Genomic DNA, 144,179 nt, shown 5'->3' with positions numbered 1-144,179 from the left:
AATCCCCATGGCTATTCCCATTTTCCAATGAAATTTCCATGAAAAAATCAGTAGAAACTCGAGTCTCTTGTTCAAATATACAACAATTTTTTTCGAAACAACAACACAACCCTCAAAACTGAAAAGCAGCTTTGCTTCTACAATACTATATCCCCTTATGTATTCCAAACACATACACGTAAAAAGGTCCATTTGTGACCATCTTAGCATTGATAATGCCAAATGTTTTTGAGCAGCTTTGAGTATAGAAGACTGGCTCCTTGTATCTTGGTCATATTAACTTGTATTCAACAAGCCATTACTACACACACCTTCATTTGCACACTGGACTATATTGTCTACTTTGACTCTTTTTTTAGCCACTAATTTGTCTCCACTTTTAAGGTGCTAGTATTACATGACCATCACTTTATTTATCCTGATGTTGGTTTCATCATGGTGTTTTAAAGGGAAACTGCAGCCCCAATTTCCGAGACCAGTTAATAAATCCTGGTAACAAAATACATTTTTTGATGTTATCATTTTTTTTACAAATTTCAAGTTAAGCACAAAATTGTGATGTTTGTGAAAGTACTGTAAGTTGCATGTTGTCGCAATTCCCTTGTCTCGCCACCAGCAAGAGCAACAGTTCCCATGAACTGTGACATGAAGCGCCCATTCCTATTCACTAGTCACTGTAATAACTAATTAATGTGATGTACAAGCGAATACGTACAGGTTGTGCAGAAGACGTTTCACTGCAGAAAAGTTAACAAGTATGTTGTATTTGTTGGCAAAACCGAACTCTCAAAGTCGACAGCAATATTTCTATTAGATTAAAGGAGACGTATTCACAAGCCTGCTTCTTTACAATGTAATAGGACTGCTTCACATTATCAGACGTTTTGTTGCCTTGTTCTGAATTGCAGAATATGGCACTGTGCATACCTGGAAATTTAATCTATTTTTTAATGTAAATAGGAGGTTTTTACAAGTTAATGTGTACATTTGACTTGTTGTGTTTTGAAATGCACTCATCAATGCTGATTCTTTTTAACCCCAAAATATAAAAATAGCATTGCAGTTCCCCTTTAACAGGACACGGATATACAGTCTAATTTATGAATAAGCACTGATGTGTCCAGATAAGATTTATGTTTCACATCCCACAGAATTAAACAGGATAAATTAAACCATAACTCTCAATTGTGTGTCTGACTCAGATAGCTTATGTTCAGCTCCAGAGGGTAAAGGACAAACAGATTTAGAAATCATGAGACTTCCTGTTATACACCCCACACTTTTAAACATTGTTTTGAAGAAATACACAAACAAAACACCACGCTTCCTGATCCTTTGGAAACAAAATGCAAAAAAACACAACAGTTCTAAGCAGCCAAGTGAGCTGCCTACCAAGCAGGACAGGAGCTAACCTGGGGTTGATATCCAATGACGTTGATGCAGCGTGGGTCCACAAAGGTGATGATACCATCAGAACTGTGACGAGACAGGAACTCTGTGGGCACCGAGAGCCCATTCATGTCCATTGAGACCGGAGAGCTGGTAACCTGGGAGCAGAGGAGTCATAGAATAAGTTTATAGTTTCAAAAATGTTTTAGATGGCCATGCACTTGTATACATGTCCTTGCGTCTTCCAAGCCAGGCAAGCTGTTAGTGCAGCTTTGTTTTACAACTTACAAGACAAGGAAAGTATTAAAGGAATCTAGTCAATACTTCTGTTTTGCCGGACTTAAATATAAATGTAAGAACAAATCTAACAGTACTTGAACCTGAAGCATGAGAATTTAAGATTGCTTTTCTCATAGACCACATATGATTGTTACAGTAATATGTATTTTCTCAGCACAGTGAGAAAATGGCTTGTGACACAGATAAGGTACTGTTTTCAATTAGAAAAAGCTGTTTATTTGAAAGTTAACAAAATAACCTGAGATAACTGTGAAAGTGTAAAGATTATTTTTAATATATAATCTTTACTTCTACCACGTAAGATAGCACACTGAAAACTCAAAGTATTAAAACCATCTGAAAGTTCATTATACTTTGCCAATGTAAAACTGGCTTGAATACACTTTGCAAGGAATGGTGCATATTTCCACACTATTTCTTCAAAGGACATATAGCCTTATTATATGAGATCTCACTGTCATTGGGTATTCTACAAATGATTTTGTTGTGGCAATGGAATACCCTCATACCTGGAGCCTTCCAATCGCCACAAGGCAGTATTTACTGCTCTGTCCAGCTTCTGTATCCTCATCGGGAATAGTCATCCCTAAAAATCAGAAAGCGTGTTAATTTGATCCTGCCCTCTGCCTCACTGTAATTATTCTTTTACATTAAATTTGAATCTGAATGGTTGTAAAAAAGCATTTGGGGAAAAATAATTTGATAATGACCGATATAGAATTGGATAGACTTCATGAAGAAATTAAGTAAATTATTATTGCATCACCTTCATCATAAAACAAAATTAAATATGTTTGATAACACTGATAATTTGGTGCTCTAGTAAGTTCAAAATATCACATCGTTAGGAAGCATGATTGCGCTCTGTGTACCCTATGGCGTCACTCAGTTCAGATACTATCAGCCTTCTTTCTGAAAACTAGTCATACAGTAGGATAACAATTACTTCACTGTTTCTGAAAAGACTTCCAATTACATTAGCAGTTACTACTCAAGATTAAACAATTCATTATTGGACAAGACAGGCTAAACACATTTAAGAGAAACATTTTACACAACTTTGAAGAAGCCACAATATTTTCTTTTGATGTACTAAATTTCCAGAAAGCACCTTCTTGTTATTGTCATACAAAGAATCAAAGAAATTCAGATTATGGTAGTGAATAATAAAATCAAACTCTGCAAAAAATGTTTGATTGCAAGCACACAGTAATCCCACCAGGAAAAATTGCTGAAAAGGACTTTGTGGAAATGATCGATAAACTATTTTCTGCATATAAGCACATGCTTTTATAGGAAGAAATCCAAAGTATTGTCTTGCTAAGTGATGCACTGTACTCTTTAAGACACAGAAACACACCAGAGATACAAATATTTGTACTTTGTCAATTGCTCCAAAGTCAGCTCAGTTCAGCTGACTGAGTTGAAGAAGTTCAAGTTCAAGCTCTCTGTTCCCTTCAACAATCACAGCACTTACACAAGACACCATAATAAATCCATCCTGACACATTATATGTTTAAAAGATAGAAACGATCTGAAAAGCCTTTTAGAACATGTCATCACATGCAGCTAACAATTTCAGAGTTCTGGATGTACAAGAAAAAAAAGACTCCTTTGACTATGACTGATTGAGAGCGTGAGACTTCAAGTATACTTGTGTAACTGGTGAGTCAAATTCCAAAAGAAGCACATATTCCAGATTAAACTCCAGTGTGTAAACAAAGAAAAAAGTCTTTATACCAGACACATTTGCATAGTTTTGCTTTTACAGAACAACACATTTATCAGAGTACACTCCTCACAATGTCCACTTTTAATTAAACGAATGACTTAAAAGCTTAGTTTGTTTAATGTGATGCCTAAGACAGCATTACGTAAACACTGCCAAATGCTGCAAAATATGTTTTTCTGTACCAAATATACAGTAAAAGGCAGGTCTAAAAAATGTAATAATAAACAAGCCATATGTACTCAACAGTCTGCAAAAACATGTGAGAAATGGCTAAACAGGATAAAAAAAAACCATGATAAAGAATTAGTGCCCTCCAAAAATACTGGGACAGCAAAATCAATTATTTCTATTATTTTTGCTTTGCAGTCAAGCAATTTGAATTTGTAATCACATTACTGACATGAATAGCAAATACAGTCATTTCTGATATAACACATTTCCATAAATGAGAACTGGCCATAAACCAAGTGATTTATTAGGGAAAGCTTTTTTGATAATGGGAGTGGATGCTGGCTATAACAAGACTCAAGTATTCAGGAACTAGTCACATGGGTAGAGTCCTCAGTGCAGCAACACACACATGGGATGCTGGCATATTCACTCAAACAGTGGCATCAGTCTTTGTCTAACAAGCGTATGCAAGAAGGTTGCGTATCAGTGCTCAGCTATTATATATTTTCATTCTTTGGAAACTGATAGAAATATTGCAGTTACATTGAGTGGCAAAGGTATGATGAATTCTGCTAGTGTGTGTGGTACAAGTGAAAAGAAAAGGAAAGCTATTACTCCAGAAGAAAAGCTTGAGGTTATAAAGTTATACGAGAAAAATGAACATGTGATGTACACTAAGTGTACAAAATATTAGGGACGCCTGCTCTTTCCTTGAAATAGACTGACCAGGTGAATCCGGGTAAAAGCTATGATCCCTAAAGGATTTCACCTCTTAAGTCCACTTAAATCAGCACAGATGAAGGAGAGGAGACAAATTAAAGAAGCATTTTTAAGGCTTGAGACAATTGAGACATGGATTTTGTATGTGAGGGAGAATGGGCAAGAAAAAAAGATTTAAGTGTCTTCAAACAGGTGTGCTGGTTTGAGTGTGTCAAGAACTGCAATGCTGCTGAGTTTTTCAAGCTCAACAGTGTCCAGTGTGTATCTGGAATGGTCCTGGAATCTGGAATAATCCACCACCCAAAAGACTTCCAGCCAATGGTGAGCCAGCCATAAAAAATGGCACATTGATGAAAGAGGATGACATGAATTGTGCAGATCAACAGATGGTCCACAGTTAGTCAGCTGACAGCTCATTACAATGTTGGTGCCAAAAGACCCATAAAATAATGCAGAATTCATTGTACCTTGACACTTATTTCAGCAAAGAACAAACAGTGGTTACAGTGGGCTAAGGAACGAAAACATTGGACAGCGGAGAATTGGAAAAACATTGCCTGCTCTGATGAATCCCAGTTCCTACTATTTTATACTGATGGAAGGACTAGGCTATAGAGAAAACCACATGACAAACTATTCTAAAATTGCCACGGTGTACAATTTTTTGTTTTTTTAAACAATGTTGAAGTTGTTTACCAACTAATGCATTCTTTCCTTGTATTATATCCCCTTTGTACAGTATGTTTATTTTCATGTACTGTTTTACGTTGTTTAAACTAATGTCATCTTGTACCACTTCCATTAAATTTCATTAAGGACTACAACAAGGCACTCTTTAAGTTCATCAAATGAACAGGAAGAATCACAAAATGGAAGACAATCTTAATGTACTATTTCCTGTACGTACTTTTAAGGATCTGGTTTAGATGGATTACAGCTAGGAGTGACTGCTTGTCCCTGGGTAAAAGATTTTTATTGGCAAGACTGATTTTGAACTTTGAACAGGATCCCTGAACAGGATTCATGTCTGCATTTCAGGTCAATAGCACACAGGCATTCAAAACTGTTTCCTGGGATGAAGTTTACAAATAAGTGTTATGCATCTCCCACTGTATTTTATCTGGGTTCTGGACCTCTGACCAAGTTGTGGGTAAAAATTTTGGTTTGTTACACAGGGTAAAGTACCTTGTTCAGAACAGCAGCAGACTGCTCCAGCAATCTCCACTGCGTTAACTTAGTATGTAAAAAATAGGTAACAGTAACCTCTATAATATTGCTTTGGATAAAAGTGTCAAAATCCACTCATTGCTGGCAAATGACAGAGGGGACATTAAATTGCTTCTGTGGAAAAACAAACTTGCTTATCGTGCAGGAAAAAACAATCAACTGGGCTTAGAAATTACATAGAGCTCTTCTCTAAACAAAATGTCAGCAATAGTAATATGTCAAAAGTTTCCATAGGATCTGTTTAGATGCATGTGAAATTGTTACTTCCTTGAACAAAAGGCCAAGAAACCCACACAAAGCTATTTCCTTTTTTGTTATTTATGTTCTAAAGCAAAAAGAAATGTTGCACAAGTCTAAACAAAGCTTGAAACACTTTCTAATGGAGATGCATTCATTAGCTGGAGATCGCATACCTGGAAACTGACCCAGCATTTGTCATCACATATGTAATGTATCCTAGGAGCCCTTGTACTCTCTTCCCCTTCCATCTGTATTCCTCCTGACTACCACTCTCTTCCTTTCCTGTTCTGCCAAGATCCTGTGCGTCATTCCTGACCATTCTCTCCTTTTCCCTTCAGTTTACCTTCTTCCCTGCCTTTGTTTTAACCTCTCTGTCCCAGTATATTTCCAGTCCTACCCTATACACTCTCATGAACTCTCCTCTCCTTCTTCTCCAGACTGCTCTCCTCCAGGTCCCATTCATTCTTGTCTCCGTCTCAAAGGTTTATTTGTATTCTTATTCCTTTTTAAATCATATTTCTATATTACTGTATATTCTGTAGGTCGCCTTAAATAAGGATGTCTGTTGAGCAAATAGTTTACTGCCGGTAAAAATGGACAAGAGAGATTTGTTTTAATTAAGGTAAAACATTAATCACTGGCCAATGGCAGAGATTAACAGCAGTAAAAAGTGTTTGAAATACCTGCAGGTGGCCAGGCTTTGATATAGCCGGTACAGTGGACCACAGAATACTGTGCTTCTCCTTCTTTTGAAGGTCCCAGGCCATTTCTACAAATAAAACAGATAAAACATTTTATTATCCAATTAGACTAACCTCATAAGAGGAAAAATACAAAACTTCCTGACTGCCAGTCTCCCCAAAGTCAAACAAATGCCTTATAATGTCAGTAATTCAAACAAAAACACAAACAAATCTGTTTTCTGTTTAAAAGGCCTGATTTCAGTCCGGTGACTAACTGAAAAGGTTGAATTGTGTAAGAATGGGATGACGGCTAGAACTGATTAGTATAAAGCTGAAGATTTCAGGCTAATTCTTCTTTCCTTGCAAATAGAACACACTCGGACTTAGATTACTGCCCACTGTGATGTTGTTCAGATTTTAACAAAAGTAGTTTTGTAACAGTTTGCGTTTGTACAGCTGCCAGACAGCAACAGAATGATTCCTATGAGTCTTACCTATATCTCTTCCTCATGTTGGACAGCCGGTTTAATGATATGTGGTCTAGCGGAGCACTGCCGCACCTATAGTGAAAGGGGGAAAACAAACAAGAAGAATGTTTTTATTGCTGGTGCTGCATTTCTGAAATCGTGGGACTGCCCTGAGCCTGCAGGGATAGGAGCCACAATAGCTATCCAAAAAGGCTTTGTTAGCGAGTTTGTTCTGGAATTAGCTTCTCCCCTGATGCTCTCAGACTACTCCAGTTGCTGTGCTCCGTTTGGATTTCCTTCCCAAATTACAAGGAAATGATGTATCTGCCGACTTACTGCTTGGAATCATGGGGCACTCCCTGTGTTCAAAGAAAAACTCTGAAATCTCTCATGACAGCAATATCATCTTCCAGGTAAATTCTGTAGAAGAGGCTTAAACACATTTTGTTGTTTTATATTTTTCTAAACCAATTTTACCAGAAGCATCTATAGGGCTTAAAAACTTTAAAAGATAAAAGTTTTAAACATCCAGCTAAAATCTTAATACCCAGATAACTCTCCCCATTTACACAGTTGTACATTCAGAACTATAGTAAGAACATTAGATCCTGTAAAAACGTCCTTTCCATGTAGACGTTTACAGTCATGTGTATTTTACCACTCCACTTGTGGGACAGCAAGCAGGTGACAGCTTTGCTGCGTCAGTCACATTTTACATATTTATTTCATTTAAAATAACCTCACATGGAATACTTAAAGAGTTCAGATTCTTGGACAAACTACAATCTTCATTGCTTAGTAGGGCTGTTGAACGGATGTAGAAAATAAATATTTTCAATTGATAAATAATTTGACTCATTGATAACATAACTTTCACCTTTCATTGATAAATATAGGAAAAACTATATTACATTGTTCTCTATTAAATCTCTATTCTCTAAATCAGTTTATTCAAAACTCATTAAAAACATTGAATAAACCTCTTAATCTCTACATTAATATTTTGTTTTTTAATTTGAAAGTGCCAAATGTGTTTTGTCACCCCAAAACCGTACAAAAGGGGCGAATGAGGAAGTGCAGGCAGACTCCTCCGACCGACCCACCTTCAACTCACTCGTCTTTTAACACATCACAGGCACCATGGTCCCATGCTGCAGCTCCAGCTCTGATTGGAGGAGAGGCACGTTGCTCACCGATAGCATCTCAAGCCTGCGAGTGGCACTAAGGCCACAGGGGGCACTCTGCCACAGAGAGCCAAGAGAGCTCTGGCCCACTATTACCACCCTACCCTCCGCGGACCTCAGTCAGTGTGCCATTGGGGAATCCTGGTCACGAGTCGGCTAGTGCCATGGCCCAGTCTTGAACCTGTGGTCATAGGGCTCAGCCTATGCTTGGACAACTGGCTAAGCTACTCTAGAGATCCAGCATCAACAGTGTAATAAGTGAAAGAAACACTACTGGGGGTTTTAGAAGTGGGATTCTTTTTGTATTCTAACCACTTTCAAAGCAATCAGCCGAAATTGTGATAAATGTGAACAGCCAGCTCATACAGGTAAAGAACTGTTATAGAGCGGTTCAGCCTGGTTACCCCAGAGGAGGAATGAGCTGCATTCAAATCAAGAAGTGATGTTTCCATCCAACTCAGTATATTCTTTTTATATAGCAGATTTTAGATAATGTGGGCAACACAAAAACATCTTCACATTTTGTGTATTTGTGTTTTTAAGACAAGTTTTCTGTCTAATCAATAGACTAAAATTGAATAAAAATAATTTTCTTAACAGTTACATTCTAGCTGTTAAAGGTGAGCGATGTTTCTTAACACTCGGCCCTTCTATTTAACATTTGGGAGGAAAGCCATACCCTGTATTTCTTGTGCCTCCTAAATAGAAAAGAGGGAATTTCCACTTCCCATGTCTCACTATATAGAGTACATCAGCAGTGTGGAGATGCATGTATAAAGCAGTAGCCTTTGAGCATGTACAGTATGCGGGCACTCATATCAATACCTCATTCTGCAAATAAAAGACCTCCTGGATCCCATGCACATCCTCATGGAGGACTGCTGACCTTCCTTCTTCACAGTACCAGTCTTCAGATCCAGGATTCGCCCTGTGTGGGACAAGAAAGAAAACTTGTGGTTGTTTCTTTCTGTTCAAGTTGTTATTGTTCTTTCTAGCCCCTGTTTCATAGAAAATCCTTGAAGTAATGTTGCTCAGGACACAGCAGCAGGAAATCCACAAATCCCACTGAGATACACCACAGATTTTAAGACTTCATGAATTACCTTAACTTCACAACCCTCCCCAATGACTATCTTTCCTAGTCCATGCACACTTGCACCCATGTTCTTCCCAAATCCAACTACACATCATCTTTAATAATTTATATTAAAGATCCTGAAGCAATCCAAGTGAAATACCTAGCTCATACTGTAAGTACAGAAACATCAGTGCATGTCTTTATCCCACTGGCAGGCTCAATTACATAGCTCTAAAAGAGCCACAGCCAGCACAATTATTATTAATAATTAAATCAGTCAAAAATCATTATTAACAGCACATCCTTAATGTCATGGTATTTTGTAAATGTTATAGAATAAATTTTGCCACAATGAAAAATGCAACCCTAGAGGTTAATGCAGAAGAGCCAATTTTTAACATTTTTCATATCTGTGCAACTGATAGAATAAATTACAAACATTAGAAAACAAAATTATGATTAAAACAACTTTGTTATAATCAAATCAGTAAAGAAGTCACAAGCCTTCCAAATCTAATTCCACTTAGTCCTTAAAGTTCTAGATGCAGAACTTTAGCAGATCAACATCTTAAAATATGTTTTAATGACAATGGAATTTCTTTGGAATTTTTTACCTCCTGGGGGAATTCCAGATTATATGAAGTAGCGTCAGGATACTTCAAAATGTACTTTTATATTAAACTGGCAACAAATGGAATTTTTTCTTCTCCACAACATTTTAATTGTGTTCAAACATAAACTTGTTTACAAGGGATCAGACAGGGTCAGAAAACAAATGCCAAATGTTTCACGTTAAATACTGTAGCAAAGACTGAGAAGTAGAGAGGGCTGAGAATTTCAAAAGGAAAACACATCTAAAATGAGCCAAACCAGCAAAGCATAACAAAGAAGATTATTTTCAACTGCTGTGAAAAATGTTTTCTATGACTAGGGCAACTGGAAAAAATCAGTTCACTTGTTCACTCATTTTCAAACACTACAATGAATATAGGCTTAGAGCATCATTCAGCTGCTTTCAACAAAAATTGAAAAATGTTGTTGAAAAACTTACAAGTTTCTGATATATACCCATAATTTACCCCAAATGTGAGAAAAACATGGTTTTAACGTGGCTCTTATAAGCAGCTTCTTTTTGGGGAAATTAAACGCCCACTGCGAAAGGATTTGAGTTGATTGAAATAATGGCTCCTGTACATGTAGATCCTACAGCTCAAAATGGCTTCAAATGCTGTGCAACGGGAGTTGAACTGTCATGTCTAAATTTTTACATTTAAAAGCCTGAATCATCTGCCCATTATCTCCTGAACTGCGGCTCCTGTGTGCTGTAAAATCAGAAGAAAATCTGGGATGAAAATGCAGGATATAATAGCAGATGAAACAACATGGGTCTACTGTGTCCTGATGAAGTAATTAAGGAAGATATACATTACTCTACATTAGGCTGTATTAAAGTATCATAATAAACACATTCAGTTAGTTAACCAGACAGAAATGGAAGCAAAACATTGTCAGATATTCCAAGCCCACTGCCAAATACTAGTTTGACAACAGACTCACTTGGCAGCCTGAACTCTGTAACAGTCTTTATGTAGAATGAAAAGCAGTGAAGGCAAAAGGCATAAAACATCACTATGCCACAAATTCATCAAGTCATTTCTTCATTAGCTTCCTCACAAACACATGCTCAGACTAACCCTTCGGTTTCATCTATACTATATTGTTGCCCCTGAAGACACAGTAATGAAGTTCCATTGTGACCCTATAGCATGCGTAAGGCATCATGATTCGCAGTCTGTGAGACAAGGGGTTAAGTACCCTGAATACACTATTTGTTCTGAAACTTGTGTATTGTGTATCACCATCCCTGCAAAAAAGACATGTGTGGTAACAAGAGTACAAGAGTGTAAAATCTAAAGAACACTAATAAAATAAAATAAACAAAGCTGTTCAATGATCACAAATTTACTGAAACATCTGAGTTTAAGTAATTAATCCTACCAAATGATTTAATAATGAGCAGATCTAAGTAAAACATGGATAGATGCCAGTACATTGCAGGGCGCACACAAGTATGCAGGGACAGTTCAGAAATACCAATTAAGCTTTAGCATGACTTGGGAAGGTAGGAGGAAACTTCAGCACGATGAGTGTTAAGTCCATATAAACAGACATAACAGGTAAACTCCACACAGAAAGTACCCCTGTCCAGAATCAATCACAAGAGCTAAACGCTGTAGTGCTAAAAGTCATGTCCATGTGCTGCTCAAAAAAGTGTTTTACTGAAGTCTGTTTACATATAAGAAACATTCCGTAAGTTAAACGCAACATTCAGATTTGATAAGGCATTTGAAAACACCTATGACTATCCCAGAGGATAATAAAGCCTGAATTGAAATTGGATTGAAATCGAAATGTTCAAGCAAACCACTTAAACGGGAAATCTTAAAGCACATATTAAGTAATACTGAGTATATAAGTTCCAAATGGTTTTAGGTTTACTTGTTCCTAGGCTATAGCATGTTGACTGCCAACACTTCCTCACATGAGAATGCAAGTAGCCTCAGGTGACCTCAAACAGTCCCAAGCTCCACATCCGCAGATTACAGCAGCTCGAAAGCACTCTCTGTGATGGAAGCTTTAACCTTAAAGACCCCCCCGCCCACACACACACACAAAAGGAACAATCTTTTCCCGGACATTTGTTGCGCAACTCCAGCACTGTTTTTAAATGCATCAGTAGGGTGACTAACACGCGCACCAAATGGCACGTTTCAGAAACAAAAACAACACCCCCCCCCCCCCCACCCCCAGAAAAAACCTTTTCTTTAAAACCACAAAGAAAAAGAATGTCCTGTAGGTGAGGTATGTATGCCATCACCAGTTAAGAGAAATGCTTTCCATGATTTGTTTGCACGATTTAATGAAACCCAGTAGGAGGATAATCCAAACTAAAGTGAATTTAATTTGTCCTTATACCACAGAAATTAGTCCCTATAAACATGCACACGAGAACATTGGACAGTAATGATGCTGGCTACCTCTATATCCTTGTAAAAGGGTCTAATCCCATATTTGATTCATGTCAGATGAGTAATGTTGCGTTTTGAGCACACCAGCGTTGGGCCTCACTGGGTTCATGCCCGGAGTGCCCAGACGTATTCCTGAACTGCCCTGAAAACAGCGGACACACCGCAGGACAGGATTGCTTTGGAAGCAGTTCTACCGGGCTCCTACAGGGCCCAGCAGGAAGGAGGAGGGAAACACAAATACCCAGCGCTGCCGCTTCTCCTACTGACAGAGCAATCAGGAAAACCCTAGTGAGATTATTTTTCAATCAAAAATGGAAACGCCGATAAAGGTTTTTTTTTTGGAAAAACAAAAGGAAATGAGCAAGGTCTGAAGAACAAGGAGGTCAAGACAATGACTGCATCAGACATGGGGTCCAAGTTAAATTCAGGCTGATGGTGGGTAATACCCTGAAGAATTAAGATTTTCTACTTGGCAAACAAGGTATCAGATCTCGGTTTTCCACATGTATTTCATAAAACCTGAACAAACATCTTCAGAAAATGAACAGTCTGCAAATACACAGGGTCATAAAAGAGGGAAAAGGTGAAAAGGGCAAGATGAAGATGGATAAGAATAACTGTAATTTTATTTAACAGTGTGAAGGCAGGTTACACATACCATACATACCACTGTCCTCAGAACAACCCCAGCTGCAAGTCTGCTGTTATAGTGTAAAGCCTGGCCACACAACAGACCAGCTGCTTGACCTACTACAGTCCAGCTTTCACTCATCATGCCCGACAAACTGCTCTCCTCTTCATTACCAATTCTCTTCACTCAGCTTGTGCTGCCTTCCTCTTTGCTGAATTCATCTCTCTGCTTCCTCTTACACTGATGGATACTTTATTCTCCTCCCAACACTAATTCACTCTACTCCCCTGGAACGCTGCAGCTCAATTTGCGTTTTCTGTTCCTCACTTTTCCTGCTACTTCATCACTGCATTGCTTCCACTGGTTCCCTACTGGCGCACAAATACAATTCAAACTCTTAGGTTCTCCCCTACCATTGCCACCATGCACTGCTGTCTCTGCTCTGAACTTCGGTCTCTTATCTGAGCCTTACACCTCCCTCACCACTCTTTCTTTTCCACACTCTTTTCTACCTCCACCCCTCAGGGGAGGAATAAACTGCTCCCAGTCCCTGACCGCCTTTTGGCACTGTCCTGACCTAGGCTCCACTTTTTAGACAGCACTTGTGATCTCTCAGCTCCAAACTAAATCCTTTGCTAACTTTTAAACCTTATCAAGAAGATTTGTAATTCTTAATATGGTAATTAGTTTTTTAGTACAGTTTAAATGTTAATTACAAACACTGAAGGAAATACAGATGTGTTTACTCTATTGCACTGTAGCCACAGTGTCTGCATAGCTTTCATTTTAATTCTTTCACTGTTTGCACCTGTTGCTCTTCCAGCTAGTGTCTTATTAATGGAATAAAATGATATTATCTTATTGTTGTTGACTAATTGTACAATTGGTCATTGTACTTGTGCATAATGTAAAAATCACATATTCTGTAAGATGCCCCTGGATAATGATATTTAGTAAGATTTAGTAATTCAGCACTCAATCCACTAAGTGGCAATGAAAAAACATATCAACATGCATTTCATCATTACATGTTTGATACAGTTATTTGCCTCATTATAGCCCAATCAAGAAAATCAGAAATGCTACCTAGAAATAAAAGTCATGTTTAAGTAGCATGAAATGTATAGAAAGACAAGCAGCCACTTGTATACGCATTGCTATTCTACTGTCACAAATATGTTCATGTTTGCTGCTTAATCAGATTATTGCAGCAAAAGAGGTTTAATGCCATGTGTGCACCACTTTAAAACAGATTAAGAAGCATTCCTAACGTCTGGAATTCTCACAGAAAGGTGTTGTATTTAGCCAGCCTATTACAATGCTGCATAATCATATTTTCCAGCACTTAGAGCACATTACTGTAGTTTTCATATGAGCAATATTGATCTTGGTAAATGCAACAAAATGCAAAAATTACTTCTTTACAACACCCTCATCATGAAACACAGGAGAAGAACTACAGACACCTTCCAGGTTCAATAAAAAAAAATCACTACCATACAGTCATCTCCAAAATTACTGGCACCGTTGATAAAGATGAGCTACATAAAACAGACAACAGAGCACTGGAACAGCAGTAAATCTGCTTGGTAGAGGACACAAGTGTATCTTGCCCCCATGCACAGTGAGGAGGTTGGTTTGGGAGGCAAAGAAAAATCCAAGGACCAGAGGTAGAGAATTTTAGAACTTGGTTTCATCTTAGGGTCAGCAGGTCTCTAAATCTATAAATAAGCACCACCAACTGGAAGGGCTACTAGAAAAAAAAACTTTACAGACGCAACCAACAAATAAGCACCTGGAGCTTGCTAAACAGTACCTGGATTTGAACCAGGTGTTATGGCCAAAAGAAAAAAAAATAAAGCCATGAAAAGCAGTAGTGGGTTTGACATCAAAAGAAGGGTGCATATACAGAAAAGAACATCATACCTACTATAAAATATATCGGCAGATCTTTGATGTGATTGGGCTGTTTTACTTCCATTAGTTAGCCAAAAGCCTGGGTGAGTCTCCCATGAGGCTTAAACTTGGCTGCAAGTGGATCTTCCAGCAAGATAATGACCACAACACATCATCCACAAAATGACTGGATTTTGTGGATGATCCATTCACAAAGAAATGGTTACATGACCACACAATCATCGTTTTTCAATGATCATCTCAGTCTATGGACTCAAATCTCATTTAAACAAGCCTGTGGTTTGATTTGAAAAGGGCAGGCCATAAATGCAGAATCAAGGATCTGGAAAGATTCTGTAGGGAGTAATGGTAGAAGACCCTTCCCAAATTTCTTTTCTATAAATCCTAAAACTTTATAGAGAAAGGCTCAGTACAGTTATTCTTGCAAGGGGAGGATACATAAAGTACTCCAAAAAAATGGGGCCAATAATTCAGACAGTTTTTTATGAAAGCTTTACAAGTTGGGAAATTTTGATTAATTACATTGTATTATTTAATATTTCCCAAAATGATAAATGACAGTATAACTAATTTAATGCTGCATTTTTTCTCTTTATCAAGGGTTCCTATAGTTTTGCAGGTGAGTGTATAATCAATAGTGCACAAATTAAGTAGGCCATCAAATATAGCTTCATTTTCTAAAGCTAAATGTCTTTGAGATACTTGAAAACAAAGCAAAGGTGTTTGTGAACCAATGTAGTTAACTAATTTTCCTAAAGCAATACAATTTTGTGTCTGTGCTTCAGCTTAATGCAGAGCCATTTTATATTTATGTATACATAATTTAACGAATCAAGTCATTTATCAAGCCTGTCTACAGGATCAAGAACATATCAGTGACTAAGCAAGTATAATCAAGGATGACTAACATTTGGAATGGATCCAATTCAAAATATGATTAAGACTACACTGAACAGATTTCTTATTATATCTGTGAAATGCTGTAATTATTTGAGGGAGAACACATGAATAAAAAAAGACAACACAGATGTCTCCAGTACAACAGATCGAAGCCTTTTGTGTGTCTGCTACATAAAAAGCAGAAACAATCAAGGGAAGGAGGCTATTACTGCCAAGCAGAAATCTTCCCAAAATTGAATTTTTTTTAATCAGTGAGCTGTGCTCTAGCAGTTTTACGGGATCCCAATCACACCTTCAATCTCAGTTAGATGAAGAGCGATATGTTGCAAAACTTACAAATTATGGTTGCAGGCTACAAAAGAAACTGAAATTATCTTGTATGTTATTAATAAAAAAACACTTCAATTAAAAACACTAGGATTGCACTCAACTTGTTCAGAGACATCAAAAGACTTAACGAAAACAGAGAAATTGTTTTGTTTTGCAGCAAACATCTTCAGAAACATGTAACGCATAGAAAAGCTATGCAGCTATAACTGCCCTGGAGGAATGGGAGGAATCTGAGGCAAAGAGAAAAACAGCAGTCACTAACAGGAATGACGTGACAGAAAAGAAAATGAGACGGGGGGAACATAAACAAAGAAACGCAGGTTTAATCTAGATTGTAAAAAAAAGTCAGTTGGTTTTTGAAAAACACGATCATTAAAGCCATGCACGTATCAATATTTTATCTGGACATTCCTCAAGCATGGATATTGAAAGATGATGAAGTTATGCCATTTTTTGTTTGTGCTGATTTCCTGATGTATCAAATTTAATTACCTAAAGTTTATCCTTAGCAATGCCAGACATTATATTGAAATGTTCCATGTAATAAAGCAGAAATTAAGAACGTACATTCCTGTAAAGTCAACAGATGACTAAATGAGGGAGATGAGCACAATAGCCTCTTCTTGTTTGTAATCCTTCGCATGCTCTTATGACGTAACCCTATTTCTGGAACAAAAAGCAAACATATAAACTCCTTTCCAAAGGCACTGGTCAAATTTATAAACACAAATATCTGGTCAAGTGCTGAAAGGTGACTCACAGAAAGTCAGTGACACAACAGGACCAGAACTGGAAAACTATTATCATGGCCTTTACCTTAATAGCAGGCCTATGAAACAGGTACTATAGCATGTAGTATGTAACATATAAATACGGCTTGAAATTAAATAGCACGGGTACACAGAACATGCCTTCTCATTTCCTTGATAGTCATGTGTATTTGTCCTAGTTGGGTGAATAATTTCTCAACAAAATGCATCTATGTCAGTTTTATCAATTTTTCCTTCACAGACATGCATTTCATGTAATTAAAATGTCAAACATCACAAAATCCTACGCAGGGAAATTGGGGTACCAGAGAAACTAAGTCATGAAGTATTCCCAGGGAATCCAGACCTGATCCAAGTACAGGTTTACCTTGCTAACCGCTGTGGTTATGTCCATGGAAACCCCTGCAGTTGGCAAAACAGTGGTTGGCACCTAGTAAGTACAATAATCACTTGCCAACCACGAGTTAACCAATCTCACATTTGAGTACCCACAAATGTATTTCTGTATTACTGACCCATTATACTTAAGTATACATGAACCGTTTTGCTTTTAGATATCCTCATTACCCCACATATGTGTACATTTCTTTTAAGTGTTACATGTTGCATATATAGTAGAGTATTACATTTCACACTGACAGCTCCTTGTACCATGCAGTGATTGTGACTAAAATCTAGTTATACTATTTCTCTCTCTATATATATACACAATAATAATAATTCCTTCCGCTTATGTAATACTTTTCTGGACACTCCACTCAAAGCACTTTACAGGTAATGGGGACTCCCCTCCATCACTACCGATGTACAGCATCCAACTGGTACACTCACCACACATCAGTGGGGAGGAGAACAGAGCAATGAAGCCAATTAAGAGATGAGGATTATTAGGATACCATGATTGGTAAAGGCCAATGGGACACCCCTACTCTTTTCGAGAAACACCCTGGGATTTTTAATTAGAACAGAAAGTCGGGATCTCGTTTTACGTCTCATCCGAAGGACGGTGTCTATTTTACAGTATAGTGTCCCCATCACTATACGATGGGGATTAGGACCCACAGAGACCGTAGGGTGAGCTCCCCCTACTGGCCCCCCAAACACCTCTTCCAGCAGCAACCTTAGTTTTTCCCAGGAGGTCTCCCCTCCAGGTACTGTCCAGCTTCAGTGGGTTGCCATTTGTATGTTGCAGGGTGATATGGCTCCTGGCTTTAAACGCCAGTTAAATAAGCTATTTAACTTATGCCATGGGTATAAGCATTTGAGAAAGGGTGAAGAATCTGGTTTTGCTAAGTGTGAAGGATCAGTGATGTCTTTAGAGAATAAAATAAAAGTTCTTCATCAATTGAGAAGGTCAAAACAATAGTGCTCTTGCTAAATTACTCTGCATTAATGAATCAACAACTTGCATGATAAAGAACAATAAAGCTGTTATCACAGTGTTGCCAGTAGTGCGTCTTTACTTAAAGTTTAAAAAAGGCCACATGACCCAAACACTGAGAAATATGCATATAATATATACTAAAGCTAAGAGAATTTACAAGCATCATTTGAAAGATCAGGAGTGGTTTGTTAACTTTAAAAATTGCAATTCCACATAAAGTGAAGACAGTTTCCTGCCGAACTGTCTAAAAAGGCTATTTGCCTGATAACTGATACCTGAAAACTGGGCTATTTTTAGCATATGGCATTAGGATTTGTTATGATCTATTATATTTCAGTTTAGTCTGGGGTTTTTGTGTTAAATATCTGGAGGTGAAAAGAACTTAAGAGATTTCATAGGTTCATTTGTGACTTCAGTTCCTCAAAACCTATTTTGCCACCAAGTCTTAAGATCACAAACTGAGAATTTACCTACTGGGAGAATTTTCAGGAATGACTGGCAAGAGATTGCTATAAATGGAAAATAAGGGGTTAGGTTTCCGTGGTCCATGTTACAGTCATCAATGTCTAACTTGAGGATTTCTCCCTTAAAAAGTACAAATGCAGTGCTGTTAATTATAAATTAAATCCATAAATAGTTGTAAAATTTTGTACAGTAGAAATGATCACAAATAGCAAAATCATCGAATGTACTTAAAAGAGCACCGAAAACACGTGAGGAAGCTAATGTGAAAAGCACACAACTGAACACCCCAACTGGGTGGAGAGACAGTGGTGTGTGATGTCATCTTGTCTCCAACACCGAGCAGAACCATAGCTGAGCAAGGTTTTCCTGCAGTTGGGAAGACTGGTTTTCAATACAGAAATCATGTCCAAGTGAGGGTATTTCCTTACAAAGAAACAGCTACCATCTACCATCTGAGCTCAACAGGCCGAATAACCTCCTCCCTTTTTTAACCTCTCTGATGTTCTTGCTGTATAAACAACTAACTTAAAAGTCTTAATAAAGGCAACACTAAGCCACTTAATTAAATCTGTTCCACATACTATACAGCACAGTTTTTGAAATTCAGAAAAGGAAAATTAGGTTTGCAAGATTACGTAATTTTGTGTTGCATTTTAACTTGTATCACAAACAGATACTGAAATATTAAATATATATCTATTTATTTGTGTGAAAAGTAGAATAGCCTTCAGGGGATTGCGGCTATATAAATAAAACAGCGTAATGCCCAGACATGGTTTGCTGTTTAATACCTGGAAGATGTATGATAAATCAGAGCTATCTAAGGCAGTCTTTAGCTGCATTTCGTTCTCATTAATTGAAGCTTCAAGATAATATGGATAAAAGTATGTGTTTAAGGCACCATCTGGTGGCGACAGCAGTAATCTCCCAAACATGCATTTTCTAAACCACTTCCTCTAGTACAGAGTTGGGGAGATGGAGACTCACCCAGCAAGGCGCAATACACCCTGAATGGGACACCAGGCCAATTAACCTACCAGCAAGTCTTTAAAATGTGGGACAAAACTGCAGCAGCCAGGGGAGATCTATGCAAACACGGGGTAGAACATAAACTCCACACAGATAGCACCCCAGGAGCTGAACCCAGAGCTAATAGTCAGGTCTACAGTTCAAAAAGAAAAAAAATCAGATAAAGCTAAAACATGAAGCTTTAAACCTTTACAGGTTTAACAGTTGTCAGCAGTCATATCAGTAATCTAACATAAGCAGGGGAGTACACAAACCCTTGGTCAGTAGGGAGAATGCTACTGGGTAGTTTTTAAACAGGTGTTCAAAGACTCCAGACATCAGGGGATGTGAGCCTTTGTCGAGAAGAAAATGTGAGACTGTCAGACGCTGGTGAAAAAAACCTAGTGTACAGCATTAACATTCTGCTCAAATTGCTATATTGTTAAATGCTTATCTACATCTTCATATCTTCAAAGGTCAAAAAAGATATTTCAGTAGAAAATCACTTAGGCAACACCAAACATAGTAGGTTCTAAAATAGAAATGTTGGTTTCTTTCACCTTACGCACACAAGGTAAAACAACCTGTAACACAGAAATCACTGACAGGTGTGCGCGTCGCTTCCTACCGGTCATCGAGTTCTCGGAGGTGCTGAGCTGCTCCCTTAGCTTCTCCACGTCGTCAGGGTGCACCTGCTCAAACAGTGTGCTTCCGAACCACTCCGACTGTGGGTGGTTGAGGACCGGAGTCACAGAGTCCGAAACGTAGATCACTCTGCCCGTCTCCGCAGCAACCACGAACAGAAAGCCGTCTGCTGCCTCCAGGATCAGGTGCTTCAGTTCCTTTGAGGAAAAGGTTCGGCAGAAGGTCAGTGTTGGAAAATAAAGAATGTTTTGCAAAAGCCTGGGAAAATAAGACACAAGGGACGAGATCATGGGTTCCTCTTGAAAAGTAACAAAAACCAATTCAAGCCCTGCGCTCTTCAGCTCTGAGCTCCCTGTGGATAACCAAGTAGCACAAAGACACTGCAAACACTGTTGCTACAGTAACGGATATTGCAAGGGAGCTAGAATGTGGAGCAGGGGTAGGTGCTCTGGGTGGTTGTGGGTTCAAATCCCAGGTAAGACACTACTGTTGTAGCCTTAGAAAAGGTACTTCATGCAAACTGCTCCAATAAACAGCCTCTTGTATAAATAGGTATTCTCTTGGTCATCACTGTAAATGAGAATTTGCTTCCAACAGTAATTAAATGCACTTTTGTAGCACTTTTCATCCAAAAGGATGAAAGGACCTGCTTTCACACACAACTGAAGTGCAGCATCAGTTGCACCACTATAAAGCAGGTCACCTGAAGTTTACAGGACTAAATATGTTTGACATTCCTTCATATGTTTTCCATCTCACTACTGCCACTAAGAATAAGGGAGAAAGGAAATAATCAAGGCTTTACAAAAAGCAGGAAACTAGATTTTAGGATAATGGAGGGTCTACTGGAGACCACATAGTCCACTCATTTTAAACGAAGCACAGACACAGAAACATAAGATGTGAATCAAAGTGAAATTTTCTTTCCTAATTCCTTATCTATACTCCATTACAACAAACCTGTCTGTCACTATCAGTCACTGGCATTCCTGCCACATTATCTGCAGACACTGTGGCAGCTTATCCTCCCTCCAAGGACACTGCGTTAGCCCCACACATCTGCCCACCTGCTCCGTTAGGAAGGAGGGCTTGTATGCGCCATCAGTGGAGGTGTTCCCCGTGCCCCTCATAGACTTCATGTGCGATACGGCCATGCGCAGGATGGTCAGCTTGTCCGGCTTGCGCGCCAGGGCGCTGCAGGTGGGCACCATGTCCGACAGCTCCGTGATGTACTGAGTCATCTTATTCCGCCGGCGCCTTTCAATTTCGCTGTGGTTCTCTCTGGGCGTGCAACATGAAATTAAAAAATTAGCCTACAGACGAGGCACTGCATCACCGTGGCATGACAGCCTCCAAAACACAAAGGGAAACAGAATCCGCAAAACAAAAAAAAAAGTAAGAAAGCAGCTGCATTTCTTAAATCATTATCTGGGACTTATATTCAGGTTTAAAACGAAAAAAAATGCATTAATACCTTCTTATTCTACCAGCGTTCGTAATGTAAGTTTGACATTAGTTAGTCCCCTACAGTGTTTCAGTGGCTCTCCAAGGTATAACTGTGGGTCATAAGAACATTGTATCCCAGTGCTTGTCTCACTGACACCCCTCTCCATCCCCCACAACACCACCAGTGCAGCAGCCCCTGGGTTTACCGTAAGGGGGGGCTGAATACCTCATCCATATGGCCAGGCTGTTCCTCAAACCTAGTGGGTTAAAGCCAGACATTATCAATAACTGCCTTAATTGCAATCACACTGTTGGGGTTGGTCTCTTAATCCTAATGATATCATTAAAGAGCGGCATATTCATTGTGTGGTGTCTCCAGAGTCACTCTGGCTCAATAACAATGACCTGCACAGAATACCTTCAAAAATGAAACAAAAAATAATGGAAAACAAAACTTGATTGCTAACTATACCTGTAACCACTCAACTTAAGCTATGCAGCTGGCTAGCTCATGAATTTATTCTGAAGAAGCAATGCAGCAGGAGTGAGGTCTGTGTTTACTGCTGGTGCTGTTCCTTGGCTAGTCAGCACAGCTTTCAGCTCCCTATAAAACTACCACTCGGGAGGAAAGTTTTAAAATAATTAGATTTATCCTGAATAACCCACCTGGACAGAGCATAAGAAAAAGACTCTGTTATTGATACTGTTCAAGGGTGGTGCAAAACAGAAGTAATGTAGTTAAAATTGGGATTCTGTTTATTTTTAAGCAACTCATTCCATAAAATCAAGGACTTCAAAATTACAGGGGGTAGCAAAATCGAGGAATCAGCAGTAGAAAATAATTCTCTAAACATAGCAGCTTTTGTTCTGTCAGGAGTTGTGCAATTCACAATCGAAAGGATACACACTGCTCACTATCTGGGCACAGTTACAGTGAACCAAATTAAGAGAACAGCATTATTACATGCCTGTGGACACACAATCACATTTATTTATCAGTGTGTCAATTCGGACAGAGTTGCAAAACGTACTTACCAAACATCACATAAGAATGGTTTATGAACTGCCTTTACAATCTGGTTATGCTTAAAAATGAAGTTATTATTATTTCAAAAGCTGTATTTTATTCATGTGATAAACTTTGCAGCTGCATTAGTTTTCCATCAGAGTATATGATAAATTTGTTTTAATTAACTTCTGTGGAAAAAGGTAATAAAACCTTTAAGAAAAACACATTCCTTAAAAATGTATTATTGTTGTTTAAAAATTCTCTTCCATTTGTAGCAATAATATTAAAAAGCATTAAGCAGCACAGATAAAGAGATCAAATCCTCTGCAATCTGAGCAGATCAGTCCTACCTCGCAAACCTTTCCTTATCACCAGGAATCTGATCATCATCATACCTAGAAACAGAGCATAGCAGTGAGCACACAGAGAGTCTGGGATGACCACTAACATTCAGAGCAAAGCACTTCTGCAGTCATGGAATGAAAGCACACTGGACCAATGCATATAGAAAAGACAAGCAGTGGTCTCATCATGACTGGTGACTCACTTTTTAACCAACATAAATCAATTAAAGTAATAAAGTATTTCTACTAGCATTTAGAATTTCAAAAGCATGCAGCTTTTAACATCCAGTATAAAATGTGGCTTTTCAAGAGGAATTACTCTCTTTATACTACAAAGGCCCTTTTCTATTGTACCTAGACACAAACAGTCATGACACTACTCCACTGCCCCTTAGTTTTTAGCACATAGAAAAAGTCCTCAGCCCTTTTCACTCGGATGCAGTGGTCTAAACACACTGTCAGACAAAATTATATCCTCCGACACTTTTATATGTTGAGCTGGCTCTGTTTTGTCTTTCCTACAAGACTATGAATTTCAGGAGAACCATTTATTTGCCTTAAACGGGTGCATGTGACTACAAAAGTGAATGATAAGCAGAAAAGTGCAAACATCGTTTAAAGTGGCTGTATCCTCCTTTGGGGTAATGGTGAAACAAAGGTTTAGCTCTGATCATTGGACAGGAATCCAAATTTAACCCTGGGACATACCTCTCAAAGCCCTAAAACCTCACAAAGATAGACAGGGGACCTGTCAGCATTTACTATGTACTTTTGACCTCAGAGGAGAGCAACACTATGATATTACCAAAGATCCTACACTGATCAGATCACAACTGGGAACTGCCAGCAACAGGTAGCCTCCACAAGCAGAACAACAGGCAATACTCTTGTTTCAGACTGTGGACACACTGCAACTTAATGCAGAAACAAGGGAAAAAGTTACATTTGACGTAAATGTTATTTAACTGTTTTATTTTATAAAATACTTTAAATTGTTGGTTAGAAAACCTTAGCTTTTTATTTACAGGAATAAGTCTACTTCTCTCTCTCCAGAAGGGGGCGCTGCATCCTCTTGACTATGCAACCCACAAAGGGGAGAGCACGTATTTTTGTACAGAGCAGTGTTTAGAGTTAAACAAGGGGATACAGATCCTTTAAAGACAAGAATGGAATTAAAAAAAATAATCTGTTAATATAAATCAGACATGGAGAAATCGGCTTGGCATGATGCAGGTAAATCACCCACTGTTTGCAGCTGATAAAACAAAAAATCAGGATGAGAAATGGCAAATATGCATAAACAATATGACAGAAAATAAAGACAGGAATGTTTAAATGGAATTGTTGGACGTTTCTCTGCATGAATTGTTTTCTTCTACAGAAAGTAGATACAGTGGAGCTACAAACAAAAATGATGAAGTGAAAATAACCACAGATCTAAGATCAGGATCCTAGACTACAATTAGAAGCCACTTGAAACTATTAAATATCCGTTTAAGTCTGTTTTATAATGCCTATTATCTTAACCACTTCATTTTATACTCACCTTGAAAATTTGCTTGGTCCCTCTCCATCCTCATCATCAAAGTCCATGCTATAAAGAAAGTACCATTAGCCACAATTCAAAACCTCAGGAGAGCTGCATCAGGTTAATGCTAATGCTATAATCTCCAGTGAGTTATGCTAACATGTACAGAATGTCCCTCATGCTGGTGGGAGAAGAACAAGATGAAAAACATCAAACCAATTTAAACAATGATTGTTTGCACAATACAGGCTTATATTTTATTTGCATTGGAAATAGAAGTTAAAACATTACATAAACAAAAGGTTTAATGCAGGTGCAGACAAACAAGACAGACAAATAAGCATGAAGTGTATCTTAATCTGACCCTCAGCCAATAAAAGAATAATAGGTCTATAAACACACCAAAAAACACAGAGTAGAAACATGAAATTTAAACTGAAATAATATTAACAAGAAACACAAACCAAAGGTATCAGATCAGATACAAATACAGTCCTTGAAATCCCCAGAATTTAAAATGTCCTTCTTGGACAACAAAGTAAGGACTAATCCTTTAATCAAAGACATTGTGCTTCTCAGATAATGAATCTACACACTGAGCCAGACAATCAGTCCAGAGAAGTGTGATCAGATGCTTTTCTGGATTTAAAAGAAATTAAATATACAATGACAGGTTAAAATTTGTCTTAGCATGACAAATTGTACTCACCGGACTTCCTTAAGATTAGCCATGAATCAGAATTCAAAAGTAGAAAAAACAGGGAAGCGTGGGTAGGTGGGTAAAAATATGGAAGCACTACATTAATGGGGTGTTGGGTACATAATTCCATGAGGAATTTATGGAAGAAAGGTGCTGCCTCCTTCTTATAGATTCTCCTCCTTGACTGAGCTCATATCAGGCAACTGAGGTCATGATATATGGATAACAGAGTCATGTTTATTAACCACTGTGTGACCATGGGGGACACCTTCATTTACCCACGTTTTTCCATTTTTTGTCCACTACCTTATTACCCAAGAACAGGTGGCACATTTTTACATGACTACTGTGGAAGTCTGCAACAAATTACTTAATCATGTTATTGAAGCCAATACCCCTACTCCTTTCAAGAAATGGCTTATTGGATCGAGTTAGTATATTTAGTACTAAACAACCTAAATGGTTCTCTTATTTGTGACATTTCTTATGTTATTTTTGAGTGTAGTTGAAACATATACTATGGTTAAGAATAAATTCTTAGAGCTGGAGGAGAGATGACTAAAGAGATAATCTAGTTAGTGACATACAGAGAACTGTTGTCATTTTCTGTTTCTGTAATAAGAGCTGTGGAAATGACTTCTCACATCTGTTTGTTGGGAGACGTAGCAATGAAATGAATTAGCTGTTTGCTTCAGCACTTAGTTAACATGGCAGTTATCAGTCACAAAGTAGATGAATGACAAAAAAAGACAAGAAACAAAGCTAACAGGCATTATAACAACAAACCACTCCTTCAACATAAGGTAAGAAGTGCTGATGTTGAAAGTACAGAAATTGTCAAACACTGGCTTAATGCATCTTAATCCTTTGTCTCCCAACAAGAGAGAACAGTGATGTTGATCTCATTGCATAAGACTGAAGAAATTCATTCATTCAACAAGACTGCCCTAATGCATTGTATGAATACAAGTTTCAAAATATATTCACCAAGATGCCTGGGCACTTAGAGAAAAACAGGTTTAAAAGTAGTGATAGGCAAAGCTTTTCTTTACCCATGAAAACAATTCCCAAGGCAAATATTGCTTCTGAAATACACGGATATTTAGATGAGGTATTAAGAGGGTGGTCCTTTTATAAATGTGTGTGCCCTATGATGTACTGGCGTCCCATCCAGGACATACAATGCCTTGTGCCCATTGCTTTCCAGGCTAAGATCCGACTTCCCTGCGATCTTGTACTGAATAAAGCAGTTCGTTTCTTAGTACTGTATATCATACATCCATTTTCTAACTCTTTGGAGGTTAATTTTCCAGGCATCAAAACACTAACAAAAAGACAAATATTAAAGATTTGTGGAGAAAAACAGAACTTGCTGTTGTGGTCTGATTGTGTCAGATCCTCATAGTTATTGTTGATACTTTGCTGTGGGATCTGCCATCCTTTGAGACATTAAACTAAGGTCCTGACTACTAGGTCATTAAACCTGGCTTTTTCATAAAAAGTAGGGGTGTTAACCCCAGTATCCCAGCTTAACTGAACTTTTTACAATGCTTTTAGATTGCTTTATACCTTGATTAAACATCACACGACAAAGATTTATGGATTGGAATGAGTCCTTAAGAAAACAAAAACAAATTTGAACTATAACCTTAACAACACATCCAAGTCCTATTTGTCACAAATAATCTCCAGAAAACACAAGAGTAATGCAAGCGTTTATTCACACCCCTGTAGTTAATGTGTTTTAAAGCCTTCTCTAGCAGGGATTACACCAACAAGATTCCACTGTAATGTACTAGGGGGTTCTTGACCATTCCTCCAGACAGACTTGCTATACGTTCTTCAAATCCTTTAGTTTCCATTTATGGAGTGCTCTCAGGAGTTCAAAGCACAAATGTTTGATCAGAGTGAAGTCTGGAGATTGAGAAGAGTGTCGATCAAAAAATATTTATTTTTCCTGCACTGAACTATTTCTTTGTTGATCTGGACCACAGCTTTGAAGCATTCATGCTGAAATACCCACAAATGGACAAGATTATGTTTCTTAGCAGTGGGAAACAGATATTTGTTCATAGACATCCACTGCACCTCTGAAGCACAGAATGTTACTGTAGATTTGGTTTTGGGGGAGTATATTTAATAGTAATAATAATAATTGCTTACACTTATATAGCACTTTTCTGGACACTCCACTCAAAAGAGCTTTACAGGTAATGGGGACTCCCCTCCACCACCACCAATGTGGATGATGGATGATGCAACGGCAACCATAGTGCTCACCACACATCAGCTATTAGTGTGGAGGAGATGGGGATTATTGGAATGCCGTGATTGGTAAGGGCCAATGGGAAATTTGGCCAGGATGCCAGGCTTACACCCCTACTCTTTTCAAGTTTTTAATGACCACAGAGTCAGGACCTTGGTTTTATGTCTCATCTGAAGGACGGCGCCTTTTTACAGTATAGTGTCCCCATCACTATACTGGGGCATTAGGACCCACATGGACCGCAGGGTGAGTGCCTGCTGCTGGCCCCACTATCACCTCTTCCAACAAGAACCTTAGTTTTTCCCAGAAGGTTTCCCATCCAGGTACTGACCAGGCTCACACCTGCTGAGCTCCAGTGGGTTGCCAGTTGTGAGTTGCAGGGTGATATGGCTGCCATATCATTTAAGAGAACACTCAGAGGATAAAATGTTTTCTCAATTCAACTAACAAATGACAAATATAACTTTGCTTTTTGCAGTTGTGATAGGGTAGCCTGTCTTTGTGCATACTGGGGTCTTGTATTTAACGGTTAGCCATCTTATCCAGTACCTTTTCTGCATGAGGATTCTTATAGTGCCACATCAGCACTGCTCAAATGGCTGCTGACTTTAAAGGGAAATGTTACTGGTAGGTCATCTATAATTAACCAATGTATACATCTATTTATTTTCTTTGTATAACTGCATTTAAAAAATTGAGTGTTTGTAAAAGATGTATTAGCATGTACATTTCTCTAAAGAAATTTAATAAAAATGATTTAAAATGTGAGTAGTCCCTTTAAGGAAGGACGGCCTTCTGGGAAAAGTGGGTGTACAAAAGGGACTGGGAGTTTAGCAGGGAGTTGGTTCTCTGGAAGGAAGGCGGTCAGTGGAGGGCTTGTGAGTTTTGTTTCAAAATTGTTAGTTGCACTGTATGGAAGAAAATAAAATCAATTTCTTTTTTGAAGACTGGGATTCAGAGTGTCTTTTAATTAAGCCAAACCCAGTGGTTGCTGATTGCAATACTATTGTATTGATCTCTGTATAACATTTTTAGACTTGTTTAAGATGCATTATCCAATCCATAACTCTGTTTTTGTTCTTATTTTATTGAGCATGTAAAAACTGCCCATGAGTACCATAGTAAAATTTCCAACTTTCAACAAAATTTCAAAGTTCGATTAGATGCATAAAGAGCATGTAGTGAGATAGGTTCCTTCCGTGATAAACAGTGCAAAGTAAAAATAACACAGTCAACACCAGAATCCACCAGGGCTCCATTTTGCACTTCATTCTTGCACCGCTTTCACATGAAAACAGTGTATAACCTGTATTAAAATCATGTCATTTACTGTATATTTGAAGTACTGAACAATACAGTGTAGGGTAACGAAATACACAGTAGCGTCTTGACATCTGCAAATTTTACATTCACTAATTCACTTATTCAGGGTTTTGTATGAAAGCAAAGCATGCTAAAACCTACAGTAGCTGAAGGTTAAGTACAACTTTCAAATTAGCTGCACAATAGACAAAGAGAAACTGCAGACATCCACATGCAGAGACAGAGGAAGGATTTATGTTTATTTTAGCTGATTAAGTCTGATTAGTTGTTTATTTTAGTTGACCAATGTTATTATAATAACTTAAAAACAATGCATTAGTACTTTGTACAATTATCATATAAAGGAGGGTTACTAATTAACCATACATACTATATATTGTAGCCCATATACAACAGTACAGGGGTAGACTAGGTTCTATGTGAATTTGGCAATTTGCTACGGTTCTCTGCACCAAACTCTCGTGAATAGAGACACTACAGTACAGTATTTATACATTCTTAAAGATAATGCTAACTCAATAAATTAGTTTCTTCAATGCTGTGGCACAGACTGATGTGAGTGTGGACCCTCCACCAGTTATTGTGTAAGAGATATTCAGGAACTCCTGATAGTTTTTAATTCTGGGACAGATGGCACTGTCAGTAGTAGGGTGACAGCTTTCGGACTCCAGTCATTGCACAGATTATTGTACTTTCCTGACCTTTTGCTCTGAAGAGATCTCGCATTTGCTTTCTTTCATAAAGTAGGGGGGTTGTGGTTTGAAGACAGTTGCTGCTGAGAAATTGTAGGCATTGTCTTATTTTCCTGGTTTTTATCAGAGTATTTTACTCACGTGGCATGCAACAGCAGTAAAGGAAGATTTTAGATGCAAGAGAGTATTGGCTTCTGGAGGAGCCTTTAATTCACAATCTTGCACTGAATGATTGTTGAAGCCCCTCGCTGCCTTGTTCCCATGCCTGACTGTTAGCGTTGGTGCTCTGGTGTGCTGCTTGAGCGGTCTTTGTCAGGAAGGCCTGAATGTTAGCGGTATGCTCTGGGAAGGCCTGAATGCTGGCTGTGTGCTCTGTGAAAGAACACATTCGCTTGCTGTGTAGCTGACGTGAACCCCTGCTGGGTGCTAGTAAATAGTAAGGACATGAGGTGGTTTCTAAAACACCCTCATCTGTGGCTTTTATTAGGTATTATAATGGTTTAAAATACAATTACCAAACTACTGAACATTCAAAACCACGAATTCCAGGAGGACAAAGGAGTTTTTGAACTTTGTTGTGAGTTCTGGATTCTTGATGGAGCAGACCCCACTATGCATAGGAGTTTGAACTGAATTATATCTCTAAGTCCTCATCTCACAGACACTCAGACGTGGTCAATCTCATGCCTCTGGTTTTCACTCCTACCAGCTTGACCCTTTCAGGAAATAACAGTGGAAGACCCTAGACTCAGTTGTTCCCGTTTAGCTATACCCTCTCTACTGCCTTCTTTACCTTACTAGCAGGCTGACCTGGCAATGAATGTGGCTGCAACGTCTTGTGGGTTTTCCCTGCACCTTGATGACTTACTCTGTCTCTGCTCCAGGGCATCTCACATGGAGTCCAGTCCTGATCTCTCTTGGGCTCCATTAACCTAATCTCCTCCTAGATTGTTTTCTTCAGTCTCCTCACGGGGGTTAGAACTACGTCCTGTCTTATTTGCTATTGCTTCTTCTCCAATTGGCACAGCCACTAGCCTTCTGTTGCTTAACTTATAACAAGAGGCTGCTACTTAAAACATCAGCTCAGGTCGCTCACAGCACACAGCTACTTGCTTTCAGCATAGATTAACTCGCTTGCAATATACAACCTTCAGCCCACTTATGCTTAGGTAACAGCTGTATTCAGACACAGTCTCAGCTCATTCACAGCCCAGAGCCTGCTCTCTCACTACAGACAGCAGTAGCATCTCAAGCCCGCTGCTATCATACAGATGGACAGCACCTTCTTTCTCTCTCTCTCCTCTTCAGCATGGACACTCTCACTGCAGTGCTTCAGCATGAGGTTGACGGATGGCTACATCTGCATGCCGGCAGCAGATATGCTCTGGCTCGACTAACTCTTCTGCCCTGCCGTGCCGGGTCTACTGCTCACTACCATTTGCACAGGAGATGTAAGGGAGACTCTCAATCTTACTATCCCTCTGTACTGAGGCTAGCTCAGCACTGACATCCAGGCTGAGTCTCCTAGCAGGGAAGTATCCAATCTGCTCTTATAGAACCTCCCACACCTATGTCTTTTTAGAACAGAGTTCCTTCAACTGCGGTCGCACAGCAACAAAGCTTCTCTGCTGAGAAGCTCCACCCCCCTCATACAGGACTCGACATTTTGTGTATTACTGAAACTTGGCAACAGTCCAGGGTTTACCATTCCCTAAATGCCTCATGCCCTCCAGGTTGTACCTATATTGAGAAAGTGCGCCCAAATGGACGAGGTGGTGGCCTTGCAGTCATTTACTGGCCTGAAATGAAAGTTATTGCTCTGTCTTTACCGGATGTCTGTTCGTTTAAATGTTTAGTGTCACGGCCCTAGGTTGGCCGTGGTTGGTTTTTTCTCCAGTTGGTTTATTGGATTAATCTGGGTAGAAGACGCTTCCCGTTTTATTGGATGTTGAGCTGCTTTCCCCGCCTCTTCTCAAAATAAATTATCTCCAGTTTCCTCCATCTTGACGGAGAACTTGTCTCTCACTTCGACAACCATTGAGAAGCGGAGGTTCTCGCTCTCGGACTTCTGTGGAGTTTAGGTTTTTTCTGCTCACTTATCTGCAGTATTCATTAATCGTGTACGCGAGTGTGGACCTTCGTTAGGCAACTAAGGCTTATGTGTTCCCATGGTTTGTCCTTCTGTTAATCAGTTTAGTGATGTCCCTGTATTGTAATTTATATGAGATAGTTTAGGGTAGAACAGTGAGTTGAGGTTGCGGAAGACCTTTCTTTGGCTCTCAAAGTTTTATTTTCCAAGCTGGAGTTAGTTAGGTTTGCTTTTTCCATTATGGCAGGGTCATTAGTGTTGCTTGTTTTCTTGTCAGGGACTCACTATTATACTGTTTTGGTATAAATGACAGAAACGAACCCATACCGGTGTCACCCCCAGTTGTCCCGTCGCCCTATATCTGCCCCGGGGAACAGGTCCCGGCGTTTAAATCGACTACTGTTATTCTTTAACGTTTTATGTTCACGGCTCCTTCATCCCCTAGTGACTGAGTGAAGAAAAAAATAAGGTGGGGTCGTAACATTAGCTTTGAAATGCAAATCATCCCAGCCCATGACTATGCTGTTAGTATATCAAGTTCACAAGTTCCGTTTTTGGAGCTGCTCACATTTGTGTACTCCGTTTCTGACTATCATTACTTCGGGAGAGATCAATATTTCTGCGGATTCCCCTACTTTACCTTGTGTTGCTTGTTTCAGTACTTTTGGTGTTGCCTTCATCCTACTATATTGACTTGGATCTGTTGTATTTGTATTGTCTTCGCTGTATTGCCTTATGTAACCCAATTAATAAACAGGATAAAATATGTTCAATTGCATTATACTGCACTTTGAGATTGATAATGAACAGTGCCCTATAAAAAATCATCAGCCCTTATGTAATCCAGATGTGGGTGTGTGTATAAATATGGAGGGAACAGTATGTAGGTACTTTTATATCCTATCAGATGAAAATTGCCATATAAATGCTATGTTTTACTGATCAATTATATTCAGCATTATATTAGTGTTTTACACACCAGTGTTTTTACAAATAGTAAAATAATCAGGGTCATGTGCTGTTTTCTGACTTTTATAGGCTCTGATTATGACTTTCAAACATATTAAACATCTGCCGTTGAATGCTAAAAATATTCTGTAGACAGTTTCAAATTTACATTAGAATGGAAGTTTATTTAAACCCGTTATCTGGCTTCCACTGCCATTATATCTTCAAAAACACTTTTATACTACCAATATTAAAAAATACACATGCAAAGTATCTAAAAAAAAGGACACTGGTGTACCCAAAGGAGCAATGTAATTAATTAGTCTGCCTCTGTTTTTCACGATAGCAGCCAGTGTTAATGAGGACATAATTAGCAAGCAGAGACCTCTTTAACCTATCCACATTTTTTACCGTTTGCAGAAAGAGGAGAGAGAAGGGGCTTGAGAGACCGAGGAAGCAGCAGCTGCAGACTCACATTCTCCTGTAACACAGGCTGAGCTGGGAGGACCTTGGGACCACCAATTACTCCACTGAGACTTTGGATTAATTCCCCTCCTGTTCAGCTCTTTTTCAATGAGCATTTGACTTGGTTCTTGTCAGCAATTTTTGCAATTGTACAGAAGCCAATTTTGCTTGCTGCCACCACCACCTCCTGCATGTTGTTTATCATTTTGAATGCGAGATTTTACTACAACCTCACTGTTTCCCCTGTGGGAGCGAGCATATTAATTTGTCCATTTTTTTCCCCACCTAGCAGTAAACACTGTACATAGATTTGGCTGCATCCTGAAGTCATGACAGCATAGCTGAGTTTGTTCATGGAAGGGGAAAGTCAGGCACTGAGAAGTTAAAGCTAGCGAAAGTGTTTTCTGTACTCACCCTCCTGACCGTCTCTTCCCTCCACGGGTTGGTATAGACCCTGTCATCCTCACCTGCCCAGCGTTGACTGGGGCGCCTGGTAATGCCACAGGTCCAGGGATTTCAGTTGCCATCTCTACATCCAGACAAAAAATATTACCATTATGACTGCACTTAGACTACATTTTGTGGAGCTTGGAAAGATCACTTTAAAAACACTCATTACAGAAATTCACGCAAGTATGCACGTGTGTGTGTGTGTGTGTGTAGACACGTGATGTGCTGTGAGCCTTCCCTGCAAATTTTTTATTTAAACTGCACTGCAGGTATACCCAGCACACATCCTAGACAAACACATTTGTTCAAAATAAGGCGTTTATCTAAAAACACAAGCCTTGGTGCGACAAAATTACACATTACATTAGCATACAGCACTTTGGAAAAGTATTCAGACCCTTGCACAGTTTTATATCGGCAGGGAGTGGGAAGCTTGTCAAGACTGATGGAAACATTGATGGAGCAAACTCCTGCTCCATTTGACAAAACCGGGACAAAAAACTACTCTTTCAATAGGACAGCGATGCAAAGCTAAAGTGGAGTGGCATAAAATTAAGAAAGAAAATCTCCTTGAGTGGCCCTATCAAATTCTTCTTGTATCTGAGAATCCATGGAAAGACTAGAAATCCACTGTCCGGAAACGATCTCCAAGAAACCCGAGAGAGTTGAGCAAATCAGTAACAAACACAAAATAAAAATTACAACAAATTGATCCATTGGTAAAGATACCAATGGATTTTACCCCCAAAGGATTCGTGCAGGAATTGCTGCCAAAGGTGCTTATAACTAATATTAGTCTGAAAACATAAAGGCTAGAATATGTTGATAGCCTACTGTTTAGTTTTTGCCGACATTTACTGTTGATTATCTTTAGAGGTCTTCAGTATAAAAAAAATAAATTAGTATCCATCAATTTGTAAGGCTCTGAACACTTTTGCAAAGTACCTTATGTACAAATGTTTGAAGCATGTCACCAAATAGATGTTAGTAGACATGTACAGTAACCCTGAGAATTATATTTTACAAAATTTACTGTAATCTTCAGAAACACACTGTTTACACTGTGAACAAATAAAATAATTTTAAAGAAACTAGGCAGCAGTAATACCTTTGCACCTGTGATTACATTCCTGCTAATTTAATTTAGTGTTTCTGCAAATTTGCAATTTTTTTAAAGTTCAATATTTTCTACTGACATTTCTACCTGAAATATCAGTCTGTAAAAAATAGCCTTTACACATTTCTATTCTTCAATCCATCCTTTAGCATCCCACTAAAGAGACACATTTCAAAACACATACATCAGAGCATGGGAACAGGGTGCTCAGACATTTGCTTTCTCCAGCATTTAATATCCTTCTCCAAATTACCCAAGGCTGTTAGTCTTCAACAGACTTCTTCTAAGTTCTTTAAAAAAATATACCTTTCACTTCAATAATTCAAAAACAACATTTTATATTGCTAGATTGGATTTTATTTTATAGCATAAGGCAGAGGGGCCAAGCACTGTTCCTGCAGAAACAGTCTGCTGGTTTTCATTCCATCTGCACTCTATATCTCCACTGCTAGAAAGTCTTAACTGAATGATTCCAAAACTCAAAAATGTTCCCTTACACATCAAAATTTCACCATACTATAGCAGAGAACAGTACATATCAGGGATTACGAAAAATAAAGGGAATTTAATTTGTTTAATTTCTGTTTTCACCTTATGAGCTATTTTCGAGGGAAGAATTAAGCTTGTAAAATGAGGGATTACTATAACTATCATTAAGATTCAAGCCACTCATATACTGGCAAACTAATTACAGGTACCAAAACCAACAGACTGCTGTCCATTTTTCACAGAGAAAACGGTTTATGGCAGTGAAACCAAAACTACTTTACATACAATCACACATATTTGGCACACACCCCTTCCAAGACCCATGTATGGCCCTGGAAGAAAAGACTTTGATCTGTATAGGAAATTAAACCCACCATCAGGGGACACCAAGTACCTCTATTTGTATTCCACTCAGACTGAGTCATCACTGGTCTGTTTACCTTGACTGTGGCCCCATGAATCAGACACTCCTACCTGCCTTGCATGATAATCATTTTATTTGGAGCAAAATTACTGATGGGTAGCAAGTAAAGTCTCTCTTTTAGAGAAATATTTCTGATTAACGACTAATGTAACCTCTGCTACTCTCTTGTTATATGACTAATGGCTTCAGCTGTCATCCTGGAAACAGATTTTTACTGGGGAAGCAGGAGAAGGAAGAGGGGCAGTGCTGTCTCTCTCTACTCCCAAAAGTACAGCAGCAGCAGCACAGTTTGTCACAATACTATAAGTCAGGTATACCTCCTACTCAATAAGAATTAAGCTTGTAACTGATAATTAAAGGATCCCAAATGTAAACATAAAACCATCTGTAATTATAATAAATACCAATATGCACATCCAGAGTGTCAGAGCACATCCACAGTGTGAGAGTGCCGATTTTACCCTCAACAGTACTGAGGGGACAAGACACTTCTTAACATATACATGAGCATTAATCAGTACCTGTAAATGTCTCAATCAATTCAGATAACAAGGGGCAAGAGTAAAGTGTTTGTCATCACGCTGAACTATTAACAAGCTTAGTGGCCCATCTGGTCATTTAAGCATTGTTTCTCATTGTAAGCTTTACCAAGTGACGAAATTTTCAAATAACCTTAAAACTGGAATATGTTTAGGAGAAAACAGTACTATAATTGTAGACATACAAAGTAATCTGTAAAAAATTCCCAAGAAGACAATGTTTAAATGAAGCCTATCATAGTTGTGTATATATAACAGGCTTTTTAACTGTTTAAATCATCTAAGGTCACATTCCCATTTAAAACAAGTTTCAGAAGAGGTTCCCAATCCCACTGTCAAATAAAAGACATGAAAATTAGAAAAACAGGTCAATAAATGGTAGGGTAATATGATCATTCTTCAGCTAGTATTTTTGTTACTTTAATGTTTTGGTTAATAAGCTTACTATCTATTGCTGGCTATGGTCTGGTTAACATTTAATCATCAATTCACTCACCAACAGGTAATTTCAAATATATCACTCGAAAGTGAATTTCTATTTGCCAGAGACTCATTTTACTTCCCAAGGGAAACCTTCCAGGAGGTGTTGGCTTGGATTGAAAAAAATCGGTAGCTTCAGTTTACTGCAGGCCAAATGGGTAATAGCGAAGAACTTCACACCCACATAAACAGGCCATTAGCTCTTAACTGATACTGCACTCCGAGAAGGAAAGTTGCATCAATCAGTAAAGTATGAATAGACACTACTGGCAGTGATACACATACTTCGCCTATACTTAATCTTACTAAGTCTCTAATGATGTTAGAAGAAGCTGAATACAGGTAATGCCAGCGTCACACTACACAACTTTTCCTAGGTTTCAGTCATAGCCTTTATTTACATAATCATAAGAAAAATTACAGCGAGTTGTAGAGAGTCGCAGCCGCACCCGTTATTGTCAGTTGTGTAGTGTGACACCCCCCACGACTCAGTCATAGCGCTCTTAACAGCCCCTACAACTCTGGGAGTTGCTACAAGAAAGTCAAATCGATTTTCTCATAGCGAGTCGCAAGTCATAGGGGTGGGAAGTGAGCCAGATGTGTACTGGCGGCCAGCAGCCATATCACCCTGCAACTCACAACTGGCAACCCACTGAAGCTAAGCAGGTGTGAGCCTGGTCAGTACCTGGATGGGAGACCTCCTGGGAAAAACTAAGGTTGCTGCTGGAAGAGGTGTTAGTGGGGCCAGCAGGGGGTGCTCACCCTGTGGTCCACATGGGTCCTAATGCCCCAATATAGTGATGGGGACACTATACTGTAAATAAGCGCCGTCTTTCGGATGAGACATAAAACCGAGGTCCTGACTCTCTGTGGTCATTAAAAATCCCTGGGCGTTTCTTGAAAAGAGTAGGGGTGTAACCCCGGCGTCCTTGTCAAATTTCCCATTTGCCCTTACCAATCATGGCCTCCTCATTATCCCCATCTATGAATTGGCTTAATCACTCTGCTCTCCTCCCCACTGATAGCTGATGTGTGGTGAGCGTTCTGGCACACTATGGCTGCCGTCGCATCATCCAGGTGGATGCTGCACATTGGTGGTGGTGGAGGGGAGTTCCCATTACCTGTAAAGCGCTTTGAGTGGAGTGTCCAGAAAAGCGCTATATAAGTGTAAGCAATTATTATAATTATTATTATTAATAACTTGTGAGATAATGTGCCCAATATGCAATACGTTCAGTGTTTTATACTTGTAACTGTGTTTTATTTTTGAAAATGGGTTCTATATTTATAAAGAAGAATTATATTATGATGTTTATTTGTGGAAAACAATGCCTGTGTTACACTTTTCAAGATGTTTACGTGCTTGTTCTCCATGTTACTTTCCTGCGGTGCTCCTCTTGTGCTCCATGTTGATTGGCTGCCAAATGAGGCGACCTTGCAGCGCAATACGAGATTTGGAACCATGATGAAAAGTCATGAGGGAATCGTGTAATTATCACCCCCTGCGATTCCTAGTCATTGAATTTGACACCCTCTAGGACAGAAAAGGCAGCGAGATTCAGCAACTGCAGTCATTAAATATGACATGCTCTCTGATTAGAAGTCATGTTGAGTCCTGCAGTGTGATACTGGTTCAACATACTGGATAACCTTGAGCAAGTTTAGCATACTATATGTTTACATTTTTTTTGCTTGAAGTTGTTAAACAGATGTCTGAAATGAAGTAAATTTTAATCTTGCACTTCTGTTCTCTAATGCATAAATATCTTGCCTTCGCTCCATCCCATCTTACCCTTGCGTAGCTCCCTGGCTCATTCCTTGCAAGTAAGGAACATTCATCATTTCCCCAGCCAAGCAAGTTGATGGCAAATGCTACAATCTAAATAAAAATATGCTTTCCCTTTATATTCAGCAACCTGTGGTGTTAATTAGAATTTGACCAAATTACTGAATTCAACATGAAAACCAAAACTCAGATTTTTTTGCAAGCGAATTCAAGTTGACAAAAAGAATACTTCAAGTGATCAACTGAACAGAAGTCAACATTTGCTACAGCAGAAATCATAAAAGGAGAGAATTTATCATGTCATCAGCACTGGAGTCTGAATGTTGCTTGTACAGCTAGAAAGTAACAGAAAAACCTTGAGATGACAAAAATCCAGATGATTCTGCCCTTTTGTATATAGCATTGCTTGGACCGGGATGATTTTTTCTCGAATTTGATTTCAAAAATGACACATTCTACCAACATAATGAATCAAAACCTTCATTGTTCAAGGCTATACAAGGAACAATATGCATTATTTAGGACTGATAAATAAGTTGGGTTGATATCAATTAGGGTTGATAAGTATGAACAGTAAATGACTCATACTGAACATCTGACAGCATTTATTTATGCATCTGACAGTTATTTTAAAATTGAAACGTAGCTGTAAAGTCCTGTACATGGTACACACAAAATCACATTTTTTTTGTTTTGTTGAACACCCTTATTATTTTTAGAACAAATTCTGTTGTTCAGGACTAGTATCATGATACTAGACAGATCATGACTAGTAGTTGATAATTGCCTTTGTATAACATTTTTCATTCCAAAGGATCCCAAGACACTTTACATACACAACTGAACCCAAAACATCCACCACTGAAGTAAAAGACAGCTGTATTTCATGTCTGACTAATGTGTTGAACTGTGCCTGTTTAGTATGCACAGGGAAAGATCCTTAAGAGAGCAGAATTTAAGCAAGGTGTCCTTCAATTCTGCTGTTTTGAAAGTGGAAGCTCCTGTAGTTTGCTTTGAATTCTTAACCACTTTCTGTACACTAGAATAGTATTCAAATAAAGCAGCGAAACCTTTAATAAGGGAAATGCTTGTTTAAATTCTGCACACAAGCCTATGGACCTAATATTTGCACACATTGTGTTCTGTAGTGTTGTACTGTAGAGGACGTGGTCCAGCTGTTTCTATTATAATCACTATGAATTACATAAAATGACAAGAAAGGTTACAAATGAAAGGAGGCTTTTTGGCCAAACTAGTTTGTTTGGTGGTAGCTGAACAATCCAAGGATGTCACCCAGCTGTTTCTTAAAAGGAGCCAAAATATTAGCTTGGATAACATGGCTGGTCCACACTTCCACACCTTTTTATGTAAATAAGCACCTACTGTTCTCCTTTTTAAAGGCAATTTCTTATGTCCTCTGGTTGATGTTGTGCTGTTGATTTTAAGCCCACTGGACTGACATGTCAGTGCCTTTGAGGATTCTGAATACCTGGATGACATCCCCTTTACTCTTCTCTATTCAAAACTTAAACTAATTCATTTCTTCCCCACCAGAGTAGGACATTCCTTTCGGACTGGGAATGTGACTGTTCACTCTTCTCTTTTCCAGTTCCAGAACAGCAGTATCGTTTTTTGTAATTTGGTTGTTAACATTGTATATAATACAAGTAATAGGTTTATTCCATGCTGAAAAAAAGAAGAAAGAGAACATAACGTTTCGGCCGTGGAGCCTTTTTCAGGTGTGTCTGATACAATTCAGGTGTGTACCCACCTGAATTGTATATAATATTCTGAACGAGGTCTTGAACGAGGAGATGTAAATGATGTGTCACAATTATATAAATCTTGTTAAAACTCAGCGTTTCCCATGTTATAACTAATGTTTATGTTTATATCAAGGATATGCTTTCCATTTCTATAGTTTATGTATCTTTATGCAACACTCTGGACTTGAACGCATCAAAAGACACTTGCCAGGTGTTTTTCTAGGCTCCTTGATTATTCCTCTTACTGTAGAAGAGGACTTTCTACATGACTCTCTTATCTTGGGATCATATGTTGACTTGACCGAAGAATCTAGATGATGGATTTAAATTAGTGGGCCCTATAGAGAATCCAGTGGAACCTCACTAATGACATCACCCCAATGCCATCCAGAAGATTCTAATGTTCTAATGCCATACAGAAGATTCTGTAGTTTATTTTCACTTATCATCATTCACATAATCAGATATGTAATAGATATAGGGCTAAATTCATAGAGGCTACATTAGCAGTTTCCCAGTCACTGGATATTAGCACTACAGTGTGTAACTTACGTTAAATGATTAATAATAGAACATACAGTATTCTTAAGTGCAACTGGTGGAATATCATCAGACGCTGGAGTTATATTTCAGTGTTAACAGTATTTAAAATAGAACTATATTTCTGCTCAGTTTGAGCATGTTGTAAATTACTTTTATACTACCCAAGTGGAATATTAATTTTTCCAATTGAAAAAATATTCATTTATCATCTAAATGTTCTTATTTTTAAATATAATTTTTAAATTTAATAAACTAAATATGAAATAAAATTGTTTTTCAACCTGTATCAAAGACAGTAAGAATAATTTATAAATGATAAAGCCCGTGCACCGTACATTTTTATCTTATTAAAATAAATAGCATGAGTCTGCAAGTCTACAAACTCTGATCCTAACATTTTGTACTGTATTAACTGCTGTACCTTTCTCAGTTTTCAAGGGTGCATAAACATAAAGTACCAATTCGATCTAAAATCATGTGCCTTCCAATTAATTTTTACAAAGCAAATGAAGTACAATTTACAGAAAACTTTACATGAACCTATGGAAACCGTAATTTGTACCATAAAAATAACTAAGCTGCAACACTACAGTAGAAGCACGCTACGTGCATTTAAGAGACGATTTACGTGCAACAGAGTAGGACCATACTGTACTTAATGAACCATTTGTACTCTAGTTCTGTACATAATGACTAACATAAAAATGTCCATACGTAAAAACAAAATAAAATCCAAATGTTTTAAAAAACGTTTCTGTACTCATAAAATTATTTTACCTTTAAATTATTTATACATTTCCTTGCAAGAGAATCAACAGGCAGTAGAAGCAACAAGCAGTAAACTAAGTAACTTTGTTATAATAAACCTAACGCTACGCTGTGGAGTTGAAATTGGAAATCCATGAAAACACATCTCAACTGTCTATGGAAAAAGCTTCAAGATTTTAAGAGAGAAACATATGAAGTCAAAGCGCGTAGGCTAGCGCTTGCTAATGTATTCAGCAAGTCGTTTCCATTTCCAGAGACATTAGTCGGATTATTGAGAAGATAGACACCTAAATGAATGTGGTAGAGTGTTGTTGTATAGCTTACAGTTGTATGTTGTATGTAGTGATATCTTATAAACTGCATCTGTCTTTTCTCGGTTATTTCAGAAAACGGTACAGTGCCCTGTACGTTCGGCTCAGGGGGAAGGGGATGCTGTTGAGTGACAGACATGAGCATAAACCCAACTGCTGGCTTCTTTTGTTTTAGAGAAAATAAACTTACACGATGCACACCCCCTCGACAAGGGATTGAACTACTGGTAATAAAGAAAGAAATAATGGAATTAAACCACGTACTTACCAGTTGGATTCACAGCAGCGGGTGTTGCCATGTCGCCTCGTTGCAAAAAAAATAATCAAACGAAAAGAGGATAATGACGCACAAAGCAGGACGCGAAGAAAGACAATCCGAGCTACGGTGTTGCACTCGAGCACAATACAGCTCTTTACAACTTCATGAGCAATCGCTGCAAGGAAAACCGATCAAGGAGCATTTAACACGAGTGAATCAACCGAACTTAAACGTTTTCACCTCGTTTGTAACAAATAAGCTCCCTTTCAGATGCAAGATGTCTGAAAGGTAACACCGCGAGACTTCCCCTGAATTAATTAATATACAAAGTTTAGCATACAGGGGGAATGCAACATCGTAAAAGTTAGAGGACGTGGGTGTCTGTTGTTGAAGTTGCAAATCTTGTTAAATATTAATTTCAACAACTTGTCTAATTTGATACATCTCGACTCTGAGTGCTTTACCACGCACCACATCAAAGAACCGCGATTTTCTTGTTGACGCGTTGGGGGGAAAACAGTTTAAGCTGGGAACCCAGGTCTCGGCGGTGCAGGACATGACAATGTATTATTAATATCACTCGCTGAGGGACAGTATGAAATCAAAACAGACTGTTTCTCCGGTACACTTAACATGGCAATTATCAAAGATAATTAACTTTTTTGTCCGGGTTAGAGCAAATGACGATCATCTAGTAAAGAATTACAGTACATGCCCTATCTTTTGTCAATTGAATTGGGATACATTGCGCAACCCTGCCTATTTTTATGTAGATGATTACATTTTTTGTTGTTTATAGTAATTAAGCCGAAGCAAGGGTGTCACGGTAGATATAGAATTATGTTTCAAAATGCAGATCAATCTAGTTACTGCGTCTTCTTTATCAGCAGTGATAAAAGACGAAAACGTTTTTTCCACTTTAACCTTTGCGCATAAAAATCACTTTGAAATCTTTCTTGGGATTGAAAAAGAGGGCAGTATTAGTTGTCAAAACAGTCGAAGAAATAAAGTCAGAAAATTGTTTAAACGGCATGAGCAGTATGACGAAATTTGTCAAACTCATACACAACCCCTAATTTCAATTAAAACAAACTAGAGGCTGTGTGGGTTTTCCAAGGACATAACTCAAGTCTCAATGTCAGGTAGTAATTATGCTTGAAGTCCGTCGGGTACTCATGCTTAATCATGTTTTACATAACCAGAAGTATTTCTTTAGAAGATATTAATTTAGGACATAATCTCAAGTAGTCCTAAATTTACATTTGATTCCTCCTCTTTGTAGTAGCATACATGAAAAGTAATGTGGGAGTACTAAAATGCAATCCAAGATTATGAAATACCTCTGATTTGAATTATTTTTCCCCATATGTACTGTAACTGTATAGACAGATGTTATTTAACCCATATACTCACTCCAGATAATCAGGTGCATCTCCTGTGGTCTGAATTGGAATATAGTCACATGTGAGCATCTTTAAAATTTAAAGTTGTAAGAAAATATTGTTTGTAAGTATTTTTTTTAGTTTGTGAAAGTGTAGCATTTCCAAAACTAAAAGAAGTTATGTTCAAAAGGCCAGCTGTGCTGTTAAAACAAATTGTGCTGTTAAAACAGATCGATTAAATCCAGTAAACCAAGGAGAATGCTCTCTTGATTGTAATGGTGATGTGCACAAATAAGGAACTCTTTTTCATATATACTTTCTTATTATGTTGATAATAAATTTACACAGATCCTCAACATGATTCTTTTAGGATCAATCTATTGTTCCGTCAGCAAATGACGCAGAGAAACTTAAAGTACAAATGCAGGAGTGTTAAAGTTTTCTTGACTTGCAAATAACATAGTTAAAGCAAAAATCCTTTGGTGCTAAAGTCCAGGCTGGCAAAAGCCAAACAGGAGTGCACATCAGAGGTCATTCTCAGCTCCAGCAGAACTCTAGGCCGCTCTGGATACTACGAACACAAAGGCTGCCAGACCTTTTCTGTCTAAAAGCAATCAGAAATAGTCCTTTGCAAAACTCTCCTGTCCTTCCTCATTTGGAGGTTATCACTGCTGTCCCATGTGAAATTACAGAGGTTATCGGCACCTTCACTACTATTGATATTGATGTGTGTATTAAAACATCTTATTATTTTTGGGTTATTCACACCATTAGCTGAGACTAGATTGTATATTTCCAATACAGCTAAATCTAGCTATGTCATAGAATGTTTTCTCTGGTTAGAACATGGTGCTTAAAACACAGTGTAATCAAAAAGCACCTACTTCATATCAAAATATTCCCAAATTATACAGTATTTGCCTCCTATACCTTTCATAATGAGCACAGTTTATTACTGATGTATTACTGTTGTGCTGTTGTATGTACATGAGGGTGGCTTGATGGTGTAGTGGTCAGTTCTTGGGTCCTAGATTTGATGGCAGACTGGAACATAAGGACATAAGAAAGGTCTGCAGACGGGAGGAAGTCATTGGCACATCTTAGTCACTTTGTAGCTTACTAGTTAAGCTAAGTGAATCTAAAATGTTATCCAGTCTTTTCTTAAAGGGGACATAGTTTAGACTCTAACCACTTGGTTTGGAAGCCTGTTTCAGACACCCACCTCTCTTTGAGTAAACAAGTGTTTCCTCTTTTCTATTCTAAATGAATTCCCTTTAAGTTTCCATCTGTGAATCAGTGTCCTTGACATGCTTATTATGTGGAAGACATAGGTGTCTTTGGAGATATAAGAATAGTCTGCTATCAAAAGGGGGTTATTCAGTCCATTTTGCTCGTGTACTAGTTTTGCAGCTGAGTGAATCCAAAATTTTGTCCAGCTCCTTCTTAAAGGTGCCCTGAGATTGGGCCTCAACCACCTGGTTGGGGAGTTTGTTCCAGACATTCACCACTCTTTGAGTAAAGAAGTATTTCCTGCTCTGTAACCTGAATGTTTTCTTCTAAGTTTAAGGAATAGTGGCCACATCTTTTGAAATTTACCGCAACGTGTTTATTTCTTCATTGCTTCCCGCATTGTCTTGATGGGGAAATACAGTAAAAGAATCTAAAGAAATATCCAGACCCTTTTCCTGTGTAACTTCCTGCGGCTCAGAATCACCCATGTGATGTGTACAGTGTAAGTTTCTGTTCCCAGTGTAGGTCACTTTGCACTTTTCAATGTGTCAGCTCAATCCATGATTTTGTCATGTTTGCTAACTTTATCCATGACTAGTTTGCTAACTATACCAGAGCCTAGATCATTGATACAGTGGTGTGAAAAAGTGTTTGCCCCCTTCCTGACTTCTTATTTTTGTGTATGTTTGTCACACTGAAATGTTTCAGATCATCAAACAAATTGAAATATTAGACAAAGATAACAAAAGGAAACACAAAATGCAGTTTTTAAATGAAGGTTTTTATTATTAAGGGAAAAAAAAAATCCAAACCTAAATGGCCCTGTGTGAAAAAGTGATTGCCCCCTAAACCTAATAACTGGTTGGGCCACCCTTAGCAGCAACAACTGCAATCAAGCGTTTGCGATAACTGGCAATGAGTCTTTTACAGCGCTGTGGAGGAATTTTGGCCCACTCATCTTTGCAGAATTGTTGTAATTCAGCCACATTGGAGGGTTTTCGAGCCTTAACCGCTTTTTTAAGGTCATGCCACAACATCTCAATCGGATTCAGGTCAGGACTTTGACTAGGCTACTCCAAAGTCTTCATTTTGTTTTTCTTAAGCCATTCAGAGGTGGACTTGCTGGTGTGTTTTGGATCATTGTCCTGCTGCAGAACCCAAGTGCGCTTCAGCTTGAGGTCACGAACAGATGGCCAGACATTCTCCTTCAGGATTTTTTGGTAGACAGCAGAATTCATGGTTCCATTTACCACAGCAAGTCTTCCAGGTTCTGAAGCAGCAAAACAGCCCCAGACCATCACACTACCACCACCATATTTTACTGTTGGTATGATGTTCCTTTTCTGAAATGCTGTGTTACTTTTACGCCAGATGTAATGGGACACACACCTTCCAAAAAGTTCAACTTTTGTCTCGTCAGTCCACAGAGTATTTTCCCAAAAGTCTTGGGGATCATCAAGATGTTTTCTGGCAAAACTGAGACGAGCCTTTATGTTCTTTTTGCTCAGCAGTGGTTTTCGTCTTGGAACTCTGCCATGCAGGCCATTTTTGCCCAGTCTCTTTCTTATGGTGGAGTCATGAACACTGACCTTAACTGAGGCAAGTGAAGCCTGCAGTTCTTTGGATGGTGTTGTGGGTTTTTTCTGACCTCTTGGATGAGTCGTCGCTGCGCTCTTGGGGTAATTTTGGTCGGCTGGCCACTCCTGGGAAGGTTCACCACTGTTCCATGTTTTCGCCATTTGTGGATAATGGCTCTCACTGTGGTTCGCTGGAGTCCCAAAGCTTTAGAAATGGCTTTATAACCTTTTCCAGACTGAAAAATCTCAATTACTCTGTTTCTCATTCATTCCTGAATTTCTTTGGATCGCAGCATGATGTCTAGCTTTTGAGGATCTTTTGGTCTACTTCACTTTGTCTGGCAGGCCCTATTTAAGTGATTTCTTGATTGAGAACAGGTGTGGCAGTAATCAGGCCTGGGTGTGGCTAGAGAAATTGAACTCAGCTTTCCAAAGATGTGATAAACCACAGTTGATTTATGTTTTAACAGGGGGGGCAATCACTTTTTCACACAGGGCCATGTAGGTTTGGATTTTTTTTTTCCCTTAATAATAAAAACCTTCATTTAAAAACTGCATTTTGTGTTTCCTTGTGTTATCTTTGTCTAATATTTCAATTTGTTTGATGATCTGAAACATTTCAGTGTGACAAACATGCACAAAAATAAGAAATCAGGAAGGGGGCAAACACTTTTTCACACCACTGTATAGATGAGGAATAGCCATAAGCCTAAAAAGGATCCCTGAGGCACACCATTGCTCACATCTGCCCAGTTAGAGATTATGCCCCTTAAAATAACACTCTTTCCTGTTTGTTAACCAGTTCTCAATCCACTTACATACATTACCTTATGATTCTTGTGAATCTAGTGAATCTTGAGAATCAACCTTTTATGAGGCTTTATCAAAACCTTTCTGGAAATCTAAATATATCATGTGCTTTACTTCCCTTTCTAATCCCATGTTATTTCTTTAAATGTCGTTGTTTTCTAAGTAATATTGAAATATAGATTTAAATATCTTTGGAAATATCTTTTCCATAATTTTACCAATAAAAGAAATAACAGTGGTTGATCTGCAATTTTGTGATTCAGTTCAATATCTTTTTTTGTGGAAGTGAGAGTTGAAATATTCTAGCAGGAGATCTATGAAAAACACCCCTCATTTCCTTAGGTATGACTAGGAAAATACCGTTGGAACTAATCTAATGACTAAGAAGGTGTCACCTGCCAGAAATCTACATACAGTACCTACACACACTGGTCTATTGTTAATCAAAATTATTCAAGCAATGCAACAACAAATTCGCAGTCCACTTAGAATAATTGTTTACCTTGTTTTTTTTTTCTCTTAGCTTATAGCATCAAAAGTATTGCTTCTGTGGTACTGCCTTTTGAAAAATGTTTGAGTACTTAATTGGATCCTAAATATTTTAAAATCCTATGCCTCTTAGAATGTTAGGCACAATTACACAAATCTTTCCACACAGATGAATGTAAATAAAGAGAGACAATCAATTAAACCTTTGAATTACCCTCAAGGAGCTGCATTTTGTGAAGAACTTGATGTACATGTGTATTGTTCTTGCTCTGGGCACATAATTTCTTGTATGTTCCATATTCCCAAATGAACGATTGGAACTCTGGCAAAGATCCAGAATACTCTGCATCAAGCAACCTATATATATCAATGTATGTTTGTAAATTTAGCCCTTTTCTATCCTGCATGTGTTTTGTAGCTTATAGTATAAGATATAGAGAAATCATACTAGTTTTATCTATTTAATGGTCCCTAAAATTAAAGATCGAAAACAAAAATAATAGTAGGAGTATTAAAGGAACAAAATATGTTGCTGTGAGAAAGTGGTTTTGTTGTTTGATGGATGTCAGAGATAAAGAGATTTAAAAGGGACCAGAAAACATCAGAACTATTAACAGTCTAATTTCTGTTGGTGTGTGCGTGTGGAGTAGTTACATAGACTTGTGTCCACATGTGAATGAGCACTCCTTTTTATTTCACCCCAGTCCATTCCAATACTGTACTACGGTAGTTCATAAAGGTCTCTGACACAGTTCACCTGTAGAATCCGACTGCAGTAGTGTCCTAAACTTTTTCCATGTAGAGATGAGCTTCAGGCTTCTCTGGCTTTTATTGTGTCGGATTTAATCATGTAGTAATTGAAAAATAAAAAAGAAGTTTTATGTCAAGGGATGAATTTACCTACAGTATGTGCTAATTGTGTTCCTTCTGCTATTATTATTAGTAGTAGAGTCAAACACTAAGATCTGGTTTGAGTGACAACCAAGGAAAGAATGCTGTAAACTATAAACGGATTTGGATCAGCAAGGGTTATATTTCTATGCCCATAATTACTTGGATAGACACTTTTTATAAATTACTTATGTAGAAAGCATCAAAATGTTGGTACAGAAATTATAGTGCCAAAGTTAGGAATTTGGAATCATTTGGATACTGATGATATCTTATCAATGATGTGATTAAACCTGATTTTGATAAGATATCATCTTAAAGAAGACTCCAAACCATGAGTATTAAAATGCATTGTAATATAAATGTTCTGACTTTGTCAAAACAAAATCTTTCCCTGCATAAGTATGATACCAAGAGCAATTACAGCTTGTAAAATGCAATACTATGTGGATAACTAATGTTAATATTGGAGTGTTGCTCTGGTGAAATAAATCTTCTGTCAGCCGAAATCATTCACTTCTTATCATTTTCAGTATCAATACAGTTTTTAGGTTCATATTGTTTTCTTATTTTATTGATGACTGCTGTTCAACAAAGCTCAGCCTGATTCCATCCATAATGATAAATATTGTATTATCTTAAGGTAATTCATAATTTATTTAAAATTATTTAAACATTTAAATAATTATTTAAAATATTCAGTCAAGTCTAGTTAGGTCCTTTTTTAAAATTCGGATCTTAGTAATTATAGTCTTTTTTTCTTGTAGAAACAACCCTTAGTATATTGATAAAATCCCTAAGATATTGGTTTGAATCCAGCTATGAAATAGAATTAGAAATCTTTTCATTATTAACAACTTTATTTTTATTTTGAGTGAATTTGTTTCTTTAAAATTTCCAAGTTGATTTCATTTTGTGATACTGGAATTGATTAGAGCATAAAAAGACTTTTTAAAACAAGAAAGATAACGTTGCTGCTACCGAGAAGGATGTATGCAGTTATTGCCCAGGTCTTCAATGTCACACAGAAATGCAGCTGCTCCTGAGTGTGAAAGACTGCAACCCTGGAACAGCGATTCTCTGCACAAACTTATGCTGCCTGTCTGCTAGCAGCAGTGCAGCAATCACTGTGGGATTTACACGGGCTTGCAATCACATATCAGCAACTCTTTTGTCTTTGCTAATAAGTAACAAGCTACAAAGAACCCCTAAATGATGCCCGACTGAGCTTGGAGGTTTTGCCCCTCTCCCGCTTCATTAAGAGATGCGTGTGACGGATACCTGATAAGCTAGCAGATGGTGTGAGGCTTGAGCAGGAGGGCGGGCAGGAAGCACTGCAGCCACACTGAGGCAAGCGGAGAACAAGGAGACGCAGACCAGGCTGGGAGCTGCACACAGCCCAGAGGGGTGCACAACGCTGTTGAATGGAACCCTCCTCCTGACACAAATCCATGTGGGGCTTCAGTGAAGCTGCCACCTTCCCTGGCTGCACCGAGAAAGCAATGCAGTAAGTGTTCCTGTGATGATGCAGAGGCAGAACTCACTTGGCGTTTGTGAACAGTATCGGTTTCTCCAGAGCAGGAGGAGAAGACAGAGGCAGGTCATTTTTTTTCTTTTTGACCTTGCTAGCAACAAAACAGAATACTTTTGTGCCAGTGCTTTTTTAAAGTGTAGGAGAGCTAGATGCAGGTCAAGTTGGCTGTAACCAGGTGCGTCTTTCATCTGTTCTATGCTGTTGGGCAACAGGGATGTCTGCTGCTCTTATATGGGATTAATACAAAGAAAGGTTGGTTACACTTTATTTTATTATCTTTGCCTTTTGTAAGATGAAATCACTTTATCTCTTGGATTTTTAATTGCACATTGTTCTGTGTTGGTTCTTTTAATTGGCAATTGGTAAAATTAGTGTTAATATGTTAACAAAGGCTGTATTGTGCTTTGTGTTTGAAATAAAAAATAAGTCTTATAGAGCTGTAACAAAATCGAATTCCATCAGCATTTCCAGAAAACAAGTCTTGATTGTGAGTTTGATTTCTTTTAACATGTTGCTGCAATATGTCAGAAGGTAATATTAAGTTAAGTTGATCTTTAAATTTCTTTGTGCAGAATGCTTTTTAAGTCCTTTTCCTATTAGCTGTTCTTAGATGAGTATGTCACCAATCATTCAGTTTTTAGGATGTTTATGGTGATTTACAAGGAGAACATTAGAGAATTTATTGTCATTTTAAATTAAATGAATATCTAACTTTTCACTCCAATTGTATATTTCTAAAGAGCAATTGTACATACAGTACATGCAGTGGGGCAGTCTTTGCCCCGATACACTACTACATCTGCAACAATATAGTCCTATATAAACTCGCAACTTAAGGAATCTTTAAAAGAAATAATACAAATGACTTAAGTTTGTTACAAAACTCTCAAGTGAATTTTAGCAGACAGTTTGAAACACTTTCAAGTGTGCAGTATATGAATAGAGGTACTGTACATTAGACTGAGTATGTTTGACACAAGTGGAAATATGAACTATATACTGTTTTCGAAGGTGGGTTCATAAAAATAAATAAAATATACATTCAGTCTGGATGCATTTCCAGTTCAATAGTTGAAAAGTACAGTAGAATCTAGTGCAACTGAAAAAAATACCTACTGTAATTCAGACCTAGAATCTTCTTTTCTGCATTTTTTCAAGTGATGAAGTAGTATTGGGAAAATGAAAAACTGCACATTTTATTCCTTAAGCCATTAAAAATATTTAGTTGTTGATTGTTTTGCCTTGCATAGAATTAACCACATAAATATTTTGCCAATTGTATATTAATACGAAACAGCATAAATACTTAATTTGTAACTGTTCCCTCTTAAAGAAGTATTTTATTTTTATACAATAATACTAAATACCTTCTTGTTGTTCTACTAGAGAAGCTATAGTGTCTTCCTGTCTCACCTTCTAAGCTAGCATTATAACGATGCAGTTCCCCTATTTTAATATTTGGGATCTGAGCCATTTTTCTGCAAAATCATACTAAGTTTACTAAAGATGTTTTCTTCTCTCATGTAATAATGATCCAGGAATGATTTGGACATATTTACCCTGAGCCTGGTGTGATCAGAGCACTGTTAAACTGTGTGCACCTTGAAGGCAGTAATATTGACAAGCTCCTACAGGAAGAGGCTACAGTAAATCTTACTCAGCTCTCTTCGATTTCTTTCAATGGAGTTACATTTAGCAGTTTTATCTATCTGTATGTGATGCTGCAGATTTGTCTGGTCCAAAAGTCATGTGTGCTTTTCATAGTTCTTTTTTTTAAAAAAGCTTTTCTTTAGGCATGAGCCCTGAAACAGAAAAAGACCCAGGCTGTGTTGATAATAAGCGGTCGAGAGTAGGGATAGGTTCAGGAGGCTTTCCTCTGGAGCATTTCCCAGGCCCTCTGAAGTGATTTATATGCAGTGATTCATTATGTACTCAATAAAAGAGTTACTGTTTGGATAATAGTAGACCAGGATGTATAAAATGGTCTTTTTAAAGACAATTGTAGCGCATCTCATGCCAAAAAGTACTCATGTGAATTTCATTATTGCCATTATTTTTGTTTTTTCAAAATGAACAAGACTCTGGCACCATTTTAACATTATTCCTTGCCCAGTCTTGAGATAATACATGAGTAGTATACTGCCATGATTCATGTTTAACCCCACTGAGCCTTTATTACTGTTGTCTGTTTCCACCAGTAAAAACCTACAGTATGGACAAAGATCCACACACAAATGTTTAAAAGACCTTTTATAATCCCATTAAGATAGCAGCACTTTCAGACCTGACTTCAAGCACTATTATTAGCTGATAAGGTTGCATCTCTACTTGTTGCCAAATTTCATAACAGGAACAATAGTAGGCTTGATTTTGTCATTTGAGGAGAGACTTGTGAAGTATAACATGGCTGGGGTCACACACAAAATGAATTTAGTGGCCAACTCTGGCTCCAGTGGGCACTCATCCCCACGGTTAAGCACTGACTGCCAACCTAGATTTTAGTAGTTTTAACAGTATTGCTTTTGAAAAGACTCTGTTGTGCCAAAAGGCCAGGCTCTGCCCTTAATGAGCAACAGTATGATATAAATTTAAATTGTTTCACCTATTAGTATTAATGTGATGAAAAACAGATATGAATTTGGGAATTTCTTGATATCACCTCTCCCTTTTTTACCTGTCTGGTAAAACAATTACTCATGTAATGTTAGAGATTAAGGAAATGTTAACATTGGTTTTAATATAACACATAACATATTATAAAAATTTGTTTTTTTAAAGCCATATACAAGATGATTAACTTTGACATACCTTTTACACTACAGGTTTGAAAACACCTACGGGGAGATGTGAATGTTGCTGACAAAGAGGTTTTTAATGTCCTTTCCTTTGCTGCTAGAGTGTGCTTCCAGTAAACAGATGTTGTTTCTAGTCTCACAGCATTAGAAGTGTTGTCCAAAAATTTGTAATTTGCTGAAAGAAGTGTAAAAATATATTGATGGGCTTTTTCTTCTGGGTCACAGAGATTCCAAAATATGCTAGTTCTGTTTTATTAAACCAAATGTTCATTCACACCTAAGTGGTTACCTTCCTAGTACGGATGATATTTCTCTCTCAGCAAGGTAGTGTCAATGTTTTAAAGATTTTGTGCTCTTCATTAGTGAATATCTACCAAATTCCAATACTCACATCACAGAAACTGTGAAAATCCAGAAATTCAGTTCTTCACTGCTGTCATTAGCAGTCATTGACAAAGTGGGTACTGATCTATGCATCCCCTTCTCATTTTTCACTTTAGATAGCACCTCTATGCATGCAATGATAAGTTTAATCATAGATTTGTTTTTCGTTTACTTCTTCTCAGTAGTTTTTCAGAGGCTTATCAGAAATTGTCTCCTTCCTTGGATACAATAAATCTATAGCTGAGCCAAGTGCGTTTCACAGGCTGGAGCCGATTTCATGCCTCACAGTTTTCTCAAAACCACTGCAGAGACTGCAGATGCTGGTGCCCTAGTGAAGCTCTGCACCAGGGGTCCCAGGGTGTGAAAATTCCCAAAAGCAGAGATCTAAAGATGAAGCACTGCAAACAAAAAATATGTGGAATTAATTTAACGCAACCAAATCATGAGCTATACTGTACATCTGAATGGTGTACAGGGTGTTGCAGATCATTTTTAAAAAGGCAAGATGGGTGAATGATTTTTCTTTTAGACTAACTGATATTTCCATTCAGAAGGAGGCTGAATGGTGTTGTCTTTCATTGTATGTGTTTCATTCATTAAACATATTTGCAAGCAAGTCAGTAGGAAGTAAAACCTGATAGAGAATGAACTGTAAAAACTGCATACTCCTCTTACATAAAAAGTCAATTCAAGGATCTTTAAATTCAGTTTCTCCGAGTCTGAAAGTTCAGGTGTCTGAGATCAAAGACTCGTTAGTTTGACTGTAAGGGTAGAATTTGCCACAATTTGTTGTGTATTAAAAGCACTACAGTTAGAGTTGTGAGCTAAGCAGCTATCTTTGGTTAAAGCCATCTCTAAAATGTAGTACTCTGTGCTGCAACGGACAACCTGAAACTCCAAAGTGTAATTAGAAGTTGTCAGGACAGAGTGAGGAATAGATTTATAGTCTTTGAGCTTGTTCTCTCACCAAAAAAATCATGCAGGGTCAGCAGCTCACTTTAATTTGTTTTCTGCTCCAGTGCAGCTGTGTGTTTTTTAATTGATGACCGTGCTCTCTGGTGTGTTAACAGGCTCCAGACTCTATCCAGTTGTCTTCCACACTGTAACGTTATCCTTAAGCTCCTATTATACACTGTCTTTACTCTGCAGCTTCCAAACATAAAAACTGAAGAAGAGAGAGAGAGCAACAGTTTAGATTCTTATTAACTTGTGGAGCCATGTCTAATATTGTCAGTCCCTCACCTATATTTTTGGGGCAAGTGTCATTGAGTCTCACTTCTGATAGATCACTGTGAGGGGAACTATCGCTCAAAATATTTATGACTTCATCAAATAAAAAAGAAAGCAATTACTGTATTTCAAGGTTTTAATTTGCATGTGAATTTATAATTCAAACAAACAGAATGCAAAACATGATAGTGTGAAACAGAATCTGAAAAAACTTTTTTTAAGTTATCAGTGCTTCAGTGTCTTGGTATGAAAAACATATGGTCACAAGTCACTAGACATGCCTCTTTTCATACTGCACCATTGAGAAGAGCAACTGGTTGACATCACAACCTCTGTACGTCAGCTCATGACAGCTGAAATTTGGAAGTGACTTCATACTTTAGGGTTTATTTTTTATGTGTCCAGTCAAGTTTATTTTAACACATTGGAAGGGTGTGCTAAGCTCAGACAAGATGGTGGTTCCAGAAGGCAATGGTCAATGACTTGCAATTTTCCATCACCTGACCAGTTGGAACAAGACAATTAATTGAGTGACATATAAAATACAGGAGCAAAGGATTCCATAGGGCTATTGCCCTCTGGTGGCTAAAAAGCCTGAGGAGAGAAATGTGAATTTTATGAGTCCCTGAGAAAACCTGTTTGGAGCTGGTAAGCATTTTAGCTGTCTGGATGTACAGTATTTATAGCAAGTGAACTGAAGAAAAAGTGCAGTTAGAGCTCAAAAGAACTAGGCTTCTGTTGTTTTCTCTTGCAGTGTAAATAAAAGGTTGGTAAATAAAACACTGTTTTTTGTAGTTTAAAGCTGCATGAGTGTGTCTGTTTTACCTAGACCTACCTACAGTGGATCCCTTGATACAGCACCCAGCCCCAGGTATGCTAGATCGTGAATGAGTAATGATGAAGAGAGGAACTGCATGGATTTGCATACAACGTGCATGTAGGTTTGTTTTCCCACTGCACTGTGAACTTTGATGGATCAATGTATTACATTATGCTAGATCCTATGATACAGACTTGATTTTATGAGAACTTAAACAATTGTCGTCTTCTCAGTACAATCTTCCCTCAGCAAATGGGTCCTGAAAAATCACTGGATTTCAAGGTTTTGCTCCAAAAACACTAAAGCAACATTGACAGGATACAGTATTTCTGACAGATAATAATTGTCAATATTTAAGCAGGGGGTACCTGCTGTTGCTATTACATTGTGTTGGGAAGCCCATTCACCTCTCCTCACAGGATAATGCCCAGCCTGAGAATGTGGAGTGAGCACATAAGCATTCTGCACAGTATTCTTGGATTTGGCTCCATGTTTATATCTCTTGCCAAGAATCTTTGGATAAGCACCATAATTCATTTGCGTTTCCTTACTCCTTACAGATGAGCTACCATATGTCCTGGCAGGCGGTTTTAGTGGAACCAGTTAAATGTAGAGAGTATACATCATTTTAATTGTAACTCCAAATAAGAATAATTAGCATAAATTATTGCATTTCCTCCTTTAATGTCATACTTTCTTTCTGTCTGGGATATTTTTTGTTTCCCTAGTCCTGACAAGGTAAAAAGTAGTAGAATTTTAAATCCGTATGGTTAATTTGGAGACAACATTTTGTTAAGGGCTTGTTTACTGTACCCATTTCAAAAACTCTCAGTACTGTTGAATAATACAGTTAGTTAGTCACCATCTTCTTCTTCCATCACTTTTTAATCTAGTTAATGGATCTTTAAATTCCCTGACTTTAGAGACATATTAACATTCGTAGGAGGATGAGAGGTAAGGTCATAATAAAACACATAATAAAAGAAGCCAATCAATTTCTCATTTTAAAATACAGAACTGTACTGTACAGCAAGTGATAATAACGAAACCACAAATTCGTAGTTATGCTTCGTTTTTTTTTATTTTCTGCTTTAGTTTGATATGATAACTATTTGATTTAAGAAGACAGTGTTTTATTGTCTAAGCAATCTAAAATTAGAAGTGATTTTCAATTCTAAAACATTTTACAAAGATTTACATTGTGAATTTTTAACCAAATTAGTTTTGGGAAAGATTATTTTAAATGTATTTCATTCTTGCATTTTAAAATGGTCATTATGTCCATTATATAAAGAGTTTTATCTAATTAAGTCTTGATTTCATTATCAACATGGGAACAATTCACAAACAATTCAACCATGGTTCGCTGCCAACAGCTGAGAAATCCATACTGTATTTGTGTTTTTCTTTTAATTTATTTCATGCAGGCTTTGTTTTTCTTCATAATAATTGCACATTTGATTGAAATGCATGGTAATATTTTGTCAGATATGTACTTCTTTATACAGACTGGAAACCTCAAGGAAGCAGACTGTACTTGTACTCAATATTGAGTTGATTGGAAGATAAAAGGCTCAGTCTTTGCCTGACAGAGTCAGCTGTAATTTCCCATTAAATTGCTAATGGCGTTACCAAGGTTACCGTTTCAGGAGTCCTTGAAAGTGCAACAATTACTGCTCTGCACAGGGCCAATACTACAGAAGAAGATAGTAACTGAGGAGGAAATTGCTTATAAGTGCGATGCGCGTAAGGTAATCCAAAATGCTGACACAGTTACAGTGAAAGTTTCCTTAATTCTTGAAGTAAAATATCAGACAGTCTTTTCCCTTGTATTAATAAGAAGAAAGCTGTTTCTTTAAATCTGGTTATTTTCAGACTCAGAGTCACTCTCAGTCAAGTCACTGCTTCATAGAGAGAGACTTTCACTAACAATGAAACTCATTCATTTGAAAGTTGGAATAACCAGTTCTATAGTGAAGAATACTTTAACTTCAGGAATGAGACATTAATGAAACAAATAAAACAGATGTTTTCTCTTATCCCGTTTTAGAATACTGCAATGGTGGCCGTATGCGTTACACTCTCCCCAGCTTAATTCGTCATCCTCGGAGAAGGGCTATCCCACCCCGCTCTGACACCAATGTAGCGCTCTTGGGTTCACGTGGGTCGGCCCCCCCACCGCTGGGGACTCGAACCCGGGCCTCAGGCATCACTCAACAGGGACCCAGCCAGTTGAGCCAAAGGGAAATCTCCCTTCAGCCCGACGGCTGCGGTCCCTGCTATTCACAGGGAAGGGCGGTGACGTCACAGCGCTGGTAAACCGGCTCAAACAACCTGCAATGGTGGCCGTATGCGTTACAATACCTTTTTTTTTGTTCTATTGAATTTCCATACATCGAGAGATAATCTATGCTTTTTGCATGTGTTTGAATGAAAAACTACAAGGTTTGGCTCAAAAGTCTTGTCTCCTTTCAGCACAGGCACTTGTTTGCAATAATATGGTGAGGCCTCTCTCGTTTCCATGCTGCCGTCTAAGGCGATAATAGTTCAGTCTGTGGCTTGACTGGATTAAAGTGACTTTGGAAACCTTTAACATGATAAGAGGTGTAGCAGGTTTATTCGTTTTTTCATATTTGCAAGTCTACCTCCAGTAATAGAGTCAAGACTGCAGATTTGACGATATGGAGAATGACAGCAGCGGCTCTCTAAGCCCATACAGCACAGAATGAATCTGCCATGGAAAAAAAAACATTCAAGCACACAGATTAACACAACACACAAACAGAGAGTGAGACTGGGAGAGGAACCAAGGATCTGAAGCATAAAAAATCATAATGTCATATTTATTTCTTTGGCAAATAGTCATAAATTCCTAAAGAAGTCATAAGGAAATAATGCCTTGTATACATATTATTACAATTAAAATGTAAAATAGAATACACCATAGGTAAAGCAGGATCTAAAAAGCAAAACTTTTTATAACGATATGGCAGGGGGAGCATCTAAAACATACAAGTACATGAATAACGTGGCTCATGTTCATGTTTATGTTCATTATTCTGACATTACCCCCCTAAAGGAGAACTGAGAAGTGATGAAAAACATGAGGCCTGGGGAGGAAATGCGTCGTGTGTCAATGTAACAGGACACGGAAGCCTTGCTTGACGTTTGCTTGGCAGATCTCGTTTTCAGAATGGTGAATGGTGACCTGCTCCTTTCTAATGTTTATACTCAAAATGTTCAATTAATTATATTACATATTTTGGGACCTGAGCTGCCGGTTTTAGAAGATTTCCATTTATTGGATATTTCCTCGTATCATAATGCTGGTTAATATTCTATTCATTTCATATACTGTTTCATTCGGCTGCCATGTGCAAAGATGGTATATGTAAAATCTTTTAAAAGATTTTCCCAGTCACCTATAAGGAAATAACAAATAGAAGAATTAAGCAGCACTAATTGTCCTCTATTGGTACATTAAAAAGTCTGACAGATGAAATAAATCAGGGCTGAGACATCAACAACAGCAGAGCCCCTGACACACTGTTGTTTAAATTCACAACAGTCTTCACTGCTAAGGCACAAGGGAGTTACTGCCTTGAAATGAATGAATATTAATTTGCATTCTTTCCTGGGCTCCTTAAATAGAAAACCGCAAACAATCAAGTACATCAAACCAACATCAAAAACAAAAACTCTTGTCTTTCAAGGATCAAACAACATTTTCAGTTACTTTTTCAGATTTATTTTTAGTCAGCTTTTTATAATCCACATTGATTTATATTCCTCATAAACTTAATTAAAAGCCAAGTTTGCATAAAATTCCAGGTGTATATTCAATATTTTTCAATACAAATTCAGAACTAAAGACTTGTATGGGTTTCAGTATTGTAAGTATAAATAAAACATTTGTCAAGATAAGTTACATCTGTTTCTAAATGTGTGGAGTTCAATGTTATTCCTACTGTACATGCTCCTGCAATCAGTGTACAGTGTTGTGAACTCTGTTTTGGGTTTGACAGCCTCAAGAAGACATTTCCTGATGAATATTAATTAAGTATTACTGTATGTGAACAAGTCATAGGTTTATTCCATGCTGAAAAAAAGAAGAAAGAGAACACAACGTTTCGGCCATGGAGCCTTATTCAGGTGTGACACTTGAAGAAGGCTCCACGGCCAAAATGTTGTGTTCTCTTTCTTCTTTTTTTCAGCATGGAATAAACCTATTACTTGTTCCTTTGCAGCCTACGCATGCTGACACAGCTACCCACCTGAACCTCTATTACTGTATGTGTCTCATGAGGGATACTGGACCACTCCTTTAAATCACACATAAATGTTCCACCAGAGAATGTAAAAGCACTGGTTTTTATGCTCTTTAACCTGACAGATAGGGCAAAAACTATCCCTAAGACAGAACAGATCCATTTCTATTTCTCACAGAAGCAATGACATTCATTCAACATTCAACAAGAGCTTCACCTTTTCGTACTAATCACATTCCTGGTGAGACTGTCCAAAAACCCAATTTATGTTTCATCCAACCACATCATATAGCCTCATTTAACTGGGAATCAATTAGCTCCTGTTTGACAGATTCATGTCTTGTCTCTTAATGTTGCTTTGGAACTCTGCCACTGACCCCAGATTCATGAGGTCACCTTTGAATGGTAGCCCTGGAGACACTGCTCCAGTGCCAGGGGGTTTCAATGCCAGGTGCTGTCATTGGCTGTGAATTAACCTCTACTTTCCTAACAGCATATTTGAGTAAAACCTGTTTACATCAACAGCCTTTTCCCCCAAGGCTTCTGTGTTCATCCTTCATCATTCATATAATACAGGTCTAATAGAGACACAGGGCAGTAGAAAATGACAGCAAATGTTTTCCTTGCTGCCTTTCATAATATATGAAGACGTACCAAAGCGCTGACTCAATCCACGGGTCATTCGAGCCTCTAATGAGTAGAGAGAAAGTACGACAGAGGCATCATTGAGATGGTATCAATCTGGCGCATGACATTGCAATACATCACTTACCGCGATTTGGAAACGTTCAGGAGTACTTTAGGTGTCTTTTGGCTGATGGAACCTATTAAAGCAAATGTTTGAGAAAACAGTTTGTATGCAGGTGCAGAAAAAGGTATTTCTCTGCAAAGATGATAGTCTTTAAAAGTACTCTTTTTCCTTTGAAGAGAATCTCTCTATACCCACTATTACCCCCATTATGCTGTTAGTGTAAATTTTTAATGTGAAGTCCCTAGCTTCAGAAAAACAGTTAATCTAAAAATATTAATATACATACAGTAAATGTCCTACAATCGAAATTCATCTCCACCCCTCCCCTACATATACAATTAATAAGAGGAAGGTTAAATGCAGCAATCTGTCACTGACCTGAGTGGCAGGCTGTTAACTTAAATCAGAAAGAAAATAGAACAGCATTATTTAATGCAATGGCCACTACAAACCCAGAATAAATAAGAGGCTGACATTATATTATTACAGTGGCACTAAAGAGCCGTGGAAAGTATATTAAATCATACCTGACTCTACTGAAATTGCATTATGTTCAGAACACTTACATTTTTGCTAAGCAAATCCATTGACAGGACCAACAGGCTAAAGGCACACAAAACCATTGTAATATATTTTTAAATTTTCTCTCAGTAAAGTTTTCTGTTTGTCTATAGCAAAGTGTATTTTAATAGCTTACCACAGTTGAGCATGGGTAAGAGTCATGGCATCATGTCACATTGTGTGTGGCACAGGGTACAAGGCATGACTCCAGTCTAGTTAGGATACCAGTCCATTGCGGGATGCACACGAAACAATTTACAGTTAGTTTACACAGCCATTGTGTCTTTGGAAGGCTGGAGGAAACCAGAGCACCCACTGAATACCCATGCAAACACAGAAGATGAATAGAATATGAAACTTCCACACAGAAGGAGCCAACTGTTGTGAGGCAAGAGTACTATCCACCATGATACTGTGTCACCCTTTACCCTTTTGCAGTTCAAGCCAAACCTTGTTCCAATTTTACATTTTACATTAAAGTAATTTAGAAAGATCAAAAATTAGATACTTACTGCTTTTTCTGCTTTTATATAATTTAATTTATTGCGGACAGGACAGACTGTTTTTTCTTCAAGGATTTATACAGACAATGAATATTTTTAGGGCAATGATTACAATTTTACGGATGTACTATTAAATCAGAATTTATGACCAACAGTCTTCACTTTGTGCACTCCCAGTAAACGTGATTGATATGCTTATAGGTTCAGGAGAGACTAATATTGACTGACCTTACCCTGCAATAAATAAAAAAAATGAATTATTTGATTATCTCCAAGTCAGTAATACGTGTTTAAAATGGCACATAAAAGAGCAGATTTATTCCTGATGCTCACAAACAGCTTAGAAAATAGTATAACAATAGGACAATACCACAAAGGGTATTGTACTGGGTTATTTTCAGTACTGTTTCAGCTGGTTTCTTAAATGTCCTGCTTGTCTAAGAAAGTCCCAAATCTGCATTGCATTAATTTTTTTATTTTACAGTCTTTAATAGCTGGCCTATCCTTAAAATGGTATGGCTGCCCATGGATGTCCTCTGTGATGTGGTGTTGTTATTCTTTATATCAATTGTGAATCAATGAGACGTATGGCTCTGTGCTCTATAACAGAAGAGTATCATGTTGTTCCAGTATAGCAGAATGAATACCTGAGAGTCCCACCAGTGTCCCTTCATAGCTGGAAAAGCTCAACAAGATTTGAGTAGTGCAAAATGGCTGAACAGCAGTTTTGCCAGAGTAAATTTTACCTGCAAAAGAAAAATTGCAATTCAGTTTCTGTATTGCTACATGAAATAAGAAAAATAAAATAAACCAGATAATGTTACATTTGACTACCCTTCTTGACTAAACGGCTGTTTTCACATTAATGAAAAAGACATTTTATGAGTTACTTTTATACCCATTGCCTGGCGTCGGTGCCATCAGGCAGATCCTTGATATTGGAGATGTTTCACAGACTCTCCCCCCAAGGAAATGGACACTATATGAAAAAGGAGTCAACAAGGAGAAAGGTGTCCCTTCAACGTATGAGCACGAACTTGGAGATTCTATTAGATTATAATTCATCTGAATAGACAAAAGCAGTGTCTGCAGAATACCCTGAGAAAGCATTTAACTGGAAGGGTCTGGATCCATGGATCACTTCTGTGCATATAAACATCATGAAAATGTTCTCAGCATTAAAATCCATAAACACATTTGTTAATCCTCCTGGATGAAATAAGAACTGTTTTACTTTCCTTTTATGCATGTACACTACTCTGTGTATAATGTGAGGATTGTCTTTCCCTTTCAGATAAGCTATCAGGATGGTAGCAGAGAAAGACAAGATCAATGAAGACAGACAAAAGCAATGGAGGACACAACACCAGAACCTGCCTTTGTCGACGTGGATAAGGGGTTGACTTTAGCATGTATCGTCTTCCTCTGCCTGTTCCTGATTGCCATGATTATTCGCTGTGCCAAAGTCATCATGGACCCCTACAGTGCCATTCCCACCTCCACCTGGGAGGAGCAGCACCTGGATGATTAGTGGTAACAAGGCCAGGCTGTGTGGCACAGAGCAGCCAGTATTAAATCAGTCAGATCTGACGTTTTATTGAATCTAAAAGAAGTCGCAGTCATAATGTTGCTAAGAAAAGGTAAAAAATATATAATTTCATCCACTGAAATCTGGGCAAAATTCATTCCAAGATAAGTACCATCATCCAGAAGCAGTTGACTGGGATTGTCTTTACATCTTACAGTGTTGCTTTCAGATACAGTATGTTTTTGGGACACAGACCCCGGTACAGGAGTGAGAAAGCAACTACATCGCTGTTGCATTTTTGTAACAAAATGTTGTACAAATTTATGCATTGAATTTCTCAGAGAACAAACAGAAGCTGACAGTACAATTGATTAAAAATGCATTACTCCCTGCATCTATGCTCAACATGTGCAAAAATATCAATTTTTGTATATTTTTTCCAATTATCATACCCCACAGTCAATATGCCAAAGGGCCTCTGAGGAATAGAAATGAACAGGAGCCAAGAACTGTTTACCGGCAGATGAAATGTAATGTATGCATTTGTACAGTACGTATAGAGGTGTAAAAACCACATTCGTAGTGGTTGCTTTACACAGCTGTAAGAGTAGGATTTGATGCCTCTGTTTTAATTTTACCACCATGTAGCATGAAGAAGATGCAATAGAAGATGCTGTACCTACTCCTGGGATGGTTCTTTATTAATGCACTGGTTGAGTTTTCAACTTTCTTTTTTTGTTATGAATTAACTAAATTCACTACTTTGCTACTCAGGCTTGCATACTGCAATCATTTTGTTGTAATAATCCTGGTTTCTCCCAGAAGCTTCTATCGATATAAACTTGCAGCTTTCTTTCAAGGCTATGTTCTGAAACGCATGTAGTCAAGTGCCTCAGCTACAAACACAAATAATTTTTCAGCCTTTAAAATGAATGAATGCACTGTTAGAAAACTCGAACTTATTGTAAAATAAATGAGAAAACATTTAGCTAACGTATTGTTATACTCTTAATAAATAAAATGAGAATACTTTGATAACTCATTTTTGCCTTCATTTTTGCTAATAATCAAACAACCACATGTTTTATGAATGGTGTATGTTTTGGCTCCTGCAGGGTAAGTCACATATTTATATTTTATAATGAATGCCCTGGGACAATTAATTATATGGCAATTCAAAATGTTCTCTAGATAAGAAAAGACAAAGCATCAGCACAGTATTGTGCTGCTGAGTTCTGCTGTCTCACAACCCTTGGTTCCTGAGACCTAATTCTGGACTGAGGTACCTTCTTTATGGAGTCTGCATGTTCTCTCTGGGTTCACATTGATTTGTAATAGATGCTCATGCTTCTTAAATACTGGTTAATTTGCATCTCCAATGACAAATGTGTGGCATGTCTTGACTGGGGTCTAGTCCAGGGTCTTACCTTGCCCTGTATGCTTCTGGGACAGGCTCCAGATTGTCCCATCTCTGACCAGAAATGCATGCCTTTCTGATAATAAGAATATAACAAAGGCTACCAGCGAGAGGAGACCAGTCATCTCATCTGGCCCACTTGGTGGTCAGTAGTTAATTGTTCCCAGGATCCCATTCAGCTGTTTCTTGTGGGACTCATCGTCAACTACATGCCTGAGTAGCTTGTTCCATACTCCCACAACCCTTTGAATACTGAAGTGCACCCTGTTCTCCATTTTAAATACACTTCCAATTACTTCTAAAATAATTTTAGATATATTAATTAGGTCACTTGAAAATCTCTGATCTTATTTGAGTTAACTTTCCTTAGGGAAGATTTAATTATCTCAGGGTCCCCCTTGCTGAGTAACCCCTTTAAACAAAATCAAATTTTAAAAATAGACTGCAATACTTTTGGGTCAATAAATGGCTCCTTCAGTGCTTTGTCTCTCTTGACAGGCTGAAATTAAACTTGAAATAATCAATAAAAGGCTGATCAAACACCTTACTATAATAGAGTATTTCTGGGACCAGTCATCTTTCAAAATTAATCCACATGTTGTCTGAAGGAATTGCATATAGAAGACAAGGCAAAACAATTACATTTAGATCACGCCATGCCTCCTCTAACAGGAGACCGCTGCTCGCAGCTGTAGAGACAAACAGAACTATTATTTTCTATTACAATTTCTATTATACTATTTCTTTCCTTCCAGCCCTCCTCTGCCCAAGACCTGGTTCAAACTGGATCAGCAGCACCAGACACTTCCACATTAAGCTGACTTTGATTATGGGGAGGAAACAAACACACTGATACTGACACAATCACTGGGCACTCCATGCAAACTCAGTTAATCACATACTGTAGGCCTTTTCCCTTCTTCCTGTTGGTACTCGGTGATTGCACCTCTTGAGTGCTGCACAATTTGGATTTAGTTTTGAACAAAACTTTCAGTATCATATGTCCATATGTGTGGTTTCCATCTTCACAACTCTAAGGCCCATTGTCCAGGATCTAAATGAGCCACATGTTAAAATCAAACTGCCCAACTACAGTAGTTACTTTTTTTAACATTCTTTCTTTCATAACGTTTTTATGTTTTCCTCAGTGAATATTATTGCTGTGTTCCAATAAGGCTGCAGTGCAAGTCATACTGGCAGAGAAATACCCAACCACAGAACACACTCACTTTACTAGACAAACTGGGGAAAGTAGTGTCCAGTATTGCCAGCTGTCAAATAAATTAAACTACAAATGATATATTTTGAGCCCAAAAAACACTTGTGAATGTGAAAAAAAGTATGTCTAAAGTAAACTAAACAAAACTATTTTGGAATAGTAACAGACTACTCGAAGCTTGTTCTACAACTACGAGTGTCAATCTGTATAAACAGTCAGCATTTGCACACAGTAACACTGAGCTCCTTTCCTTGTTGATTTTACATCCTGGTATTTGCCCTAGAGTTTGTATGCTTGGGTTTTTTCCAGGATCCACAACCTCTTTGGCTTTATATAGGTGGGAAGATATGATGCCTTCATCGTGAATTAATTTATTCAGTTTCTTCGGAAACAATCCTGTCTCTTCAGTGGTGCATTCAAAGCTTCACCAAAGGTTCTTTTATTCACTGTACCATGATGTATACAAAATCACCTCTGCCACTGCATTTTAAATTCAGTTTCATGGGTTTGACCAGTGTGTTGGCTGCAGATTGTGGTTCAATTCCACAGATGTCTCTTTAATGGACACAACTCCCTTTACAATATTTTTTCCGATAAATCCAAAATCTGTTAAGTCAAGTACATGATTAAATTGATAAAGTGCCTCCCTCTAGTGGTTCCTTCACAGTATTTCACACTTTACTTTAAATCTGACTCCAAACATGGGGGATTAGCATTGTGGTAGAAGTCCTCCAAACAAGATGGATCAGTTAGGAATGGGCCTCACTCATGAAGGCTTCTCATGGAATGGTCAATTTAGATTAACCAACCAACCTAAAACCATGTCTTGGTGGGAGAAAACTAGTGCACTCTTGGTAAAAGACATTGCAATCTTCATACAAAAGTTACAACAGCCCTCTCTCGAGCCTGTTGACAACTCATCCAACCACTGTGCTTCAGTCTCTTTATTGACCTCTTTGGCCTCAATTACAGAAGAAAGGACTGTCTAACGACTGGGCTGGTAAGACAGAACACTGTATTCACCTCTGTTATTTGTGAGGGAATTGATTTTGCTGAATTAAAAAATGAAAATTAAATTATAAAGAAGGAACATTGCTAGTCTGAGTTCATGCACTGCAACCTTATGGAAAGAGAACTATAATATTTAAACTGAGGAAACTGAAAAAAAACATACTGTATATAGGATTGGAAGGTGAAAGAGAGAATGTTAAAGAAAGTAACTTAGGCCTCCATAAAACTAAACAAAATTTTTGCTGTTGCAACATTTTGCTGTACAAAACACACACTTAGGTTTCTTTCTTCCATGACTGTGAGAAAGGTTATAAATGTCAGGAGATCACTTAGTCCATGTTGCTCAGTTACTAATCATTCCCAAAATCTTGTTCCTTTTTACAGCCTTCAGAAAATGTGTCATATCTAGTGCAGATATCCTGTCATATCCAAGCTCACTTTCTGCTTCTCTTTTTTAAATGATGTGGTATGTTACACTTCATGTGCCTTTTTACAGCAAGTCAGATTCCCCAGATGACAAGTCAGTAAGACAAGATGTGAAATAAATGTACTTAGCTATTACTAAAACATTACTATATTTAAGTTACTTCTTATCAGCATCTTAAACTAAACAATAGCTGCCTAACCAGGAATAGACAATTCCTTGTTATATTATTTAATGTGGAGAAAGTCATTTTCTTACTTGGTGCTTACTTACTATTGGTGCTTAAAAATACAGGGTTAGTCAAAATGTTGTCGACAAGTATACACGCCAATTATTTTACTTAAGTTTTGTTTTCTCCCCCACAGATGGCGAAGGATTGTAAGATAACTGTTAGAAACTTTGACAGTTTAATACTTAGTAATTACTGTACATGGGTTACTGTGACAAAAAAGGTTTCAAAATGAAAGCATAAATATCAAAGTTGTCGACAACATTTTGACTAACCCTGTATTTGAATGGTTTGTAAATTATTCTTAAAGAAAGCAGTAGCATTGCATGGTGATGCACAGCATTTCATTTTTAAAAGACATTTAGACTGAATTCTCCTTATATTTTGAAGTCATTGCCATGAGCAAATGATTTCTGTGGTAAGAAGTGCTCTGTGCTGAATCAGCTTTATGAAGATTTAGCTCTGAAGGAAATGCGGCTGCGTTCCATGAGCTGAAACTGTCACCGCTTATATTTCCTGTGTAGGGAGTCTGAGAAATTGATTTCTGCTTCATTGCTGTTGCAGAGGCTCATAAGTATTCTTCCACAGCAGTCCCATTGCCAATATGAAACAAAAAATCCTCACACTTAGGTCCATACTGTACACCAATGACAGTTATGCCTTCAGCTCATATGTTTTCTAAATTGCAACCTTAAATCTGCACAAATGTATTTACCAGTGTAATTATGCTCCCTCTTATAGTTAAAGGACTAAGACTAATGAGAATGTGAAAATCACAAGACATAATCAAAGCTTCTAAATGCTTTTCAGAATGCCATTAAACCCTTAAACTCTCTTCTGGCTGGAACGTACCACAGTAACACACTTACAGGTGCATGGGATGTAACAGGAATAATCACCTTTTACACCACATTCTTTGCACATATACAGTATAAGGATATCTCTTCCTTTAACCTCCTCTGTATTTGTTTGGAGTCTGAATTACTTTTTTTGCATCACTTTAATGAGATTTTAATGAACATGAGGAGGGGCGAGCTGTTCTTTAATTTTTATTCTATCTGATATTGAAATTAATTGTGATCAATTATTCCTAATTAACTGGTATTTTAGAACTGCTAACGCATCAACATTTTTGCACCACTGAGCAGAGACTTGTATTGTTATTTCACATTCTAATGATCCACCATACAGAGTTGATTATTCCTGTTTCAACATACTGCCACACGGGAGGTTCTAGCAGGTTTAATATTGCATTCTGTATATACAACTGCAGGAAAAAGGACATTATCTTTTACTGAAATCCCAGTAAAACATTATTCAGGAAACCAGAGAGCAGACTAAGAAATTAATGTAGTGTAACAAAATATATCAGCAACATCAACAATTATTTAATTTTAAAAAATCGCTTTACAAAATAATTTCCAGTATCATCCAAAAGCTACGGTCTTTCAGTTTAAAGTTCCCAATGCTCCCCAGACTGACAGACCTTGAGAGGCTCTAACCCTAAACCTAACTCAATATAATTCATTAAGAATGTGAAATGCAATACACTGTGTTTTAGATGGAAATGTCTTTTTAAAATCTTTCTCCCTCAACTGACTTGAACTGGTGTCCCATAATTACATAGTGCTGTAGCCTGTCACCTTCAAGTGACTTTATGGTGTGTGGCCTCCCCCAGCTGTGAAAGAACAATCATTAACCGAGAAGCAGAAAAGAACAACAGCCAGTGAAGAATGAAATCAACACAGAGCACCTTGCAAAGGGATTCACCCCTTCCAGTGATGTTATGCGCAGGGGAGTAGAGGGCGTTGCCATCACCACACTGCAACCGGCTCGTACGACCTGTACAGTATGTCGGCCGTTCATTACACTATAAAGAAATAAGCAAAATTGAGGGAAAAATGAATTTCTTTTAGCTGCAATTACAGCTGTGCATCTTTTAGGTTAAATTTTCACCCATTCTTATTGCAAACTTCCAAACTCTGTCAAGTTGACTGGACAACAATTTTAAGTCTTTCCACAGGTTTTCAATTGGATTTACTAGGTCGCTCAAGAACTTTCACTTTCTTATTCTGAAACTAACCCAGTCTAGCTGCGGCTTGGTTTTTGGATTATCGAGCTATTGCAAAATAAGTTTTCATCCCAGTTTTTTGATCTTCAGCAGACTGAAGCAGGTTTTCCTTTGTACGGTACTTTCCCCTCAATCGTAATAGGCTTCACAGGCCCCCCAGATCACAAGCCCAATAACATAATGCTGCTGCAAAGATGCCAGACAGTATGGATGGTGTTATTTGGGTGATGCACTATGTTGGGCTTCCACTAGACAGAGCACTATGCATTTAGACCAAAAAGTTCAAATTTTGCCTTACCACAAACTTTTTTTTCACTTACTTGCAGAATCACTTACAGTACATATTTTGTTGGAATCTCTATATGTGATATATATATATGTGTTTTTTTCCTAGTCCACACAGGCCATCTTTGTGGAGAGACTGGGATATTGTTGATATTTTCTCCTCTCTCAGAGATATTAATCTCTGTAGCACTTTTAAAGATGTGGTTTGCCTCACAGTGGCATCCCTCACCAATTTGCTGCTTGGCCGCTCACTTCAGGTGGACCAAACTCACAACTGGCAACCCACTGAAGCTCAGCAGGTGTGAGCCTGGTCAGTACCTGGATGTGAGACCTCCTGGGAAAGCTAAGGTTGCTGCTGGAAGCGGTGTTAGTAGGGCCAGTAGGAGGCACTCACCCTGTAGTCTATGCAGGTCCTAATAACCAAGTATAGTGATGGGGACACTATACTGTATAAAGGTTCCATCCTTCAGATGAGACATAAAACTGAGGTCCTGACTCTCTGTGGTCATTAAAAATCCCAGGGCGTTTCTCGAAAAGAGTAGGGGTGTAACCCTGGTCTCCTGGCCTAATTTCCTATTGGCCTTTACCAATCATGGCCTCCTAATAATCCCCATCTATGAATTGGCTTCATCACTCTGCTCTCCTCCCCACTGATAGCTGGTGTGTGGTGAACGTTCTGGCGCACTGTGGCTGCCGTCGCATCATCCAGGTGGATTGTTTTTATTATTATTATTATTATTATTAGGTGGTGTCTGTGTGCACAATTAGTTCATTGTGCTCCTGAACTAATTTAGATTTACTATAGCAAAAGTGAGGTTACTAAACATATTTTTAGTTTCTGATTTTTCATTGCAGGTTTTCCTATTAAGCTACTTTCAACCATTAATGTGTATGAGCAATCAGGTTCTGATTAAAAGTATTTAATTTTGTGAATACATAATTTGTAATTCGACAAAATCAAACATAATTTGAATAGGGTGAATACTTCTGCAAGGCGCTGTCAATTTAAATAGTATTAACCAGTTTTACTATTTTAATCAATGACAACAATTCAGAGAAGCATAAAACATTTCTGGAAGCATAAAATAATAGGAAAAAAATTAACAAAAAAAAGAACAAAAACAGCATTTCTGTACTTTTATTTGTAAGGCACTAAGTGAGCACATTTTCTCCACTCTTCTCAGTTTCATTTCACATCTGCCGGGCTGGAAGAACCTTTCCCTTGCAGACTCCGAATCCCACCCTGTATCCTTCACCCTGGCAGTAGCCTGAAACAGAGAAAAGTGCAATGTTAAATTGTAAAGTGTTTCAAACATGCCCCATAATTTCATAAAATACAATACTACTATTCACCCCTTTCAACGATGTCCCATTTTGTTGAAATCCAAAAGTTTGTACACATTTTAAATGTAAATGCATTTACATCATTTGTAATCTGACAAAATGGGACATTATTGGAAGGAATACATAGGGTTGGAAGACACTGGAAAACATTATTGCTAAAATAAAGTGAATATTTAAACAGTGAAAACAAAAAAATAAACACTTAAATGTTTTTTTTAAATGATCTCATCTGATTAGTATAACAAAGAAATTGAGTTGTCTCAGGAGCTATTCTTTCTACTTATTGAAGTGATATCAGCTGTCATTATGTGGCTTCCCCTACAAAGGATCCTGAATTTGGTACACTGATGTATCTGTGTGGCTTTGCTAGCTCAGTGAGCACTACAGACACCACATGTCTCTGACAGCCCACGTCAGCCCCACATATCGCTTCTGATTGTAACAGATGGACAATGGGGTGGTATTTCTTTAAAATGCACAAACATTCTGCCACTTGCTTGCACAGATGATTTGAACTGCTAGATCATGGCTTCTCTTAAAAAGAGGCTATGCACAACTACAACAGGCCCAGGGATCTACTTTAATAGATCCACACAGCAAAAACAAACAAACACGTGACCTCATTTTTAAAATTTGGTTAGGAAATTTTCTAGTATTTTTAATGGTAGAATAACATACAGTAGGAACAAGTAAAGGTTTATTCCATGCTGAAAAGAATAGAAAAGAGACACAACTTTTCTTCTTCAGGTGTTAAGGCTCTACAGCTAAAATGTTGTGTCTCTTTCCTTTCAGCATGTAATACACCTTTACTTGTTCCTTTGCAGCCTATGCATGCTAAAGCAGCTACCTTCTTGAACTTAATATACAGTAGGCCTGGAAGTGAACTGAGTTGAAAAGCCTGTTCATTCTGAAAGACTGTTCACATGGATGCTGTGACCGGCAAGGTAGCGGGGTAAAGAGGGACCACTTGCTGATGAGACAAACCTGTGAGGAAAACTTCATCTCCATCTTGCAGAAACGTACGAGTCTCCCCATTCCCAAGACTAATCTCTTTCGTTCCCTTCCATGACAACTCTAACATTGAGCCAAAACTTTCAGGCTCCTGGTAAAGAAACAACAACATGTTTAGTGATATATTGAGCACGCTAAAAAATTAACTGCTTCAACACCTTCACCAATCACGCTTTCATGACATCCAACTCAAAAACCTCTTAAACCCTCTTGAAAATAATTTATTTTCATGGTAGGGCTTGGCTACTAATCTCTATGAGCTTTAAAGAGGGACATCTCAGGACTTCAATGGCACACAATGAATGGGATAAGATTACTGATTGTCATGTTCCTCCTATATCAAACGTCTTACAGAATCCAAAGCATAAAGAAAATATAAGAAGTGGGACAAACAATTAGATAAGCTTACATATAAAATCACAAACACTAGCAGAAAAAAACAGAGAAGGAGAAGCTTTACCATGCTGTTGAATAAGTGCAACGTCTTCAGATACTCACTGGCCCACTGATAGTCCCCGACGCCAGCAGATCACCTGGCCGCAGGTTGCAGCCATTCACAGTGTGGTGGCAGAGTTGTTGTATCATTGTCCAGTACATGTACTGAAGAGAGACAAGAGATGCCAGCAGGAGAGTCTCATCAGTCAATGCCACTTTAAAATGAACTCCTTAATCTCTGCAATCTTCTTTTAGAGATGTGTTTTGCTTCTCTGCACTTGCCCTTGAAGTGAATACCAGATCTTCTAGATAAGCACAATCTTTAAGTGGAGAAATCAGATTAATGTGTCCCATGATTTAGAATAAGGTCCCACTGTAACACTGTCTTACTCCTGTGAATATTGACATGAATCCAAATGATGCTTTGTTTTTCTGTTTTATCTCTTCAAGATTTAGTATATGTACAGCACAAATGTAATAGGTTTTGTACATTATTTTATACAATTCTCACCTTAAAATTGGACTTGATTATTGGAGCAGCTTCTTCCATTGCTTCTCCTAGTGAGTAAATTACATATTTATCTTTTAGTGACTTTTAGGGTGATTTTTAATAAAGTAAAATAAAGTATCTCTCTTCTCTAAAATTATTGTTACCAAACCTGTCTGTTGTCCCTTTTATACTAAACAGTTAGAAAGACACTGGAAGCACACTTTGCACAATAACATTCTATAACATATTAGCACAACAAAGTGAGAGCTTTAAACACAACACCTGCTATGACACAGATGTTTCTGCTGTGATTTAAATATTTTTTATCTGTGTTTTTTATCGGTATTAATGTCCCCTTAGCTTCCTTAGTCCCTAACATATAATGTCAAGGTCCTTGATGCATGTTTGCAGAATATTGCACATATGAGTGTGGGAAACTAAAATATAATGACCCACACTTATAACACTTTAATTGCCCTGTATAATATATATTTGATAGGTTTGGTTTCAGTTGGCTCAAACGGTTCTCCTCTGCACTTGATTAGCAAGTCTAGATTTCTAGTACCTTTCACAGAGACAAAGAGATGAATGTCAAAGGTGTAGGGATCCTCATGGCACAGATAGGGCAGTGGCTTTGGGTCCTGAAACAGAAAACACAACAGCTGAAGGACAGCTGGAGATATCAGTGCAGACATCCACAGAAACCACCAGCACTCTGGGTTTTAAAGACAACATGACTCTCATGAGAAACATTACGTCATCATAACAGGATATTACTGTCACAGTTCATTTCTGAAAGCCACCGCAGAAGCTTCATAAAAAGTAAACATGCAGTTTTGATAGGATTCTTGGGTTTATCCTGTGACCAGTGGACTTTCTGCTTAATTCCATTAATTCCATCACAAGCAATGGATATTTTCAATTACTTTTTAGTCATAAGAATGTACAAATACTGCTTTTGATATCATATATTTTATCCTTGTTTGCAAGCTGGATGATTTTTTTTAAATATGACAAAATAGAATATGTTTTACTTGTCAAATGAGGTTAGTTTTATCAACTATTAGGATTTGTTGAGGGCTTGGTGAAGGTTAAATATGTCTAAAGATATCAAACCATAAAATCTTAAGGAGGTGTACTTTTTCACCACACTGCAGAACTGGATACTCTTTACCCTGTGCCCCTAAGTGTGTTTGCATTACTGCGTCCAGATTAAATCCATACTTTAAAACATCTGCCAATTGCAAATCCCAAACCCTCTGGAAGTCAAGAGATGGGAAACCCTCTGATAAACAGAAACCCACTATCAGGTATTAATTTCTAACTTGTAATTGACAGACTGGCTGATGGTTCAAATTAATTCAGACCTAAGTCAGTTAAATATCAAAACCATTCTGTGCAACAAATCTGCATAGAAGGTACTTTATTTTGTGACTTAAGGTCATGAAATACATGCATGATATGGCAGAAATCTGCATGTGTATATACTGTACAAGCTTAACCAGCATGCAGGCTACAAAGGAACCAATAAAGATTAATTCCATAGTGAAAAGTGTTGAATGTGCAGTACAGGTGTCCTGAATAAATATGTTTACTAGCTGTTTTTGTTAAGGTTTTCATTGAAATGTAACACTAGCCCTATTTCACCTGAACTGGATTCGGCAGAATGAAGGGTAGCAGAGCCTCCATTGGGACAACCCAGGGCGAGATGGATGTTCCAAAGCTCTTTCCCAGGAAAGGTCCAAGAGGGACATATTCCCATGCCTGGATATCCCGAGCTGAAACACAGCACATTCCACACTGCATGCTACTACAACTTTTTGCTGAAGTTTCATTAGTGAAACAATAGTGCCTGACCCTTAAAAGTTTTCATGGCATGAAATATTTTCATGACCAGAGCATTCAGACTATCATCTGAATCCTACACAATGGCTAACGAAATTGGAAGATAAAAATATTTCCCTGAAGCAACTGTTAAATTCCTATTTATATTTAAAAACACAAACACACCAAGCAAGATAGATGAATTTCTTTTTTTTATCCAAGTCCCATTTCTCATGAACAAGTTGGTTTTATCTTTGTCTTGAAACACAGACAACCATATTTCTCCATGAAGTGTTTTACTGAAATGGGACAGTGATCGTTCCAACAGTATGATACTGTATTTTCTTTCCAACTGAGTAAAATGAAATTGTTTTTTCAAACTGAAAAAAAGAACAGAAAGGGTTCCCACCAGGCATCCAGTTTGTAAAAGGATTGTAATGCAATGTGTACTGACAGCTGGCTTTCAAAGGAGAGGAAATTTCTAAAGAAAATGCAACTGCAAATCTGAATAAAAATAACATTAAAAGGAGACTCCATTTTCTAACTGCTTTATCCAATATGGGATCAAGGGGCAGCCTCTCCTGTAGTGCAAGACAGCACACACCCTGGATGGGGGACAGATCCATCGCAGTGCAGAAGCAGACACAGACACAGAAATACACTCACACTCACACCAGGGCCAATTTTCCCAGAAGCCAATTAACCTACCAGTATGTCTTTGGAAACCAAAGCAGCTGAAGGAAAACCACGCTAACACAGGGAGAACATATAAACTCCATGCAGACAGCACCCCAGGAATTGAACCCAGGGCAGCAGCTGGGAGGCAGCAATGATAATCACTGCTCCACCATGCTGCTGAAAGAAACAGTGGTGTTCTGTAATAAAACCCAATAAGAACAAGGCCACAATGTCTCCCTCTATTTACACCAATTTCCTTTTCAGAGATTAAACTCATACAAAAAACCTCTGGCTCCGACTACCCTCTCAGGATTCTGGCTAGTAAAGCCATCTTGAAGTAGTTAGTTTTTATTTTTACATTTGAGTTGATTTTATGGGAATAGAATGATCTTTTCTTGAACATAAAAGATGTCAAGCTTCCAAAATGAAGGCTATTTGAGAACATTTAAACATCCATATTGTTATTTGGAAATAGTGGTTGTTGTATCTAACAGGGATGCATGATACAGTAGGTGGGATGAAAAATGAGATAAACAGCCTTGTGCAGAAATTAACATAATAATAGAGCCTTAGCCAAACAAGATAAAGTGCTGCTGTACTCAGCCTCTGCTGAACTGGAGAAAAAACACATAAAGAAAATGTAGTGCTGGTAAAACCTACAGAAAAAAAATAATACTCAAAATAAAATAGTAACTCATATAAATGAGGTTCTTACAAAATGAATGAACCCCATCTCCAGTAATTGAATGTTTGCATTAAGCCAGAATATAAAAATAAAATAAATATATATCATAAAAACAGAACAATTTGATACTGGGTTGTATTTATTTATGACATTTTTGTTGTGAAATATACACTATAACACATATAAGTAATACTTTCAAAAAGGAAACTATAACCAAAGGGTTTATAAAGTGAAAAGACATTGGAAATATAGTCTGTCTGATATACGATAGTACATTTCAAGGGTATAATAGTCTGGCAAACAGGGAACTTAGAAATAACACTTACATTACATTCCACATGCTCATTACTGGCTATCTGCACTGATGTTATATTAAAATTTCCTCCTTCTGTGTTTCAAATATACTTAATTTTTATAAAAGCGCTAAAAACGTAAGCTCAATATCCCGCTTTCAGGTTGCAGAATGCCTTACCACTCCAGTCGTTCATAAGGACCATCCCAAATATGTGTTCATGGGCTTTCTCAATGGGGATTGGCTCTCCTAGCTTGTTACCTGGGCCTACGAAAAAGGCCTAAAAGAAAACGGAGTTCAGAATTAACTAGAGAACTGAAAGCACATTTGAAGGCTTCCACGCTACTTCCATCCTACTAAGACTGCAGTGAAATGGCCGAATCTGTATGGTACAGTATCAGTTTGTGTTAAAAGACACAGTTTGCTGTGCAGGGTATGCCCTGGTGTTGACATACAGTAGACAGTATTGCTGCCATGTACTGTATAATGCTGAAATCTGAGTGGTGATGAAACCTGCCTAGCTCTAATTCAATCAGATCATTTGGACAAGACAGAAGCCGTTTTAATATTCAGAAGAGAATGTTAGTTATATGACACCTATACCACAATATATAAATGACATATTTTAATTAAAACCTTTTAAAAATGTAAATACAGACTTTAACAAATAATCTTTTTTCTCCATTTCTCTTAAGGCTCATGTCTTCATAATAAAATGCATGTTCTTCTTCGCTTTAATTTTTTTATTCTAGAACTGGACTTCCTCCTGCCTAGGATTATATGATAAATTCCATCTTATAAATACAAAATGCATATGGAAAGAATAGTAACCATGCCACTCTACACTGCAAAACACCAGCAATGTAGATAGGCATTGTCTAAGGGTCTAAGATACAGATGCAGCCATTCAAAGTGCGCGTTACAGACACGTACCGCAGGTGACGTCGCTCAGTATGACGCAAGATGACGCGGGGCACCGCAGTACGTGATTGGTTGACCGACAGGGGCACTCGTGGTCCGTTGGTCTGTCGTAGAAAGACAGTAAACGTCTTTGCTGTGCCCGTTGTAGGTATTGAATTTTACCACTGAAGGGAAATCTTAGTAGCTGAGCATAAAAAGAATAGGAGCATACTGTAACGCGTGTGAAGGTCATAAACGATATTAATTTTGGAACATAAACATACAGTGTATAGCTGGTCTTGGTACTTTAAAGAAAAAAATACACACCAGTATTCCATTTCTCCCTAAACATTTTAAGCTTCGAAGTCTTTAACTAACGCGATACCGGAGTCAACAAGCATACTTTTAGAATTTGATTAAAAGGGAATATAATATGGAATCGCGTATCTAAAGAATTTAATAATGGTATTCGTGTGCTGCGACAGGGCTGTGTAGGGCTGTTTCGCCTGCCTGTTCATGTGAGCTGTCTTGTAGACGTGACTACCAGCTGACAGGTTGTGTTTTCGAATCCAGCTGGTGCTGGTCTTTTCTTTTAAGAAACATTTCTTCGAAAAAATAGAATAGCGATATTATGGACAATCAATTGACTTTTATATTTCAAAATATCGCAACATGATCGATATTTGCGATATTTTGAACATATCTTCCCTTCTGACAGCGGTGCCTGCTTCTATTGTGTGTGTGTGTGCAACAGAGTAAATTTTTAATAGCGTTTTAAGCGAATAGGTAATTAGATTGCTCGTAAACCTAATCGCTTTTTCTACATAAACACAGCATGATTACTCTCTGAAAATGCTTTTCCTTTATTTTTAAAGTAGGCTCAGATTTCAACTATAGATCGTATTATTATAAACTTTCTTGGAAAAATGTATTTTATGTAAACCATGTTTGCTATTAATTCATTTAGGGCTAAAATACGTTCATTGTCTTCCAATCGAGTCGAGTTGACATTGGAAGCCTGCCACACCCGGACTGTTAAACCAACGCATTAGCACGTCAAAGCCCATTGAGGGTATTGAGCCAGTATTGGCTTTAGTATTCCCCCCCTCTCCCCTCAATTCAATTCAATTCAAGGTGTTTTATTTGCATGACAGATGGGTACAAGCAGTGTTGGGTATGTATATTGTAACGCTTACGGCAGACAGGCACTGTGTAACAGCCGGCGCACCAGAGCAGCGCACCGAGGGAGCGTCTGCATTTATAACTTGGTTTTTAAAATTAGTCAAGCAATATGAAGCATCTTCTTTTACTTTTGAGTCCCTTAAATACATTGAACACAGCTTTCTCACCACTTAAGATTGCTCTTGATACCATCCTTACACAAAGCAGAAGGGAGATTTTAGTGCCTGAGCATAAAAAGAATAGGAGCATACTGCAACGCGTGTGAAGTCCATAAACGATATTAATTTTGGAACTTAAACGTTCAGTATATGGCTGGTCTCGGTACTTTAAAGAAAACATACACACCAGTATTCCATTTCTCCCTAAACATTTTAAGCATCGAAGTCTTTAAGTAACGCGATACCGGAGTCAACAAGCATACTTTTAGAATTTGATTAAAAGGGAATATAATATGGAATCGCGTATCTCAAGAAATTAATATGCAATAACTGAGTCAAGGGACTCAGAGGATCCAAGGCTAGACTGAGTATAATAGGCTTCGGGCTTCTATTGTGACATCTACTGTAAATTACAGAAATGTTAAAAGTAAACAAAATAAAGTAACTAAAATGTGGTCTAAAATCACCCCTTTAGACACCCCTTTTACTTCACTGGTGTCAGATATGAAAGGCAATAGTCTCCCGTTCTGTCTGCTGTGTGTTGCAGCAGAGGGACTCCCTGCCGCTGAAAGGGGCAGAGTAACTTGCATGCCCTCTAGTACAGTTTACACATGCACGACTTTAAAAGCTAGCAAGACAGGTTTCGATTCACATTAGCTGGCGAGCCTTGTTAAAAAAACGAATGATAATGTAACATGCCACTGTTCATGAACAAAGTTATACTGAGATTTCCTAAGATACGCGATTAAAAAATAAATAAATAAAAATTTGAATCTCCTGCGGAGCACATTCCATAAGAATCAGTGGTTTTACAGTATATATCGCCTTTAAAGGTGGCTTCTCAAAACGCTTTACGGGATAAAAACAACCAGAACAGCAGCAACAACAATATTGTATTTCGTTGCACTTTGAAAACCAAGTAATAACTTAACTATACAGTACGTGCAAACGTTTCGTATGTTGCTGTCGTGAATGCCTGCGTACCCATAAGTATCTTATTTGCCTTGAGTCTGTCTACAGTATCTCTGTCCCACTACCCCCATCTCTCCCTCAATTCAATTCAAGGTGTTTTATTTGTTTGACAGATGGGTACAATTCTTGTTGGGAATGTATACTTTGATATTTACACCCGGCGCGGCACCGAGGGAGCGTCTGCATTTATAACTTGGTTTTTAAAATTAGTCAAGCAATATGAAGCATCTTCTTTTACTTCTGAGTCCCTTAAATACATTGAACACAGCTTTCTCACCATCCTTACACAAAGCAGAAACTGTCCGATGACTCACAGTACAAGTGGAAAGATTACAGATTTTAATCGTCTTTAATTTTGTCTTTAATTTTGCCTGTGGAGTGTATCTTATTAAGCTCTAAATTGCATTTTGAGCGCGGTTTTTTACTTTTTTTTAATTGCATTTTGGGCGCGGACAGCACATACAAGGGTTAATGAACTGCGCCAAGAAATTTAAAATAGTATTCTTTAGGTGTGAGGGTAGGAGTGGACCGCAGCAGGCATAATCAGCAAACCAGGAAAACAAAGAACAGGACAGGTGAGATGTGTATCCAGAAAGCGAGTGATCAGAAAAAGGAAATGGAAAACGCAGAAAAAGAAAACGCTTTACAGGATAAAAACAATAACAACAGTAGTGGCTGGGCAAACGATTTTTTTTATCGAAATACAAATTGAGATACTGTACTGTATAATGATGTGCATGAACAAAGGTATACTGCAATTTTCCTTAGATACGCGATTAATGCTTCGTAGGAGGAGGCGGTCTTTTCCTCTTGTCTAACAGTTTGTCCACAAACAAAACATTCCTGTTAGACAAAAGGAATTGAAAAAAACCAATTTTGTCAATGAAAACCGGTGTGTGTGTCTCTCCCTGCTGGATGTTCCTCTCACAAACTGCTGAATGAATAAAATAATTTTATTGAAAATGCGTTTGCGATTGTCTGGTATTTAATCTGGTCCCTTTTAACTGTTTTTCGATCTACTGTATTGCTTTGAGATGCCACTTTTAAAGGCGATATGTAAAATAAAGTTTTTTTTATTATTGTTATAGAGAAACATGATCAGATTTTCCCTGGTTCAGAAAAAAGATCTAAAGTGCTACACATAACTTTCTTAATTCGATGTATTTAAAGCAGTGAACTACTGTAGGTGTCACATAACATTCAGAAATACAATCACGTATTTGACAAATAAAAACGATTATAATCTAATCCTTCCACGTTTGATCCCAAAATCCCAAGAAATATAAATCTTGACGGGTAGAAAGCTATGCTGAAAGTTTATTAAGATGCTTAGAAGACAAAGATACTGTATCAATTTATGTTGCATTAGCCTGATTATGATTAAAAAACACATATAATTAAACACGCGTTTGCGATTTAAATCAGAACACGATTTAAATCAATATCGATTCCATATTATATTAGCAGAAAAGCTTAAAACTACCACTTTTTCACACGCTATTTCACATGCTAGTTAAATACTTCGATGCTTAAAATCGTTAGGGAGAAATGGAATACCGGTGTGTATTTTTCCTTTAAAGTGCCGAATCCTGGAATCTGACTGGCTGACACCCCTCTGAAGTGGTTCCATAAAATCTGGTATACGGAAAAGAAAGCGTTGATAAATACAAGTGTCTTTTAATACACTCTTTGCTGTGCTCTTGAGGCATGACTTTTTGCATGACTCCAAGGCATGACTTTTTTATGTATAAACATCAGTATTTACTGCTATTAATTACTGTACGATTTATAGTTGAAATCTGAGCCTAGATATAAAGTTAGATATAAAGTTAAAATCTTGACAAAGCAATGTAGGAAATACAGAGAAAATAAATTCTTTCTGACATCTAAAATCAGTTTCGATCAAGGTCTCTAAAACGAACAAGAAAAAGAAGATTTTCGGAGGGCAATTACGCTGTGTTTATATAGAATAAGTGATTTATGAGCAATCTAATTTCTTGTTCGTTTAAAACAGTGAAATGTCAGCTGTAAAAGATCGCACCAGAAACAGCACTCACTCTGCCTGTCATAGACGTTCAGGAAAGGCTGAATGAAGTCATGTCAAGTACAATAATTCGGAGAACAATAATACCAGTTGTAGGACAGTATATAAGGAGGATAAGGATTTTGAAGTTGACTCGAAATCTGATAGGTAACCAGTGCAAGGACTTGAAAACAGGTGTAATGCATCCCTGATAGGATTCTTGCTGTCATATTCTGAACATATTGAAGATTGCTCAGTGTGGATTTAATTTCCCCAGTGAACAGGATGTGCATTTATTAATTCTAGAAAAAAAGCCTTTCTTGATTTCTCTAGTTCTTAGTTTCTCTAGTTCCCTTTAAAATAAACTATTATTCCACAATGCAGAGTATTACATGGCCAGTATTTACACATGATATTTGTGATTTAAAGAAATTAACACAAGCAGCTTTTGGAGATTTAAGTGTTGGCTGAGTTATTGCAGGATAAAAGACTAGAGATGTTGGCAAGAAGAAGATAGTTTGGGGAAAGCTGAGGAATACACTTATAACAAGAACACTTCCTAATGGGGTTAGGCATACTTTTGATGAAGATGATGAAGTTAACAGACTATATGTTTACATAGATACTGAAATAAGGATTGTATTTTAGATTATGTGTAGTTGCTGGCATTGAACTGTGTGTTGGATGCACATGAATTGAAGGAATGGGCAAACATAGCTGATGCGGATCCACAGAGCCAGCATATTAAGATGTTTATAATTAGAGGCAATTTGTTTAAATAACTAGGTATGGATACTGATGTGCAAGAGAGGTGGAAAGGCTGTTTCCTTAAGCCAGCAGTAAAAAATATTTTATTCTCAGTGAGATGCTGCCATTTCATAGTGGGTTTCTAACACTGTGTATAGTTCCATCCACACAGTGCCTTTACTTCCATTTCTAATCTCTTTATCCAGTACAGAGGATTTGGAGCCTATCCCAGTAAGCAACGGACACAAGGCAGAATACACCCTGGACATAGCGCCAGTCCATCACAGGACAGACAGACACAAACACACACAGACCAGGGCCAGGTTTCCCATAAACTAATTAACTTACCAGTATGTTTTGGAGTGCGAGAGGGAGTCATATCACACATATGGAGAAAAACCATGTAACCCAGAGAGAACATGTAAACCCCACACACACAGGATGGCAGGAATTGAACCTAGGACCCCAGTGCTGCAAGATAGCAATGCTAACCACTTTGCCACCATTATAAATGGATGGATATCTTAGTTATCTTTCTAGTTCACAGGTTTGCATGCATAATTTAATTTTGAAAGCCACTGAGACATCAGGTACTACTGTTGTATTTATGAAAAAGAAACAAAACAAAAAACATACTAACAACTGTGCCATCCTACGCCTTAGCTAATACATTTTATTATTCATAAACAGTTAACATTGTTAGCAAAATATTTTGAATTATATTTAACCCTATTTTTTCTTTAGTTTTGTATTTAACTTATTATATGATAGTCAGACTTAATGTATATTTGAACAATGAAAATATATTTTTACAAGATTTTACATTAAGCACTTAAAATTAATATGGTTAATAATAGTAAACTGTAACATGCTGTAACAAGATCGGTTAAACAGCGAAGAAAATGCTTTCAGAGAAAATGTTTCAGGTGTGAAGAACATAGATCTCCAATGCAATTTCAACCAAACCTGTTCCCACACACCCTGCCCCCACTACCATTAGAATATACACAAAGCACTCAAATCTTTCGAGCTAATGATCAGGTGACCCGAGAGAGAGCGAGAGAAACACCAAGGGGTATCACCAAGGGTATTAATAATACGATCTATAGTTGAAATCTGAGCCTAAATAAAAAGAAAAAGCAAGTGATTAGGTTTATGAGCAATCTAATTACTTATTCGTTTAAAACGCTATATAAAATAAAGTTTATTATTAATTTGCTGCACAGAGCGGTGAATATTGTTATGCATAAGACAAAGATAACGATCCTGATCAGTTTAGAAATCTGTGTACGCTGTAAGGTTTTTACTTCTTAAACTTTTAAAGTACACGTTTTGAATAGAAAGAAATCCTCTTCCTGTTACAGTATGTATAGCAAACTAGCACGTCTTTTTTCTCCAATCAGAGGGGTGTCAGATGGTGTCAGCCAATCACCATTCTGCGTTGGGTAGCAACGGGTGACTGTTCTCAGGCGGAAGATGTAAACAGCTTAATGTTCGTGTTAAATAATTTTTTAAAATTCAATTAAACGGGCACAATTAAGACATTAAATATACATATACATACTGTATACAGTACAGTTTGCATACGGTAATATGTTACGCGATTAAAAAATAAATAAATAAAACTGGAAGGTTCAGCACCAGCTGGATTCGAGCACACACCCTGCCCGTTGGCAGGCACGCACCTAGACCAGTCGGCTACAGTCAGCTCGCATGAGCAGGCAGGCGAAACAGCCCTACACAGCCCTGCCGCAGTACATGGATATAATCATACCGTTATTAAATTCTTGAGATACGCGATTCCATATTATATTCCCTTTTAATCAAATTCTAAAAGTATGCTTGTTGACTCCGGTATCACGTTAGTTAAAGACTTCGAAGCTTACAATGTTTAGGGAGAAATGGAATACCGGTGTGTATTTTTCCTTGTGATATTTTAAGCTCTAGTTGAATGATAGGTGTCGCATTTTAAATCATTTTCGTAGTTAGAAATTATGAAACGCCCTGTTAAAAGCAAGGAAGTTTTTATGCCCGTTGAAGTAAAACAAAATGCCTGACAAAGTATGGCTTGGACAGATTCCAAGTGCTTGTACAAATGTGCTAAAGAAATTATACTTTGAGTATACAGCTTGTCCAAAGTCATCCATTATTAATACTATTAGTAATATCTCCGGTAAAGGCTTTGATGCATAAATATTTCTGATAAAGGTAGGTTGTGTACTTTTGTCCAACTGAGCAATCTTGCTTTCATAAAATATACCAACATTTTAATGACTGAAGATTAACATGCTGTAATACACTGTTCAAAATTAAAGGCTCAAATGCTGTACATGAGAGGTTAAGCTCCCCCTGGCGGTTTTACAAGGTGACGCCGGATAGTTTCCGGCAGAGCGTCAAATGACGCGCGATTAACACGTCACACTGCGTGACACTGCGAGATGCCGTGCCACGCCCACCGGGGTATGCCGCAAAATAACGCACGCATTTTGAATGGCTGCATCTGTAGGTTGGCATTGTCAAATTTCTACTTTTCTTTCTATGCCTTTGTTTTGCAATCTTTAGTATAACCCTGACATTCCTGTATCTTAGAATCAACTTGATGAAGTCTGGCCTTGGCATTTATAACACATAACATATACATTCCGAGATCTAATATAGAGATCTGTGATACCTATTAGCTAATGTAGTATTATTGGCTCCATAATTGCACAGTTAATTAAGACTTGGTGTTCAACAGAAAGACTTACAAAATCCCAGAAGACACGACATACCCATTCCCCAATTACAAGCGTCTTACAGAGGAATCCTCTTTCTCTTTTGCACATTGGAGAGATAAAGGAATTCACATTCTAAAAGATTTTTTTAATGAAGATGATCTTTGCTCATTCAAGGTCTAGAAAATGCAATATTAGCCTCCTGACTCCTTTCTTTTTCTACTTGTGTCTGCATTCTGCAATATGTACCTATGGTGCCACCTAGGGGTGACACCATTGTGCATTTTGTTTGACCTCACTGGGAAAATGAGAATTGGCAGTTTCTTATAAACCCTTAGCAGTGGTTTTTATATGGTCCCATGTCCTAGGACAATGTTGAGAATGACAATGTTGACAATGTTAATTCGATAGAACTCTCAGCTGGTAGACTCCATGCTCTTGGAGGCCTGGAATGCTGTTGCTGAGACAAAGTCTGGGTGTGTGGGGGCTCCATTGTAACTGTTTGTATGTTGGGGTTCACAGGACCCCCTTAGAGAGGCATAATATTGAGTAGGATTAGGGCTGTTGGGTCTGGGGTTCTGTGTAACATAGGAGAAATCTTAAAAGTAATACATTTTGGTCACTTATATGAGTCAAGTCTAGCTGTTCATAATGCCTACCAAGTTCTGTTTCAATTCAGTCAGTGGAATATTACAGATTGGGTTTTGGTCCTTGTAGCTATCTTTGTAGAATCAGGAATGACAGTGCATCACATATTAATAGTGTGGAATAATTCCATCCATCCATTTTCTAACCGTTTAAAGGGGAACAGCAATGCTTATATTTTAGGGTTAGAAAGAATCAGCATTTATAAGTGCATTTCAAACTACATTGAAAGTAAAATGTACACAGCAATCTGTAATGTGCAGCACCATATTCTGCAATTCAGAATAACTAAACTTCCAGTGAGGTGAAGCAGCCCTATTACACTGTACACATGCGGGCTTGTGAATACATCACTTTTAATCTGAAATATTGCTCTTGACTTCAAGACGGTTTTGCTGATAAATGGAACTTGTTGAATCTGCATGAAGATCATGCTGGAAACTTTCTGCAGTGAAATATGTGCGGCACAAACTGTACTTAATTCGCTCGTACATCGCATTATGTTAATCAGTACGGTGATTAGCAAGCAGAAACGGCTGCAACGTCACAATTCTCGTGAACTCTCGGTCTCACCACAACATGCGACAACATGGCAACTTACAGTACTTTCACAAAGTTCACGATTTTGTGACTAATTCAAAATTTGTTAATTTTTTTCTATACCGTCAATGAATTTATTTTGTTCTCAAGATTTAATAACCTGTTTGAGAAATTGGAACAGCAGTTCCCCTTTAATTGAATTCAGAGTCATGGGGGAGCAGGAACCTGTCAAGGCAAGCAACAGGTGCAAGTTAGGATACACCCTGGGCAGAAGCCAATTGATAATTCCAAACATGCTAAATAATTTGTAAAACTTGTTTTAAGCAAGAAGTGGTACTTTTATAGAATGCGTATCAGCATATATTGCAAAGAAAATGTAAAGGTGGTCAGGCAGCCACCTTGGTTTGCAGAAAGGTCTTCAGTTTTTTCCATTGTCTTAATTTTGGACACTAACCTCTGAGAGCCCAGGTAGTAACTAATCGACTAATCCCCTTTGCACCTTAATTAAGAAAAAGTGAAAAAACGAAACCGCCAGCCAGCCAACACAATGAACATACTCTCCTCTAAATCACACAGTAGTTCTTTGGTTGCCAATATGATTGCCTTGGGTTTCTTTCTGTACAGGAAAAGTGTACAGGAAGCCGCCTAGCACCACAACTCTGGAACTCACTCCCTGCCAAACTGAGAAGTGTATCTGAAGACTAAAAACGTCTGTGTTTAGTCAGGCTTTAAATTAGTACGTGCCTTTTCTCTTTATTCCATGTTTATTATTTTTATCTTTGTTTCTGTTTGCTGTTCTGTTTTACCCTGTAAAGTGCCCTAAACATTGTTGGTGTACATCTGCCCTGAAATAACTGTCTGTAACCTTGTACAGAAGATATCAAACATTTGGAGTAGCACACTTATTTCGTTCAGCATCCTTGTGTTTTTTCGTATCAGAACATATCAGAATATCCTGACAAATATCACTCCAACTGCCTTGAGCTAATGAACAGTGCCCTCCATATGCCAGACATATTATTTGATTTGTCAGCACCTGAAGCATCTTTCTTTAAAATCTTGAAATGTTTTCCAAGGTCTTCATTGAAAGGGCAGGCACGCTCATATGTTTGAGAATATCTGCAGTGCCGATGACAAGGTTTGCAATGCCTCTGTGTAGCACAGTAAGCATGTAGTATTCAGTGCACTCATCTTTCCAGGATATAAAATAAATCCAGTGTTTATTTTTAGACCAAATAAATGTAATTTCTAAATAGCATTACATAACATGGCTTCTACTAACCCATCTATATCATATATGTTTTGATTTGGATCCTTAGCCACTTCTCAAAATCAAGTTATGTTTAATAGTGAATAGCAATTGGCCAGTTTTAACTGGCAAATTGTTTTAGATGCAATTTTAATTGCAATATTTCAGTTTTGACAGCTATGGTTTGGCTTCAATATAAGAATGTCCTGCTAAAAACAGGATGTACAGTCACATTACTTTCACAGGAACCTCATTTTCACACATTTTCATCTGGTTTGTATTACATTTATATAAATATAGAGTTACTTGGCCAAACAGTTTTTGAGCAGGAGCAGTTTGCTGATGGACCATGTTACCAAAAACACGTTTTGACCTGTTGCTGGCTTAAAAATGGTAGAAAGTTTTCAGAGACAAACATGAAAAAATTGTTTGGTCGCTGATAAAATCCATCACATTTCAATTCAATTGGTGCAAAGCTCCATAAGCAAGATTTTTTAAATGGTTTTAAAATATTGCCCTTTGATTAACAAAGGACATAAATGTTTGTCTCATATTTAATGGCTCATCTGAGCTTCCTCACAATCACTATCGGCCTGCATTACGTGAAAGTCTAACAATGTTGTGGACACAATCCAGTTAAGAAACAGAAACAGGGTTTAAATGCCCACAGTGTTAGTGTATATTGTATGATGTTTTTTTTGTACTATTGTGTAACAGTCATATTGCACTATGTGTATATCCTGTGTACACTGCCTCTGTTCTGTTTTTTCTGTTTTGGTGTTCACTGTCTTGTCTGTTAGTATTATTATCAGAACTTTGCACTATCTGTATCCTGTCTACAATGCCTTTGTCAGTGTCTTGTCAATAATTGCACTGTGGACCGGGAGGAACGATATTTCGTTCCACTTTAAACTTGTATATCTCTGGAATGACAAATAAGCTTGAACTTGAACTTGAAAATCAAGCTACCAGCAAATTATTTTACTCCTCTGTCTGTGTTGACAAAGAAGGAAGTCTGCCCCTGAAAACAGAATGCACAGAGATATATTTTGACATATTTTTATAGAAGGCCCTTCAAAAAAAGAAATGTTTATAAGGAGAAATCCACATTACAGGTCATATATTACACTATTCTACAATATTCAAAGGTCAGAACCATGAATCAGGGAATCATAGACAACTGATTCATACAAAGAAACTGGACCGTAATGTTGAAAACAATCTGATAGGCAAGATGCAAGTAAATAATGAATCAGTAAGTCAGTTTCAGAGCTGTTAGAAACAGGAACTTACCATTTCTAACTCAATATCAAGCTGATTGCACTGACCAAACACAGGTGGTTTTGCTGCAGTTGGAAGCAAAAAAGAGAAAAGAATAGAATATTGGCAGGTTAGTATAAAAGTAGATACTTTGTAAAGAAATTCTAGTAAAAGGTGCCTTGTATTCATCCCCTTCCTATGGTGTCACATTTTTATTTAAAGCTTAAATGCTCAAACTCAAGACTTCTAAAAGTAAAATAAATTGCAGTAAATGTCAGTGAGAATTAAAAAGAAAAAATTATTTAAAAGTATGTTGATTACATAATTATTCATATTTGTTAACTCAGTATTTGGTGTAAGCATCTTTGGCAGCAATTAGTCTTTTCGGATAAGTCTCTATCACCTTTGCACACTGGCTTGGTACAATTGTTTCCCATTCATTTTTGAAAGATTCAATATTCTTTTGAATCATTCTCCTAATCTGTGCTTGTCAATAGCGTTACCCTCTGATGTGCTTTGAAAGCTGCTTAATCCTTAAGGTTGACTTCAGCTCAGCTTTAACACCATCATTTCAGAGAAACTAGTCAAGAAACTCAGTGCACTGGGTCTTGACACCACCTGCTGCAACTGGATTCTTGACCCCAGGCTGTCAGGCTTGGAAACCACACCTCTGGCACACTAACTCTGAACACTGGGGTCCCCCAGAGTTGTGTGCTTAGTTCAATGCTTTACTCCCTCTATACCCACGACTGTAAAGTCACACATAACACCAACTCCATCATCACGTTTGCCGATGACACAGTTGACACCACCGATGACACCACAGTTGTAGGACTGATCACAATGATGAGAGAGCCTACAGGGAGGTCAATCTCCTTACAACGTGGTGTGAAGACAACAACCTCACCCTCAACGTCAGCAAAACCAAGGAGCTGATCGTTGATTTCAGAAAAATGTAAAACGGTCATACCCCTATCCACATCAACAGGACTGAAGTGGAAAGTGTTAGTAACTTCAAATTCTTTGGCGTCCCTATCACCGAGCACCTCACATGGTCTCTCAACGCCACTTGTCTGATTAAGAAAGCGCAACTTCCTGTACTTCCTAAGACGGTTGAAGAAGGCTAAGATATGCCCCCAGATCCTCACTAACTTTTACAGATGCACTACAGAAAGCATACTGACAGGTTGCATCACAGTGTGGTATGGCAACTGCAGTATTGCTGACCGCAAAGCTCTACAATGGGTGGTGAAAACACTCAAGTCCATCACTGGAGTTGCTCTCCCGCCCATGCAGGACATTTATGACTGACGGTGCTTGAGGAACTACCCCACACACCCCAGCTACAGACCCTCTACTATCTGGTAAATGGTACCGGAGCATTCGGGCCCGAACTATGGGACTCAGAGACAGTTTTTACCCCCGCACTGTGAAACTATTAAACTCCACTTTTTCTATTAAACTATTAAACCAGCCTCTCTCACCTACGATCTGAACTGTTACGGTGCCTTGTCTCTTTATCAAAACTCAAACGCACAGTGAAATCTACTTCCACCTCACATGTCAAGACATTCACTCCCCATAATTTTGTATCCTTTATTTAATTCTGTTGACGTATGATTATGCACAACTGTTGTTGTTTTGCACAATGCCTGTTGCCTCCGTCTTTCTTTTCTTACACAATTGTATTGTTGTTTATTTTGTACTACTTACTGTCTGAGAGCTAGCTAAATATTATTTCGTTATACCATATACCTGTGTATGAGTATAATGACAATAAACTTGAAACTTGAGTCTTTGCTTAAAACTTACAACCTGAACAAGAAACCTCACAGAGAAAGGCGTTTTTACTCTGAAATCAAGAAATTCAACATTTTTGCACACAAACAGATATTGCAAACTCAACTAATAGTGTGGCTTGTTAAAGAAATTATGTTTATATTTGAATACTTAGGCAATTACGACTTTTCTTTCGTATTATCCATTTACTTTTTTGTTTTTTGTTTGAATGTCAGGAGGAGGTTGTATACAGTATACTATATATCAAATACCAATTCCTTCTTCAAAGTGTCAGGCAGCCCTTAAGCAATTAAATGTAAAATAGTGCAAGGGTCTGAACACGTGCAAGGCAATGTATCTTATTTTTATTACTGTTATACATATTACTTTTTGTTCAGATGTCACTGCTTACTTGGCACTGGTCTCATCTGGCCCATGGGCCTCCTGACAGGGGTGCCCGACACCACCACTGAAGAGGCTCTTCCATGGTAACCCACGGGCAGCATCAGCCTGCAGCCAATCAGAGCACACCTCAGGTCAGCTCCACTCACTTGCACAGGCCCTTACAAAACGAAGTGTGGCATATTGCAGTAAGAGCTGGCAGAAGTGTAGCGAAGCGTAGTCAAATCATGGCAAAACACCGTAAATTGCAGAGGAGAGGCAAATCATGATGTGAACCATGGACAACAGAACACATGCACATTACCAACATGGAAAACTGCTAAATCAAACTAAAAACACAAATTTAATCATTATAGGTTTTTCAATATTTGTTAACAAATAATTAAAAACTGTTCCTCCCATGTCAGAGAAGAATACCAGAACTGTGTATTCTCAGACACGATCCCTGAAACCCTGGATGTTGCCGAATTACCCAGCCCTGTGGGAATGAGTACAACCCTTGACTTCTCTCTAGCCGCACTGGCACCTAATGTGCTCCATAAAAAAATATTCATTTTTCTATCTTAAAAATAATCATTATAACAGAAATCAATTTAATTATTTATTCTGTAGTTTTTCTGGAAGAGAATCATGACTGCTTTGCATATTCATGGTACTAAAAAAATCCCGTATCTTCAGTACAGTGTAATAAAACTGCAGAGCTTTTACCAGTTGGGCATCAGAGCATTCTCCTTCCCTCTGAACATGATTCCCACATTGGTGGCATGATCCCGAGAAGAATAAAAGTCGGTGTAGTCACCTATCATGTAAGGTAAGAAAAAGAAGAGTCTTAGAGTCTTACACTTTTTGGAGATTTTGCAACAGTCTCAACAGGAAGCCACAGAGGATACAACAACCTGGTGTCAGTATAGTAATGCATCTGCTCCAAAATCATCACAAGGTGACAAGAAACCAGGGTTACAAAACCTTTGAAAGTGCAAATGATATTACAGGACAGCTCGTTAAACACCGATACATTATTTTTAAATGTAAAATTAAATTTATATTATTTATCTTGTTCTTGGACCCAGGGGAAGATGTAAGCAAAGAGTTCCAGAATGGAGCATGTTCTGTGTGGAGTTTGTATGTTCTCCCCGAATTTCTGTGAGTTTTCTCCAGTTTCCTCCCTCTTTCCAAAGACATGCTGGATGGGTTAATTGGTGTCTGTAAATTGTCCCTGTACATTTAAGTGTGTGTTTGTTCTGTGAAGGACTGGAGCCTAAGCTAGAGTGTAGTCCCACCTTATGTCCAGTCCTCCTGACATAGGCTCCTCCACAACTTTACCCAGAAATAAGTGTCTTTCTGAAAATGGATGAATAATATATGATTGCAGGTCATGAGCTGGTGGTGTAGAGTGCCCCCTAGTGCTACTGTATCACTGTATCAATTAATACTGCAAAAAGCAGTAGTTTTCCTTCATGTGGAAAGACCCTTTAAAAGAATGACTTTTGGATATGGTGTCCCTCTGAGTTTCATTTTATCCCAGCCTACTTTTAGCTTGTATGCTGGGAGTTAAACTGGATGAATATCAGGGCATAGCTCCTCTTACACATCCCAGTTCAATACAATCTTAGCAGAAAATCTGATGTGCACAGCCTTATGATTGATACACTAAAAAGCATTAAGGATTGGGATGGTGCAGTGAATTAAGTCTTTTTTGCTGTATACTACTGAAATGTTAATGATGTTAAATAAATGTAAAACATGTAAATATTAGGCAAAGATATAGAATGTCAGATTTTATGTCTGGACAATTTTGTGTTTGTTAAACCATGTTAGAAACATCCCCTAATTTCAGGTCAGTATAAATTCTGAGACAAATTAACAGTAAATTAAACTACCGTAAAGACAGTATTAAATTATATACCCCTTACATGCTGTGACCCATACGCATCATCAGACTCTTGATCTGTTTCTTTGGGATGCTTTGCCAAGACTTAACTGCAGCCACTTTCAGGTGCTGTTTGTTTGTGGGGTGTTCTGTTTTAAGTTTCCTCTTCAACAGATAAATTGCAGCTCAACATGATTCAAATCAGGAGATTGACTTGGCCAGTTAAAAGGTTGCCATGCCCAAACCATGTCACTACCTCCACCATGTTTCACAGATGAAGTGGTGCGCTGAAGATCATTTGCGCTTCCTCTCTGTCTCCATACTGTTGCTTTTCTGTTGCATTACTAAAGGTTCAGCATCATCTCATCTGTCCCTAAAACTTTGTTCCAGAACTGTTGTGGTTCATCTTTACAATTTTTTGCTAATTCAAATCTGAAGACGTTTGAGGAGGGAGCTGCGTCAACATGCGTAGGCTGCAAAAGAACAGGTAAAAGTTCATTCCACGCTGTGAAGGAAAAGAAACATAAAGTTTCGACTGTGGAGCCTTCTTCAGCTGCGTTATCTATAGACGAAATGTTAAGTTTATTTTACCCTCTGGAGATTGTCTGCAATCACTCTGCCTGTTATTTTAAGGTTTTTCTTCACAGCTCTAAATATTTTTCTGTCATCAACTACGGTTGTCTTCCTTGGATGATCTAGTCTTTGCCAATTGCTTACTCCTCCAGTAGTTTCTTTCATTTTTCAAGTTGTTCCATACTGTTGAGTTTGTGACAGTCTCTCTGCAATGGTTGTAATAGGAATGCCCTTCGCTCCCATCTTCACAATTGCTGCCTTCCATCATGGACAACTCTCCAGTCCTCATCTTGGTTTATACATTCTAACTCAAGAGGCAGAGCAAAAAAGTAAACTTCAAAGGCTGGAACCAAGTCTATACATCCACAGCTCTTTTATGTTTTAAAAATTAATTCAACATGTACCCCTGCTCAATTAGAAACACCTGTCAGCCACTTGTCCCAGTACTTGTGCTCACCTGAAATGGTGGGACTGAACACAACAGATTAAAAAGTGCTAGAGATGTATGCAAAATAATAACCCAGAAACAAAATTCTATACTTTTATCTAAATATTAATCATTTGATCTAAAATACAAATTTCATTAGTACTGTAACAAAGATGACACATTTCACTTCACTATCCCAATACTTACGCATTTCATTTTACATGGATAGATCTAATCTTCTGCTTAATATCATTCTTTACACAATCAAAATTCACAATTGAGACAACAGTGCAATATGTCAGTTATAAAAAAGCAGAACCATGGGAAATAGACTAAGACCTACCATATTCTCTTTAATTATACCTGGAACATAATCACATGGGGTTGTCACTAAAGAAAGGCTGCTGAAAAGTTACTCAAGTATAACCAAATGCTCTGCAATGTTATGTGATTAATCACTTACATGTGTACAAAACAGAAAATTACAAATGCACAGTAATGTGTTTTATAACCATTGCCTTGTTGATGCGAAAGGAGCTCCTTCACTATAAAGCACTCCTAAAGAGTTTTTAATTTTTATCCATAGTGCACACATTACCATTGTACTCCCTGAAGTAAACAAGGTTAGGTTGTGCAACCCCCCTACCCCAAATAATTCAGTGCTAATGCACTAAAAGATTAAAATAGTCACTTTCACAATTTCCGTGGTAACCTCTGGTGCTAACAGAGAGATCATTCCTGCACAGTGGATTTATTTGTATCTGTGGAGGACATTCAAAAGTCTTTCAGACGGAGGACTGGAGGAAAAAAATATATCTTTCCATTGTAGAAGGACTCACCAATTTCAGCTGGAAGATGCATCTCTGCTAAACTCTGATGGACAAATGCTCTAAAAGACAGAAATATATCACAGCTTATAAATACAATATTAATAAATAAAGATGTACTATAGCAGATATAGACTTTTTAACAGATGCATTAATTAATGGCTGCAAGAAGGTGAATTCAACAATCTGACTCCAAACGTGATATCTTTTAATATCTGATTTGTACTTTTGAGCAGGAAAACACAATCCCTGAAAATCCCTGAAGAATTTCTGATGTATTTATTTTATAATCCTGAACTACTTCTCAACCTATGCAACCAATAAAAAATGTTTTTTACAAAATTATATAATGTGTATGTATGTTTTTATACCGTACAGCATAAATTACGTTAACGTATTTTCTAAAAACAAGTACTACTCTTGCACATTCAAAAGAACACACCAACCACCTTTGAAAGGAATTAATGCTTTCATTCTGTTAGCAAGCCCATACAGCTCTGTCATAGTTAGGCATTCAGACTCACTATTATACATTCGGTGCAGGATGTGGACTAGAACTGGTAATCATGTAACCATGATGCATGAGAACATGGTTGCCAAGCCAGTGTCGTCACAGTACCTTGAACCCTAGGATTTTCTTTAGGAGATATGTACACCCTTAGAATAAACAGGTGCTCATTCTAAAAGGAAATACATAAAATGTCTTTAATGGCTTTAACACCTAAATATCACAATATTCGCAGAAGAGCATACCTGCTCCTGAGACTCACGTCGTCCCGAAGAGTGGGCTCATCAGCAGACAGCAGCTTCTGAAGCATTTGTCTCGCCTCTCTCCAGGCCTCATGGCCCAGTCCCATGAAGGCATTAAGGGTTGGCTAAGACACACATTGCACAAACGTGAAACGTTCAGAAACACAAGACTAGGTTAAAAGTCCATACCAGGAGCAGGGATCCTTAGAGTGTGACTCCGAGCCTGGATGGGGGGCCAGTCCAATGGCGGAACAACCCTAAAGCAATGCTGATCCCTACTAATAGAATTGGACTGGACCAGCTGGGTCAAGTACCTCACTCAAGGTACAACAACAGTGTGGGAAGCAGAAAAATGAAGCCACAAGTTGTCAGTTATGAGGCCAGCATCCTACTCACTAGGCTATGCCACCTCACTAAGATATCTAATAGATTAGCTTCGAATACTAATGTAAAATGCTAACAGTTAAATAGGTACGTAATGTCATTCAAGCCACACACAAGAACTCATCTGGCCAAAGCTTATGTGGAATAATCAGAAATGCTGGTTCCCATTTATATAGCATATACTAAATAAATATATAAACTGTTTATTTGAGAAGACAAAAATTACCTGGTCAAAGACATTCTGATGTCTTGATATCGTCGGCCCAGTAAAGAGAGTTTTGATAACGCCAAGGTCCAATATCTGATCTCCTATAGCAACGCCGATTCTATGCCTTGGCTGAAGGGGAAAAAAACATTATACCTGAAATCAACAGTATTGTGGTAAATTACGACTCTTCCATTTTTTTATAGTGAAGTAAATGTGCGAAATTGTATCTTCGGATAGACCTTTCAAGTCTTTCATAGTCAAGGCATTAAAAACTTCTGAGATTAAATGTAACCGTATGCAGCGCTCCAAACAGAGCTATACAATCACCAGATTCCCAAATTAAAAGCGTGCAAGATTTTGGAGGCAAGTAAAATATTAGCTCAAGTTCCAAAGTTCATTTGTATTGAAAAGTATGAGAAATGTAAACATAACGTAAACGCAAAAATAAATAATTTCTTTATCGTCTCATGTACATATAAAACAAGAAAAACGATTTATTTTACAAAAACGTTTTTTTTATTCTTTGCGTTTAAAACTTTGAGCAGGTTCACATAAAATAAAACCGCACGTTGAGACTGGTATCCTACAGCATATACACAGCTCTTTCCAAATGCAGTTGATTGCTAAATTCTTTCGGTTTTTATCTGTTCTACTTACGTTGTCCGGGGTTGAAAACACGCCATAGGGCAAATTCTGAAATGAGAAGTCAGATTTTTCGTCCACTTTTATAAAAGACATTGTGTAGTTTAGGTGTCGCAGCGGTAAGGTCCTCAACGTTAGAAGTACGATCAGTAACTTCTTCCAGATGTTTGTAACTGCAGCCATACGGCCGGCGCCGCCTCCCCTGGCTGAATGTAGAGCCAATCACAGGCACAGTCTGTCTTATCCTCCCTTTTCTACCCGATCGTGCATACTGGTCAATAATTTGAAACAGATCTTAAATGACTCAGCAAGAAACTGTTTGAAATTGGGCACTCAAAAAAAGATGAGTATTCCGTGTCCTAATTTGCCGAGTTTAAAAAATAAAAAGGAGCTGCCAACTGTGTATAAGTGTTATGCTGCGATATACAAGTAAGAACTTGAGAAAGACTGGAGTGACTTAATGTGAAACGTCGTCAGAGTAATAAAACCTTAAATGCCCGTTCAGCTTTATTTAGTGATACAGAGGATTTAATGTATAGTGATACATTTAAGCAACTTTCACTGGGAAATAATGAGGGCAGCCTATACATGCTCAATAGATATAATCAATTTAGCCAATGTATGTATAAATGCGTCTATGACTTGGCTCCACTGCTACTGTGGCTGTGCGGTGGCTCTGTGACTAAGGATCTGCGCCTGTGGCCAGTTCGTATCCCATGGCCGGCAGAGGAATACTCCATTGGGTCCCTGCTCCAGGGGCACCGTATAAATGGCTGACCCTGTGCTCTGACCCCAAGCTTCTCTCCCTGTCTGTGAGTCTCATGAAGAGCAAGTTGGAGTATGCAAATAGACAAACTCCCAATCCAAGAAACTGTATATGGCCAATAAAGTGATCTTATCTTATGTTCTCCTCCACACAGATAGCTGATGCTTGGTGAGCGTACTGGTGGAGTTTTGGCTGCCATCGCATCAACCAGGTGGGAGCTACAAGTTGGTGGTGGAAGGGATTCCCCATCATCTGTAAAGCCTTTTGAATGCAGTGTTCACGAAAGCACTATAAAAGTGTAAGGAACTATTAATGTTTAAAAAAGACACCAGGGGGGAATTTTTAGCCACAGGGTTGTGGGAGTATGGAACAAGCTTGTCCAGCCATGTTGTGAAGCAGATGTGCTGGCTTCCTTATAGAAACAGCTGGATGAGTTCCTTGAATCAATTTGCTACGAAATATCAAACACTAAAAGGGCCAAATGAATTCCTCCTGTTTGTAACCATGCTTATGGTGCAATATATATTTGAAATGCATTTACTGGTAATATTATATACATTCCTATTGTTTTCTATTGGAAAATAAAAGGACAAATACTGTAAGTCCTAATCCTTTTCAATTATTGTAACTATAATTCCAAGCGTCTCCTCAAGCTGAAAGAATTATGCACAGAAAATATTAGGACACTTTACGGAGAAAGGGGTAATCACTTTCTGTTCTCAATAATTACCGCACCAGTAAACCATCCACAGCAATGTGCCCTCCACCTGCCTTTACTAAAAGGTTGCTCAAAATAAGTAATTCCTCTCCTTATTCACTGATTTGTTTCTGCTTCTACTTACCAAACTCAAAATAAACCATGGAGAGAATTTCCAAATGCCTTCTTGCTATGAATGGTTTTCAGTTTCTCAAAGCGGCAGACTTCTTGCTCCTGGAAGAGGCTTTCTTCTTCACCTGTGACTGCAGTCCCCAAGGTTACACAATTCCATAAGGTGAGTAAGACCAAGTTTCTGGACAGTACCAGTAAGAACAGCATTGCATAAATCAAGCACATATCATAAATCTGCTATTCTTGAAGCATGAATAGTGGCATAATTGATACTAATTAATACATGAGTACTTAGTGATTAATTACTATTGTGTTTCAGTCTGGTAATTCCTAATTTCCTTTAAATATGATACCCAATCAGAGAAAGATGCAAATGATCTATATAAAAATCAAAAGCAAGTCATATCACATTGTTATACCAAAATTACAACTATTGCCATTTTCTCAACAATTACTGGACACCCAAAACAACGAGCTGCAAAATTTTATAACAAGTTATAAAAATTTGTAATTCTTAACTTTATTTAAGACAGTGAATAAACTAACATAAATACAGCACAATTTCAGGTCATACTTCATTTGTGCACTCTCAGATAAATGAACTATATTGTCCCATTAACACTCACAGCCAGCAATGAAGTGTATACAGGCATTTTATCCCCTCCCCCCCCCCACCACCACCACTCAAAAGAAACATACAAACTTTTAAACCACAACATCATACACGCTCCTAAACAATTCAGATATAAATAATTTGTGGGAGCATACAAGCCAATAAATGTTGAAACTGTTTTTGTGGTCTGTTAATGTAGAACAAAAGCAGCCTATAATGATTAGAATACATTCAATTATTGATATCTATGAGTGCCTTTTAGAATGCACATTCAAAAGAAATCGTGCTGCAGAGGAAGAAGCCATATACAAAGGAAAAAAGTAAATGCTACAACATGCATTTTATAGTTACCAGAAAAGCACAGCCCTCCAGTTGTTTTCACCAAATTGTTATGAAAGCCCTTAAGTAACTAAAATTAAAATGGCATAAAATAGTATAAGTCCTAGAGTCTGTTCAGATTTCACCATCCAACCACAATGTCCAAAACAGGGGATGAGTAAAATCATAACTGCAAGGGAAATATTTTTTAAAAATAGTAATTTTCAAAAACGCATTTCAGATGACATGCATGATTTATCTACTAAGGATACATAGCTGAGAATTCCCATTAATGGAATTTAAAAAAGAAACAAAACCCTCAAGTCAATGTAAATCACAGGTGTTTTACAAAATCCATCAAACTGATGCTTCAGATCTTCTGTATCTTCTCTCCAACAACTACTGGGTTTTCTTTCCTGATTTTCTCCGCTGCGTCAGCCTTGTAATCAAAGGTACAGTTGTGAATGTCAGAGTATCGGTGGATGCCACAAAACAAGTTTCCACATCTGCAGTCAAAGCCTGTAAACCAATCCAAAAAAAAAAAGGGGGTAAATTTGTACTTCAAAATATACACATACCAAAAGAACCCTAGAGACCAATTCCTGTAGTTATCTCCGTAAACAGTAACATGATGTATTCTGAAGATAAAAATGAACAATTGTGTATTAAAATGAATCACATCCTGGATCATTTCAAAGCTCGAGCCTCAGTGCAGAATATAAGAGAGAAGTGAAGACAGACGCTATGCGAAGAGCTGGTGTGTATACTGAACTCGAGACCAGCTAAGCTCACCTGTGAGTCCCACTTTTTTCCGGCATATAAAGCAGCGGTTCTTCTTCTGTTTGGGTTTTTCGGGGGATCTGTCCAGCCCTTCTGAAGAGGCCTGGTCAGAGTCATCCGACACGGAAGCTAAACAAAGAGAGAGAGAGAGAGAAGCTCATGAGAATATCAGCTTTTAATAATGACAAAAGAATAACACACCGCTGAAACTTAAGATTTTATGAAAGCACCGCGAAACAGCAATGTTGCACTCTTAACATGGGTTAAACCAATTCCACCATTCAAGATGCATTTTCAAATAAATCGTTTTTTCAATGTGGGGGCTGGTGTAAAACTAGAAAGGAAAACAGATGCAGTGGAAATGTGAATTTACCATGTTTTACCATAATTTTTCCCAGTGGTCTTATTTCCTCTTTAAATAAATTTAGATTGTACATTGTATAGGAGGCATTTTATTTCCAATAGCCTATGCCTGCACTCAAATTAAAACAGTGTCCTTTTGAATCCACAAAGACAGTGGAAAGATCAATAAGGACTGCAAGCTAAAGTTATCACCAATTAAGTATTGTACTTACCACACATTCCATCTAATATCTGACCAGTTTCATCTAGCTTTCTTTTGGGTCTCTTTGAACTGTCCTCCATGCACTCAGAACCTGTGTCTTTCTCTGAGATGGCTGCTCTATCCAATAGGCCAAGGGGACAGTCCTCCTTTCCTTTACTAACTTCCTTGCATAAAGTGCCGTTCACTGGTGTTTCTGTGCCCTCTACACCTAGTTCAATAATAGGCTTGTCAGTCAGTTGTTCCATAAGGTACTCAGCCAGGCCAAGCCTGTCTAGTTTAGATCCAAGGCTCTCCAGTTATAACTTCATAATTGATAAAGGAAACATATCTAGTGTTAATCACTGGCCCGCTTCTCCCCAGAATGTGGAAACAGGATGAACACGATTTTCTTATGACCCCCACCCCTAAAATTCATCTTAGTCCCCCAGGACATAATGAACCTGTATACAAAACGCAACACTTTTGACTATTATATTTGATAGAACAAAACTCCAAAGTAATTCTGTAGGTCACCTGATGTATGAGCTTAAACCTACTATGCCAATTTTTAAAAACTTTCCCTTTAGATAGGTAGGGACTTCTGCCTTTTTGACCTGCAATAAAGCAGAATCACCACAAGAGGCTGCTGTTTAAGACTAAATTTCAGAAATGTAGTTTGGAAACTTAAGAAAAGGGCACTAGCAAAATCAATGGAACAATAATTCAAATCTTACACAGCAATGTACCAACTTAAAAAAAGAATAGAATCTCAACCTGTCAGACACTAAAAAATTCAAATTTATCTTATTCCATTATGCTCGGAAATTCCACATTTTTCTGTCCATCATCATAACTAAAATTTTGAGAAGTTGGAGAATTATGTTAATCTTACTTCACATCAAATTAGAGGGAAGGACACTAATGCGGCTGTGAGGGCCCATGGTGTGTGACACCACAGTCTATCAGGTAAAGATGTATGGCAGCCTTTTCACAGCAGTGACCTTTTCACAAACAAAAGATTTGGTTTAACAAAGGTGAACACCGATTGTGAAGGCAGGGAACTGAAAAAACAAACAAAAAACTTTTTAAAAAACTGTACCATGTAATTCTTCTGTTTTCAGCCCTGTTTTGTCCCCCGTTGAATCATCCTCTTCAGAATTTGTAAGTGATGCTTGTGATAAGAGAGTCTGGCGCGTCACAATGCTAAAAGCATTCAAAGGGTTGTTTTTTAAAGAAACAATGGAACACTGATTTTTATAACAGGGACTATTATCTAGAAAATGCATACTGATGCACAATGAAAATGCAACTATGTTTTACATCAACAGCTCATTGGGCATATGTTTAATGGTATTTACAATTTAAATAGTGAGCAGATTTGTTGATCGAGTAGCATTTTACCTTGGGATAATATACTGATCTCAACTCATGCTATTTCATTAAAAAAACAGGTACTCAAGGTGGTATTTGAGATGAGTTAAAAATGCCTAGATGAGTTTAATAAAAATCTGTATTAATGAAAACTGTATCAAAACTTTTATAAGCTGAACACGAGAATAGCTCAAGATTCCACCATGCCCTGTTTGCGTAAGGAAGATTCATGTTGCCTCGAGAATGAAATGTTCTGCTTGAGTAATCAGAAGGCTACTACAGAGAAGCCAGGAAACCAGCCCTGTGAGGGACAGGATTCATAAGGTTTTGGACACAAAATTCAAGGGCTTCCGAGAACTTGTCAATCTGCAAAGATCGAAACTAAGACCTGGCAGAGGTAGAGATGAGTCAACCAATAATAAAACGTTGACAGAAATACCATAACATCAAAGTTCATGTGTCACTGAATCCTAGCATGAATCAGTAAAATTTTATTTTTCAAGAGCACCCGTTCATTTTTCTCTCCTTTTTGTGGGCCATTTATTGTGGAACACACAACATTAAAAAAAATAATTAAAAATTGCTAACTTTTTAACCGCTGTCATCTGACTGCCACTCATATACATTTTGTTGTCGATTTTGCTTAAAAATGATTCAATAAATTAAACAGCTTTGTGATGTAAACTTGTGGAGCCAACATAACCAAATATGGTCAATTTAGTTATGCACAATAACTACACTACTATACATATACTGTTAAGCAGTGAATAATAAATTAAAAATGGTATTTATGAGAAAAATCATAAGCCCAAGAACAATGGTGGTAAGTAGTGATCTTCAACGACGTAATGGCACACTGCTGTAACTATTCTGCTGTTTCACCCCTATACTCTAAATTTTAAATAAGTGTTATAAGCTCAAAGGCCTTTTAAGATTAGATTTATTTTGCTGTAAAATAAAGCATGATGTACAGCACAAACATGTAATAAAACAGCATTAAAACAGCTTTTTAAAACCAAACTTGAAACTGAACTCCTAATATCTTTCTCTGAGACCTTCATGTTCTCTATGGATATAAAATATAAAAATATTTGTATATTAAAATGCAGTGCAATTTCTCAAAATTCAGTTAGGCTGTTTTAAATATGATTAAGTAAATTCTTCAATTTATAAAGTTTTAAATGTATACATTTTTAAAATGCATACTGAGCTTCAAAAAAGCCATCATGATTTATACATACTGTATATGTGTTTAGGAAAACAGCATACCTATTTTGAATATTGATATTTTCACCACTATTTTGATTGACTGACCACTAATGGTGAATCGTGATACACTCAAGTGACTTTATTGCATAAGAACTAAACCACCTCATTACTAAGAATGCTGATTGGGTGTAGACAAATGTCAAACCTTGCGATAATCAAGAAAAAACACAGAAACCAATAAAAGAGGCATTGTTCTTTTGATACGTTGAATGCTGAACTAAATCACCTCAGGTAGACTGGCAAGCAGTGGAGTCAAGTTCTCTTTAGTGGTCACCACCCTGACAAACATTGGTAAGTGTAGAATGATGTGCTAATTGATATGCTAATGCAGAATGATATGCTAATTGTTGAGTACAACGGAGCAATCTATGGGGAGTTCATGTGTGATGGACTAGGGAGCAGTGTTCAGTTGCTACTGAACTACATTGTACTGACTGATGGCACTACATCACTACATTGATCAGGAAGTAGGATGTGAAAAATTCTAGCAGGACAACACACTTCAGCATTTCTTTTCTTCATGCGGCTGTTGTAAGAGCTTCATTAGCAAGATGCAATTGTGACACTTAAGCTACAGATGCCCTACCTGCCAGACTTGATCATCTACATGATAAGAAGGGGGCAAAACCTGACACCCAGGTTCAAAGATCAGTAAGTAGGCACAGGCTCCGTGAAAGTAAAGGGACTGGGTACAGCATTAGATGGATTTTTTACATTTACCTCATTTTAACTGAAATATCTTCTCAGTGCATTCTATAGGAGTTTCTTAGCATTACTTACAAAGGTAACTCATGTAGACATGGAAATATGTTTGAATTGTCATCATTAAGTCTTTAATTTAATTGAATAATTTAGAATTTAATTAGAACAGAACCCATGAGGCGCTTGACCCTTCTTAGTCCAAGACTTATGCGGTCATAAATTAACACTACATGTGTTTGCCCTAGAATAAACCTTTTTCTGGAAAGGTGACAAGTCTGAGATCAGAAGCAAAAGGACAGTACAAATCCTACCACCTACAGTAAAGAAAACATTCTAGCTAGAAATGGGGAAGAAAAATCAGGTTTAAGAGAATGATTTTGAAGGTGTGCACTTGAAACATTTATAGAATTCACATTGGTTTGACAATATGCGCTCTTCTTATTATAATGTCATACTCATGTTTAAAATCAGTGATGTGTGATGTCCCGTCACCTCTGAGGCAGAAAGATTTATAAAGCAAGAAACAGTTTGGGTAAGTCTTCCAAATGCTCTCTAGCACTCCTGGGCTGATTTAAACTGGATAGTTCTGTTTGCTCCATTGAACCATGCATTCTACAGCCAAAGCCAATGTTTGTGTAGGAAACGCATAAACATGAAATCTGTACCTGCTCTGCTCCAGTGGTGTAGCTGTCTGGGTTAGGGTTGCTGGGACGTCTGCAGGATTGCCTTCTGAACACTGTACTGGTAAAGATTCTCCTAAACTACTCACACCAGAAGGGGCTGTGAAGAACAATAGGCAACTCTTTTTTAATCATTCAGGCATATATTTTCCACTCCGAAGGAAATGGTATAAGAAAATGCTGAAAACATTCCACGGAAATTAAGCTGGAATTGAAAATGTGCATATACTGATCCAATAGGATCTGAGTTTTTGACATCATTTGCACATTGACATCAAACCCTTTAAGGAAAAAGGCTACAATTTAAGAAATGAGAGTTTAGAGAGACTGGCATTGGTATTTTATTAGCAAAATAAAGGACTTAAAAGTACTGGCTGCTTATGCATTTGTGCATGGTATTTCAATAAGAAAACTCGGTATTCACTTGAAAGCCAAACAGTTTGTGATGGTCACAGGAAGATGCGTTTTAATGAACCTGAATCATATTACTTGGCAGTCTGATGGAGGCTTCAATGCAACATAATGAATTATCTTTACTTACCTGGGGGGCTGACTCTCCCATTACTGTTCTGTCTCTGCACAAAATCCTTATAACAAACTGAACACATTCCATTTGTACGAGGGTTCCCATAAAATCCACAGCCAGTGGCACAGAGCATAGGCACTTGGGTTTGGTTAGTCTCTTGAGCCATATCCCTCCTACAGGAAACAAAAATAAAGCAGACTGAATGTCAATTACAAATAATTTCTATATTGGGCAGCAAAACCAGTTCAAATGCTTCACAAACACAAAAAGCTGAAAACATGGTTTTAAAAATAGAATGGCAATCCCAAATCTGCTACTTGGTCTCACCTTGCTGCCAGCTGAGAAGGTGTGAGCAGATGGCTTCCAGATGGTTTTGGCATCAAGGTAGCAGGTAATAAAAAAAGGCATGTAGAATGTGTAACTTCAAGATCAAGCTTTTTAACTCTGTGATTTTTATCCTTTGGCCATGATTTTGTAGATCTACAGTACAAACATGACTGCACAATAAAGCATTTTCTCAACAGACACTGTACTGTAGCCAGTATCTAATTAACCGGTATACCCACTTAGTAACTCGTTGCTGCTACACTGCAGTTGAAGTGCGTTTTTGCCACAGGATAAGGAAAAGCTCATCAACAGCACATCTCAAAGGCACCGCATGGCGATACAAAAACCCCTTGTGTCACATCTGCTGCTACCGGGTTTGGATCACTGCAACAGCCTAAATATAGAATAGCTGCATCAACTGAGAGTAGCAGCGGCTGTGTAGCAATACCCACTTATTGTTCTTTTAGAACTGAAATAATCAGGCTGAGTAAGACAAAACAGAATGGGAAGCATCACCTACGTTTGTGAGTCCAGTACAAAGTCTTATTAAAATGTAGGAAAAAGCACAAACAAATTGACAATAAGCAGACATCCCAGAGCTCTCACTATCCACGTTGCTCTTTGTTCTTCAATCCACATAGCGCCTGGTCTCTAGTGTATCATACAGCACTGTTACTAAAAACCATACATTTCAGTCAGCAAAACCAAACTCAAAAGAAGAGTGTTTAAATTAACAAACTAGCAATAGTAAATACCTATAACAGGTCTGACAATGTTTAACAGAAAGGGTGTTGGGTGAAATCCAATGACATGCTATGCTGTAAAAGTATAAGTAAGGAGCACTCTTTTCATATGCAGCTTAAGCAAAAAGCAATTTTTTACAATCCAGTAAACAGTTCTAATTCACTGTGTAGCATCATTACGCCATAGATTAAATCTTGTACATTATTTTATCTTGTATAAAAATAATGAGAAAGATAAATACATTTCTTAAAGGGAAATAGCACATTCAAGTGTCTTGATGGCAAGCAGTACAGGCTTTTGTCCGCAAAGCGCCACTTGAACAGAGCTTGGCTGGTATGCCTGAGAGGAGGTAAAGCAATCTCCACTACTGGAGAGAAGTCTCTGGTAAACTATTTCTGGGACATCAACACTAACTGCAGAGATTACATTCTCACTGAGAATGTAAGAACAAAACAATTGTTTTTCATTAAAAAAAACTAAAAAAAATGTTTCCTTGAGGATCATTGTTTCTGTAGTCAATGTACTACTGCCACACAGCATTACAAAACAGTAGATTATTCACCAAAATCTAAAAGCTATCAAACTGCATGCAGTCTTTGAGGAAAAAGAAATATGGACTTCGACTTGGAAATATAACCTTCGACTAGTGCTAACTGAGATCAATGAAACCTGTCCTAAAACTTTTAAACTTTAAACTTCCAGTACCACAAAGCTGTTATGTCTGCTTCAGACTAGATATTTTCTCCAAAGCAGCCTACTGCCCTGTTGAATGTCTAAAATAGTGGATGTGCTGAAGAGCCTGTTGATTACCACCAGCAATTTCACCTTCACGGTTGGATAGTATAAGCTAGGCCTTTAAGAATTAAAACACCCATGGGTACTGCATAGTTTTGGAGTGAGAGGCATTGTCTATACTATGTCTAATTAAAAGTTAAAATTAAAACAACTTGTGCAAAACCTCTAACAAGATCATCTAACAGGTTTTGCTGGTACGTGCAGTTTAACTGAACATTATCACACATCTAAATCATTTAACAGAATACTAGGTGCTGCTGTCAAGATCAGTTTTCCCAAATAATGCTAAATTAATGAACAAATTGCAATGCTAAGAATTACTCATCAAAAACTCACTTAATGTAATAATAATCAATTACTGGCATTTCACTCCATTTACTTTTAGAAATTTGAGCAGGAGAGGCCAGGCTAACATTGAGATTCCACGATTTTCATTTGAATTAAACCAAATATGAATTTATTCTTAATTGACTTATTTGGAGTCACAACCTGCATGAGATCTATTTATACAGCAGGGCATGTACTGCAGCAATTTTAAGGGGTGTACCCTTGAGCAAGGTACAAAAGAAATGTCTTAACCATGAGCTCCAGTTTCAGAGTCCAAAGCTGTACTGTGCTGCTGTCCCATCAAGAAGACGTTACTGACTGAGAAAAAACATTGCATGTTTTTCCCTCTCACTCCCCAGAGGACACAACATATAGTACAACTACAAGTACAATGAGCATTGGTGGTTCAGTGGTAGAATTCTCGCCTGCCTGGGTCTGATTACTGGCCGATGCAGTGCTTTTCGAGGCAGTAGCCATATCACCCTGCAACTCACAACTGGCAGCCCACTGAAGCTACACAGGTGTGAGCCTGGTCAATACCTGGATGGGAGACCACTTGGGAAACACTAAGGTTGCTGCTTGAAGAGGTGTTAGTGGGACCAGCAGGGAGTGCTGTGTGGGTCCTAATGCCCCAGTATAGTGACGGGGACACTATACTGTAAAAAAAAAAAGGGTGCTGTCCTTTGGAGGTCCTGAATCTCTGTGGTCATTAAAAACCGCAGGGTGTTTCTTGAAAAGTGTAGGGGTGTAACCCTGGTGTCCTGCCCAAATTTCCCATTGGCCTTCACCAATCATGGCCTCCTAATAATCCCGTCTTTCAATTAGCCTCATCACTGTGTTGTCCTCCCCACTGAGCATACTGGTGCACTATTGCTGCCGTCACATCATCCAGGTGGATGCTGCACAGTGGTGGTGGAGGGGCATCCCCATTACCTGTAAAGCGCTTTGAGTGCAGTGTCCAGAAAAGCACTATATAAGTATAAGGAATCATTATTATAAATTGTTAATCTGTACAAACCACAATGATTCTTCTGTTTAATAGTTGCATAATTACCTTAATAAAGGTATCTGAAATACTCTTAAAACAACAGTTCCAATGCATTGGCTACAAAAAACAACCAGAGATGAAGATTTGATAGTAAAGAGGCTTTCTTAGCAAGAATCGGGAAAATCGGACTATTTTATTGCAAACTAATTCTTTCAGAATAAAATACCATCTCAAATCACATTAGAAGTCAAGCAGCTACAACAGCATGTATACAGCTCAAAGGTAAAACTCAGAGAGACAACCAAGCAGTAAGACAGCACATGAAATAAGCCAAGACAAAATACACTGAAGCCAAGAAAATCATTGCTAATGTACAGTAATGCCACATTTGAAATTTACAGTCCTGTGTTTTATTTTACATCTACTGTTGGTCTCCATCCAATAACATGTGGGTAAGGGTCAAATAATGCACTTTTTGAGAACAAATATCACTTTGGCAATTATGAAGGTAACAGCTGAAGAGAAAGCCAAAGAGAACAGCCCCGCCTCCCCCTGAGGTGTTAAGGAGGCAAGTGCTGGGGCTTCAGTAAGAGCTCCTAGTCCAGGGGTTCCAGAGTCAACGAACTGAAGGCAATGGAGTTCTGAGGAGGAAGCAGAATATATGAGGTCCTGCAGTGAAATATAATAGAATTTAAAAGTTTGCTTGCTTACAGCAAAACCTGATTAAGAACCTCACACTTATGAAGAACCAATGCATCCACGAACAAAAAAGGACAATACACACAATTTAAGATGTCTGCAATTACTATAGGAAACAAACATATATAGTTCTATATAGAGATGATGTAAAATAAAATTCTATTCCTTATATGAGCCTTAAAGCATCTATTGATAAAGATCTGGGACACATCTGAGTTTTGACCAAGTTCATTAGTTCCATTTTGCAAGGGATGGCCAACTACTGCCCTTGAGCACTAGAGGGTATTCAGAGTTTCATTTCAAGAGTTCTCCAAATGGCTTAATAGAACAACTTACCTGCTTAAGTAGTCAAAACAAAATTGTGAATCTAGAGAAAAAGATTTCTGAATGATCTAATCCGGATAGATTGTGGTTATCCAGGAACAGGGTTGGCCACCCCCGCTATAAAGCCAATAGCATGTCACTGCCAAACAGAAATAATTTAAACAAATTCTACCTCTGTTAAGAGGAATGTGAACTATAACAACTAGGGTAATTAATCTGGAAAATGTTAAGACAAGAAACAATGCAACTTAAAAAACCTCTTAGGAAATACTCCTCTAATGTCTCATTACAGCTCAGGAGGGAAAAGGTACCTAATGAAAATGCTCTCTAAAACAGCTTGACCTTCTCATCCAGCTCAAGCTCTTATGCTGTTGCTTAATCAGCAGAAGAAATTAATTCAATTAATTAAGAAATTAATTTAATTAATTTCTAAATGCTGTAAATCTTTTCTGCACACTTACTATTTAAATTATGATAATCTCATTATTTTCTTCCATTGCATCAAGAAAATGTAAACATTATTCATGAAGTCCCCCCCATGAGAATGAGGTGAAGCTTTGCCTATGAACAATTTGTTAATATGCTAGGACCTTTTTAGCATGACAGTACCCGAGTATTGTCACTGTTATCTTTTGTCCTCCCATTTGTGATATTCACATGTCCTGCCCTGTGACAACACCTTTCACGCAATCTCACAATTACCTCTTGCCAGTGCGGTAGACTTTAAATTAAAACTTTAATTCCAGGATCACAGTACTCTAGCATTGGTCTATACCAAATGGGAAATTGCATCTCCTGCCTTCTGCATTTTGTCACACACAAATCTAAACTGTGCTAAATTAGATCTCTAAGATTAATTAAAGGTTGATCATCATAAAGTTTCCCCATTATACAAGAAAAACAGCTCACACTACCACTGAATATTAATAAGGAATTCTAGATGCATCAATTTTCAAGACGATGGAAAGCGTTATTTAAAAATAATTTCTCCCTCATTTTCATTTGGTAAACAGGGAAACACTAGCTGCTCTGCTGAACTAACTGCAGATTCCATGTCGCTTGACAACCTAGTAATTTGTATATACAAATTCCACTTGTAGCTTTCTGCGGTGCATTTTATATTCCAGTATTTCACTGGATTATCACAACGGGCTCAGTAAATTTACAGACTAGCTCAGCAGTGACGAATATCACTTAGTTCTAACTGTTTGATTATGAACACTCATAAATACAGTTGAAAAGCACGTGAAATGCACTTTTGCTTGTAAAGTATAGAAATTTCTTTAAGAAGTCTTTAATTTGTGATTTAAATTCTAAACATAAAAACAGAATTCCTTTCAATATCTTGAAAGATTAAACATAAGAGGAGTACATTCTACAACAAAGAGCTGTTGCCGTTTAGAAAATAACAATATAACCTCACACCTTAGTGTGGTTGTCTGAGGTACTTCTCAAAATCAAATAACTCTTACCAGTATGGTTTGTTTCTATCATGTTTAAAGCTATTATTCCCCACTTCAGTCACAATTCAGACAACACCCATCTTAAAAAAGTCTTCTTAAAAGCGCTGTACTGTACAAACAGGAACAGATTTACTGTCCCTCAGAAATACTGCATGGTATTTCAAATATTTTGTGCAATGTAGTGTAGTCACTGTAAATACCTGTCCAAAGCTGTACAGCAAGTGCAGTCATTTTAATTCTGTTACATTTCAGTACTGCACAAAGTAAATACTGCAATAAAATAGGAACATTGTTGCCACCCCAATCCTTATTTTCTCCTCTAAATGCACCATTGACTGATTTTGAACAATGCTTGCTTGTAGAATTAAAACAGTTGTGATAAAGTAGTTGACACAAAGCCCCATTTTGCAGAACAGCTATAAAGCACTTCAGTCCACTGTGAATTTAATTATTTGCAATACCAATTTGCTTTATCTTGTATGGTGACAGAATCAATTGCCCTATTAAGGATATAAATATTAGGATCCACCTTAAATTTCATACAGACTTAACATGTCTAAGAGTGACACCCCACTGCTCATCTTTCTAGTAGTAATTAGTGAGACTCCAGAAAAGTACACAGCCTCAGTAAACAATCTACTGTTAGAATCTGTGAGCTTTAACCCTAAAGTAACACTTTATAACATACAAAAACTATTCAATTAAATGTGTTTACAAACTGGCAACTGTTGATTGTCAAATTAAATCATTTCAGAAAGCAAAAATAAATTAAACCTCTCTGCTTTTTATCTCACTTTTTGCAAGAAACCAGTGACATTTACATTATATTTAATACTTCAGTACTGTAAAGGAACAGACAGGTCATATGATTGTATGCTTCACATCATACTACTTCAGCAACAGTCCTGTATCTGCTGCTCTGGAACCATATTTGACACTTTTGCAGCCTATTTTTAACAGAAATAAATGTTTCTGGAGGCATGTAATTTTCCCGCGGTTCCTCTGGCAGCTGGTTTTCATATTGTAATTCTAAAATGGGATCAACCATGGACTGAGAAGGCTTGTGTCTTGTTTGCTCACCAGTAAAAAAATATTCAGGCAAACCTTAAGAGAGCCACCAAATAATCAGACAAGGTTTCTGATGGTGAGATGCAAATTTTTCTTGAACACCAAACAGACTTCAAAGAATAATCTACACTTTCCAGCATTACAGTTTATATAATGAATACATTATTAATCTCAGTTACTTAACTGAGAAGGGCTCATAAATCACAAGAAAGAAAAACGTGGGTCAGAGTAACTTGTACTATGAAAATTTTCTTCACTTAATATTGCCAAGATGCACTGCAACTCCTGAAACAGCTCTTTCATTACAACAATTCCTGCTAAATTGCCCATTTATCTTTTCACATTCAAAAAACTAAATTTTACCAACACAATGAGAAAGCTCTCATGATACTTGTGTAAGGATGTATTTCTTGTACAGCAAGGCAAAGTTAGAAACTCCCCAAGTAGGCCTAAATCTTCTCAGATCACACATGATGATCCCCTAACAGGAAAACAGATCACCCTAAATTAAAAATGGAAATAATGTGCAGAAGTGTGACTAGTTAATCAGCAAATAAAAATGTAACATGTTCAGAAAACCTATAAATAAACAGTTTACAATAATAATGACAATTTAAAAGACTTACATACATATATACATTCTTGTTCATTTTAAGACCACACACAATGGGGCTAACATCGTACTGAGGCACAACACAGGTAAAGATGAAAAATATTAAGGTATATTCCCACTAGTTAGCAAGATTTATTTATAATGGTCATAAAGTCTTAAAATAATCTAATAAAGATGTGCAAATTGAGATACAAACAAATTCCCACATTTGCCATGGTAGACAGACTAACTCCAGTAACCACCCTGTTCAGTTCTCTCTGTACCTTGAGCTCCAGAAGTTCAGGGCCAATGCTGATTATTAGATGGAAGTGTAGACTTTTATAATTATAATTATTATTATTACTACTACTACTACTACAAGTATAACAATGGACATAACACATAGATCCCCATCAGTGTATGAAAATATAGTTTTTTATATAGTCTAATAGTTTAATACAGTACTGTGATACAACTATATGGTATCTATCCAAAAAACAATAAACCAGAGCTATCCAGCTTGGAACATTTGTCCTTCAAATAATTCACACCTCACAGATTCCATTTAAAATTGCTATCATATTTTTGAATGTTTTACAGCATAATGCTCATCTCCCTAGGAGTAATTTTGCGCACGTCATTTGCTACAGGAAAATACATATCAATCAAATAAATCTCAATTTGCCCCGTGAATGAATTCCTTTCAAAGTTTCAGTGTACAGTACGTCTGAGAACAACATTTGTCCCATAAAGAACCTCTTGTTCTTCAGATGGGAAACAATAAAAAAAACGTGACACTTCTCTTAGTTGTTACGACACAGAAGCTATACACACTAATGCAGGATATAGTTCTCGCTTTATAAAGCACCAATGACTTATTCACTATTGACGCCACCTGTTCTAGAGTTGTCACCGCTAGAAACACCGGACAAAAACATAATTCTCCCCTCGGCTTTAACATGTCAGCGTTTGCTTTGTGCTGTACACAGCAATTATTTTACAGGGTTACGTGAGCGATGGATAATTCCATCCAACTTTTGAAATTACACCATATAAATTATATTAAAATAACGTCCGTGCCTTTATTCCGATTGTTAAATTGATGTGATAGTTGTTTCTCCTTTAAAACCCCAAGTGTGATGTTGAAACAATTAGTGCAATCTAAGAACAACCCGGTTGTCACAGAACAGCTAACTGTACTTACACAATATTAATGAAACAAAGTGTTTCCAACGCAGAGCTTGTTAACAACATTTAACTATATTCTTGTAATGGCTCTCTGATCCTTAGTTTAAATATTCTTGATTTCATTCGGTAATAAGTATTTTCAAAATTGTAAAAAGCTGCTTAAAACCTGTAAATACCAGACTTAACGACGCTAAATCCCTAAACATCCTTATTTCCCGTCTCTAACAGTGTCCTTTTGTTCTAGCTGCCGGCATCGATTTTAACACAATGCCACCTCGATAAATCAATGGTAAGGTTATTTCCTAGAGCACCCTGTGCCCAAATAATCCTTTTTGGTTAGAAATATGAATACATTCTAACTTAAACATCGAACCTACCGACAATTTCGAACCCAGATCCCCCTTCTTCATCAAATTCTCGACTACACCAGCCAAAACAGGGACTACCTACCCCACGGCAAGGCACGCCCCTGCCCCGCTCCAATTGGTCAGATCTATGGTGAACCCGCCCATTCCCGCCTCTTTTTGATTTAACTCACGTCAATCATTGTTATGAACTTTTCATCCAACAAGATAGGTTGAGTTAACAAAAAACCTTTTTAAATGGTTTATGCTTACAACTCTAAAAGGAACACTGCACTATTTTGTTGTTCAATTTAGCAACACATTAGATATACATACAATATTAAAACCTAAAGTAAACGCAGTATGACGCCCTATAACGCCATAATTAGGACCAGATTAGAAAATGTGCCGCCGTTAGACTAACAAAAAGTGGTCTTAGATGTGATATAAAATAATGCAGCATACTACTAGTGCTCCATGTTAATTACCGAGTCAAACTAACTTCACAATCAAGTGCGAATAACTGAAAACGAAAAGTAGACTGCAAAGGCTATCAAAAAATATACTGCATTCGAACTAAGGAGTTACGAGGTTGTCACACGGGAAATGAAACTTGCAGACGAATTTGCTGCACTCACTGCGCTGCTTACCTGAACACACGCACCTTCCTGACCCGGAAGGCAAGCGAACCCGTCTCAGGTAACAGCTCGCACTGCCGTCCGGCAACATTTCTGCAGTTTTCCCACACTGAGCCGTTGTCGCGTTGGGTTTGCGAAAGAGCAGACACTCATTTAGATCAAGCTTCATGTCAAGGAGCAAAACTGGTCTGGAAGACATCGACTAGTGGCGTAATCTACTTTTTACTGAACTGCTAGGATTAGTGGTAGGTACAGGTCAACACACAGAAAAAAAAATGAGGTCACTTTGGATAAGAAAGGGTTAGGTCGCACTCTCCAGTTAAAAAGGTGGATAACTAAAACGCATAATGCCAAAGATTTCAAGTAAAACGTTCATTTAAAACTTGTAAAATACAGATCAAAACTGGGTGTGCAAAACAACCATTGTTGCATCTATGCTCCCACATTACCACATTTCTTTCCTATTTGACAGACTTGGTTTAAGAGCCCTATGTGCTAAACAGCTTATAAATCCCCTTGGCCATATAGGGTTGGAGTGATGGGAGATCTCTTTTCAGAAAATCAATTTCATTCAGGAGCCCCAATTATTTATGACGTCAATCCGTCATTATAACATAAGTAAGGACTGAAAACAAAATACTAGAACGAACGGTATCCTCAAAACAACAGCAAGAGCTGCCGTCCTTAACTGCTGCCCCAGACTCGAGGTGATAAACTTGTCTTAAATTTTCAGAAGCCCTTGGACAGTTTCTAAGGACTTGTTATTGGTCCATTATCATCACTTCCTCCTCCGAATCATGACTGACTGGATACAGCATGGATGAATTTACTGTCCCAACACATTCAGTCCCGCGTGTGATCCACTCAACACATGTACACTAATGTTTGGAATCGCTTCTGTAAGACTCAGTGAAACCATTTGCACCCAGTTGGTCCTTGCAACCTTTCAGTCAGACCGGCTTAAAAACAATTTCCTACTTTCCAGGGGCAATGTTCTGCTTTAATTTAAAATGGAGAAAATAGCAAGTGATGTTTACTCGCACCACAGCCTACTACAAATGACTGCTGTAAATCAATTACTTTAACAATTAACACAAAAACAAAACCAGAGGTACAGAAGAATCTCAATTTAGTTTCGCCCTCTTACGTCCAATTAAACCGTTTATTGTCCATTTTCTTTTTTTTTTCTACCGCGTTTTTATTAGATAACTTTTCTTGGGCTTCACTTTATAAAGACCTAAAACTAGTCTAAAAATGTAATTCACTTCTATAAACAAGTACACTATAGTGCTTGAATCAGGACTAAGGAAATAGGTACAACGATACAGTAAAGCACGAATCAATAGTTCTGTCCTTGAAACGCACAATACACGTTTCAGAATAGTGAATCGACAAATAGTTACAAAGAAACACAAACAAGCCAGAGAGCTTAGGAACAACACAATGCTGCACACAACCGGTGGGGGTGGGGTTGTTACAGATGATCTGAAGACTGGGCATTTGGGGGGAGTTCGTCTCCTTTCTTGGGAGGACAAACTTACAACCCCAAAGAAAATGAGGCTTCGAATAAAATTAGTGATCGCAAAAAAACTTCTGTAAAAAAACTGAGTTAAAAACAATATTGAAACAAAAGTTACAACGCCAACAGACACCGCACAACGTGTCTATTTACTCCATACAGACGTTGAACAAAATAAGCTTCGCGAACTATGTTTGAACACTTTACAAATGAAACGAAGGTCTAATGCAATCGGAAATCGCTATTAAAAGAACTTACGTACTCTTGAAAAATCGCAGCGAGCAGACCCTGCAGCCTGGCTGCGCTCCCGTCCAGCCTCCCCAACCACCTCGTTTGTCACTTTCATCCCCACCTCAACTGCGTCATGGCGTCACAAACGGCCAGGCAAACTGATTGGTCATAAAGGCTTTACGTCATCTGCCGAGAAACAGTTTTCACTTCAATGTTTTCAACTGTATAACAGATTGTATTTTAACTGAAAATATGTGGTCCGTGATTGGAAAAATAATCGTTGTAAAGAGTTGGAATTCGTTTCTTATTAACTAATGGGTATTGCTTGCGGGATTTCATGTCAGAAATCCAAATTATCAGGCTACAATCCTAGAAAACACGACGTACACGTACATTGTAGTTTTAACATACAGTAACATCCTATGATTTAAATTTCATGTTTACAAATATGTATCCTAACATTTTGTCTTTTTATTGTTTCCCCACATTGTCTAGAAGTTGTAAATGTGTCGAAATAAAATCACTTTCAAATCGCTATTTAGTAAATAAGGTCAACATAATTCTTCTTTTTAAATAACTACCATCATCAAGTTCAGTTTTTCGACATTTTATGCTGTAGTTTATGTTTTTTGCTACCTGAATGCAATGTTCTGCACTTGCATACTTTAAGCATCATCTACCAGATGTCTGTTTAGTGATGAATTCTATCTAAATCTTTTTGAATTTGCTATGCATCTTCATGCTATGGTGTATGCTATGGTGTTGGATAATTTCTCTATTTTGTTTGTGCAGACTTCACTAGTTTACTAGATATATACTATAATATAAATATATAAATAATATATATATATAAATATAATATACAGGAGTCTATATCAGTGATCTTTACTAAGAGTTTTACTCTTTATATAGAATCTTGTGGTACTCAGCTAATTACATTAACCAGATATGAGCAATAGACTTTTAAATATACTCTGTACTCTATCCATTAAACTCTACTAAGTCCATACACAAATATTACTGTGTATGCCCACTGCCTGCAGTTCACGCCCTGGTCTTGATGAAAAAAAATATGCAAAAGAGGCTAAAGAAAATATAACAAACATGGCTGGTTTTTGCAGGAAGCTACATCTCTGGCTAATGACCCCATTCCATTTTATTCTCTCAAAAAATCAGTCCCAATAGTTTTGAGAATGCCAATTTTCACTGAATATGTGTTCTAATGCTTTGCCATTTCCCAATACTTTGTGCTTTGAGTAGTGTATCCTTACAATTTAAGCAAAACTCCACAATAAATTTGACAAAAAAGAGCAGTTCAACAGGCACTGGTCTCCAGATCAATGACAGGCTCTTTGTTTCTATTAGGGCACAGAAATCCAGTTCCTCAGGATCTGGGAACAACTAGGAATGACTGACTGGGAATGTCAGTGCCGAGGGGCAAGACCCAGACCCCACTGTTCTCTGTTCCGACCCCCCAGCAATGTAACAACTCGCTATCTTCTGGCGAAAACTGAAAACTTATCTCTTCACGATATAAGATAAGATCACTTTATTGGCCATATACAATTTCTTGTATTAGAAATTTGTCTTTTCACATACCCCAGCTTGCTCTCCATGAGACACACAGACAGGGATAGAAGCTTGGGGTCAGAGCGTAGGGTCAGCCATTTATAATAATAAACTTTATTTTATATAGTACCTTTAAAGTTGGCTTCTCAAAGTGCTTTATACTGCGACCCTGGAGCAATGGGGGTTAAGGGCCTTGCTCAGGGGCCCAGCGGAGTAGGATTCCTCTGCTGGCTGCGGGATACGATCCGGTAACGTTCCAGCCACAGGCGCAGATCCTTAGCCACAGAAAGAAAAACAACTCACACTACCACTGAATGTTAATAAAGAATTGTAGATGCATCAATTTTACAAGATGGAAACACCTGGGCGAAGTATATGGAAAGCAAGGGATTCCACACAGATGTGGCCCATGTGTTAATTAACATTCCAGCATGCTTAGGGTCAAGTATAAAAATGCTGGAGAGGCCTGATTATCTGTGATTATAGATGTTATTGGCTGCCAGAGGAGACCGCTTTGACATTGAAAGAGAGGTGATTGTTGGAATGTGTTCGGCAGGAGTGACAAAGACAGCTCAAATGTTTGGTTTCATGAGCAGTGGTGTTTAACATGATGTAAGTATTGAACTCCAAGAGAAACAGACCATCAGCAAAGGGCAACGGTGGGCAGAAATGTATATTCCAGGACTGTGACATCTGTACATTATTTCAAAGTACAAGTGAAATCACTCAAGCAAATGCAGATTAATTGACTGCAAATGTCAATTTGGGGCATAAGCAGCCTGTTTAATCCAAAACTGTTCATCAGGAACTGCACAGAATGGGATATCATAGTTGGCTTGCAGTGCACAAACTATTCATCACACCTGCATGTTTGCGAGTCCAGTGATGCAAAGAGCATAAGCAGTAGAATAAAAACAATGGAGAAATGTGATAAGGTCAGATGAATCATTCTTCAGTGCACGTGTGGTGCCAGCCCAACGACCTCAACATCCTTGAGTGCTTGGTTCCAATAGTGAGGGGTTTTAGAGATTCCATAATCTTATGGGAAGCATTTTCTGGCATGGTTTGGGTGCACTCACTCAATGCCTAAGAAGGTAAGGTCAATGCTAATCACTAAATCACTACTTTATGGTACTGAGTGTTCAACTTCACCCCATATTGCAGCATTTCTTTCCCGCTGGCTGGGTTGCCTTCCAGAATGACAATGTACCCATCCAAAAGTACATGTCACCAATGCCTTACATTGAAGAGCATGATCTTCTCAGTCACCAGATCCAGAAACTAGTCAACCATAAAAGTTGACTTTGGCAGACTAATTTAAATGAGCAGCTAATGCTCATAACACACGGGAGAAAATTTAATTACATAGAGGGCAAGGAGTATAAAAATATGACTTTAGACAAATACAAAACATTTTATGGTATGCCATGCCACAGACAGAATACTGTAGGCAGAGCCTAATTTGTGACAACCCAGACAGGAAACAGTAAAGACAGAGGGCTTCTTGTGATTATATTTAAGAAATCAAAAGCATACAATATTAAAATGTACAATACATTAGATGATTTATGTTATGGTGAAGTAATAATAATAGAACCCCTTCTGCTATTTCAGGTGTGTGTGGTTCGCTATTTCAAAAACTCATTTTATAAATACTGGGCCTATTTTGTAAGCTTCTATTTGTTCTTAGGACTTTGCTTTGCCTTTGTTCTATAATAAATCACCTGGAATTTAACTGGGAGAAATACTGATTATGATGTCAGCAAGATGGCCTTTTGAATTATAAGCTTGTTATCCATACATTTATTGGCATTTCACTATAAAAAAGGATTGCAGAGTTAATGATCAAAATCCAAGTATTATGAACATTGGATCATTTTAATGATGTTATGACTTTACATTCAAGGGAAGCTCATCTGGCACAGCATGTTTTACCTATAAAACTGTGAATGGGAGTGATTTTGACAAAAACAAGAGAGTTTCATTTTGTCATGTCATGAAAATGTATGAAAACAGGAATTTCATCTTATTTGAGGAAATCTACCTTATATCTTAAATTGCTCACCTAGGGATGAGTAAAGTATTTTGAATTAAATTGAATATACTGTAGATAGCTTCAGATTACTGCTGTGATTTGTGCCACAGAGAACACAATAAGCTTTTTTGTGACGATATATTGTCTTGTTATTACTACTGAAAAAGCCATTATGCCCATAAGGAAGATACCCATATAGAATCACACAGTAGTGGTTAAGGTACAGAAAACACTCATTCATAGATGTTTATTAACTGTATAGTTTGAGGGCATTTTCTTTTTTATTCTTTCCTTTAACAATGAGACAGACAACAGATTCCTACCTAGTGATTGATACAGCATTTATATAACAGGACATTTATTGGAACATTTGGTGTAATGTTACCAACATTGTTTAAAGTGATAATAACAGCATTCTGTGTTGAACCAAAGTCTGGACCCTTAACACTTATACCTGTTGCTGTCTTTTAGGATGTTTAACCAGTTTATTGTTTGTAGCTGCATTTACAAAATACTAATGGTGATTTTATATGTGTAAGTGATACGAATTAAATAAATGAAACACAAGTTACAGTTATCATTATAATTAATGTTTTCATATGCTGTCTTATTCTACAAGCAGACAATTTTAACTCTGAACAGATAACTCAGATTACAGTACTGTATAAAAAATAAGAAAATGAAGTTAAAATTTTGAAAAACATTTGCACAGACTGTATTAATTCAGAGTGGCACAACAGTGGAGGTTGGTAGAGGGTGTCGGTGTTCCTAAAGAGGAGAACTCAGAGAGCATTGGAAGTTCAGGATCATTTCACTGCAGGTATCTTCACAGAGGGGAAGATATTTTTCAGCACTGTGGCCCGGCGTTTGACTGAGTATCTCCTCAGGAATGATTACGTAGATATGTCAGTGCATAACAGTGAAAAAATTGTAAGCTGCAGGGTTGCCTGGGCTTGATCAACCTTGACTGGGTCAGCCAGGCAAGGTTGTCTGATGTTCAAAGACCCAAAACACCCGGTGATCCCAGGTAACATCACTGATGATGCATCCATGTGCATCAGAGTATGTATTTTTCAAACAAAATTAACAGACTTTAAATTATTATAATTACTTTAATGTTTTTCAAATGTGTCTTCTCTGTGGGAACATGCAAAATTGTTTTTTTTAAATAAATTTATTTTCACAGCCTCAGACTCCCCGCTTTAGAGATGTAGTTGTGAAAACAGCAGGAGTGTCTTCTGATATACAGTAATTTAAAAATGAAAAATTGAACACATTTGGTCTTTGATAAGACTGACTGTTTTGTGAAACAAACTTGTTTATGTGATTAATGATGCAATTTATTTTAAACACAGATGACTGCCTTAAGTGTATTTTTTACATTTCACTATATTTAAATTAAAATCAGTGTGCATAAAAATTTCCTGTTCAATAATTAACTCTCAAGGTATTTCGCAAAAGCATTTTTCCACTAATCGTCTACTTTCTGAACTCCAGTGTCAGCGGTAGCTCTGAGCACGCAGTCCGAGAGCCCTCCTCCTTTGGCGGCAGGCGGCTGAAGCGAACAGGTCGGGTTGCCACTTTAGTCAAGACCGGGGCCGTGTCGAGGCTGGAGTCCGCAGCATGTCCGCCCTGAGAGCAGCTAAACAGGCCCTGAGGGTCGATATAAAGAAGAGAATCGCTGCGATAGATGACCAGGAAAAACGTCGGCAGTCTAAGATCGTAACTCAAATGGTAAGCGGGGGAAAAAAAAAACATGTTTAGGTGCCAATTAGTTTAACGTGTACTTGTGTTTTTAAACGCTCGTGTTTTATGTAAACGGAGACCAGGTTCTTAGGGTAATGTCCAGCAATACTCCCCGAGATCTTTGCATATAAACACCTTGCCTGTAATGTACAACAGAATAAGAGATTTTTTTTTAAAAAGGCCTAGCAGCAGTTCTTATTGGTGCAATGCGAAGACGAGTCAACTTCCTATTTTACAGGGGGCGTGTGGTGTTCTATAATACTGCATAGAAAAAACATTGCGGTGTATCTGACAGCAGTGTAATTTTATTAGTGTTTAAAATACTCAAGTATAACAGAATGAATTACACTTATATATGATACAAGACAGAATAATAGATAATACAAGTTCGGCAATATTTTATACACTTATCTTTTAGACTTTGATATAAAAACCACAGAGATACGAAGAGATTTGAACATGTGCTTGAAACATTAAGATCTTACAAAACATGAAATAACGACGGCGATCTCTCTTGATCTGCAAATATTAGCTGTACTCTATTAAAAACATGTACCAACAGAGAAATTGGTCGTTTTAGAAGTAATTCAATTTTACAGATCCGCAGTGTCCTCTAGTGGGAGAGAGATTTCTCAGAAATGATCTGGAAATGATCTGAAAATGCACTGTATACACACTGAGCTTAAAACTGTAGCAAATTCACGAAGTTGTTATTATGGAAATATTTTGGTAGCATTTGGATGACCTTTTCTTTTATTAAACAGAAATCTAAGCTCTAGATGCCAGCTCATCCTATAAATATTCCTAAGTTTGACAGAGCATTCATGGCACACCTGTCACATTCTTTACTGTTAAGAAAGCTGTTGATTCTCACAGTAAGCTGAGGATGTGCATTGTCTTGCTGGAATGTTATCAGGTCAGGATGAGTTTGCAGGAAGGGAAGCAAGTGAGAAGTCACCAATTAGTGTGTTGTTGTGCAGGTACCATCCATAAATCCATATAAATGGTGGGAAAATGAACCTAGTAATTATAGACCAATAAGCCTTCATTTTTGTGCATGTGAGGTTAGAGAAGTGATAATTAGAACAGAACCATCATGGCATTAGTGTATTTAAATGGATTTTAAAAAGGTAAGTCTTACTTAACTAACTTGTAACAGACCTTTGAACAAGCAATAGTTGTTATGGAATAAACCAAGCAAATGGTATGGTATATTTATATTTTAAGAAGGCATTTGGTTCTTTAAAATAGATGAATACCCAAAATAGAGTCAGCAGGCATTCAAGAAAGTACTTGTACTTGGATTAAGAACTTGTTAATGGTCATGAAACAGAATATAGATAAGGATTAATTACACATATGTAATAATGTAATAATGTAATGGCAGAATGCCACAGGGAGCTGTATATCAAATCAAAATCAAATCAAATCAAAGTTTATTTATCAAATGCACAACAATACAGCGTGCCGCAGTAGTTGCTGGCAATGAAATGTCTTTTCTGTGAGCTCACAAAATTCACAAAAACACAAAAATCACTGCTCTCCCTGATTCATATCAATGATTTAGATTCTGGTATAGTACGTAATCTAGTCAAGTTTGTAGATCATACACAATAGGATTAGCAAACACTGTAGAAGCTGGAAAGGGAATTCAAAGTGACTTATATAAAATTCAAGACCGTGCAAACATCTGGTAGATGACATTTAATGTAGATAAGTGCAGAGTGTTACAGGTAGAAAAAAACAATCTTCCAATCCCAAAGGAAATACTGATCTTGAGAAAGCAAGTTATGAAAAACATTTAGGTATTATTTACACATATGTTTTCTAGCGTATGTTGGAAAGCAATAAAAAGGGCATGTAATGATAAGATAAAATTGTAAAATCCAAGTCAAGAGATGTGTAATGGAGCAGCTGTCTCCTCACTCTCTGAGGAGTCAGTACTCCTTTGAGCTCATTGGTGGATGGAGCCACTTCAGCTGTCAGTTCAGGCCCAAGGAACAAGGAAAGACAAAATGAGAAACCTTGTAGGCAGTAGGTTTTGGACCATGTTAGGGTGGAATTGTGATTTATAGCATTAGGGTTGGTCCAGTGTCAAAGTGTCTCTGGGTTTCCATTTAATTTGGGTGGTTATTTTGAGTAGGTCTTCCTATGCCACTCCACAGGATATTAAAATGGTACAAATCACTAATAAGAATTTAGAGTATTGTGTACAGTACATCAAGCTTTAAATAAGATATTGCTACTCTGGAATGAGTCCAAATAATAGCAACCAGATACATTCTGTTGTTCAAAGAAATGTCTTACCCTGATGTACAATAAAAACGTATCTTTTTATTCATGAACTGAGATCACTACAAGGGATTGTAATTATTTAATTAAACATTTATTATTCTCAACATTATTAACAGACTAAACCCACTGGACTTTCTCACAATTACGAGTGAAATACAGCCCTAAGGATATGAATAGAAACTATGTGGAAGTACATGAAACCGAGAACTTGAGATGCTTCTTTACAAAAAGGGTGATAGGAGCCTGGAACAAGCTACCCAGCCTTGTTGTTGAAACTGATACCCTGGCATCTTTAAAGAAACTGCAGGATGTGATCAATTAGCTACTAGCAGCAAATAATCTAACTGGGTTGTATGGCCTCATGCTTGCAAACATTACGTTTCTTATGCTAATTAATATACAAAATCTGTCAGGTTTATTAAAAAATATATATACCCTGTACTATAAATACTGGAATTACTTTTGAGGCTCAGTGTATATAAAATAAGTTTTGAAAACCCTTAAGGGTGGGCAGATACGTTTGTGCAAATTCTGCAGAAGGAAACAACCAAACCAAGCCAATTGGAGAGATGCTTTGGAGAAAGCATTAGTTTCTTAGTTTTAGGTATAGTTTCGGAGAAAGAATTAGTTTCATGGTTAGTCTCTGAGAATTCTTTTGGAAGCCAAGAAGATTCCTAGCCTCTTGGCTATGGATAATGGGGGACTTTTGAAGTCAGTAGCTCAAAGAAGTGCTTAGATGTTAGGTTACATTTTGGGTTTTGTTTTTTTGCACTATATGTAAAATAGCACTTTCTCTTTATCTGAAGGCTACTTCGTGTGGCAGTTTTACCCTGACCTGCCTCACAATGTTCCTGTTTAGGAGACTGTGCTCCAGGGTGTGTCACAAGGCAATAACGTTTCTTTGAACCTTTTTCTAGCTCATTAAGCATCCTCAGTACCAGCGCTCCCAGAGGATTGCAGTGTTTCTCAGTATGCATGATGAGGTCCGCACTGAGGAGATCATTGAGGACATCTTCAGAAAAGGAAAAGTGTGCTTCATTCCCAAGTACCAGTCGAAAAGTAACCACATGGATATGTTGAAGCTGACTACTGCCCAGGACATCCAGGCTCTACCAGTCACCTCTTGGAACATCAGGCAGCCTGGAGATAATGAAGAGAGAGAGGAAGCGCTGGCCACAGGTCTGTATGTTCACTGGTCCCTTGGCATACAGTATACTGAGCATCAAAAGACAAAAAATGACAATCTTTTTTTGTTGAAGGTTCATTGAGATTTTCTTGAACAAACATGACATTCATTATGTTTATTAAAATTTGTAAATAATGGAGTTGATCAATAGAGGGTGTAAAAGTCTTGGACTAATAGGGTGTGGCCACCATTTGTAGCAATATAACCTGTACAGGTAATAGACCCACTCATGTGGAATTCTGTTTTATTCCTCTGGTAGAGCATGCACATGCAAGAGTTTCTTCAGTGAGGTCTTAGTACTTAATTCATGAAGCACCATGTGTTACAGTGAAGTAATAGGTTACAGGATACGGTTCTCTTCAGCTTCTGGTCTTCTGTATTTACCCTCTGAGGAAAAATACTTTAGAAAGCATTGCAATATAATACCAAATATGGAAAGAATTTTTTAAATACGTTTTCAGTCTGATTTTCTGTCAATTCTAGTGTTTAGAAAAGTAAATTGTAACATTTAAACTTCTCTTAACACTTCATTTATACCTCCAAAACATGTCTCTTATTCAAGACACACATCATAATTGAAAAGAAAGTAGAATGGCAAGCATCTAAGAATCTTAAGTATACTGTAGATCACAAGTATCCAGTTTCAACAGTAATAATCTCCTGTGCAATTTACTTTTTATAATAACTTCCACCTTGCCTCAAATCACTCAAATCTAAAGGTAAAACAATCATTGAGTATTAGATTCCAAATAATCAAAATGCCATACCATCTCTCAGTAGAGTAATCACTGCATTTAATTTGACTCAGGTGTAACATTTATCCCATCTTGGGTGTATCCCAGTCCCATCTTGGGTGTATCCTGCCTTGTAACAGTTGCCTGCCAGGATGGGCTCAGGCTTCCCCCAGCCTTGTACAGTACAGAGCGTTTGGACAATGGATGGCTGTTCTTTGCATCACACATGCAGTCTGATTGCCGTCAATAACAAAGTGGAGGGTCATTCCTTATGAAATCAGTCGCCTGTTGACCTCAATCTTTTGATTGAAAAGTTCCTTTAATATTTGCCCACAGGATGAATGGTAGACTGTGCATGGGGTTGTACTTACAATATGATGAGGTCGACTTTTTAAATTCATTTTTTGCACTGTAGTCATATGTGCTAAAAATTAAAGATGGAAAAACTCATAAATGACTTAAGTTCTCTCCTGATGAAAATGAACAGAACAGTAAATGTATTATTCAAGCAATATAGCAATTTCATGTGGAAGATTGACCTGACACGATCACCTGATGCCTCAACCAACACATAACATAAATATGGTGTACAATACATAAACTACAATATATGTAAAATTATTTTTTCCATAGGAATTATAAAATTGTCTGACAGCCTGATTTATAAGCATTAAAACAATATCAAGGGTGGAGGGTCCAAAATAATTTAACTTTGAGCACCCCTATTTCCTGAATGATTCATTTAATTCATTTCTAGAAATCGCAGTGTAACCATTTCTCCCACGGGCAAACATGCAATGAAATATTTGTGAAAATCAAAAGGGATGAGGTCAAAAATGGCCATTTTTTATAGATTTCATATGGGATGCCCGTAGAGTTATCAGTAGCAAATAGATATTCCTTTCCAGCCAAACACATTTGGATCTCTTTGTCTGGATTTTTGTGTTCAACAGTTTAGCATATCATTATGCATGTTGCTGGCAGATATTATGCTGCTGGCGAGTCCATGTAAGGTGTTGCTCCAGCACTCCAATGAATCTGTATCAGGTTACTTTGTTCTCATGACAAGTGGGGTATATTGGTTCCTTTCTGTGTTCTGCTTCCTTGATTTTTACTAGGTGTAACATTCAACAGGGCAAATCACCTAATTACTCGTGTCCAACTCAACGCTCTTAGTAATGAGGTGATTAAGTGCTTAAGCAACAATCTAAGTCACTCCAATGCATCATGGTCAATCAAAATGATGCAAAAACAAAACACTGATTCAGTATCTATATACACTTTATTTTCTAAAAGCGTATACTGTAATAATGAATGAAGAGACAATTTTCTACTGGTGTTCACTATACCTGTGCTTCAGACTAAGCCTATCTTTAAACAATTTACGTTTACACAGGAAGACAGGAAACAGTTGCAGAAGATCTAGACTAGTAATTACAGTATGATGTAGTGGAAGGTGAAAACTGCACATTGTGTGCTCAAATCTCTGTGCTCAGACTGAGAGGTTTAAATGCATCAGCCTAAAAAAAATGGTCTTGTTGTAGTAATATATGTTTTAATTATATATAATATATATATAAAATAGGAATTACCTAATAGTTTTCAGTTGATCTAATTGCCATTTAGCTATAGCTATTAAGCCTTATTCAAAACAGTTTTATGTTTGTTACAGAAAATTAATTGTTTGGGTTAGAATGCTTCCTAAGCTGTACATGTACCAGAAATACCCAAGGTCAACAGCTAGAAGAGGTGATGTTTCTTTGTAAGGATTAAATATGCCATTTTTGTGTTTGAGTTCTGTTATTTTAGTAAGTATTCCTGTGTCAGGTATATTTAAGTATCTGCAGCTCTCATGTATAAAGCTTTTGCAGGGATTAACTGAATTGGCAGCAAGCTATTAAACAATTTATTAGCAATTTCAGGTTCCGTAAAAAAAACGTCTATCACTGTAAACTGACATTACTGTTTTAGACAGAATTTAATGAAGATGTATAGATTCTAGATAATTAATATTTTTCTCCTTGTGCCCTGTAACCCCTGAAAACAATACCTACTAATATCATTATGTATGGATTAATATTAATACACCTTATTGTGAACAGCACTCATGCAGGTTCATGTCAGTTTTCATGCTTTTAAACACCTTCCAGCAGAGGGTGCTAAAACACTGTAGAATCAAGCCCTTGACCAAATGCAGTCAATTTTATACAGTAACTGTTATTGGTGAATAAATGTTTCATTGCTGTCTTCACAGTCTAAGTATGGATAAATTATTTTATTTGACAAATGCAAGTGTAGATTCATAGTGTCAATATGTATTACAGTTACTTTTTTTAAATATCTCAAATAGCTACTTTTTGTGTAATATTAAAGATATGTAGAGATATTCTAGAGTAGAGAGATTTTAGAGTCATAAATACAAATATTTTTCCTGGAAAATACAATAATTTAAAAGTATAAGTGAAACACAATTGACACTTTTTTCTGTAAAATGCACTGTTGTATAATAAAATCCCACTGGCTTGAACAGGAGGGCAGTGTTACAGGGTGTCATAATCCTTCAGAACTGTGAACACATTATTTTGAGGTCAACCACGCCACCTGCTGTGTTTTATAAGGAAAAGAGCACCACCTGAAACCAGGTAAAAACTAGAACCTGTTCAAGATCTAGGTTTATCTGAAGCTAAGGAAAGCTGCAGTGGTCTGCAGTGTGTAGACTTCTTCTAATCTTTTTCATATTTCTGACATTCCATAACCTCTTAATCTGTGAAGGTGTGGACTGAGATTGAAAAGCCTTTCCCATCCATCAGCTTTGTCCATTGCCTGAGAGTTGATTTTTACTCCAAATTTTCTGATCTCTGCTAACATGTTGGAGAAGGAACTCTGGTTGATCAGTTGCTTGCTCAGTTCTTCTGACGCACTTTTGGTTCTGCTGCTAATGGCATTCATTGCCCTCTCCCTTAGTCCTTCGGGAAACCTGCACTCATTCTTTGTAGTACACCTTGCTGTCTGTGTTTTTAAGTGGTTTTGGTGACATGATAGTGGCATGATGGTAACTCTTGGCAGCAGCACAAGCAAGAAACTGAATACTGTGCAGTGCCCAGAGAGGCAAATTGGCAGAACAGAGCTATAGTAATACTTTCAAGAGCTTGTCTGCCAAATGATCAGAGAGATGTTTTAAATCATTACAGCTGACATAATTTGTCTTTTATTATTTTTCTAGCATTTTACTTTGAACTCTCTGATGGTTAATCAGCATGGCTCACAATATGACACTTTGCACCAGAATGGGGGGGAAATAAATACTGTGTGCTTTTATAATATAAATGTCCCATTTTACACATAATGTGCTCCGTGCTGTCATGGAAGAGGGATAGCACTGATTAGATCAATAGCCCTGTGTCAGATTGAAGTCCTTCCAGTCCTAGTGGTGCCTAGCCAGTTGGGGAAATATTGGAGTTTATTGGTTAATGATGAAGCCCAGTTTTAAACTGGTGACGTCTGGACTATGGGACTCTAACTGATCGCCTTCACTCGTACACTTCAGGGGCTGAACAAAGAACTGTGTTTAACTATTGTGGCGGTGTTGTTAAAATGATGCACACTAGGCGGAAGAAACAAAAAATGCATAGCCCTGCAACGCACTATCCTTGTCCAAAACCCTAAACCATATTGAAAAATAACCTCTGATCAGTTGGTTTTCACTTTATCAGCTTTCTTTTCCTGGTCTGTTTCAAATGATAGGAACTGATAGAGATGATCTGGCACTCACACAGCTACATCGCTAAGGCAAAGCAACTGAATCCAGTCAGATGAAATGCTCCTCTCTCTGTGCATTTTTTTCCAAGGGAATAAATACTGACATTAATGGATGCTGTTAGAGTTATATTTTGTGGTGTTTTTTTCTTAGTTGAAACAAAATCTCTCTATATATTTTCTCATCAAAAATTCCTTTTCCTCTATTCTTCTCTCAAGTCCCCAAATCATCATCTCAGTTGAAAATTGAAGGCAGAATTATTAGCCGCTTCCCTTCAAAAGGAACATAAGGGCAGGCATGGCAGAGAAGTGTGATGTGAATGGAGGCAGCTGAGGCAGGTCTTTGGGGACGGGGGGCAGTGGTTCAGACTGCAACTGAAGTTAGCTTGATCTGCTGCAGATGATGCTCTCCCCTGACTCTGGGTGCCCCTGCTATTCAGTTCACCTGAACCCGCATCCTGAGCTCCACAGACCCTTTGATGCCATATAATTAAAAATGATAGAACGACAACAGTGCCATCACACATTTTGGCAGCAACTAGACTAGCAACCAAGAAGACTTGTTTTCTCTGATAACACCTTCTCCTACAAAGCGTGTCTGTTTTTAGCATCTCCAAATTGGATTTTGTTTAATAAAGATAAACATCTTCTTACCTGATTGTGCTTAAAACTAGTCCTACTTGTTAACCAGGAGACATCTTAGTGAAATGATTAATATAGAGTGTTTTCCTTTAAAAAGAGATAAAGATGTGTTGCCTGGGTGCTAAAACGGAAAAGGTCAGGAATGATTTGTGGTGTGCTGAGGAATATTTTACACTGACACAAGGCAGTAACATGGATGAATAGGCTGCTAAATGCTGAGCTGTTCATTGCTTGCCAGTGGGTGTTGCTGATGAGGGTATGTAATGCACAACATCATTAAGTCTTGCAATAACAAAACGTAGTGCACACTCATCGATAAAGGTCAATTGAAATGCATCTTAAGATTCATCTCAGAAATATGTAGGCTCAATTAAACACATCTCGTCTTATTAAAATAATTTAAAAACTTTTTCTAATGAACTAAAATATTTTTATTCTAATCAACCCATTCAACGTTTCTAGAGCCTAGTAAAATGTATGTACAGTATAAGAAAGCTCAGTAGATGTCATATAAATAAATTCTTACATATCATAGCTGATGTTTGACACAGCATCATGTTTTAGTACTTATTGTAATTCATATAAATTTGACAATTCCTAATTATTCTGAAATGACTAATTTAGAGTTTTGAGAAAGAGGAATACATTCTAAATTTAATGTTGCCTGAATTTGTAGAAATGTGTGTTACATGTGTCCTTTACTGGTGTTCATGTAGGCTTTGGTTTAAAAAAAATCACTTGGATTTGATTGTAAGGAGATATTTGATGTTACAAAAGGGCACAGAACATTCAAACAGGATGACTCTTGCAAGGTTTAGAGCCTTTCACATTTCCTACACAGCTAAATTAATTGAAAGGTTAATTTAAAAAATAAGATTTTTTACTTTAAATTCAGACCTACAAGATGAGCTTTAAAGTAAGCATCAGTGGCCTTTGGCCACCTGGTGGGAGAAAAGACTTTCTACAGATTCCAGCTCGGGTTACTTGGTGGAGCTGTCCTGCTGTGCCTGTGAACAGAGACATGTAGACATTTTCTTCGAAGAGGAATGAAAAAGTCAAATTGAGAGGCATTAATAGGGGAAAATTGCCTTCAGAAAATGTACATTTTTAGAGTAAAAGCAGAAACAGAAAAAAATAGGAAGAGAAAACAGTTTGCATATAGTAAAGGCTATAATGCCTCACAAAAGTGCTTGGCCTCAAAAGAAATGGAAACGAAAATGTCAGAAAATATGCAAATGTAGAAAAATTCACAAATTATTATTCTAGAAAGAGTATTCTTTATTCTTTTCTGATCTTACAACTGTACTGTACAATTTGAGAATATTAAAATTTATAAATGTAATACACCACTATTTTTTCTGACAACACAACCACTACTCATTGTTGAGCAAATTGTCTAGAGTGTGTTCTAGTAGCAAAAAGCTGAAGCAGGTACTGAAGTTTGTTTTCCCTTGAGGGCCCTGTGCTGAGAGAGATTATTATTATTTCTTTTCCTTGAAGTGAATTAAAGCATTAGACTCTGTGTCACAGTGCTCCAGTTAAGCATATACAGCCCTTGTTTATATTTGTATCCTTCAATTTACTGATTTTCCTGAGAAAGTCTAAGGTTCACTTAAGGATAAATTCTTAGTTGTACAAGTAAAGCTGAAGAAAAAGCTGGATATTTGGGTTTAAATGTGCTTAAAACTGGTCAATGGATCATTTATCTTGTCACCCTGTCACAGATTGAAGTATTAGACAATGTCAAACCCTTTAAGAGACCAGGAGCACTGAATTATAAATGTCCAGCAGAAAATGAAAAGAGACAGATTGCACTAAATCGTTAGCTTTCCTAACCATGAGATTGTATGTGTCGGAATGAATTGTTTATTTATTGCTCTCAGGAGTGAATATTGAGTGATTGCTGATTTTCACTGGTTTTCTAAATTCAACTGTGGCATTACTTTCGAGTGCTTTGCTATCTGAGCATTGTGTGTGTAGAAGCTTGATCCTACAGTAGCTTTGAGAACGCATTTTTGCAGTGGACACATGTTAAATGTAAACATCACTGGTGATGTCTCCACAAAGAAAAAATATCTGCATGGAGATTGTGCTAGTCGCTTCTGCCATCAGTACTCATGAGTAATCCGTCAGTACATTTTACAGGTATGAATGTATGCACAATAATAATCGGGGAATAGGTAAGGTTGTAGGCTGATGCATAGTGAGTCCTAAAGTACTGCCTAATTTACATGACAAATACATAATGTTCCTTTCTAGTCTTCTAAATAATTTAATCATTTCAAATGAGTGTTTATGAGACTGCTAAAATATTAAACATCTCTTGCAATGAGAGAGGACCATGAGGGGCTCTGTGGAGAAGGAGAAAGGATGGCCGCAGAGTTGTGCCTTTCTCCTAACTCATTAAAATCCAGTTCTCCCTTTCGAACATGGTGAAAAGTAATAACCGTTGGTGACATTTCAGCCTGCTTTTTAATTGCAGTACTGTTATCAGACTATTGAAGCTGTACCTGAATGCTCTGCCCTGGGTTTTCATTCACAGTTGGCATCCACCCGTTATAATCTAAACTGGAACATGTAAATGAGACCTATGAAAGAATATCATATCAGTAATCTATGTTTAATCATTTTTTATGATTTCTTGGGGAAAGATCACACGTTTTGTACAGATTTATTTGAGGTAGTTGTCAGGTCTTTCAGCTGGGGTGAGTTTGAGTCTCAGGTGGATACGTGTACCATAACACCCCTGAACAAAGTACTGTACTCAACTCAGACTGTTTTTAAGAACTACCCACTGTGTGAACTGGCACCCAAAGCATGTGTGCAAAAAAATTGGAAACTCCAAATTGCTTTGAATTAAATTGTCAGCCGAATAAATTGATATCTTCATCACTGGGCAAGAAGTTTGATGAGCAGCAGAATAAAAAAAACTGTTCATGTTTCCAGTTTAAAAGCTTAGAGAAAGCTTTGAAAAGTGTTTAAGGTACTTATTTCTGATACAGCAGATTCACCCAAAAAGGATGTTTAGCTGCTTATTTTGAATATAGTCTGTTCTTTATGTTTGGGCAACTGATACACCACGGTGGCCCTATAATACAAATAGATAAATGTGTACTGTAAGAACTCCAACAAAGGATGGACGCTGAAGTTTATGGTCTTTTTTTTTTCCCTCACACATGTCTTCATTAATGAGTAATAGAAATATTCATATACAAATGTCTTAACAGGATCAGAAGGATTTTCCCACAATAATAAAGTGATGGGAACAACTAGGAATCTTTCTGAAGTGTTCGATTTCCCCACAAAGTGCGTGTAGACCATGTCTCTCCTACATTGAAAGTATAGCGTGTAATCAGTGCCAAGGATTCCCATCTTCTGACCTTCCCATCAGAACTTGGGAAGAGTGAAAATATTGTATCTCAATAGGTCAGATGATTTGTTTTGCAAAAAAGGAAAAAAAAATGAGCAAGCTGCCTTCCACAATCCTTGCTTATACTGTATATTGCGTCATCTCTTTCCATTTGACCGCACTGAGTCTTTCAAGAAAGAAACAATTTAGTTTTAGTGCTGCAGTAATGAAACTAGAGTTAAATGAAATGGCAGGTGAGCTCAGAGGTTTATGTGTAAAAGTGGATTAAAAGGTCAGGCGCTGATTTGTGCCCAGACGCCCATTTTCACTAGCAGGATCTCTGGACCCACACTTCATGCAGCAAGAAACTTTTCACATTGCTTCTCCCTCTTTGGTCTTACACAGGTGGGCTGGACTTAATCCTGATGCCTGGGCTGGGGTTTGACCGCAGTGGGAACCGGCTGGGCCGTGGTAAGGGATACTATGACACCTACCTGCAGCGCTGCATGCAGTACCCTAAGGGCAAGCCCTACACGATTGGGCTGGCCTTCACAGAGCAGGTCTGCACGGCGGTCCCAGTAGATGACAACGACATACGGATCGATGAAATCCTGTTTGAGGACAAATGAGCTGCTTAGTGGCAAGAATCGAGCTCTGCTCTGTGGTCTATTATGCTCATTTCAGATGGGGAATTATCTACCTGTGAAAGTGCCTTTTCCAGTTTAATTTAATTAAAAATCTAATCAAGATTACAAAACACAGCAGAGACCTATACATTTTGAAAACTTGAGCTCAGAAAGGTGACTGAGGGGAAACGTTTTTGACTGAAAAATGTCTATCTTTGCTGATAAATTGCTTAGGTTGTGAAAAACACGTTCTCTAAAAGATACCTAGATTTTTGTAATGGTATCTGTCATTATTACTTTCACACAACTCGGGTATAAAGGTTTGTAAAAATTTACAGTAATAAAATCACAGCAGTTCATACTGTAGCTCACAGTGGCAGTGGTTTGGGTGTGATTTTTTGTATTCAGTGCTCACAGAATGCCCACGCTAGCAATGCACGCTTTATCCAATGGTAAATTTGATCATTAATAATAATAATAATAATAATTGCTTACATTTATATAGCGCTTTTCTGGACACTCCACTCAAAGCGCTTTACAGATAATGGGGACTCCCCTCCACCACCACCATGTGCAGCCCCCACCTGGATGATGCGACGGCAGCCATAGTGCGCCAGAACACTCACCACACATCAGCTATCAGTGGGGAGGAGAGCAGAGTAATGTAGCCAATTCATAGATGGGGATTATTAGGAGGCCATGATTAGTAAGGGCCAATGGGAAATTTGGCAAGGACGCCAGGGTTACACCCCTGCTCTTTTCAAGAAGTGCCCCCGGGATAACTATCTCTCATATCCTTGCTGTTGTTCTCTTTTATCTTTTGTTTCATTCCTCTGTGTGTGGGCCAGCCTTGTGCTGTTTTCCCCATGGAGACCTGGTCACTAAACTGTATGCATGCTTTGGAGAACAGGAGAGCCACTAATATCTAAACTGTCCTCCTTCTGTAGGAGATCTGAATGCTTCATTTGATTATTATCCTTAAATTTAATTATGCAAATATCAGTTCAGTTTCATATTTTAAATTTACAGTTGAGAGTACTTTTTAAAAAAAGAGAGCAATGTAAAATGGTTTTCAAAAAATTGTTTTTTGAAATGGAGAATAAGACTTTCTGATACATAGCCTAGTGAAATATGCTTTAGACAAATGTTTCAAATGATCATTTTAATAGTTTTGTGGTTAAATTAAAGACTATTTCTTCACATGTACTTTGAATATTTTCAAGCTATGAATAAAAATTCTTTGGTTTAAAAACATTGTTACTAATTATGTAATTATGTGGATGCTGCACATTGGTGGTGGTGGAGGGGAGTCCCTATTACCTGTAAAGCGCTTTGAGTGGAGTGTCCAGAAAAGCGCTATATAAGTGTAAGCAATTTTTATTATTATTATTATTATTATTATTATTATTATTATTATTATTATGCAATACTAAAGGTTAGTTCTATAAACATTTCACTTTTAAGATTGTTTAAAAAGCAGAGTCGGAGTGCTCACAAAAAGGTCTTTAGCCCAGACTGACAAAAAGTGTAGGAAGCATTCTGTGGATGAAAATTGTTTTATTTATGTGATAATTAAATGTCCTTTTGATGCCTGTATATTCAACTGAAATTCTAGTAAAAAGTGACTGAAGCCAATTGTGCTAAATAATTGAAGTGTTTGATTGGTCTCATCACCCTAAGATGGATACCTAACCACTGCACATACCTCCTTAATTACACAGTCGTAGCGTCCCCTAGAGTCAATATTTTCTGACCCCTGGAGACTGACTAAGTGTGGGGAATATCATTAACATGTTTCACACTATTACGGATACAACCTAAGGCAGAAGAAATCTGCTCTAGAATACTTTGATGAGAAGCTTGTTCAGAATCTCTATTCTGAATCTTTTCCATATGACAACATATGTGATATTACTTGCTATTAGCTATAAGTATATGATTGTTATTATTATTGCATTTTGATATTTTTTCCATATAAATGATGGTTAAGGAGGGATCACACACTTGGGGTATGTACTGTAATTGTATCAAGACTTAGATATAGCTGAAGTGCTACTATTGAGACCACAAGTGAAAGAGGAATAATAACAAAAACAGTTTAAAAATCACAGTAAAGATTTTAATTAAAGCTGTCTGCTTTATTATTGGTTAATCATGATATTTATGGCATTACAATGCTCAATTTATAAGTTTTTAATAAAAACAAATTGTTAGTACACCCTTCATTATTCTCCCACGTTTCTATTAGTGTTAAAAATATCCTTGTTGTGACAGTTGCTTCATGTCGGATATGCATAATGCAGGCATGGACCAAAGCCAACTTCATTGCTTGCCTCCTTTTTTGCAACCTGAGTCACTGTAAAGGAAAATGTTTTTTCTTCTGTGCAGTGCGACTGAAGTGTTCCTACCATGTTACGCTAACATCTTTTTTTATTGAATATACTGTATATGTGCCTGTCCTATTTTCTGCTTGCATTTAAAAAGGGCTGTTCAGTTCTCATTTGTAGCCAGAGAAAAGTATCACCAAAATAGGAATAATAAAATGCTTCATAACATTTATTAGCAGTGAGGTTCTTTTTCTCCCTGGCTGTATCTCCTAGAGAGTTAAGCTTCCTGTTTAATCAAACACAGTGGGGACCTGGAAATGATTAATAAAAAAGCCTGGCTAGGTTCCAGCTATCAGCAAGAGAGCTCATTATGAGAAATTAATATACTGGAGCAGGGACGATGGCAGATAAGTTCACGATATGAGTGCTCTGGGTACACTAGTGCTGACAGCTTAGGAATGGACTTTAGGTATCATCTGTACATGTCATGTCAACAGAAACAATTAAAGATTTCACAATGTACTGAACTGTGGCTTCCATTTCTGTCCTCCACAGCACATTCACTGGCAACCTCAGTGAGAGAACATGTGACGGACTATTATTATGTAATTGCCGCATTTTTCTCCATATCTGTCCTTCACAGAAACCCAGATGAACAAAAGCCATGAATGTACTGTACTGTGGCTGTACTGGAATTAAAACTGTGTTTTTGTGAAGTGTCCAGAAAACATATTGTATTAAAGCTGTTGAGTATCCCTAAGGGAGACAGGAAGATGCACCCAGAGGAGAAGATTGACATAGCAACATAAGAAAGGTTACAGACTAGAGGAAGCCATTTATCATCAGGCTTGAAAGAAGACAGTGTATCAGCTCTAACAACACGGCAAGGTAGCTTGTTCCAGACCTCCACTGTGTAAAGAAGTGCCTCATGTTCTCGGTTTTAAATGCACTACCTCTTTTTTTTACAGTATTCCACATGACTTTATGTTTACCCTACTGATTTTTCCCCTGTGTTTCACAACAGTGAAGCTCTCATTAATACTGTATGAGAATCAAATGGGAAATAGCTGATACGTACCAAAGTGCTGGAGGATAATGGGCTTCATGTGCAATTTTCATAACAGGAATATTAAGAGAATATTGCTGCTATGCGTCATCATTTAAAAATGCATAAAACAAGAATGCTTTTCAAGGCAGAGATATGGAAAGACCTTTATAGATCAGGACAGAAGAGGTTCAGAAAAAGGAAATTTATATTGCACATAGCTGTAAGTAAGAGAATCTATGACACATCTCAACTCCCTCAACTGTCTAAATCAATGATATTAGGCATGACACAGAGTTTGTTAGAACATTTCTTCTTTGTGAGAAACAGAAACAATGAGTACATAAAAATAATAATATTGCTCAGATGGCTGCTTAACAAACTGTACCTTGAATTAATCCAGGTTTCCTCATTCTTTTTCAACAATTCAAATTCAAACCCCTAAAAATATAATTAACAGCTGTAATAATAGTTACTTGGTGGTAGTTACCTTTTAAACTGGAGGATAATTAGGAATTATAATGCACGCATGAACTACATTTTTTCAAGACCAATTTGCCTACTAAAGAGGGTGGCCTACTAAATTCTTTTTGGGTAATTCCCTCAGCAACTGAATAATGTTCTAGAGCTGTAAGCACACTCTAAATACACTGAATAGGGAAAGCATCATAATATACTGTAAGAGGGCTGAATAATAGTGCTAATAACTGGGCTTCCAAGGGGGACAATGCTGGTAAAACTACATGATGATGGTGAAAATATACAGCACTTCAAACATCATGGAAATACTGTGCGAGACCTGTCTATTAAGTAACAATGACTTGTCATTTAACAAAAAAGCTCATAGTTACTGCCTGTTGGAGACCTTGCTCCCACATTACTTTTTACAGGATGGATTGAGTGCTGAAAATAGTGAAAAAATACAGTTAAAGCTTAAAGATGTTCTACGATGATAATTCAATGCACCAATCAAGTTGATGAGAAGCCAACAGAGTATGGTACTCTTGTGTACCAAAGAACTTGTGCAACATTGCAACATTTTTGTTATATTAAATTATTTATGCTCTATAGTTATTGTCTCATTCAAGTTCTTATAAAATTAAACTTGTAAATTTAATTTAATTTATATTTTTTACCTGGGTGTTGTATATGCTTCTACCATTTCATTCATATTATATTTCCTGAGCATTCAATGATAGTTAAGATTAATTTTGTTCATTAAGCTTCAGTTCCTGCAATTTACATAGAACCTGAGTATATGTATTAATGTTACTTGGCAACTGCTGTCTTTGAACTGAATTAGCTGAAAATGGACTGTAGGTTACTGAAACTATTTACCCCACAATGCTGCTGCATAAGGGAATGGCTTTGAAGCACTTCTTACAAATATGAAATATTCATTCTGTGTCTGGCACCTCAGAGGTTACAAATGAATCCTGCATACTAACATCAGCCCATGACAGTGTGGTACTGATTGTCAGCACTGCAGTGGTATAGGAGAGCTGGCATAGCACTTAGTGTGTGGCCTTTCACAGGAATGCTTACTCATGTGTGTTTCCAGTCCAGGGTTCCATAAGCACACAAAAAACATTTGGAAGTGACCTCTGGCTTATACATTTTTTTCAGGGGCTAGAACTGCAACTCTTACATAAGAATTTGAAAAAAAATCTACAGGATAATGAGAAAGTAAATGCAATTCCTACCTCTTCTGCAGGAGACATCCGAGAAATTGTAAAGACCTTTGGTGCCTCATTTTTCTGAAGTACAACAGTAGCGAAAAATAAAATAAAATGAATGCAGGCAGGAGGTCAGAGCAGTTGAACTGCAGTGATCCGTTCACCACCAGTGTGTGATGGCTGCTTTAGGAAAGCTGGAGATTAGAAAACAAGAAACCCAGCTGCAGTAATTTCTTTCCTGCATTATGTTAACCTCTCTCCAGTGTGCACCTTTGTTCTCAAAATTTGGGCTGCAGCAAAAATTGGATTTCACATTTTTTTATCGTTCTTCCTTCCTCAGCTTTAATAACAAGCAAAGCTATCTCCCAAGATTTGTCCTTTCTGGTGGTAGAATGTATATAGTAATTTCTTGTGTCGGTATGTTGGTTTTTCATCTCAAGTTGCTTAACAAACAGTGCTTTGCCAACATATAGTATTCAGCCACTTGCACAGTTTTTTCACATTTTGTTGCTTCAAGGGTTGTGGTCATGACACTTTGAAGTAGCAATTCATATTTTTAATATACAAAGCCTACTCCACACTCTCAAAACAAAAAAACAGAAGAAATAACTGAACACAAAATTAAGATGAAAGACAAATAGAAAAGTCATGATTGCATTTGTATTCAAGCCCTTTGCTAAGCCAAGCCTTAATTTAGGTACACAAGAATTCCTTAATGAGCTACACCATTAGTTGAATGGCCTCTGTCTGTGTGCAATAATAGTGTTTCTCTTGATTTCAGAGTAAAAACCCTGTCTTTGAATTACAAGCGACGACTCAACCATTGAGATTAAGGAGCTTTCAAAGCAAGCCAAGGGTAAAGTCACTGAAAAGCACTGATTAGATTAAGGGTGCAAAAATTACTGCGGCCTCTGAATATCCTTGTGAGCACAGTCTACTCAGTTTTTGAAAGGTGCATTGTACCACCCAGACTCTGCCTAGATCAGGCTGTCCCTCCAAACTGAGCAGCTAGGAAAGGAGGAAACTGGTGAGAGGCAGGGGTATAAAAAGTACCAGGTGTCAAATGCATTACTTGAATAAAAGTACTGTTTGAAAAATATGTAAGTAAAAGTAAACATTTCCTCATAAAAAATAACATGAGTAACAGTACAAAAGTATTGTCTCTTAACTATACTGAAGTGTTAGTACTGCAGCCCTCTTGAAATTCTATCTTGAAATCTGCTGTTATATACTCATAAATATAGTTATATCTATCATATCAGCAGCACTACTATTTCACTCCTGTGGTTACATTTGAATTTCAGATCAGGAATTTAAATTATAGTCACAAATCTTTATCTATTTTGAAACCTCTTGTAAATTCCCATTACTCTCTTAAATTACCAAACAAAACAAGGATCTCCTGGCCTTAAAGTACCTCGACATTGCAAGTGGAGTTAATATCATTGTAGAGAAGCTACAATTGTAGAGAAGCTCCTTTTCTGCATGAGTGGCTCAAGGTCAAAGTACAAGGGAGATCACAAGGTTGCCTTCCCAATTTTCTCCTTCTTTTCAGACTTTGTGTACAACAGTCGTAACTTTAATTTATCCTCCCAATCTGTGGAGAGGTAAGTAAGAAGCCGTGGAAGTGCAAAGACCCCTATCACCGTACACAAAACCAATGTGCCGTTATCTCATACAGCACACAGAGATGGAAGAAAGGAGGTTACTGAAGCTCCAGATAAGTGGTGTACCATACATCTAAAACATGATCCACTGAAAAAATGCAAGAGTTTCAGAAGCATTGAAAGGAACATAAACAGTTCCTGATGGAGAATGCCATCTGCTTCCGGTGCTGTAGTTCAACTGGACACCAAGCAAAGAACAGTGAAATATCTGTCAAATGCTCAGAGTGTGAAAGTGATACCATGCTGTTCTTCATCAGGGACAAGCTCCATGTCCATCAGAGCTTGGCGGGGTCACAAGAAGATCTATCTCACAAAGCTGTCATATCCATATGCACAGAGATATGTGGAGAAGGTTTTAGCATTAAATCATGCTCTAAGACATGCCTGGTCACTGTCTAACCTAACAGCCGCCACAAGGACACTGGAAGATGTATGCTATTCTTGGTGATCAAAGCAATATCTTGACATGTTTAAATTTGAAGACATTCCAGTTCCATATACCCTAAAGACATGTGCTGGGGGTTTTGAAACAGCTGGCAGAAGAGTCACACTGCAGATGAGAAAATCAGCCTTCCACCTCCTAGTCTGATAGAGTATAATGAAATCTCAGACAACAGAGCAGAGATACGCACTCCCCAAGCTGCCTACCACCTGTCACGGGAGCCAGGTCAGTCTCCTGTGGAGTGTGCAACTCCGACCCTATGCATGACGGTATAATCCGGAAGTGTCTGGAGAAGGACATCAGGGGATGACACAGCAAGGTTAGGTCGGGTTCACAAACAGGGCGGTGACTGAAGTGCATGGGGGGAACGAGCGCAGGCAACCAAATCCAGGCAAGTCCCAAATGGAAAGTCAGGGGGCAGTCTGAAATCCAAAAGCTGGGAGATCCATCTGAGACAAAGAGTTTAAAAACCAAGGAACGGGGAACCAGGATCAGGAACATGAAAGGTAAAAACATAACGGGACTAAGCGCTCCGAGCCCCGGGCTCAGAGGTCAGGACATCTGGGGATAAGGCCTATGCCCTCGGGCTACTCCAGAGCCTGGTGGTAGGCAGGCCTTCAGACATCCGTCTTCCAATGCTGAGCCCAGAACTACAGAGATGCCGGGCTTATATAACAAAAAAGGGAGGAAACGCAGCTGACAGTACTAAAACTAAAATCAATATAAAAAAGGTAGGAGTGCCCTCTAGAGCAGGTATGAAGACCGTGACACCACCAAAGCGAAACACGTACTGTAGCTGATGAAATACCACAATACCGAACTACCAGATGCAGACATTCTTTTACTTTTAGGTAGAAACGTTCTTTAGAGTGCACAAGATTTGTACGCAGTTAAATAGTCCTTACGATGCTCCATATGCACAGAAATTGGATCTAGAGTGTGTCATTATAGATTACTGCCTTGGCAGTGTCCACATGCCAAATGAGGTAAGTGCCCTGAAGACCTTCATTTTGAAGAGCGGATGACCATCCCATTTCAGTCCATGTGAGAATCACATCAGAACAAAGGAGATAATTTGCAAAACCCCAAAATTATGTCTAGGCAAAACTCCTCAATGACCAAGATCAGGGAAAACCTTTGGCAATTGGTCTTCTGTTGAACTGAACGTTATGACAAGTTGGTGCTCTCTGTAGAAGATATGGCATTCCTCCAAATAATGAATGAAGAATTTTTCAAAGATGATACAAAAAGCTGGGTTGTATCACTGCCATTCCCGAAACTAGAATACATACATCAAAAGTAGGATACACAAATCCATACAGAAATAGGTTTACATCTCTGGCACATCCTAGAAAAATGACCAGAGATGAAAGCTCACTTTGTTGACTTCATGCAAAAGATATTAGACAACATTTTCAGGATGGCAAAAAATGTTGGAATCATCCCACTTTTGGCATGTACAGTACCATCCACAAAAACATAGGCAAATCTGAGTGGTGTCCAAAGGGAAGAGTGTCCCATAATTTTTTACCAACTCCACTTGCAGAAATCTAGTTTTCCTTAGAGGTTTCTGTGCTGATAAAGCCCAGCCTTTAAATCTGATTAAGTGACAAGGGAGTAATATTATTTTTTTCTCTTGTAAATGTATATGTTAACTGTGAAAAAGCAGGTTTATCTTTTTTCTTTTTTAAAAAACTTTGTTCTTTCACTCTGACTTTGCTCCACTAACACAGATGAACATGTAATTTATGAGTATATATCTGCTATTAATTATAGCAAGTCACAATCACAAATTGTGATTGAGCAGATGAGCTGAGCTGAACATGGAAGACTTTTTTCTAGGTTTCTACTCAGCGGGTATCACCCAGCTAGTAGCATGCACCAACATAAAACATTCATGCTTACCAGGAGCCTGAACCCTCTCAGTTGGTGGTTTTCAGTACAGAGGCGAATTCCTGTTTTGGAGCTCTTGGGTTGAATTGTAGGATCGTTACAAAAGGGCATCCCACTCTATAGTTCATAAGAGGAATTATCTGCGTGAACCTTTATATGCATTAATTGTTGGTCCACAGAGTGTAGAATGCATTCTTCATGCTCAGTGTGTAACAGCTGCTGTGTGTGTGTTTGCCATGAGCCCAGTGGCTCTCCCTCTAAACTTTACTCAACTCAGACGACAAAAGCTACAGCTTCACCACAGACAGATCTGCTTACAAAGAAAAAACATGTGAAGTAAGATTCTGATTGTTAAAAAACTTTCTGCTTAAGTAGAATTTGGGGTGTGGTGCAACACGTTTGGATAATTGTACATTTATGCAGTATTTTTTCAAACAAATAAAATTATTTTAAATTAGTACTCATAAACCACAACCAACAGAAGCCATATGCACTGTACCACATATTTTCCTTTTAAAATAAACTGTGAAAGAGGAAAATAACAAAGGTTTATAAATATGTCTATATAAAACCAAGGAATAAAGTTCATTTGCACAAAGTCCTAGGGATTCATTTGATTTGAAGTAGACAGAAGTGTCATACAAATGTGTAGAACTCACTAAAAAGACTAATCAAAAACTTAAAAACTAGAAGGTTCACTTCACATTTTTTAAATACCACTGTAGAACACACACAAGTTCTATAGTTCTGGTAGGAAATGAATGTTGTAGTTGCGTAAAATAATTCATATCTGTTCTGGATAACCCTTTAGAAAAGATCACACATCACAATCTTAAGAAAATACCTTTGGGATAGAGAAGTCTGAGGCCAGCTGTAGAAACAGGGCAATGGAAGTCAAGGTACTGATTAAATTGCTAGGATAACACCAGCAGTGGCAAGCCACAGACTTCCATCACATAACAGGCTGTCAGCCAATCAACCAGCCTTATTTCTGAAGTTACAAAATTCCAGATTGCAAATGGAAGGAAGTTCACACTGGTCTTTCATTTGTGGATTGAAAAGAAAATGCATGAAATAACTGCATCTGGCTCTGGAATATCATCTCTGCACAAA

The 144,179-nt window shown here is 37.7% G+C and overlaps 5 protein-coding genes across 19 annotated transcripts in view; 2 read left to right on the top strand and 3 right to left on the bottom strand.

The window, feature by feature from the left end:
* Positions 1 to 42,296, bottom strand: part of arnt2 (aryl hydrocarbon receptor nuclear translocator 2) — a 60,951-nt gene extending 18,655 nt beyond the window's left edge. For 4 of the 10 annotated variants that reach the window (XM_088920633.1, XM_088920631.1, XM_088920634.1 and 1 more), the window contains exons 1-11: positions 42,023 to 42,296; positions 33,496 to 33,610; positions 24,617 to 24,664; positions 23,077 to 23,121; positions 21,339 to 21,552; positions 20,255 to 20,468; positions 8,940 to 9,042; positions 6,958 to 7,023; positions 6,464 to 6,549; positions 2,199 to 2,275; positions 1,413 to 1,547 (exon numbers count right to left, since the gene is read on the bottom strand). In XM_088920633.1, the coding sequence (XP_088776759.1) occupies positions 1,413 to 1,547; positions 2,199 to 2,275; positions 6,464 to 6,549; positions 6,958 to 7,023; positions 8,940 to 9,042; positions 20,255 to 20,468; positions 21,339 to 21,552; positions 23,077 to 23,121; positions 24,617 to 24,664; positions 33,496 to 33,610; positions 42,023 to 42,053 (1,134 nt within the window). In that variant the 5' untranslated portion in view covers positions 42,054 to 42,296. Of the gene's footprint in view, positions 1 to 1,412; positions 1,548 to 2,198; positions 2,276 to 6,463; positions 6,550 to 6,957; positions 7,024 to 8,939; positions 9,043 to 20,254; positions 20,469 to 21,338; positions 21,553 to 21,923; positions 21,975 to 23,076; positions 23,122 to 24,616; positions 24,665 to 33,495; positions 33,611 to 42,022 lie in introns of those variants that run through there. The other 6 variants (XM_088920637.1, XM_088920635.1, XM_088920638.1 and 3 more) reach the window with 3 other exon arrangements.
* A 20,091-nt stretch (positions 42,297 to 62,387) lies between these two features.
* On the top strand, positions 62,388 to 62,777 carry ctxnd1 (cortexin domain containing 1). The gene has a single exon (XM_088921747.1). The coding sequence runs from the start codon at positions 62,590 to 62,592 to the stop codon at positions 62,767 to 62,769; it is 180 nt and encodes a 59-aa protein (XP_088777873.1). The 5' UTR covers positions 62,388 to 62,589; the 3' UTR covers positions 62,770 to 62,777.
* Positions 62,778 to 68,792: 6,015 nt separating this feature from the next.
* On the bottom strand, positions 68,793 to 96,616 carry fah (fumarylacetoacetate hydrolase (fumarylacetoacetase)). 2 transcript variants are annotated; one of them, XR_016091338.1, is made up of 15 exons: positions 96,449 to 96,616; positions 95,810 to 95,920; positions 95,203 to 95,324; positions 94,462 to 94,511; positions 91,461 to 91,551; positions 90,763 to 90,860; positions 88,605 to 88,657; positions 76,362 to 76,461; positions 74,350 to 74,480; positions 73,268 to 73,343; positions 72,724 to 72,770; positions 72,276 to 72,377; positions 71,751 to 71,868; positions 70,559 to 70,690; positions 68,793 to 68,936 (listed from the first exon to the last, which is right to left on the bottom strand). XR_016091338.1 is itself a non-coding variant. In XM_088921544.1 (14 exons), the coding sequence occupies exons 1-14, from the start codon at positions 96,614 to 96,616 to the stop codon at positions 70,614 to 70,616; spliced, it is 1,344 nt and encodes a 447-aa protein (XP_088777670.1). In that variant the 3' UTR covers positions 70,547 to 70,613. The 2 variants fall into 2 exon arrangements, 1 of the variants encoding a protein (XP_088777670.1); XM_088921544.1 differs by lacking the exon at positions 68,793 to 68,936 and having other exon boundaries at positions 70,547 to 70,690.
* Positions 96,617 to 98,517: 1,901 nt separating this feature from the next.
* Positions 98,518 to 116,182, bottom strand: zfand6 (zinc finger, AN1-type domain 6). Of its 5 annotated transcripts, none has more exons than XM_088921539.1 (7): positions 116,110 to 116,182; positions 105,159 to 108,653; positions 104,847 to 105,004; positions 104,291 to 104,405; positions 101,383 to 101,486; positions 99,752 to 99,868; positions 98,518 to 99,478 (listed from the first exon to the last, which is right to left on the bottom strand). In XM_088921539.1, exons 2-7 carry the CDS (start codon positions 105,209 to 105,211, stop codon positions 99,330 to 99,332), a joined length of 696 nt encoding a protein of 231 aa, XP_088777665.1. In that variant the 5' UTR covers positions 105,212 to 108,653; positions 116,110 to 116,182; the 3' UTR covers positions 98,518 to 99,329. The 5 variants fall into 5 exon arrangements, with proteins under 5 accessions (XP_088777665.1, XP_088777664.1, XP_088777668.1 ...); XM_088921538.1 differs by lacking the exon at positions 116,110 to 116,182 and adding an exon at positions 113,724 to 113,983; XM_088921542.1 differs by lacking the exon at positions 116,110 to 116,182 and adding an exon at positions 100,315 to 100,512 and having other exon boundaries at positions 105,159 to 106,187.
* Positions 116,183 to 121,233: 5,051 nt separating this feature from the next.
* Positions 121,234 to 134,390, top strand: mthfs (5,10-methenyltetrahydrofolate synthetase (5-formyltetrahydrofolate cyclo-ligase)). The gene is made up of 3 exons (XM_088921476.1): positions 121,234 to 121,416; positions 124,641 to 124,902; positions 133,796 to 134,390. The coding sequence occupies exons 1-3, from the start codon at positions 121,306 to 121,308 to the stop codon at positions 134,017 to 134,019; spliced, it is 597 nt and encodes a 198-aa protein (XP_088777602.1). The 5' UTR covers positions 121,234 to 121,305; the 3' UTR covers positions 134,020 to 134,390.
* Positions 134,391 to 144,179: the final 9,789 nt, after the last annotated feature.

Source organism: Atractosteus spatula, chromosome 7 (assembly GCF_055471065.1).
Source record: "Atractosteus spatula isolate fAtrSpa1 chromosome 7, fAtrSpa1.hap1, whole genome shotgun sequence".
NCBI classification, from domain to species: Eukaryota; Metazoa; Chordata; class Actinopteri; order Semionotiformes; family Lepisosteidae; genus Atractosteus; species Atractosteus spatula.
The sequence above is the reverse complement of the archived record's forward strand: the minus strand, read 5'-3'. Positions and strand labels throughout refer to the sequence as shown.

What these genes read in the sequence shown, in the direction of transcription:
- ctxnd1 (XM_088921747.1), top strand. Translation starts at nt 62,590, where the DNA reads ATGGAGGACACAACACCAGAACCTGCCTTTGTCGACGTGGATAAGGGG.
- fah (XM_088921544.1), bottom strand. Translation starts at nt 96,616, where the DNA reads ATGGCTGCAGTTACAAACATCTGGAAGAAGTTACTGATCGTACTTCTA. An exon ending in GACGTGAGTCTCAGGAGCAG is followed by an intron (nt 94,512 to 95,202) that starts GTATGCTCTTCT and finishes TCTGTCTTTTAG; the next exon opens with AGCATTTGTCCATCAGAGTT. An exon ending in TAATCAAGTCCAATTTTAAG is followed by an intron (nt 72,378 to 72,723) that starts GTGAGAATTGTA and finishes GTCTCTCTTCAG; the next exon opens with TACATGTACTGGACAATGAT.
- zfand6 (XM_088921542.1), bottom strand. Translation starts at nt 105,211, where the DNA reads ATGCCAAAACCATCTGGAAGCCATCTGCTCACACCTTCTCAGCTGGCA. An exon ending in CCTTCTCAGCTGGCAGCAAG is followed by an intron (nt 105,005 to 105,158) that starts GTGAGACCAAGT and finishes TGTTTCCTGTAG; the next exon opens with GAGGGATATGGCTCAAGAGA. An exon ending in GAAAACAGAAGAATTACATG is followed by an intron (nt 100,513 to 101,382) that starts GTACAGTTTTTT and finishes TTATTGAACTAG; the next exon opens with GTGTAGAGGGCACAGAAACA.
- mthfs (XM_088921476.1), top strand. Translation starts at nt 121,306, where the DNA reads ATGTCCGCCCTGAGAGCAGCTAAACAGGCCCTGAGGGTCGATATAAAG. An exon ending in CTAAGATCGTAACTCAAATG is followed by an intron (nt 121,417 to 124,640) that starts GTAAGCGGGGGA and finishes ACCTTTTTCTAG; the next exon opens with CTCATTAAGCATCCTCAGTA. An exon ending in AGAGGAAGCGCTGGCCACAG is followed by an intron (nt 124,903 to 133,795) that starts GTCTGTATGTTC and finishes GGTCTTACACAG; the next exon opens with GTGGGCTGGACTTAATCCTG.